The sequence below is a fragment of the Lynx rufus genome, unplaced genomic scaffold (assembly GCF_022079265.1).
Source record: "Lynx rufus isolate CCGP_SWC_20201006 ecotype Redwood Valley unplaced genomic scaffold, mLynRuf1.p SCAF_5, whole genome shotgun sequence".
In the NCBI taxonomy this organism is placed as follows: domain Eukaryota; kingdom Metazoa; phylum Chordata; class Mammalia; order Carnivora; family Felidae; genus Lynx; species Lynx rufus.
The window spans coordinates 973,678-1,095,573 of record NW_025814867.1 but is presented as its reverse complement, the minus strand read 5'-3'; the positions used below and the strand labels follow the sequence as shown (position 1 = coordinate 1,095,573).

Genomic DNA, 121,896 nt, shown 5'->3' with positions numbered 1-121,896 from the left:
TAGGTCTCTCTCCCTAACCCCAATCACTCAGTTTCTCTCCCCAGAGGAAACCTTCCTTCCTTCCTTCCTTCCTTCCTTCCTTCCTTCCTTCCTTCCTTCCTTCCTTTCTTCCTTCCTTCCTTCCTTCATTCCTTTCTTCCTTCTTTCCTTCCTTCCTTCTTCCTTCTTTCCTTCCTTCCTATCCCTCCCCCCACACACATACATAAGAGTTAGGGTGCATCTGTGTGTGTGTGTGTGTGTGTGTGTGTGTGTGTGTGTGTGTGCGTGCACGCATGTATACTCATGCCTTTCCCCTACGTGGAATTCTTGTCTACTCCTCCACGTATCCCTACCCGCCAGAAACAATCAAAATTAAGGCAGATGAAAAAGGTTAATGGGCACTGAGGAGGGCACTTGTGGGGATGAGCACTGGGTGTTGTATGGAAACCGATTTGACAAATTATATTAAAAAAAAAAGGCAGATGAAAAATTCTACAACCAAAACCACTGCGATTTCATGCAGTGACTTTCAGATTCCTCCGTTCCTTTCTTCACGCACTTGCCACCGATGACCGCTCCCTGAGCTGACACACGTGTAGCGGAGCAAGGCATCTACACACCTAATTATAAGATAAAGAATAATGGGATTCGGAGAAATAAATGAACCATAGGAGGTCAGAGGAGGAATGAAATGCTTGGAGCTAGAAGGATTCATGGGAGGGCTGGCAGCGGGCATGACGTTCAAGCTGGCCTTGAGGAAAGGAGCCGTGGTCCTGTGGCTATGTGTGCACTGAGTGGGGAGTGGGGAGTATAGAAGCGGGCAGGTATTCAGGAAGAAGGAGGCGTGAACAGATGTGCAGAGGCAGGAAAGCAAAGCATGCACTAGGGAAACAGGGAGCAGTCCAAGGAGCTGGGGAGAGGGTGGGGAAGAGTCATGAGGAAGGACAGCAAAGGAGGCGGAACCATCCACGGTGAGGGCCTCACATACGATGCTGCTGACAATTACAGTCTCCTTGGGCAGGCGCGCAGCAACACGGCCCTTTCAGCCCCAGCACAGAACAGGAATGAAACTGAACCCACATGTCACAGCCCCCATGTCCTTTATGACACCTTGATGCTGGCATCTACTTCCCTCCTTCACAGCAAACAAAGCACTGGGAGCCTAGCTCGAGCTTCCAAGCCCCCGGGTCTAATTGTTGCTCAGAACTCATGTCAGATGTCACTGCTCAACACCCTGGAGGGCCCTGACTGTCACTTCAAGTCTCTTCGTGTATCCTGGACAGAAATAATCCCTCCATCTGACTTCTTCCAACATACCCTACAGATATTACTCTGCTGTTTAAGGGTTGTCCAGTAAACCTAAGACCATGGGTGAAAACGAACTGGGACTTTTCAAAATATAGCCCTTTAATCTATACGATGAAATATAAAATGGCAATGTTTTAATGGCCTTTGACTTGATCTGACTTCGTAATTTTGCTTTATTTTGTCCCCACAGTTTGCTGAGCTCCGATAGCTTCTCTTTGAGTAGTCCAGTGTGTGAGAGGTAAGTATTTTTATATAGTAAATCCTTAACATATAGACAAAAAACCATAAGCAAGAAATAGGGTTGTCCTAGCGTGGGTGTCCCCAGAAGCCGGCCTTGAGACGAAGATTGGGAGGAGAGCCAAGGAGCACAGGTAGGGGAGAAAAGAAGAGAGACTGGGAGGGAGGGCGTGTCATCACACAGGTCACTCCTGTGGGTGGGAGGGGTGGACCCTACTGGGCAACTCCTGGGCCAGTGGAAAACACACCTCACAATTTCCTGCCTGAGGACTGCTGGCCGGAGAAGTTAGTTCTCTGGTACCGTGGCCTCCCTCTCTGTGGCAAGCCAGCGTGCCTACCCCCAGAGGTGCCCTCAGGCAAGGGGATGCAGATGTTGGCCACCGGAAATGGGGGGAGATGGACGCTCCTGGGGCGACAGGGCTGGGCTTGCCTGCATCTACTACATGGGTCAGTACAGGACCAAGAGTGTCCATTGGCTTGTATTCCCCATTCACAGATGCCCCCAGATTTGAGCTAATAGTCTGCGAGAGTACAGAAGTAGGTATAGAGATATACACCCAGGATTGAAAGATGTCTATCAAGTAACTTTCAATTTGTGTCCCATTAACAGAACCCAATAGTAATGGTTATATATACTGAATTTAGTGTTCTTTCATAAATCCTTTCTTTACCTTCTAATTAGTATAATTATATTGCCTTGTATTTTTGTGTTAAACACATATTTTATTAAATATGGGTACTTCAAGTGTTTACTTAACAATTAAGTCTATTTTAATCACCTGCTTTAACATTTCTTTTTCAGGGACGCCTGGGTGGCTCACTCAGTTAAGTGACTGACTTCAGCTCAGGTCATGATCTCATGGTTCATGGGTTCGAGCCCCTCGTCAGGCTCTGTGCTGACCGCTTGCTCAGAGCCTGGAGCCTGCTTCGGATTCTGTCTCCTTCTCTCTCTGCCCCTCCCCCGCTTGTGCTCTGTCCCACTCTGTCTCTCAAAAATAAATAAATGTAGGGGCGCCTGGGTGGCTTGGTCGGTTAAGCGTCTGACTTCAGCTCAGGTCATGATCTCACTGTCTGTGAGTTCGAGCCCCGTGTCGGGCTCTGTGCTGACAGCTCAGAGCCTGGAGCCTGTTTCAGATTCTGTGTCTCCCTCTCTCTCTGCCCCTCCCCTGTTCATGCTCTGTCTCTCTCTGTCTCAAAAATAAATAAACGTTAAAAAAATTTTTTTTAATAAATAAATAAATAAATGTAATAAAAAAAAAAAACCTTTTCTTTTTTAAGGCATTGCGAGCCTCAAAGACAGAAAACAACCCAAGCCTCTGTCACCATTGGAAAGTCTCCAGTTAAACACCATAGAACGTGGAGAAATTAGGGGCGAAATTTAGAAGAAAAATGAAGGACTCAGGAGATGAAATGTCAAGGCCCTTAGCTCTCACCTGATTAATTAGGGGGCGGGGCAGCAGGGTTGTGTGCAGCGCACCTGCCCTGGGTGGTGTTGTCTTGGGCTTCCAGGCACTCAGTGGCTGACAAGTGGAGAATGACTCTTGGAGTCTACTTTGTAGACCCAACCTGACAGTTCCAACTGATCCATGGGCCTCTCTCACGTCTTGCTTTTTATCTCTCATCTTAAAGAAAACAAATTGGAAGCAAAAAAAAAAAAAAAAGGAACTATTGTTGGATGATAAGTCAGAAAGTTGCCATTTGCCTCCTAGAGCTAGTGGGCCTTAGTACATGTTCTGAATACAGTATAAAATTATCACGGGCAGCCAAATGTCCATCGATGGATGAATGGAGAAAGAAGATGTGGTATACACACACACACACACACACACACACACACAATGGAGTATTACTCAGCAATAAAAAAGAATGAAATCTTGCCATTGGCAACTACATGGATGGAACTAGAAGGTATTATGCTAAGCAAAATTAGAGAAAGACAAATATCATATGACTTCACTCGTATGAGGACTTTAAGACACAGAACAGATGAACACAAGGGAAGCAAAAATAATATAAAAACAGGGAGGGGGACAAAACATAAGAGACTCTTAAATATGGAGAACAAACAGAGGGTTACTGGAGGCGTTGTGGGAGGGGGGGTGGGCTCAATGGTTAAGGGGCATTAAGGAATCTACTCCTGAAATCATTGTTGCACGATATGCTAACTAACTTGGATGTAAATTTAAAAAATAAAATAAAATAAATAAAAATAAAAAAATATATCACAGGCAGCAATTAATGAATAATCATGAAATCCCCAGAGTAGAATCAATCAGGTTTTTCTGGAAGCCTCGAGAGGGCTTATATTTATCTTTGTGGTTTTTTCAAATACAAGCTGATTAAAATGAGGTATCTTATTTTTCTAATTAAATTACAGTTTAAAAATTATTAATATGACCTTTGTGAACACAAGCTCTAAATTATTCCCGGGAAAAATGTGCCTTCTCTAAAATCAAATGTTTCAATAATCATCGACTCACTAGACCATAAGCTCATTTATGGATAACTCATTTATAAGGATAACATTCCAACTAGCACTACAATCAAGGAGATGAATAATTGAGAGATAAATACATTTTATCACAAGCAAGTAGTAGTAGATGATCTTTGTTGAAATTATGCAATTTGTATTAATTTTCTTTGATCAAAATTTACAAAAAATTAAGAGAAGCTTTTTTGAGATATGTTCATAGAATGTTAAAAATAACACCAATTGGATATTTATATTACCCATTAAAGCATTTGTCATTTTTACAGGGGTTTTAACTGTCAAAATCAAAACAATTTCATGTATTATTGGATATCCAGTCTGTTCAATGGGATATGGATAGGATACAGTGACAAATCTCTTTTTGTACCTTAGAATTTCTGAAAAATTAAATGCTTATTAAACCTGAATTGTGTATTTAATTTTTTTTAATTTTTTTTAACGTTTATTTATTTTTGAGACAGAGAGAGACAGAGCATGAACGGGGAAGGGTCAGAGAGAGAGAGACACAGAATCTGAAACAGGCTCCAGGCTCTGAGCTGTCAGCACAGAGCCCGACGCGGAGCTCGAACTCACGGACCGCGAGATCATAACCTGAGCCGAAGTCGGATGCTTAACCGACCGAGCCACGCAGGTGCCCCTGTGTATTTAATTTTTTAACGTTTATTTCTTTTTGAGAGAGAGAGAGTGAGAACAGGGGAGGGGCAGAGAGAGAGGGAGACACAGAAGCCAAAGCAGGCTCCAGGCTCCGAGCTGTCAGCACAGAGCCCGACGTGGGGCTCGAACTCACAAACCGCGAGATCATGACCTGAGTTGAAGTCGGATGCTTAACCAACAGAGCCACCCAGATGTCCCTTGAATTGTGTAGTTAAAGGATAAAAATATTTAGCTCACAGGTACCCAGAGAGCAGTTGCTTGGCACATAGTGTGAAACAGTGGTCAAAGACCTGCCTCCCAGGGTGCACTGGGCAGGAGTTGTAGGGCCTCTGCAGGGTGGGGTAGTTTTCTTCACAGGTGCATGCATGGGTGTGTGCATGCGCGCCTGAGTGAGGGTGGCCGCACGATGGCACCGTCAAGTGGAGGGGTAAGAAAGGTTACTCTCAACAACTATGTTAGGCATCTGCCTATAGGACCTGTTGCCTCTTTAACAAATTACCCCAGACATAGCAACTTAAAACAGTAACATATTTATTATCCACCAGTTTCTGAGAGCCAGCGATGTAGGAGTGGCTTAGCTGGGTGGTTCTGGCTCAAGATGCCTCCTGAGGTTGCAGTCAAGATGTCAGCTGGGGCTGCAGTCATCTGAAGGTGTGCCTAGGGCTGAAGGATCTGCCCCCCTAGGTGGCTCTCTCTCGTGGCTGCTGGTAGGACATACCTCAGTTCCTCACACATGGACCTCATCATTGGACTCTGTATCTGTGCTGGTGACGTGGCAGCTGGCTCCCCGAAGAGGACAGGATCAGAGAGAGTAATCAGGAAGTTGTGATGCCCTTTTAATAACCTAATCACCATAGTCACACCACCATTTCTGCATCCTTCTATTTATTAGAAGCAAGCCTCTAAGTCCAGCCCATTGTCAAGGGAGGGGAATTAGGTTCCGTCTTTGGAATGGCAGGGACCAAGAACTTGACATTTTATTTATTTATTTATTTATTTATTTATTTATTTATTTATTTATTTATGTTTATTTATTTGTTTTGAGAGAGACAGAGACGGTGTGAATGGGGGAGGGGGCAGAGTTAGAGGGAGAGAGAGAGAATTCCAAGCAGGCTCCGCACCATCAGCATAGAGTCCGGGATGGGCCTCGAGCTCTCGAAACTGTGAGATTATGACCTGAGCTGAAACTGAGAGTCAGCCACTTAACCAACTGAGCCCCCCAGGTGCCCCTGAACTTGACATTTTATTAAAAATTCTTTCTTTTTTTAACGTTTTATTTATTTTTGAGACAGAGAGAGACAGAGCATGAACGGGGGAGGGGCAGAGAGAGGGAGACACAGAATGGAAGCAGGCTCCAGGCTCTGAGCCATCAGCCCAGAGCCCGACTCGGGGCTCGAACTCACGGACCACGAGATCGTGACCTGAGCCGAAGTCGGACGTTCAACTGACTGAGCCCCCCAGGTGCCCCTGAACTTAACATTTTAAATCAGCACAGTGCATGGGGCGCCTGGGTGGCACAGTCGGTTAGGCGTCCGACTTCAGCCAGGTCACGATCTCGCGGTCCGTGAGTTCGAGCCCCGCGTCAGGCTCTGGGCTGATGGCTCAGAGCCTGGAGCCTGTTTCGGATTCTGTGTCTCCCTCTCTCTCTGCCCTCCCCCGTTCATGCTCTGTCTCTCTCTGTCCCAAAAATAAATAAACGTTGAAAAAAAAAAATAGATCAGCACAGTGCAGCAAGTCCAAGGATCAGATGATTCAGCCACCTTACCCTCACATTCCAGAGCTTTCTCCCATCTGTAACTTTCTGGGTGTTTGTGGTATATTCCCAGCGCTAACGTTTAATACATACGTGCCAATGCCACACAGCTAAAATAAGTTGAGGAATCAGTTTGTGATGAAAATGCTGTATAGACAATCCTGTTTTTTTCCAGAAGGTACAATCTAACACATCAGAACACTGTCAACTATGAGCCTGTTTGGATGGCAGCCCAGTTCATTCTGAGAACTTCTCCAGCATTATTTTGTCATATCAACATAACCAGTTGTTTTTGGAGGCATGTCCTCAGCCTAAACTTGTCCTAAGTTGGGGCCACAGAAGTGCTTGCTGTGCCAAAGAGAGGAGGACACTGAGGAGGCCTGAAAATGACGTTTCTGGACAGTCACTCCAAAATGAACCACTTCACAACGATTTGCTGGAGGAACAAATACTTCAATGCATCAGTCATTAGACGCATTTATATTCAATGGGCTTAAATTTCACAGTACCTCTTAGTAGCAGTGGTGAGCTCTGAGGGGATGGGGGGAAACGGTGAGAAGTGTACCCTCAGCTAATTGTGTGGAAAGACTGCACTTGAAGCAGCTCCATTGAGCCTACTCCACGTTGGTGCTGTTTCCAAGCCAGCGCAAAGCATGGTCAGGAGAAGACACCGGATCAACGCTGACTGCATGAACAAGCCAGCTGGCTCGGGGGGAGGCATCACCCCCTGGTCGTGGAGAACTTGCCATCCCTCTCTTTCCCCGACCACCTGATTGGCACGTACCCTCTCCCTCCAGGCCTCCGCGCGAGAGTTTACGCAGAGTGGGTGACTATCCCAGGCGGCCAGAAGAGTCTGGAAGGTCTGCTTCCAAAACTCCCATTCTCTCACCATACAGCAACAGAGTAGATGCACGCACACCCAAATAAAACGGTGCCTTCTTTCACTTGCAGAATTCTGCCAGACAGGACTCTTTTAAAACCGGCTTTTCCCCGGTCACATTACATTGATAATTAACGTTCATAATAGTGACCTTGAAGGTCTGTCAGACGCTGAGGAACCTAATGAATAATTAAGAGAATGAAATGGTTTTCAAGAGGATTTCATGCTTCGTGCGTTTTGCATTCCAAGACGTTTAGATGGTCGCGGTTGATTGTCTAATTCCCCAGTCACACAAGGGAACAAGAGGATTTACTGTGTTTCAATGGTTCTGCCGTGACAAGTTATTCGGGAGTATATCACCCCAAACCTGAGGCATGTTACAAATCGTCGGCCAGCTCTAGCATAGCCGTGCGAGCTGCAGCCACAGGGAGGTGCTGGATTGGAACCACTCACAAGCCATTGTTTTCCTTCTAGATTAAAAAAAAAAAAAAATTGTTGGAGGGGCACCTGGCTGGCACAGTTAAGCATCCTACTCTTGATCTCGGCTCAGGTCATGATCTCACAGTTCGTGACTTCAAGCCCCGCATCGGGCTCTGCGCTGATGGAGTGAAGCCTGCTCGGGAGTCTGTCCCTCCTCCCTCTCCCGCTTATGCGCATGCGTGTGTGTTCTCGCCTCTCTGTCTCTCTGTCTCCCCCTCTCTCTCTCTGAAATAAATAAATAAGCTTAAAAAATTTTTGGAATTAAGGATGATTATCAGTAAAATCATATACCAAAATACTGTTCTTGTAATTAAGGAACCATCTGTTGCCCTTATCCATTTTTAACATGTTTAAAGAATCTGATACAGGATTGATATAAAAAAATTAGCTGGAAAAATTAAACTACTCCAGGTGGCCCCTCACATCCCAGTGAAGCCTTACTCTTTTCTGTTGCTGCTCCTGATATCTGCAGATACATTGCCCTACTTGGAGAGAATTCAAAATCACAAAAATTTACTGCGGGAAAAAAAAAAAAAATCAAGTCCGACCCTCATCTTTGGCCGTTGAAAACAAAGATCCCAAAGGTGGTCTGACTTGCCCCGAATTACACGGCAAGTCATCGAGGCCCAGGAAGAACCCACATTTCTCAGTTCCCGAGGAAAGATCAGAGCCACATCGAAGCCAGCGGCTACGAATGCGCACGCTCAGCTATCACAGCCAAAGACACCAAAAAAGCACTGGGAAATGGTACTTCAATCAGCGCTTTTGACCACTAAGACTGAAGTCCCAGGGTGCCTGGGTGGCTCAGTTGGCTAAGTGTCTGACTCCCGATTTCGGCTCAGGTCATGACCTCGCGGTTCGTGGAGTCTGAGCCCCGTGCCTGCCCACTAGGCACTGTCAGAGTGGGGCCTGCTTGGGATCCTCTCTCTGTCCCTCTCTCTGCCCCTCTTCGGCTCTCTCTTACTCTCAAAATAAATAAACATTTAAAAAGAAAGATTGAACTCAGGTGTGATCTATTTTAAATATCTCAAATCGAAAGGATTTAAGTAGCTTTAAGCAGAAAATTAGAGCACGCGTGGTATTTCTCATCTTTAGAGTCTCTGAGCTTCAGAGACATGCACTTTATTTTTTTTTAATTTTTTTTTTTAACGTTTATTTATTTTTGAGACAGAGAGAGACAGAGCATGAGAGGGGGAGGGGCAGAGAGAGAGGGAGACACAGAATCGGAAGCAGGCTCCAGGCTCTGAGCCATCGGCCCAGAGCCTGACGCGGGGCTCGAACTCACAGACCGCGAGATCGTGACCTGGCTGAAGTCGGACGCCCAACCGACTGCGCCACCCAGGCGCCCCAGAGACATGCACTTTAGTAATCTGCATCTTTTCAGGCTCTGGTTCATCTTCAGAATGGAGGCCACGACCAGAAGAGAGCGTGGGCAGCTGGAGCTAATTCTGCAGAGCTATGCCAAGTGCGGGAAAAGGGATTACTTGGTGCAATCGTTAGATCCTTACCACACGCATACACACAGCTGAAGCATCGAGAATAAACTGTATTCATGCCACTTTATTCCTAAAGATTTCAACATGCATCTCCTAAGAATAAGGACATTCTTCGTGTTGGTGAGAAATGATATTTAGAAACCAAGATCTCCAGGGCCACCTGGGTGGCTCAGTTGGTTAAGCGTCTTTCACTCAGGTCATGATCTCCCGGTTCGTGGGTTCCAGCCCCGCATCAGGCTCTGCACTGTCAGCTTGGGATCCTCTGTCTCCCTCTCTCTCTCTGCCCCCTCCTGCTCACATGCTCTCTCTCTCTCTCTCTCAAAAATAAATAAACCATTAAAAAAAAAAAGAAACCAAGATCTGGGGGCAAGATGTGTTCACTGACACTAGGGTATTATTACATCTTGGCCTTTTCAGTGGACAGATCTAGGAAAGACATACACTTTTGAAGGTGAGTTCATATGGACATTCTCAATTCAAATTTAAACTTACAGTGTTTTATTTTAACTTCTTTGATTTAATATTTGCTTTGCATCTTTTTTCTTACACTGAAAGTCTTGGTGGGTATAATATTTATTTCCCCCTAATTCAGAGTTACATGTTTTCTCCTAGTTCAGAATTGTCATACTATAACAACAAATTTTTTTAATTTAAATTTTCGTTAGTTAATATACACTGCAATATTGGTTTCAGGAGTAGAATTCAGTGATTCGTCACTTACATTCAACACCTGGTGCTCATCACAACAAGTGCCCTCCTCAATACCCAGCACCCACCTAGCCCATCTCCCACCCACCTCCTTCTATCAAGCCTCAGTTTGTTCTGTATCATTAAGAGTTTCTTGCGGTTTGTTTCCCTTCTCTTCCCCACTTCCAATATGTTCATCCATTTTGTTTCTTAAATTCCACATATGAGTAAAATCACATGGTATTTGTCTTTCTCTGATTGACTCACTTTGCTTGACATAATACATTCTAGCTCCATCCATGTCGTTGCATCTTTTTGATGGCTGAGTAATATTCCATTGTATATATATCTTCTTTATCCATTCATCAGTCAGTGGACCTTTGGGCTCCTTCCACAGTTTGGCTATTGTTGATAATGCTGCTATAAACATTGGGGTACATGTACCTTTCAAATCTGTATTTTTGTATCCTTTGGGTAAACACCTAGTGGTGCAATTGCTGGGCTATAGGGTAGTTCTATTTTTGGTTTCTTGAGGAACCTCCATATTGTTCTCCAGAGTGGCTGCACCAGTTTTCATTCCCACCAACAGTGCAGGAAGCTTTCTCCAAATCCTCACCAACACCTGTTGTTTCTTATGTTATTAATTTTAGCCTTTTTAACAACAAATTTTTGACTGAAGTTTAAGATCTGTTTCTAGTCACCTATCTTTGGATCATATCCCACAAAGGGTGTATAATCAGAGCACTGAAGTGATTCTGTTCTTTGTGTGGCTATGTTGCCACATTGAAAATAAAGTTAGGTTCATTTGTTCCAATTTGTTTTCTGGTTTAGGAATTTATTCTAGTCTTTTTTATTCCAAAAATTTTTAAGTCTATTTATTTATTTTTGAGAGAGGGGGGAGAGGGAGAGAGAGAGAGAGAGAGAGAGAGAGAGAGAGAGACCAGAGAGAGAGGGAGAGAGTCCCAAGCAGGCTCCATGCTGTCAGTGCAGAACTGGATGTAGGTCTCGATCCTACCAACTGTGAGATCGTGACCTGAGCCCAAATCAAGAGTCCAATGATACTTAACCGACTGAGCCACCTAGGTACCCCCATTTTAATTTTTTAAATACGCAAAACATTTACATGATCCCAAAGTACAAACTGTGTGAACGGGTAACCAAACTCACTGAAGTTTCACTTCCAACCTTCCCCCTTCCTTCATCTCTCCACCTCCTAGAGCAAGCAGTTTTATTGCTTCTTTTTGAAAACAGAAGCACATACGTAAGTATATTCTTATTCCACCTTTTATTCTCAAACACAAAGTACACAGTACATGCTCTCTGTACTGCTATGGGCTAAAGCTAAAAATATATTCTGGAAATTATCTCAGTTCATAGACATTTGCCTTCGTATTTTTATGACTGCCGCATCTCTAATTTGTGTATGTATTGCCGTTTATTTGCCCACTGCCCCATGGGTGAACATTTAGGTGATTTCTGGCATTTTGCTACTGCAGACAATGTTGTATTGCACAACCTTGTGCAAATTTATGGACATGTACTTTCAGGATAGCTTCCTAAAAGTGGGGCTGCTGGGTCAAAGGTTAATACGTATGTGATTTTGCTAAACTTTGTCAAATCCCCTTGCATAAGGTCTGTTCTGTTTCGTGCTTTCCTCTCAATAGAAAATGTCATCAAACTTTTAGGTTCAGGAAAGTTTTAATGTGCCTTTCTCTTTTATAAGGGAACATGAGCATCATTTCATACGTGTAAGGGATGACTCACATTTCTTTTTCTCTCTTTTCTCACATTTCTCTCTGTCCATGACTCTTGTCTATACTTCTGTCCAATTGGGGGTTTCTCCATCTTTAAGGGTTCTCTGTATACTTGCCCTCATCTGTGAGATAACTTGCAAATGCTCTCTCCTGGTTTGTCATTTGCCTTTTGACTTGGCTTACTAGGGTGCTTTGTTTTGTTTGTTTTGGTAGTAAATGTTATCAATCTTTTCCCCATTTTGTTCCTGGATTTTGAAAGGCCTTTTTCACTTCCAGGTTATAAAGTAATTCACCATGGGATACTTCTTTGGTTTCACAGTTGCATTCGGATCTCCGATCCATTTGGAGTTTATTTCAATGTGAGGATTAGATGCGCTTTTAAACTTTTCCAAGGGGCTATTTGTCCCAACATCATTTATCAAAAAGCCTATCTTCTCCTCAGACAGAAATAGCTTGATTGATTATTTGTCACTGGAACAAACACCTGGGCAGCAATGAGGTCCACAAAAAGACACTTTTACTCTACTGTGGAACAGATCTGCTCCCTCGCTGTTTGGAACAGAGAGGAACAATGCTCACAACAGGCTCTGTCCTACCAATGCCACTGTAAAAAAACCCTCCTAAGCCCTCTTCCCTTATGCCCTTTTGCCCTTTGAATAAGCCACGTGTTCCCGGCCAGAGCCTGGCTGCTGCCAACAGCATCAGAAATAAATACCAACCTACGAGCAAAAAGGTGGGCAGCGTGGCTCTACTCTATCATCCCCATTTACAGAGTTTACAGAGTAAGGCCGAAAACAATGCGATCACACCTCAGTTAGAAATCCAGAGGAATATGATCTATCTTGATTATCTTCCTTAGTCACTATGGAAACCTCTGGTCTAATTTGTGATTCGTTTCACCAATTAAGCCCATCCTCAAACACCTAAGGTTGAACTGCTCCTAGGATGTTAAAGAAAGTGCTCCCTGCCTCTGAAGACAGTTTCACTGAAAGCATTCCTAAATGTTTTGAGACGGTATTCTCTCTGGGGTGGTTGCTTTCAAGTCAGACAGGAGCATGTGCAGGCTTTGGTATGTTTGCTTAAAAACCAAAACCCTACCCCCATTACTTAACAGCCAGACCCCAAGGGCTACTTCCTGGGTACATTTCTTTACTCTGCTATTTCTGTACTTAATTTCTTCACATTTAAAAAGGCTCCAGCAAGAACTTTTAAGTGTCTCCGACTATTATAAGTTGCTTAGTTGACCAGTGGAAAACTTCCATAGGAAGTTTATTAGTCTACTGCCGAGTCATGTTCCAAGTTTGACTTAGCTGTGTTTCAGTGAATGCTGACCTTGGGAATAAACGCTAACTGTCTCACTATGACATGATGTAAAAACAAAAGGTTCCAGGAGTTCTATTTCTCATGTTTGTATGAGGGGCACTTCCTAATCTTCTATTTTGAGCAGAAGTGACAGAGAGGGGGAGAGAGCAAACAGAGAGTGCTCCTGTCTGGTGCTCTCCCACTCTTTCCATACTCTCATTTTACAGCAGGTGTCACTTTGATTCTCAGTCAGACTTTGAGTTAAAGGGTTAATATAATAATGTTATGGTAGAAGGGACCTTAGAAGTCATCTAATCCAGCCCCATATTTTACAGGGAGGAAACTGCAGCCCCAAAGGAATGTTGTTCAGGGAGCCATGGTTGTGCCGGGTCACAGGTATCCACTTTCTTTACATCTGAAAGGGTAAATAGGTGTTGGTCACCTCTGGGGGTACAAGTCTGGAAGGTAAAGACTAGTTTGTTATAAAAGGTGGGAAAGAGGGAAAGCATTTTTGCTTCCCAAAGGACAAAATTCTCTTCCACCTTCCAACTGGTGTTGAGGTATCACCACAGGTGTCCTTACAATGGGTGTAAGAATTCTACCATTAGAACACCATTCTCTCAACTACTGGGTCCAGTCCAGGAGACTGGATTACACAGTATTCAAAGCATTCAAACCGCCCAGTGTCTAATTCCAAACTACTTTTCAGCCATATCCCCTTGGGCTTTGGAAGGAGACAGTCTGAAGACTTTTGGATGCTGATGCAATCACTGACCAGCAGTGTGACGACATGTGTAGACTTAACTTTTCTGGGTCTTGGTTTCTTCATTTGAAAATGAGGATAATACTAGTTCAGAAATCAGAGGTTTAGAAAGGTATTAAAATATCTTAATACACAAAGAGCAGTAGGTAATACACAAACATGAAAGCTGCCTGAGGTCACTTGCAGCTAACAAGAGACTGACCAAAAAACTTACAAGGAAAAACTGGGGAATGAGATGTCCACGAGGGGTTTTGCAAAGATCCAACACGTTCTTGGGAACATACAGGTCACAGGCATGCACAGGGCAGTGTGCAACTCTCACCTCTCCCCGAGCTTGAGGTTCTATACAAACAGGAAGTGAAGACTAAGACCAGCATAGAAAATGTCTGCCCTGACACATGCACGAAGGCCCTCACGAAAAGCTGGGAGACTTACTGGATCCAGGAATACAAGGAAATCGGTAATTATTGCTTATTACTAAGCTACTTTGGGAGCAGGTGCTTTGGAAGCCACATAGCACAATCCAGATTTTGCAGAATTCGATCAGGAAAGTCATGAAACCCAACAAACAGCAGCAGTGACAACAGTGAACAGCAGGAACTATTGCAAACCCTGGGAAGGGAGAGAAGAATCTGATTTCCAGAGCTCCCGTGTTATTATTACATAAAGTGTCCAGTTTTCAACAAAAAATTATGTCATCCAAACACACACACACACACACACACACACACACACACACACACACAGGAAAAACGGTCAATAGAAACTGTGCCTGAGGAAGGTAAGATGTTCAACTTACTAGATAGACTTTAAACCAACTATTATAAATATATTCAAAGAAGTAAAGGAAACTAAAGATGTTTCACCACATATAAAATATCAATAAAGAAATAGAAATTATAAAAAAGAATCAAATAGAACTTCTGGAGTTGTAAAGTACAACTGAAATGAAAAAATCACCAGATAGACTCAAAATGAGTAAAGATGAACAGAGTGTCAGAGATCTGAGGGAAAATACCAATATTATCTAAATATACATAACTGAAGTCTCAGAAGGAGAGAACAGAAAGGGGCAGAAAGAATATTTTTTAAAATATGGCAAAAACATCACAAATTCGATGAAAGCACTAATCTGCACAAAATAATGCAACAAACTTCAATTACAACAAACTCAAAAAGGTTCACATACAGACACATCAACTAAACTGTCAAAAGCCAAAGAGAGAGTCTCAAAAACAGCAAGAGAGAAGAAACTCATATACAAGAGGTCTTCAGTAACATTAGCAGTTGACTTCTCATCAGAAACCATGGAAGCCAAAAGGTAGTATGATAATATATTCAAAATGCTAAAAGAAAGATTATCTACCAATTCTTTTTTCCTAAGTTTATTTATTTATTCTGAGAGAGAGAGAGAGAGAGAGAGAGAGAGAGAGAGAATGCAAGTGGGAGACGGGCAGAGAGAGAAGGCAAGGGAGAATCCCAAGCAGGATCAGCATCGTCGGCGCAGACCCCGACATGGGGCTGGAACTCACAAACCATGGTCATGTCCTGAGCCAAAACCAAGAGTCAGACGCTTAACTGACTGAGCCACCCAGGCGCCCCATCTACCAATTCTATATCCAGCAAAAGTACCCTTTAAGGATGAAGGAGAAATTAGGGGTGCCTGCATGGCTTAGTTGGTTAAGCGTCCAACTTCGGCTCAGGTCATGATGTCATGGTTTGTGAGTTCAAGCCCTGTGTCAGGCTTTGTGCTGACAGCTCAGAGCCTGGAGCCTGCTGCAGATTCTGTGTCCCCCTCTCTCTCTGCTTGTGCCCTGTCTCTCCAAAATGAATAAATGTTAAAAAAAAATTTTTTTTAAAGAATGAAGGAGAAATTAAGACTTTCCTAGATAAACAAAAACAGAGAGAATTAACCATTAGCAAGCCTACCTTATAAGAAATGTTAAAGAGAACCCTCAGGCTGAAATGAAAGGACACTAAGCAGAAACTTGAATCCATATGAAGAAATAAAGCATACCAGTAAAGGTAAACACATATGTAAACATAAAAGATAATATAAATGTACTTTTGTTCCTAACTCCTTTATTTTCCTATCTGATTTAAAAGACAATTGCCGAAGCATTAATTATAAAGCTGTTGATAGAATTATAATATGTAAGGAAGTAATGTGTTTGACAATAATAGTGCAATGAAGGAAGAGTGAATGGAGCTAGTTTGGAGCAAAGTTTTGTATACTATTGAAATCAAGTTAGTATTAATCCGTACAAGATAGTTTTAACTGTAGTTTTAATTCCCAGGCAATCTCTAAGAAAAATAGCCCCAAAATACAGTAAAAGAAACAAGGGAATTAAAATGATATACTATAAAATACCTATTTAACACAAAAGAAGGCCATAATGGAGAACAAAAACCATGTCACTTATGCAGGGGACAAACAACGAATAAAGTGGTAGATGCAAATCCTACATTATCAATAATTGCACTAAGTGCAAATGGAATACACATCCCAATCAAAAGGCATAAACTGGGAGAATGGATACAAAAACAAGACTCAACTAGATTGAAAGATACAAAAGGGGGAAAGTAAAAGGATGCAAAAATATATACTGTGCCAACAATACCCAAAAGAGAGCTGTTGTGGCTATACTAATATCAGGCAAACTGGATTTTAAGCCAAAAGTTGTTACCAGTGAAAAAGAATTAAACTTTATAATGATAAAGGTTTCAATCCCTCAGGAAGATATAATACTTATAAACATATATGTAGTTAACAACAGAACCACGGAATGCAGAATTGAAGGGAAAAATAGAAAATTTAACAATTATAATTGGAGACTTCAATATCTCACTTTCAATGATAAATAGAGTAATGAGGCAGAAGATTAACAAGGAAATAGAAGACTTGAGCAGCACTACAAATCAATGAGACCTGACAGAAATCTATAGAACACTCCGCCCAATGAAAGCTTTCTTCTCAAGTGCACATGAAACATTCCTCAAGGATTATCATATGTCAGGCTATAAAATAAGCCTCAATACATTTAAAAGAATTTAAAACATATGAGTAATGTTTTCTGATAACAAGTAATAAAACTGGAAATCAATAGGGGCACCTGGGTGGCTCAGTCAGTTGAGCGTCGGACTTTGGCTCAGGTCATGATTTCGCAGTTCCGTGATTTCAAGCCCCACGTTGGGCTCTGTGCTGACAGCTCAGAGCCTGGAGCCTGCTTCAGATTCTGTGTCTCTCTCTCTCTCTGCCCCTTCCCCACTCATGCTCTGTCTCTCTCTGTCTCTCAAAAATGAATAAACGTTAACAAAAATTTAAAAAAAAACTCTGGAAATCAATAATAAAAGAAAAATTGGTAAATTCTCAAATATGTGGAAAGTAAGCAACACACTCCTAAATAAACAACAGGAAAAAGAAAAAAATCACAAGAGCAATCAGAAAATAATCTGACCTTGGGGCGCCTGGGTGGCGCAGTCGGTTAAGCGTCCGACTTCAGCCAGGTCACGATCTCGCGGTCCGTGAGTTCGAGCCCCGCGTCAGGCTCTGGGCTGATGGCTCAGAGCCTGGAGCCTGTTTCCGATTCTGTGTCTCCCTCTCTCTCTGCCCCTCCCCCATTCATGCTCTGTCTCTCTCTGTCCCAAAAATAAATAAAAACGTTGAAAAAAAAATTAAGAAAATAATCTGACCTTAATGAAAATGAAAAAACGAGACAGTAAAATTTATGGAATAAATTTTCCACTTTAATAAAGTAAAAAAATAATAATAATACAGGCAAACTAAACCAAAAGCAAACAGAATGAAGGAAATAATAAATGTTGGAGAGGAAACAAATAGATAATAGAAAAATAATAGAAACTATAAAAGAAACCAAAAGTTGGCTCTTTGAAAAGATCAGCAAAACTGACAAACCATTACCAAGACTGTACAAGAAAAAAGAAAGGCTCAAATTACTAATATCAAGAATAAAAGAGGAGTTATCATTGCGTACCATTCAAAAATAAAAAAGAGAATATGAGAATACTATAAACATTTACATGATGACAAGTTAGATAACTTAGATGAAATGAACGAATTACTAAAAAGACAAAAACTCAAAGACAAGATATTAAAAAAAATTTTACTATACCAATAACAAGAGATTAAATTAATAATTTTTTAAAATTTCCTTAAAAAAAGCCCAAGCTTGGGGCACCTGGGTGGCGCAGTCGGTTAAGCGTCCGACTTCAGCCAGGTCACGATCTTGCGGTCCGTGAGTTCGAGCCCCGCGTCAGGCTCTGGGCTGATGGCTCGGAGCCTGGAGCCTGTTTCCGATTCTGTGTCTCTCTCTCTCTCTGCCCCTCCCCTGTTCATGGTCTGTCTCTCTCTGTCCCAAAAATAAATAAACGTTGAAAAAAAAAATTTAAAAAAAAGCCCAAGCTCAGATGGCTTCACAAGTGAATTTTACCAAGCCTTTAAAGAAGTTTTAGTACCAATCATTTACCCTCCAAAAAATATGAGCAAGAATAACTCTCAAATATATGATTACCATGATACCAGAATCAGACAAAAATAATTACAAGAAAACTAGAATGTAAATGTAAAAACTGAATGTAAAATAAAAATCTCCAACAGAATAGTAGTATGTCAAATGCAGTGACACACAAAAAGGAATATGCACCATGAGCAAATGGGATTTATCCCAGATTGAAAAGTTGGTTTAACAAATATAAAGTCAATCAATGTAATATACAATATTAATAGATTAAAGTTAAGACTCACATAATAATCTCAACAGATGCAGGAAAAACACTGGGCAAAAGCCAACACCCTTTTCAAATAAAAACACTTCACAAACTAGGAATACAAAAGGATTTCCTTGACCTGATAAAGAACATCTAAGACCTGAGTAGCTCAGTTGGTTGAGTGTCTGGCTTCAGCTCGGGTCATGATTTCATGGTTCATGGGTTTGAGTTCCACATCAGGTTTGCTGCTGTCAGCCAGGAGCCTGCTTTGGATCCTCTGTCTGCCTCTCTCTCTGCCCATCCCCCATTTGAGTGCACATGCTCTCTCTCTCTCTCTCTCTCTCAAAAATAAATAAACATTAAAAAAAAAAAGAACATCTAAGAAACATTCACAGCTAATATCTAATATTACACTCAATGGTGACACACTGAATTATTTCAGCCTTAGATCAGGAAAAGATAAGGAGGTCTACTCTTACAATTTTTAGTCAAAATTGTATAGGAAGCTTTTTGTTTTTTAAATTTTACTTATTTTTGAGAAAGAGAGTTTGATGCAGGGCTGGAGCTCACTAATCATGAGATCATGACCTGAGCTGAAGTCAGATGCTCAACTGACTGAGCCACCCAGGTGCCCCAAAACTGTATAAAGTTCTAACCAAGGCAATTAGGCAACCAAAAGAAATAAGAGACATCCATATTGAAATTGAGGAAGTAAAAGTATCTATAGTCACAGATAACATGACCTTGTATATTGAAAATCTTGCAAAATCTACAGTAAACCTATTAGGATTATACTAGGGGTGCTTGGGTGGCTCATTTTATTGAGTGTCTGACTTCAGCTCAGGTCATGGTCTCAGGGTTCATGAGTTTGAGCCCATGTAGGGCTTTGCACTGAGAGCACGGAGCTTGCTTCGGATTCTCTGTCTCCCTCTTTTTCTCTGCCCCTCCCCCACTAGGTCTTTTTCACTCTCTCTCTCTCTTTCTCTCTCTCTCCCTTTCTCTCTCTCTCAAAAATAAAGAAACATTAAAAAAAATTAATACTAGTTAGTAGGATGCAACGTTTCAGGATACAAGACTAATATACAAAAATCAATTGTATTTCTATACTTCACCAATGAACAATCTCAAAAGGAAAACAAGAAAACAATTTCATAAACAACTTAATTAAAAAATAAAATACTTAAAATTAACTTAATAAAACAAAGTCAGTACTTGAACACTACAAATTACAAAATATCTTTGAAGAAAATTAAAGATCTAAATAAATAGAAACATCTCACTTTTACACTTTACTCCCTAAATTGATCTCAGATTCAAATAATTCCTCTTAAAATTCCAGCTGCTCTTTTCACTTGTATTTGACAAGTGATTCTAAAATTCATATGGAAATGCAATGAACCCTAATGAGTCAAAACTATCTTGAAAAAGAACAAGGTTGGAGGACTCATATTTCCAGATTTCCAAACTTATTACAAAGCTACAGTATTCAAGTCAATGTGGCACTGGCATAAGGATAGACAAGTCAACAAAATAGGCTTGAGAGTTACCCTTACATGCCTTTATTCTTATGGTTAATTGACTTTTGGCAAGGGAGCTAATAAGAAAAGAACAGGTCAATAATGGTGTACAGACAATTGGATACCTACCTGCAAAAGAATGAAGTTGGATCCCTACCTCATACCGTATACAAAAATTAACTAAACATGGGTCAAAGACATAAATAGAAGAGCTAAAAATACAAAGCTTTTAGGATAAAATTTCATGACCTTGGATTAGACAATAGTTTCTTAAATATGACATCAAAATCACAAGCAACCAAGGGAAAAATAGATAAATTTGTATTCATAAAAATTCAAAACGTTTTTGCTGAAAATGATACCATCAATGATACGATCTCAGAATAAAAGAGAAAATATTTGCAAGTCATTTCTGATAAGAGACTTATATCTAGAATTTTATAAAGAATTCTTGCAACCCAATGTAAAAAGACTATTAACTCAATTAAAAAATAGACAAAAGATTTGAGCAGATATTTCTTCATAGAAGATATACAAATAGCTAACAAGCACATGAAATGATGCTCAACATCATTACTACTTAGGGAAATGCTAATCTCACATCCAGTAGGGTAGCTACAATCAAAAAGGACTATCAACACTAACAAGTGTTTTCAAGGATGTAGAGCAATTGGAACCCTCCTACATGGCTGGTAGGAATGTAAAATGTTGTATCTACCTTGGAAAATGTTTTTGTTATTCTTCAAAGTGTCCAATGCAGAGTTACTATCTGACCCAAAAATTCTACTTCTAGGTATATACCCGAGAGGACTGAAAGAATATGTCCACACAAAAATGTGTATGTAAATGTTACTAGCAACATAATTCATAATAGACAAAAATTAGAAAACAACCCAAATGTCCATCAACTGATAAATGGATAAGTAAAATGTGGTATTTCCATACAGTGGAATATTATTTGGCCATAAAAAGGAATCAAGTATTGATACATGACAAAACATTGATATTCTAAGTTAACGAAGCCAGACACACAAGGTCAAATATTTTGAGATCAAATTTTTGTGGAGTATCCAGAGTAGGTACTTCTATAGAGACAGAAGATAGACGACTAGTTGCCTAAAGCTGGCGGGAGGGAGAGATGCTAATGTTGTCTTTGGGGGATGATGAAAATGTTCTGAAATTAGATAGTAGTGATAAACTCATGACACTATGAATATACTAAACGGTACTGAAGTGGACAATTTTAAAGGGTGAACTTTATGGCATGTGGATTATACGTCAATAAATCTACTTTAAAAATTCATTCCCTATATTAAAGGATCCAATGCTGATGTCTGCCTAGGAGACTAGTCCCTTGTCCATCCCACTTTGAGTTAATCATGAGCCCTATTTTCTGTTGTACACACACATACCCTTACAAGGACCCTCTAATCCGTATAGATTATCCTCACTTGAAGATAGAGAATTTCACGAGACCAGTGGGGTTCAGAGGTGAGAAAGAAAATGTAGAATTCATCCAGTATGATAAAACCTGCGTAGGAGGCAGGAAGGTGTTAGGAAGGTCTTCGGTCGGTAAAAGGCTAATTATGGGTACAAGATAAGACAAATAACAGGGAGTTGAAAGAAAACTGCATTGAAAATTAAGGAAAGACATGGAATTACTAAGTAAAACCATCAAGGATATGAAGTCTGGTGTCCTTTTGGAAAAGAAGTAACAGGAAATTAAGCTTAAAAAAACAAGTGGCAGTAACTTTAACTTTTTCAATGTAAATCATAGAGAATCACAGAAAAGAATGCAATCAGAAATTATTTTGCAGAAGTTTAAAAAAACTTCAGTGAAAAGCCTGTCATCAAAGAATTTCTGGGTAGGTATTAGAGCAGAGCTTAGGGAAGAGTACACATGCAAGAATTAAAGTCTTGGATCATTGTTTTCTAAGTTTTAAGCTGTTTTGAGCATTTCCCCACAGCCCTAAATAATTATCTTAAGCCAGCTGTGTTCCGTTTGTGTTAATTCAGCTTCTTTTATTTCCCATTTGACAAATTGTGTACATTAAGTTGTGAATATTAACATTGGTGTAATAAATGAGCAATTTACCATCTCTGAAAGAAGTCAACAGCCTGAAAGGCACTCATGGAGGTATATTTATAACAAACACCTGTGTTAATTTCCTTTCACAAGGAGCACAATAGCGCCCTCCTTGAGGCAGCACCTTTTGATAAAGTGAATAAGAAAGTGCTCATCACATCATTTATTTCTTGTTCTTCTCATGTGCCAGAAAGCATGTGTTCCTTTCAATTAATATTCTGTTCCTTGTACAAAAGTTGTTTGACAGTAAATGTATTTTTGGAGGGCAGTAAATTAGGTGAAATAATGAATGTGAAATTTGGATGAGGTTTAGGGTAAAAATACTATTCATGACACCTTTCAAAAGATTTTATTCTGTAAAAGGGGCAGCCTTGGCAAAGATGGTGTAGGCGAGATGATGAATTCCTTGAGAGCAGAGTGTTTCTTTTGTTCAGCTTTGTGCAAACAGGTTTATTGAAGTCTTAACCCATTGAGTTAGAAACATGAAAAACATGTTTTTTTTCACTTTTTCTCATCATACTTCATCCATTCTATGTCTAATCTTCCTTGCCTCAGCTTAATAACATCAGGGGCAGATGATATCTTGTTCCAGTCCCTTTTGGTGACTCATACTACTCCAATCCAGTTCAAAACTTAATGTCAGATCTGACTCAAATCACTTCTTCCCTCTCACAGCACAGTCTAGAGCTGGTTGCTGTAAGACTGCTTCATATCTCTCTTCTGGTACTACTCCTCTGGAGTTGAAAGGGAGGCAGGAGGGATGAGGAAGGCGGCATTTCTTAGAAAATAAGCTTTTTTTTTTTTTTAAAGAAGATCTTTATTTATGGAAAGACATCCCATGTCTTTGGGTCAGAAGATTTAATATTGTTAAGATAGCAGTATCCCCAAATTGATCTATAGATTCAGTGTAATCTCAGTCAGAATCCCAGCTGCTGGGTTTTTTTTTTTTTTTTTCAGAAACTGATAAGCTGATGCTAAAATGTATATGGAAATGCAAGGGATCCATAATAGCCAACAGTCTTGAGAAGGAAGAGCAAAGTTGGAAGGCTCACAGTTGCTGATTTCCAAACTTTCTGCAAACATGCAATCATCAGGAGGGTGTGGTTCTGACACACAGACAGACATCTAGATCAACAGAATAGAATTGGGAGCCCAGAAATAATCCATTACATTTATACTCAATTGATTTTCAACAAGAATGCCAAGACAATTCAATGGGGAAAGAACAGTCTTTTCTTTTTTTTTTTTTTAATTATTTTTTTAACGTTTATTTATTTTTGAGACAGAGAGAGACAGAGCATGAACGGGGGAGGGGCAGAGAGAGAGGGAGACACAGAACCGGAAGCAGGCTCCAGGCTCTGAGCCATCAGCCCAGAGCCCGACGCGGGGCTCGAGCTCACGGACTGCGAGATCGTGACCTGAGCTGAAGTTGGATGCTTAACCGACTGAGCCACCCAGGCGCCCCAAGAACAGTCTTTTCAATGAACGGTGCTCAGGCAACTGGAAATGTAATCATTTCGGGGTGATGAAAACTTTCTATAAGTAGGCAATGGTGATGGTTGTACAACTCCATGAATATACTAAAAACCAATGAATACTACACTTTAAATGGGACACTTTTATGGCTTGTGACTTATATCTCAACAAAACTACTTAAGAAGGATTAAATAGTTGGAAAAAATAGTTGGGTATTTATATAATGTAGAGTCAAATAAGGGCATGTTACCAAGGTGAAAAGTATTACAAGAAAAGATTTATATACTTGATTATAAATTACTTTTATAATTTCTCTATTAAAATGCTATTAATAAACTTTGTTTCACCAGACACAGTATTAATAATATCCTTAATATATAGGGCACCTGGGTGGCTCAGTCAGTGAAGCATCTGACTCCTGACCATGATCATGGCCAGATCACGATCTCACAGTTCGTGGGTTTGAGCCCCACATCGGGCTCTGCGCTGACAATGCAGAGCTTGCTTGGGATTCTCTCTTTCCCTCTCTCTCTCGGCCCCTCCATTATTCTCTCTCTCTCTCTCTCTCTCTCTCTCAAAAAATAAATAAATAAACTTAAAAAAAGATTTAAAAAATAAAATTAAAAAAATTTTAAAATATATAAAAATGGTTAAAATCAGTAAGAAAATTATCAATACTTTAACAGAAATGTAGATAAAGAAAATGAGCAGTTTACAAGATAAGAAATAGAACTGGCCAACAAACACATATAAAAATATTAATATTTACTGATAGTTCAAGAAATGCTGATTAAAGCACAACAAAATGCCTCTCTCACCCAATGCATTGGTGAAGAGTTTTAAAAAGTATAATACCCATGGCTGGTGAATATGTGGAAAAGTACGATTCTCATACCCTTCTGGTGGGAGTGTAACTTGGAATAATGGGGTTGAGGGCAATGTGGCAATATAAATCAAATGCTTAGAAACGTTAATATTTTGAGCAATTCCCTTTCTAGAATTACATTCCAAGAAATAATGCAAGAGGTATTCAAAAGAATATGTACAGGGTTATGTGTCCTTGTGAATTTTTGTGAAAAACTAGAAACAATCCAAGTGCCTAACAATAAGAGATGAGACCTAGCCATTACAATTGTTTGGGGGAGGATACTAGAGTGAACATTGGTACCCAGAATCTGTTCTCTCTTCATTCCTAGAATCCCATGAAGCCCCACTATTCAGGAAAAGCTGATCTACCAACCCCTCGGACAGAACTTGGCTGAATGCATGATACCTAGGTAATCATGACAATACAGGTCAGTGAGATGCAAAGAACAGTTTACCAGGGTCTTTGGTGCAGCTTCTAGAAGCATCAACTCTTTCCCCGGCCTTTCGCACGTTTGGACAGGAGCCCAGACCTTTGCAGTCATCTCCAACGTCTCTGAAGACGCAGCTGACACCAGGAAAGGGCAGGGAAGAGAGGATTACAGGGAAATGGAGCCGGAGCCACCAGATTTAGTCAGCCCTGAAGCCCCTCTTCTGGGCTTCAAGCTATGACTCTATACATTTGATTATCGTTTGAGCTGGATTGAGAGGGTTTTTTGCAATTTGCCACCATAGGTCACACGTGTAGGTTTACTCTGCCTCTTATTCACACCCCAAAGCAGGAGGGGGGGGGGGGTACAAATAACAACTGGCTTTCACTTTATTCGTGTCTTTAGAATACTCAGTGTGGGTCTCCTTTCTCCACCCCTGAACAACATCTCAGGCAAGCACTATAGATTTTTGGATGGGGATAGAATTCATAGGGTGTGTGGGTTTACCGGGATGAATCTCTAACTGAAAGTTAACATTGTCTACATCAGGAAATGTTGGGACGGAGGTCGCTTGGGTTGAGGTCTGCAACAAACTACCAGTGCTTCTCAGGAGAGAGCCGACAGTGTCGTGGCAGCCAGGACATCTGGCCAACGTCAGTCAGGTGAGAACCGGTAACACAAATGCTGCCGGCCAGGTGAACACTCTCTACCATTTTCCTTATATTCTTCTGTTCCCCTGCTCTGAGTATGGAAGAGCCAAAAGATGGAGAGGGCGGATGACCATGCTCACCGAAATCCCGCTGCCAGGACAGGCAGGGACTACTCAGAATGGGTGCCTTCCATAAGCAACCAGTGCACAGGACTGATGGGAAAAAAACTGGCCCGGCCTCTGACTTCACTCCATGGGCGTAGCGCTTGGATTTTTCTTCCCGATGTCTACAAACTCACAAATGGCAGTTTGCTCTAAGCAAAACAATTCAGTGAATTACAGCCCGAGGCACCAGGGATGATGGATGTTACTTTGGCCACACTGACTTTTATATTTTTTTCAGATTAACTCCATGAGGCACAGTGATCACAGACTCTGTAATGCCTGTTTGAATTAGAAAAATCTTCCAACAATCATTTTCTTTTTACCAGTCAGTATACAGCGATCAGAGAGACATTTTTTTTTTTTTTAAATCTCATGCAACGATTCCGATAAAAGGAAAGGGCTTTCAGTCTCTACGGGTAACAGAGCCTAAAGGGCAAGGCCTTCCTTTCCATCTTTTTATCAGCATTTTTGTAAACAGAACCTTAGATGGGAATATACTCCTCATCCAAAAATAAATGAAACTTTCCATTCTGAGAATGATGAGGTGCAACTCACAGAAGCGTGACAATCGTGAGGATTCCTTCTCCTCCTGCTCTTCTCCAAGGAGTTCCACTGACTTTTTGCAACTTCCGGTTTTTATTTTATTTTAATTATTTTTCTTTTTTAAAAATGGTTATTTTATTTTTGAGAGAGTGCGCGCGCGTGCGCGTCCAGGGGAGGGGCAGAGAGAGAGGGACAGAGGATCCTCAACCGGCTCTGCGGACTCGGCAAGATCACAACCTGAGCCAAAGTCAGACGCTTCACTGACGGAGCCACCCAGGCGCCCGTATTTTAATTTTTAAAACTCAGGACAGAGATGCCCAGACATAAAGTCTAGAAATAGAAGTAATCCCAACGATCCACAAGCCTGAAGACGGGGGGGGGGGGGGGGGGGGCGGGCAATAAAGCCAAAAACTGTGCATTTCCCAAACTGTGTCCATAAAGCAGAGGACTCGATTGCCATTGGCCCATGTTGGATCCAAAATGGGAGTTGTTTTGTAGGAGCATGCAGTAGGTTTTGGTGGTTTCGAGCTTCTCTGTATCCATTTCTCTTTCTTATCCGCCCCTTCGTTACCTTCATTATGATTACCTTCCAGCCACTGCGTAAGGTCTCGTGGGACTATCGCTGAAGTTCTCCTCCTTCCACTACCCCCTCTGCCCAGCTAAAGGGAAAGTAGCTGACCCAAGTCAAAGCAATTTCTTTGCTCCCTCCTTAAATCCGAACCTTGAGCTGAGGAATAAAGAAACTGAAAACTAGTTTCATTCCATCCGACTGGTAGGACTGGTGGATTCTGCTTGCTACAAGTGGCTGCTGAGGATGTCTTTCCAGGCTCTGACCTCATTAGAGGCTGACCTCATTACCCAGTCTCCCTTGAACCCTATTGCCCTTGGGTTCCTTTAGGTCCATTTTTCTTCCTGCTTAAGACGGCTCAAGGGAGTTACTGTGATTGAAGCCAAAGAACCGAACTGATACAGAGAGTGTCAGTGCCTCACAAATCCCATCTTTGAAAGCAGCTATGTTTTTATTTACTGTGTGGAAACATTGAAAGCTTTCAACACATTACATAGCCCTTAGCTCTTTCCTGTAAGATGTGTATTCAATCTGAGTAGTCTGATGTTTCTTCCTAGGGTTATAAGTAAGTATTTTGCATTTGTATTTTGAGTTTTCTTCCGTCTCCTTTGCCTACCACTCCCCTTTTCATCCAGGCAAAAGCATACAACTGTTGCTATTTAAATAGTCCTTGGAAATAATATGAAATAATTAACAATAGTACAACTTATTTTGGAAATATTAGTTTTAAAACTTCCCTTTTGGGGCGCCTGGGTGGCGCAGTCGGCTAAGCGTCTGACTTCAGCCAGGTCACGATCTCGCGGTCCGTGAGTTCCAGCCCCGCATCAGGCTCTGGGCTGATGGCTCAGAGCCTGGAGCCTGTTTCCGATTCTGTGTCTCCCTCTCTCTCTGCCCCTCCCCCGTTCATGCTCTGTCTCTCTCTGTCCCAAAAATAAAATAAAACGTTGAAAAAAAAATTAAAAAAAAAAAAAAACTTCCCTTTTGAGAATTTGATCAAGGCTAATATATCTTAAATAAAGGTGTATTTTTAAAGCCCATGGGAAAGGATAGGTCATCAAGGCACACGAAGCTAATACACAAGCTAATAAACTATTCAAACAGCTCTAAGGTCACAAAGTCAGTCATCAAAGAAAGGGCAATAGCACAGATCAATACATTGTGATGTCTTTTGACAATGGACATGAACATCTGTAGGAAATTGCAATCACATGGATGAGTGTTGTATGAAAGAAGCCAGATACCAAAGCTCACATTCTTTATGAAGCTGTTTATGCAAAGTTAAGACCAGGCAAAATGAAACTATGGTGTTAAAACTTAAGAGAGGAGTTAACTTTAGAGATTTGGAGCAATGATTGAGTGGCATACAAGGGAGGTTTTGGGAACGTGGAAATGTTCCATTTCTTGACCCTTGTGATAATAACATGAACGTTCACTGTATAATAAAGCTTTGGGCTAGTTGTTTGTTTTGTGTACTTTTCTATATGTATATTTTGCTGGAAAAAGGGTTTTAAAATGAAAAGGCAATGTCCTTTTTGTTTTTTGTGGGTTTTTTTTTTTTTTTTTGGTTTTAAAGAAAAATCTTGGCCTTCTAGCATGGTGATTCTTAGGGCAGTTTATTACAGAAAAGGCAAGACACTTCTCTTTATTTACTTCTTTTCTGCCTCCCTTTTCATTTACCTTTCCTTCTATCAACACCTTCTAAACACATATTGCTTCTGCTCAAGAACAGAGTATGAGTCACTAGTAAAATCCATAGGATCTACTGTTGGACTATAGCTCCAACTCTGAGAATTCAATTTACTAGCTTAACGTTTATTATTTTGTTCAAATCGTTATAGGTAAAGTTGGGTAATGGTCTCTTTGTGAGCAACATAGGGAACTGATTGCTATGAGAAATTTTTACTTTTATATTTCCCAACTCAGGGATATTTAATTATACAAGTATAAAGAGATTCTAGTATGTGCTTTTAGTGTTACATATTTAACTGTTTTTTTTTTGTTTTTCAATACATTTAAAAATTTATATCAATGTAATTTTAAGTCATTTATATTTTAAAGAAGCCATAATTTAAAACAACACTGTGTTTCTTTCATAGACTCAATGTTTTTTAATTCAAATCCTGATATGTTATTCACAGTGCAAACACTGGTTTTGAATTAAACCTGTATTTTGAGCACTGACGAATAATTCAAAAGGAAATATTTAACACCTCTTTGTTTTCTTTCTTTCAAGAGAAAAAAAGGTCTTACACTTGAGTAAAGGCTAAATTGCAGTGATAATTCAAACTATTAAAGGAAAAGTTTAAGAACTGAAGTTGCATGGAGGCTGAAATATCTTATTTGGGGTTTAGGAGATCCAACTGGTAACTAAACCTGGCAATCAATATTCTGTAAGTTGTAAAAATGGCTAAACATTTATGCAAGATACCTAAATTCTCTTTTGCTTTGGAATTCAACTGAAATCCTGTATATTTTACCTAGAGTGATAATTGCTTTGTTTTCATTTTTTTTGACCAAATAAATTACCGTTATGCTGACGAGATAGGAGGAGAAAAAAAAAAGAAAGAGGTTATAGCTGCATATCTTTATATCTATTTATATATCCATCTGTCATGGATATTAGTCTGTTTATCTATCTATCTATCTGTCTATCTATCATAATCAAAGCATATTTTTAGCTGATTTTTAAATGAAATTCTGGGGCCTAAATGTGGAGATTTAGATTGGGAGATTTGTAGTTAAGAGCCTAAACTTTCTAGCCTAAACTTTGGTGGTATTTTTCATAATGTTTCTATGACTGGACCAACTTGATTTCCAAGTTTCCAATTAGGGTGAAAAATAATCCATTTGATCCAGTCCTCAGAAGTGGAACTGGATAAAAAGAGTGGATTCAGCATTCTTATAATTAAATGGCCCAAGTGAATAGCTGATTTACAAATTTGGTTGATAACTGAGGTCTCAGCTGTTCTAATTTACTGATTAGAGCATTACTTGGATGGGTTGACTGGCAATGGGAACAGAGCCCCTGCTGGTGACAGTTGCCTTATGGCTTTAAATTACACTTTTGGCTGGTAGCTCGGTGGTTATTACCCTACACTAAGAAGGCCAACAAAGCTAGTCTTGTCAATTTCATAACAGCTACATTACTCTTTTCAACTGGAAGCAAATCTACACCACTGCCAGAAACACAACCCCGAGATCGCCTTAGCTATGGGAGGAGGGGGCATATGGTGGGACAGCCATTTATCAACCCATCACCACCTCATGGGACAGTCACCACCAACATAGGGCATATGATACAAAGAGAGAAAAGTACTCTTGGCTCTTGCTACCGGTTCTCTGTAGAGTTGTGGTAGGTAACAGAACCTCTCTATTCCCTGATTTCCCATTTGTTTCATGGAAATAATATTAACTGTTAAGAATGGTGGAAAGATCAATCAGCTTAATCAGGTAGCATTTTTAATTCCTTGCAGGTGGTACTTACACCTGAGCTGTAACTCCGTCAACAAGCAGGGTTTATTTGGTCCTCACAGTATATAGATTACAGCATAGTTCTAAGTACTTCTGGGAATTATAAAGGAAGTGGAGAACATATCTCTATTCTCCAGGAACTATTATACTTCAGGTGAGATAGGATCACCCCCAGTGAAAACTGGCAAGCACATTAACAGAAATATAGCCAACTGCAGCTGCTGACAAGTACCCTGATGTTCCTGCAATGGTCTGTGACCAGATTGCTATGTGGAGAACTGGACGCTCTGCTGGATGCCAGGAAGGAAAACAAGGCTTATAGGATGGGTTCGCTAAGAGGGTATAATCGTTTTGGTAGATCATTTCAGCATAATCACATGCTACACTGTAATTTTTGTTTGAAAGGTTTTATTGCACAGAAAAACTGTTTATGATAAAAAACGATAGACTCAATCTGGTAAAACTACATGTGTTGATTATCATTAAAATGATCACTTTTAATATACAACATCCCCCCCCCAACAAGAATTGCACACATGCACGTAAACGATGGTTTAAATGTTATTTTGGGAGACTGGCGAGTTAATGCAAAAGTAGCAGATAGCAATATACATACTGGATATGCTACTGAACTTGAAAGATATTTCATAATAATCCATTTCCCCTGCGGCAAGTGAAGAAATTAGTTGACCCTTGAACAAGTGGGGGTTAGGGGTACTGACCCCCTGCACAGTTAAAATTCATGTACAACTTTTGGCTCCCCCCAAATTCAACTACAAATAACCTATTGTTGGTCAGAAGCCTTACTGATAATATAAAGTTATATACATAACACGTATTTTGTACGTCACACGGATTATATACTTTGTTCCTAGAAAAAGTAAGCTAGAGAAAAGAAAATGTTAAGAAAATCATAAGGAAAACATGTTTATAGCACTCTACTGTATTTATTGAAAAAAATCTGCATATAAGTGGGCCCACTCAGTTCAAGCCTATATTGTTTAAGGGTCAAAGGTACATTATATCCGAGGCTATACTTAGAGGGGAGGATAGCTAAGCAATACCTTCAAATCTCAAAGGAGAAGAGTTATGCAAAGAAATGTCCTAAATTTGGCTATTAAGTGTATATGCATCAGCACAGCTAAAAAAAAGTCTTCATAAATTGATCTGTAGTATCTTGATATTAAAACAAAATAAAAATCCAGAGCCGGTTATATTATCTAACTGAAATTCTTAAAGCTCAAATATCTGTCACGGAGCTATAGGTGTTTTTTTCTGTTGCATGCCTACCTGGATTGCCTATTCCATTACTCTTTCCTAGAGTGTCCCTTTTTCTCCTGCAAAATTTCCTCAATCATCTGGATTGTGCTTATGTGGGGGTGTTCACTTTGTGGTAATTATTATGACTTGTGCTGTATACCTCAACTTAAAAGAAAACAAGCCTTATTTGAGACTCACTTCCATGAATCATTACTATACCTGCTTGATTTAATAATCAGATCTCTACCTTTTAAGTGTTTAAATATGCTTATGTATACCTTGACCATTACACAAAGTTGTTACAATTTTGTCATCTGTTTCTTGTGTAGTTTTAGTTTACTTGGGTTTATTCATTTTCTTGGGAAACCTCAATTTCTTCACCTGCCACCTCCTTTGTAACTCGCCTATGTTACGGTATAGTAGGCAATGGAGTGTTGATAAACCGGATCTTAAACAAACAAACAAACAAACAAAAAACCAAAAAGCCCTGATTTCAAATGATTGCCAATTTCTGTGGCATAAATAGTCCCCAGTTTCAAAGTTCCAAGGTTTCACATCCAGCTCAAAAATTCCTGAATATTTAACAATAGACTCACCAACTGATAAGAGCCGGCTGGCTCCAGCCATGTACATAAGCAATAAGGTTACTGCTGGTTTTGCAATGACTTAGAACAGCCTTTCCACTAACTGCTCATTCACTCATACCACCACAAAATTCTTCCAGCTGTGGGCATAGACAATCAACGTATTTCAGTGTAGAATCAATGATGGGTAAAAACTGTTCCCTCTGTGCATCCCCGCAGAGCTGAAGCTAAATAAGCCAATTTGCTGAATTACTTAGAACCAAGTATTTATTGCATCACAAACAGATATTTTCCACTTGTCAGAAAATGTAACAGAGCCAAGATACCAGTTGCTGTTTGCTTTCTGCCACAAGTGCCGACTAAATGGAATGGATACTCAATAAGCTGTATTAAACTGAAGGATGCATTTGCAAAATGGTGAGGGGGGTGAATAAAGAGGCAACATTAATGTCAGAGGCAATTATGGGTATGAACGCTTCTTGCTACTGTATAAGCCTGCCCCTGCTACACATGCTCGGGGCATAAATAAAGACTACGTAGAAGGGTTTTGCTCACAGAAGTTCAAACACATAAAGGCAACTGACATTTTCAATGTCAACATTTTGGAGGGCATTCTCCTGATTTATGAGGATGCTTAATATTTCAGCATGCGCCGATAAGAAAAAAACAACCAGAAGGAAAATAAGGGTTAAAAGATCTGAAATATGGTAGGAAAAAATGTTTTAAGAAACACTGATTCTACTGAAAATAAAAACCTAGGTTTCTTCTATTATAATCAAGTGACACGGAAGGTGGAGGAAAGAAACACCATTAAACTTCGCTCCCCAAATCACATGACTTCAAATTTCCTGGGGCCAGGGGAAGCCATGACTGGAAATTGAATGCCAGCCCCTGTGGCATTTTCCTTTCCCCTCTTTTCCCTGTCTCCACCTTCACTGGCACTGGAATCTGAAACTGGACAATCATGCCCAATGACTTCTTTTCTCTGAGTCTGGGCTTTCTAAGGAGTCATAAAAATATGAGAAGGACATCAGAATCGGAGGCGGTACTAGTTTGGGGATTATGTTCCGGCTCATAACTCTCTGACTTTTGATCAAATGTTGATGGGGAGATTTGGCCCTGCTGCACTTCTGGACACTGCCCTACACATCTCCTTCCTAGTGCTGGAACCACTATGAACCATGGTGACAGAGGAGACAGCATCTTGCAGGTCTCACTCTATCTCACTCGTGATCTTTCTCTCTCTTATGCATGCATGCATGTGCTAATCTTACCTCGCACATCTGTCCTCTCCCTACCTTTCAGATTCCTTTCCTCATTTGTAGTGCTGCATGCTGAGAGTAGATTTCCTAAGGAAGGTTTTCCCACCGTGACTTGGCTTCTATAATCATAGTGTAAAACCCACCAAGTTGTAACCTTTTCACTTGTCAACACCTAAGCCAAATGCCTTGCTTATCATTAGATACAAATGAAAACAAGTGTCACAATTTGGCTTCTGCAGGAAGCAGTGTCTGAGACAGGGTTTAATGTTCCAGGAGTGCCCTGGGATCAACATCCACGGAAAGGAGGAGGTCAGTGAGACCGGGAAGAAGTCGAGCTATGATGCAGGCTTGACCACAGCCACAAGGAGTTCTGGAGTTTAACAGGCTCAGCTGAATCATCCCATTTTGGGAGGAAATGGTTGGTCCTTTGTAGTCCTACCTCCAGCCATCATTAGATGGGACTTTTACTTAGAGTGGCATGACCTTGGTGAGGTGGCTCTTTGTAGGTAGAGTGTTCCCTGAAAGGACTGAAAGCTGTTCCACTGAAACTCTCACAGCAGCTGGGATAAGAAGCCCTTCCTTGAAAGGGGGTTTAAGCACCACACCTTCATATCCACCCCTGCAAGTCTCCTTACCCTGAAAAATGTCTACCATTGTTCACCCATCATATGTCCTTCGTAAGAGCACAAGAGACTACCGAGCAGTATGTCAAAAACTATCTGTGGTACCATCTGTCCCGGAGCCATTAGATAGCCATCAGCAATAAACAAACAGCACCCCTGACCCAAACCTCTTTCCTTACACAAATATTAACTCAAAATGAATCATGGACTTAATGTAACATGAAAACCATGAAACTTTTAGAAAAGGACAAAGGAGAAAATCTTGGGAGCTCAGGTTAGGCAAAGAGTTCTTAGACAACATCAAAGCATAAGCCCTCAAAACAATCAATACATTGGATTTCATTAAATTAAAATCTCTGTTCTGAAAAAGCCCACGTGAGGAGGATGAGAAGACAAACTGCATACGAGAGAAAATATTTGCAGACCATATATCTGACAAAGGACCAGCATCTAGAGAACGTAATAAGTTCTTAAAACTCAACAGTTAGAAAATGGGCAAGACACATGAACAGACATTTCATTGAAAAGGATACATGGATGGCAGATAAGCATGGGAAAAGTTGCTCAGCATCACTAGTCATCAGGGAAATGCAAATTAAAACCACAAGGGGACATCACTATACACCTATCAGAATGGCTAAAATAAAAACAGAGATGCCACCAAATGCTGGTGAGGGTGTGCAGAAACTAGATCAATTACGTTTTGCTGGTGGGAACAAAAAATGGTACAGACGCTCTGGAAGAGTCTGGCAGCTTCTTAAAAAACTAAACATGCAACTGTGACTTGGCAATTGCATTGTCATTTATCCCAGAAAAATGAAAACTTCAGTTCACACAAAAACCTGTGCATGAATTTTTATGGTAGATTTATTTGTAAGGTTCAAACTGGAAATAACCCAGATGTCCTTCAATAGGTGAATGGTTAAACAAGCGGTGGTATATCCAACCATGGAATAGTATTCAGCTATAAAAAGGAGCAAGCTACTAACACATTTGACAACGTCAATAAATCTCCAGGGAGTTATGCCGAGAGAAACAAGTCAATCTCAAAAGGCTACCTATTGTATGATTCCATTTACAGAAGTTTCTTGAAGGGACCAAACCATAGAGGCAAGTTAGTTGTTAACCAGAGGTTAAGGATGGAGGGGTGTGGTGTGTGTGCAGGAGGGAAGTGGGTGTGGCTACAAAACGGCAACACAAGGGACCCTTGTGATGATGGAAATGTCCTATGTCTTTTTTACGTCAGTGTTAATATCCTGGTTGTGATGTTGAACTACAGTTTTGCATCATGTTACCGCAAGGGAAAACTGTAAAGGATGCATGGGATCGCGCCAGATTCTTTCCACTGCATGTAAACCTGCAATTACCTCAAAACAAAAAGTGAAAAAAACGGTGAAAAAAGTCTTGAACTCAATAAATCAACTACTTAATTTCCTCTATGAAATAGCAGCGTCACACATTGGTGAGGTAAAGCGTTATCCCCGTGGGATGCAGAGGTGATTCAATTGCCTATTGCTATATAACAAACGACCTCAAAATACAGTGGCTTGAAACAACCATTATTTTGTTTTTACCGTTCTCTGTCAGGAACTTAAGCTCGTCTGGGCAGATATTTTAATCCACGTGTTGTCGGTTGGTGTCATTCACTTGGGGGCATTCAGTAGCAGAGGCTGGGCCAGAAATCTTAAGAAGTCTGGTGCCGCATGGTCAGCAGAGTTTCCTCACAGCGTGGTGGTCACGGGGTAGTCGGACTTTCGAGAGGAATTAACACGAATTGGTAAACACTGAAGCCACAGATCTCTTAAGTCCCAGACTCGGAAATTACAGCATCATTTCTGAAACATTTTACTGGTCCCGACAAATCTCAGCTCAGACCGAAGGGGAGAGAAAATAGCCTCCAACTTTCAGTGTGAGAAGGAGTAAAGAATTTATGACCATCTTACTCCATCCTTGGGGGAGATTAATTCTTCAAAAAAAAAAATGTTTCTATGTAGGACGTTTTCAAAAATTATATATTCACGTAAAAAAAATTTTTTTTAACTTTTACTCATTTTTGAGAGACAGAGAGAGGCAGAGTATGAGCGGGGAAGGGGCAGAGAGAGAGGGAGAGACAGAATCTGAAGCAGGCTCCAGCCTCTCAGCTGCCAGCACAAAGTGCGACGTGGGGCTCGAACTCATGAACTGCGAGATCATGACCTGAGCCGAAGTCGGACGCTCAACTGACTGAGCCACCCAGGCACCCCTATTCACGTTTTTAAAAATAAATATTGAGTTGTTCAAGTTTCTTTTTTTCTTAAAGGGTTTTGACACCATTATTTTAACTTTAATTTAATTTAATTTAATTTTATTCAAGTTTCTTATTTTATCCTGTCAGTTTTTGGTAAGTTATGTTCTCTAACTTAAGATAAAATCTTGTCTATTTTATCTAAGTTGTCAAATTCATTGGCATAAAGCTGTTTGTAATACTGCCTCATTATCATCCTAATGTTGGTAGGATCTGTAGTCACATCCTCTTTCCCAAATCTGTAGCCTTCATTTCTATTTTTGTTTTTTTTTTCTTGATTAGTTAGCTAGGAGTTTACCAATTTTATTAATCTCAAAGAACCAACTTTTGGCTCATATTTCACGGATTTTGCTTTTTTTACATATCAGTATGTTCTGGAGAGCTTTCCAAATTAGTGAATACAGATTTACCTCATTTTTATTAATTGCTGTCAAGGCATTTCATATTATGGGGGTATCAGAATTTATTTAATCATGGGCATTCTTATTTCGTTTTCTTTTTCTTCTCTTTCTTTTCTTCTTCTTCTTCTTCTCCTTCTTCTTACTATTAAAATACTGAAACATCCTTTTATGTATCTCTATACGCACATGAGAGGGGCTGGGCTTCCAGAAATTAAATTGCTTGGTCAGAAGGTATATTCATTTTACATTTTTTAAACAGGTCACTTCCAAACTGTTTTCCAAACAGCTGTATCAATTGGCACTCCCATGGACTGGGTGGAAGTATTCCCCATCGAGCCAGGTTCTTGACAATATTTAGTACCATGAACCTTTTTTAGTTATGTCATCATGGTTTGAATTTCCATTCTCTTGATCCCAGATGAGTATAGGCATCTTGTGTCTGTGCATGACTTGAGAGTTTTTTGAGAAGGATTTTAAAAATCTATTTTATATTTTTTTATCATTTAATTTTTCTTTATATATTGAAGACATTAAACCCAGGTCTGTTTCAACTTTCTGCATTGTGTTTCATTGTGTGTCTTTTTTTTTTCCACACAGAAACTTTAAATTTTGATGTGGTTATATTACTTGCTCTTTTCCTTTATGGCCTGGCATTTGTATCTTGCTAAAGAAGGCCTTTTATCTGCTTTTGAAGAGTTCAACCGACATTCATTGGCTACTCAGAGTCTCTTGTCTCTGGAGGGCAATTCTACCGCTGAGTTCTAGAATCCCTCCCTTAGGTGACCATGGCCCGCTTCCGCCACCCCACCATGGTAGAGCCCTTGATCCCTAGTCCTTCATACCAAATTGTGACATCTGTAACATCTTGCTCCCTCATCCATCCCCTCCCTCTACACACACCTTGAAAACAACTTGGGACCATCGGACACCAAAAGGAATATAGAAAATCATCCAGTTTCAAACTCTCATTTTCATAGATAAGGAGTATACAATCTAGACCTTGCTGTCCAACATGGTAGCCATTGGCTACATGTGGGTTTTTAAGTTTAAGTTAATTAAAGTAAAAAACTCAGTCACACAAACCAAATTTTAAATGCTCTATAGCTACACGTGCCTCATGGCTACTTTACTGGACAGTAAGATTTAGACTGTTTCCATCACTGCAGAAAGTTCTAGTGGCTGCTCTAGAGCTTTGTTATTTAAAGGGCCATGTGCTGACCCATATAGCAAGACCAGAGGCATCACTGGGAGCTGATTAGAAATACAGAATCGCAGGGTGCCTGGGTGGCTCAGTCGGTTAAGCTTCTGACTTCAGCTCAGGTGATGATCTCACAGCTTGTGAGTTCAAGCCCTGCATCAGGCTCTGTGCTTACAGCTCAGAGCCTCCAGCCTGCTTCAGATTCTGTGTCTCTCTCTCTCTGTTCCTCCCCCACTTGTGCTCTCTCTCTCAAAAATAAATAAACATTAAAAAAAAGAGAGAGAATGTCAGTTAATAATCAGGCCACATACCAGACCTACAGAATTGGAATCTGCAATTAAAAAATATCCCCCAGGAAGTTTGCATGCAGGTTAGAGTCTAAGAAGCCCTAGTCATGTGATTTTTTTCCCCTAAGGTCAAAACAGCTGATGTCCAGGCCCTTCCCTTGACCCAGGCACCATTTCCCTTACTATCCTATGTCCTTCTTATTATCTCCCTACCATACTCACTTTCTCACTTTGTTTAATTACAGCACTTTATAAACATGTATAAGTCAGCAAGGCCATTGGGGCCCTCGGAAAACCCTCCATGCCTCAGCCTCACTCTGGTTTGCTAGTGCCTGCTTGGCAGACTTTGGAGAAAGATCCAGGTTCCTGTGATAGCATTTTAAGGAGGAAAAAAAAAAAATCCCTGCTAGGGGGTGGGGTGGGCTAGAAATTAAAGCCCACCTTGGAACCAGTGGGGCACCAGTCATCAACCTGTATGGTACATTTAGTCGTGGTGATATAACGGCTGCATTTAGTTTTTCAGATGCCACAGCTGGGGAATAGCATTGAGAACAGGCCACGTACTTGCCTTAAAAATGTCACACCTGACTATCTGATTGGACAAAGCAGGGGCTGGTGATCTAACAAAAACATGCTTGCTCAAGGTTAAGTGGTTAGTGGGTCACCAAAAGGAAGTGGATTTGGAAATAGGGCCCCAGGTTGTCCTGGAACGTTGGGAGATCTGCTCTCAGACATTTTCAATACATTGTTTCTCAGCTCCTAAAACAGAGCGACACACAGCAGGCACACAGTAGATAAGGATGGATGAAAAATTCTTCTCTACCCACAGGTCTTCCAACTGGACTAAGAATTAAATTTACATGAGACAGATTGGCAGGAGAAAAAAAATCCAACATTTTATTACAGAGGCCAAATCATGAAATTGAGGCCTAAAGAAATGACCAAAGCAGGAAGGTTTTATACTTTCCAGACGGAGACAATAGATCTGTGAAGAATTGACAGGATATAGAAAACCTAACTTTGGAAGCTTCAATTAGTAAGGAATTCTAAACAGAATGTGGGCTGGGGTAGTAAATTAGTAAAAAGTAGCAAGGGTTGTTTATAAAGCCTTCTTGGCTCTACATTTCTGGTGATAAGGATGGCTCCTTATCTCCTGATACAAAGAGGGTACCTTTCACGTGCCGATTGATTTCCTGTTTTCAGGGGACAGAGGAGGGTCTGAGTGTCCTTCCTACACAGGTGGTCTCTTAAGTAACGTATTTGAAATAATCAATACGCCAAAGTAGCACACTTGGGGCATCCTGCCCTCGGCCCCTGCAATACGGAGAGGTGTAATCACAATCCCAGACAGTATCTGATGGCTACAGGCTTGAAAACAGCTCAAGCATGTTTACATCTACGTTAGTGATTCCCCCTCAAGAGCTCTACTGACTCTACACCCCTCCAGTGTGTCCAGAGCGCGGGGCTAAGCGGAGTTGCTGGTTCTGGCAGCGCCTAGACCGGTCCCTGCACGGCAGTGATTCCCGACGGAGGGTCCCGAGTCACCCTTTCCCCTTACCTACCCACCTGGAGGGAAGGGCCGGCGGAAGGCCAGAGTCCCCTCCATTTCTGCAGTTCCATGCGCCTTTGCAGCATCTATCGGATACTATCTTGGCTCTTCCAGGGAAGGTGACGCGCCTCAGTCCCAAGGCACTGACAGAATGCCTGCCCAGTGCCCAGCGCGGACAGTTAATACCAGCGTTTGATGCATTCACAAAGTCATTACTGAAAGCGGTTACTACCAAACGCGGCCAGGCGAGCCTCACCAGCGCTTCTGTTGACAGCCCCGCCCAGCGCCCATCCCGGGTCACACCGGACCCGGGGACGCATGCGCAGCTGGTGGGTGTAGGCGGGGATGGCCGGGCGCGCGCTCGCGCCGCCGCGTCGTGTGAGTGGGAGGGCGACGCATGCGCGGGCGGCGGTGGCCTTAAGGGCGGCGGCAGCGCCGGGTGTCTCAGTCGGCCAGTCAGCCGGCTGGGAGGCGCGGTCCGGCGCTCGCGCGGCGACGACGACGGCTATGGCGGCGGAGGAGGAGGAGGTGGACTCGGCGGACACCTGCGAGAGGTGAGTGCGGCGGGGACTTCGTGGGGTTCGGGAACGCGCCCCCCACGAGGGCCGGGACCGGGCCGGGCGGCATCGCAGAGGAGTCGCACCCCGCCTGGTCTCTCCGTGTCCGGCCCGGCGTGAGACCGCGCTGCGCCCCGAGGAGACGCCCCGGCCTAGCTGTGCCCCTGGAGGGCGCCCATCGGCGCCGACCCGGCTGCGCCGGAGCCCGCTGGACCCCCCGCACCGAGAGGCCGCCGCGATGCGGCGTTAGCGTCCCTGCGGGGCTGGCGGCGGGGTGGCCCGGCACCCACAGAACCGGGCCCGTCGGCCTGGGTGTCTCCTCTGACCCCGCCTGCCCGAGGGCGGCCGGCGGGCGGTGACCGGCCGTCCCCGCACCTGCCTCGCGCCGCGGGAAACGACTGTGGCTCTCCGCTCGCTTGGGACTGCCGTTCCGCCTGGAGGTGCGGTCGGGACTGAGCCTCCGGAGCCGGGAGGAAGGGGCGGTGCTTCCCTGGGGCCGTCGGAGGAGCACCCACGGTTTCCCGAGGAGCTGCGGGAGGTGGCCGGGGTCGGGGGCCGAGGGGAGGAGCCCAGCGAGGGAGGGCGGCTTGGGGGCGTGGCTACATGGCTGGGTTTCCGGAAGCGTTTAATTCGTCGCTACTTAGGAGAAAGTTAACAGGTAGCGAGGTCAAAATTAACAGCCTTTCTTTTTTTTTTTTTTAAGTTTATTTATTTTTGAGACAGAGAGAGACAGAGCATGAACGGGGGAGGGGCAGAGAGAGAGGGAGACACAGAATCCGAAACAGGCTCCAGGCTCCGAGCTGTCAGCACGGAGCCCGGCGCGGGGCTCGAACTCACAAAACCACAAGATCCTGACCTGAGCCGAAGTCGGACGCTCAACCCACTGAGCCACCCGGGCGCCCCCGGAATGAACAACCTTTCAAGCAGGGGTCTTTGCTTCTGAGTGTCGTGGCCTTGCCGGAGGCGTGCGTGCGCGCGTCCGAGGACGTGCGTCTGTAGAAAACTTCGTGGAAGTGGAGGGAGGGCAGATGTCCAGCGTGAAACCCGATCAGTGAGCATACTAGGTTTTCCACCTGTAACGAAGTTCATGCCCTTGACGGCAATTAATTCGCGGAAAAATTAAATTACGAATATTATCGCCGTCTATTTCGAGGGTAGTACTTTCTTTTGGAAAATAAACTTTTGTGCTTACCTATATATATATATATATATTTTTTTAAGTTTACTTATTTATTTATTTTGAGAGAATGAGAGAGAGCGCAGGGGAGGGGCAAAGGCGGGGGGTGGAGAGAGAGAACCCCAGGCCGGCTCTGGCTGTCAGCACAGAGCTGGACACAGGGCTGGAGCCCACGAACCCTGAGATCCCGACCTGAGCCAGGAGTCCGAGGCTTAACCAACTGAGCCCCCCGGGGCCCCATCCCTATATATATTTACTATTCTGATAGCAGATGTCTAGACAAAGTTGCATGCGACACGTAACCTGAAAGAAGATCACGTGGAGTACAGGTGCACTTGGAAGGATGCGGGGTGGGGGGCAGTTTTGAATATTAGAAACTGGGTTCTTCCCAGGGAGTTTGTTTACAGTATCAGTGGGCCCGTTGTTTTGGTTTGTTGATGAACTTCCTGTTGAGGTAAGATGCGGAATGCCCTCACGTGGACACGAGTAGGAGCCTGATTGGTAGCTTGATCCCCTGTAGTTTGTTGCAACATTTCTTGCTCCTTCTGAAACTGTGTTTAGGTGGACTTTCTGGTCTCCGTGTTGTGGTGGGGCCTGAGGCTCTGGGACACGACTGTGAAAGGAATTGGCGGCTGGGGCGATGTCCGCAGATCAGTGGGCACAGACTCTGAAGAATCGTAGGGAGCTGACCGGCCGCAGTCCCACACAGAGGCGGGCCTCCTGGGTACTCCTGGCGCTGTACTTGAGCAGGGTCCAGTGTCCAGACTAGGGTGGCCAAGCAGGCGCTCAACCACCTGCTCCTGCTAGGCGTTGCCTGAACGTGCTCGTATTCAAGCTAAGGTCAGCCCTGTGTGTGCAGTATTACTGTTCGTTTTTCATTTGGAACTGCACCTGAGAGGGGGACCGGCACCCCATTAGCAAGCGGCAGAGCTGGGTTGGAGCCCAGGTGTCTTGACTTAGTTTAAACCAGGTCTCTGCTGCCTCTCAGTGGCACTGGGACTCAGGCAGGAGCTTGGTTCTTGTTTCTTTTGCTCTACTGACACTTTATTTAATCCTTGCAGTGACGCCTCGAACTGTCCCAAGAGCCAGTGTTGGTTGCCGGGAAAACACAAATCTTGGATGGAGTTTTCTAAGGCATTTCAGGTTTAGATGGAGAATGGACAGTAACGAAGGAAACAATCATAAAATGGTTTAGGAAGGCTTTTTTGGCGCTTAACGATTCTTGGTTTTTTTCTTGACTTACATAGGTAGCCATGCCTGGTCACCCTTTGGCTTTCAACATCTCACCCCTTTCCTTGCGATGTAGTTGAGAAAGCTAAACGTAGCAGGAGCGGGGTGGACTTCTGCGAATGGCTGCACGGGTCTCGCACAGAATGATTATGTGTCAGTGGAGTGGGGTTGAGGGGAAAACCGCCCCGGAGTGGCTCGGCTGCAGGGTGGACAGAACAGGTGGTTTGCAGCCGTGTGTTGGCGCCGCCCTGTGCCGGCAACTTTTGGCAGCTTGAAATCAGCCATGGTGGCAGTAGTCACACCACGGAAACCATCACATGCTGTAAACACAGGATTGTTTTTTCTCCCTCTCTCCTCCAGTGGGTCTACCAGCCTCCTGTTGGATTTACATCAGAATTTGACTGTAGTTCTTTGCCGTGCAGATAGGATAGTGGATTTCTCTATCTTTTAATTTTTTTTTTTCAACGTTTATTTATTTTTGGGACAGAGAGAGACAGAGCATGAACGGGGGAGGGGCAGAGAGAGAGGGAGACACAGAATCGGAAACAGGCTCCAGGCTCTGAGCCATCAGCCCAGAGCCCGACGCGGGGCTCGAACTCACGGACCACGAGATCGTGACCTGGCTGAAGTCGGACGCTTAACCGACTGCGCCACCCAGGCGCCCCATCTATCTTTTAAAACGCTGCTAAGATCAGTGACTTCTCTCCGTTGCCATCTCCCTTTCCCAAATCCTTGCCACCCAGCTTCTTAAAAGTCATAACATTTCTGCATGACACATCCCAGTGGGTTTTTATGTTTCTGGGTACTTAATCTTTCTGGGGTCTTGAGTTTTCAGTGTTTGAAATTCTTACCAGACCTTGTAGCTCTTAAGACATTTTGCTTTGTGCCTTACCTCAGACCAGTAGTCACTTTTATTATTAGGTTCTTTTCTTTTCCCCGTTCTTTATTTAAAAAAAACATTTTATTGTTTATTTATTTTTGAGAGACACAGAGGCAGAGCATGAGCGGGGGAGGGGCGGAGAGAAAGGGAGACACGGAATCTGAGCTGTCAGCACAGAGCCCGACGTGGGGCTCGAACTCACAAACCACGAGATCGTGACCCGAGCCGAAGTCGGATGTTCAGCGAACTGAGTCAGCCAGGCGCTCCTTTCCCGTTCTTTAAATGTCATAATTTTCCAAGACCGTCCTTCATCTTTCATCTTTTGTCTTGTAGTTCCACTCATCCTTGATGTGTCTCTTTTGTGGAGAGAACCGAGATGTCAGCCTCATGCTGGTGCCCTCTTCCGTGTTCTAGTGATGTTTCTAACTGTGTGCCAGATGCTTGCAACTCATTCCTTAAATGTAACGTGTCCAGAGTAGGATCTCATTTTCACCTTTCTTCCCCTGAACTAAACAATACCGAAAGTCCGGTTCTTCTCCTTGACTTCCTTATTTTCCTTAGGGCGCTTCCGTGCTCCTGGTCATCCGGATTCAGAACTGTGGCCTGGTCTTTGCCCCCTTCCATCCATCTTCTTTGCCCTGAATACCAGATCTACCAAGCCCAGCTGATTCCAAGTACATCCGCTTTCCGTTTCCAGTGTCACTGGGGAACCACCTGGCCCCAATCCTTCTTACTCCCTTTCCCGGATCATAGCAGGCTTTAGCAACACGTTTTGTTCCTATGCTTTCAACATAGCTTATTTCATTAGTTACTTTTATCTCTCCAACAGACACCGTCTTGTTTGCAGTGTAGCCACACACAGTGGCTTTATTACAACTACTCAGCCTGACTTCAAGCCCTTTGCAACAGTGTGGCTCTTTCTTATCTGTCTTTGGAGTCTTATTTCCTCCTGTTGGGCTGGGCTCTCCTCTTTCGTTGTTTCCTAAACATGTTCCTTACCTCTGTTTCCTCCCTTGGCTTGGTTCACACTGTTGTCTGTGACCCAAAACAGATTGTAGTCTCCCTTCCCTAAAGGTCTGTGGTGTTTTCCTTGATGGTGCTTCTACCCTGTTTTCTAGTATAGTTATTTGTATATTTGTTTTGTCAGCTCATTGAGGACAAACCTTTGTCACACTCAGATGTCTGGTAGAGCCTGATGGGGTTTTGTAAATAGTAAGCTTCAATTAATGTTTATTGAATTAAACACTTCAATATTATGAACTTATGCCGACACAAACATTAAGAAAAAAACCCTAGTAATTGATTTTATATTTTGCAGATTTATAACTTGATGTTTTTACATCTTAAGATATTCAAAGAACATCAAAAGATACATTCATAAGAATTCAAAGTTTGAATTTGACTAGGATAACAATAAGATCCTGAACTTGAGTTATATTGAGGAGGTTGGGAATATGGTTCTATTTCTTGACCTTGGATGAACCAACTCATACTTCATTGTTTTGCCTGTTCTCCAAAATGCCAGTCACAGACCAGCAAACGGAGATTTTAGTGCTGTGACAAAGAATTTAACAAAAGATTGTAAAGTCCCAGGATGGCCTACATAATAAAAACAACACTGGATAGTACGTTTGAGAATTACAGATGACTCTGAATGGAGTCACCTGTAATTCCCCACCCCTGATTGTGAATCATAAAGAATTGTGTGGAAAGATGATTTTATTAAAGTTATTATTGGGGCGCCTGGGTGGCTCAGTCGGCTGAGCAGCTGACTTGGGCTCAGGCCATGACCCTGCAGTTCACGAGTTTAAGCCCTGAGTCAGGCTCTTTGCTGACGGCTCGGAGCCTGGAGCCTGCTTCAGATTCTGTGTCTCCCTCTCTCTCTGCCCCTCCCCCACTGGCACTCTATCTCTCAAAAATAAATAAACACTAAAAAAAATTGTCTAAATTATTATTCAGTTTGGTCTAGGATTTTTAGTTTATTTATCTAGTAGATAAACTTATTTTAAAGCTTTTTAAAAAATTTTTAAATGTTTTTTATTTATTTTTGAGAGAGAGAGACAGACAGAACATGAGTGAGGGAGGGGCAGAGAGAGGGAGATGTAGACTCTGAAGCAGGCTCCCGGCTCTGAGGCCTCAGCCCAGAGCCCAGCGCGGGGCTCCAGTTTGTGAACTCCAAGATCATGACTTGAGCTGAAGTCAGTCACTCAGCCAACTGAGCCACCCAGGTGCCCCTCGATAAACTTATTTTAGAACTAACATGAAATGTCACTTAGATTTGTTAAGCAGTGTAAATCTAAAAGTACACCTGTAGTTCTATTTAAGTATGTTTGGTGCTGTGTCTGACTCCAGAATGGTGTTTACTGTGTGAAAAAAGGTAGGAAACAATTGGGGGAAAGTATCACCAGCACATGACTATGTCTAAAATACTGATTGTCCAGCTCTAGGTCGGTCTTTAAAAGTTAGATGTTAAAAATATAGGGGGTAAAAAGTTAAAGAATGTGAATTAATATATTAAAATATGTCAGAGGGGCTTGGATGGTCATTGATCTAATGGTTAGTGATAATTTGAATCATGTAAGTATTATTTATTTAAAATGAAAGGGCGTGTTAGTCGCCTAAGTTACGGTTATATGAGACCTAATTCTTTTTGTTTCCTCTTTTCCAAGAATAGGATTTAGGAAACCATTACCCAGGAAAGAAGGCCTTTATTTGCAGAAGGGTCGTAATGTCCAACTTGAAAGTTTTTAATCATTCACTGGGTGAGGAATTATTTTAGAGGAATATATATATTCACACCTCAAATTTGGATATTTGCAAAAGAAGCAAAACCTCATAGTTTCTCTAAATGAGGTACCACACTGTGCTTTAGAGTAGGATAGAGAGCGGTAATAAACAGCTTTTCTGTCTGGACAGCACCAGTATAGAGATGGAAAGTCATATTAACCAAAATTGTAATATAATGAAATCCTCTTTACTTATAACCTAATTAGAACTGTTATTTAAGTGGCCAACAGTGTGTGGAAATTGGCCAGCCTTCTGTATGTTTTCTTCAGAAAACGTTGAAACCTGTTTCACAATATTTATAGATTGTGCAATTCAGGTTTGGTAATACTATAGATAGATGTCTTAGAGAACAAAACAGGGATTACCAGGAAACTTAAATGTGGATGGCAATAGGGTATAAATACTTTGTTAATGATATTTGAAAAAGTAGGTAGAAAGTTAAGGTAAAAAATGTAGTGTTTTATCTCTCAAACTCAGGATACTTAAAATCAGGTTCTTAAGTTAATAAACTCTATTGATATGTTAAGCATATATTTGTCTTAGAGTTGCCACCTCTCCTGCAGTCTTTCAAATTCTTTTTTTTCTTTTCCTTCCTTCCTTCCTTCCTTCCTTCCTTCCTTCCTTCCTTCCTTTTTTAACTCAGAAGTCTGCTCACTAAAAAGATTCTCTGTGTTTATTACAGAGATTATAAAGCAAGATTTGTTTTATTTGGCTTTTGATTTGATGTTTAGGGCTGGGATCTCCAGTCTTGCTAATAGGCGTGTAGAAAATGTTTTGGTGCACGTTGGTAAGTCTTCCTGTTGTCCTAGATAGGTGTTAGCCCCATCGTGAATGACTGTTTCTTTATATCGTGACTGACCTTTGGGTTGCTTCTGAAGTTAGGGCCTCAGCCAGTGGATGAATGGTGTTTATCAATGATCTGCTTAAATAAAACAGGGAAGTGTTGCTTTTCTGTTTATTTTCTGAAGCTATGAGAAGGCAGCCTGTATCTTGGTTACCGTTTTGTTTGTTTTCTTGTTTACTGTTTATATCTGGGCCACATGAGTTTCATATTTACTTTGGATTTTGTGACCTCAGAAGAATTGCTGGGTATCTGACAGGCTTCAGCCTTGTGTCCTTAGTGCCAGTTTCACACCCCAAGCCTACGATGCAGAACAACACTGGAGGACACAGGAGATCTTGTGGAAGGGGCAGAGGGTCTCTTAGAAGATGAGGTTTATACCCGGAAGGCAGAAGGTGAAGTTGGATGAGTGTCTTGGAGGGTTGAAGCAATAGAGGTGGCCAGCTCAAGACTGGGAACTGGGAATGAAGAGTGATCAAGAAAAGGACAGAAAAGAGAGACCCCAGCTTTGTACTCTTTAGAAATGTTCCTTTGAGCCTATTATGTGTGTTGGAGTCAATCACGTGGAGTATCTCTAAGAAAGAAGGCAGTTTCTATAAAACATATTATCATCTGGTTTAGGCAAAACTGATTGGACAGAAATACTATCAAGGCTTAGGAGAGGAGAGGTGTCTTTACAGTTCCAATGAGTAAAAATAAAATATTTTACTATGCTTTGTTAAATATAGATTTTTCAGTTTAAATGTACTTCAGAAAAATTCACTTAAAAACAATTAGCTGCTTCGATGAAAAGGTTGCCTTGAAAACCTGAAGAGGATTGGTGGCTCCTGTGGTTGAAAAGCCCTGAGTTTTAGTGTGATGCACTAGACTTGCAAACGTAAAAATGCTGTTTTGCCTTTTCTCTTTGAGTTAAGCCCATCATCAGCAGGCAAAGATGGGTGGACCAGATCTGTCCTCTGAAAGCTGGAGTGGGCATAATTCCTATATTGCAGGCTGGTGTATAACGTTTTAAACTCGAGGACCTGTACGTAGCAGGTATTCAGAGAATGTAAATTTTTCAAAAAGACTGTAACATGGGGCACCTGGGTAGCGCAGTAGGTTGAACATCCAACTCTTGATTTCAGCTCAGTTCGTGATCTCACGGTTCATGGGATCAAGCCCTGGGTCAGGGTCTGTGCTGGGGGTGGAGCCTGCTTGGCATTCTCTCTCTTCCTCTCTGCCCTTCCCCCCACTCCTGCGTGCACATCTGTGCGCTCTCTCTCTCTCTCTCTCTCTCAAAATAAATAAACTGACAAAAAAAAAAAAAAAAGAAACAAAGACTGCATTTGTGTTTTCTTTGCCCCAACGTGTCTGTGATGTCTTTTGGAGCACTAGTAGATTATAGTTCATTTCACTTTATTTGTTTGTTTGTTTGTTGAGTACCAACCTCTGATTCTGGCAAGGAACTATGCTATGGTTTGAGGGATATATAAGAACAATGATGAGATTGAGTTATAAGTAGCTTCCTTTTGGTACTAGCTCATATTTTTGCGGCCTAACAGACTTTGATGACCATTCCTGGTCAAGGACAGAAGAGCTTCAGCTTAATAATGGTTTGCTTTTTAAATTTTAAGCTCTAAATATCAGGAGATTCTTTTAACTGCCCGTTAACTGCTTTTTTTTGCCAACAATTGACAAATTGTTGAATGATTGAAAAACTCATTGCTAAAACTTTGAATTGTTTTTCCTTGATAATTTGTAAATAGCCTTATATATTTATAGACTAATAATGATGTTTTCTATTATGTTTATACCTTGTTAACAAGTTCTATGTATCATTTGTGGGAGATGCCTAGGGGTCATGTCATCTTACCCTGTTAATGTAGAAGGTTTGAAACTAGCACAGAGAACATTTGGAGTGGAGCCTGGTTAGAATGTAGGCTACTGTGTGTCTTCTTTGCCTTGCAGGTCTAAGGAATGTGCCTTTGTCCTGTGACTTTGTCCTGTAGGTCATGACAATTCCTCACGCATTTTAAGGAAGATAGTCACCTGAGAAAAAAGAGCTTTTGAAGTCCGACAGAATTGAATTTAAATTTCTACTTGTGTCACTTCCTTACTACCCTAATACCCTTGGATGTCGTGCTTAACATTTCTGAACCTTACTTTTAACATCTGCAAAATGGGGATAACTTGGACCGAAAATACCCTGGATTCTGAGTGACTTAATCATTATGCAGGCATTTATTGAGCGGCTATTACACATAATGCCCAGAGAGATTCTATAGGACAGGGAAATGTAGCATGGACCTACAAAGCTTAGAAAAAGCTGGATTTCTCTACTCACACCTATTCCTAGTTGTGCGTTCTGTGTGGTTATTAGTGGTACCTGAGTCAGAAACCTGGAAATCCTCTATTACTCCTTCTTTATATCCAACCAGTTATCAAATCCAGGCTGTTTTCCTTTTTTTAGTATAAAATTTTATTATGATGAAATGCTTACATCTTAAGTGTTTATTTGCTGGATTGTGACATATGCATACATCTGTGTAATTCAACCACCTGTTTAGAGAATGTCACTGCCATCTCAGAAAATTCTCTTATATTCAAGTGATCCACTTGTAATTCACTGTAGCTAATACATTTCAGGTGAAGCAATAACTTCATTTATAACAGCAATGTATGGTAATCTACATTGGTGAACACAGAGTCCTTACCTTCAAGGATCTTACAGCTGGGCAAGCATATTGATGAGTAAATATGAACGTTATAACACAACTTGAGAAGGAAGAGAATAGAGTTTGTGTATTGGGTGTTAATCCTGCCATCTTGATCTCGTCCTGTTTGGGTATGTGGGCAAAGGGGAAATGAAATCGAATCAGAGGGTGGTAACAGGTATAATGGATCATGACAAGAAGGGGAGATACATGTTGTAAGGCTATTCAGGCCCAGGAAGCAAGAGAACAGGGGATATTGTGTGGCCAGAAACAGAATAAGAAATGGCATCAATGACACTAGAATATCAAGTAAAAGGCTGGAGCAGGGCTGAGCTTCCTATTGTAGGTAGCTAGAAGTAGCCTTCCCTTGGAGGTAAGGAGTGATGCAATATGACCATTCTTTGTCAATTTCCACCTTCAAAGTTCTTCTGAACCTTACTTAAAACTCTCATTTTAGGAATTACTGATTAACATCACATAATTTTAGTGAATTGTTCTGTTGTCATCAGTATAATGTCAACTACCATTTATTGAATGTTTCAGTATTTTATCTTGGGGGCGCCTGGATGGCTCAGTCGGTTAAATGTCCGACTTTGACTCAGGTCATTATTTCGCAGTTGGCAAGTTCAGGCCCCGCGTCAGACTCTGTGCTAATAGCTTAGAGCCTGGAGCCTGCTTCTGATTCTGTCTCCCTCTCTCTCTCTCTCTCTCTCTCTCTCCCTCTCTCTCTCTCTCTCTCTCTGCCCCTCCCCCACTCATGCTGTCTCTCTCTCTCAAAATAAACAAACATTAAAAATAAGTAAGTAAATAAATAAATAAATAAATATTTTATCTTGGAATGTACTCCATGCTTTACATCTGTGGTAGTGGTCCCCAAAGGTAATGGTCTCAAAAGACGTGTCCATTTTCTAATCCTTGGCACCTGTGAATGTTACTTTATATGGGAAAGATTCTGCAGACTTTTAATTTAACTAATTACAATTACTTTGAAAACTGCGATGATCCTGGGATGTCTGGGTGGGCCCTAAATGCAATCACTAGTGATTCTATAAGTGAAAGGCAGAGGGAGATTGATTACAGACAGGGAGAAGGACGTCACACAGAAGGCAGTGTGGTAATGGATGGGGACAACTGGAGTGACCCTGCCTTAGGATAAAGAATACCGGCAGTCACCAGAACCCAGAAGAGGCAAGGATTTTCTGATAGAGCCTCTATTGGGAGTGTGGCCCTGAATAAATTTCTGTTGTTTTAGGCTATGAAGTTTGTAATTTGTTATAGCAGCCGTTGGAAACAATGCCCTTGTTACTTGAGAACACACATCATGCACTTCCTTATGTGCTTGTGCTCATGCCCTTCATGGGGGATGCCTCAATTACCACTCTAAATCCTGTTTACCTAGAAGATGTAGCTCAAAAGTAACTCTCTGATGCCCTTAAGGAGAACTAATCACTCTTACCTCTGTTTGATAATTGATATGTCCCAAGTGATTAAAATAGTTCCTCACAGATAGTTAAGTGCTCAGTAAGTACTTGTGGAATGAATTCATTCCATCATGTATTATAGTTGCTGGGTCACCTGTTTCCTCCATTAGATTCCACCCTCCCCCTTTGATATAACATTGTATAAGTTTATCAACAAATCAACTGTGTTGATTTGACACTATTTATATACCATTTATATACTGCAGTCTGGTTACACTTTAGCTAACACCTCTTACAACATTACATAAGTGCCATTTCTTTTGAGGTTGCGACATTTAAGATTTGGTCTCTTAGTTTTGAAGCGTGCATGTTACAGACGATAGTCTGTGTGCTATGCTTTAGATCTCCAGAACTTAGGCCTCTTCTAGTTGTACCTTCTAGTTTGTATCCTTCAGCCTGTTTTATTTTTAAATATTCCTTGGCCTCATCTTCTTGGTGCCACAGCCTTGGTTTAGGCCCATACCTCTCATCTGGAAGCTGCAGTGGTTTGTCTTTCTTCCTTCTCGGATTCATTTTCTCTTTAATCGGGAAGCTCTTCACTTTGGATATTCCTGGTCAGGAGCTAGCTCTCACTAACTGTCACAGAACTGCTGACGCTTTGCGTTTTCCCAGATTGTTAGGATGAGCTTGTGGTCTGCTGCTGCCAGGCCGGGAGTTAAAGGTTCGTCCTCTCCTTCATTAGCTACTAGCAAAGCCTGTCTTTTCTCGTGTCCCCACACCTTGTCTTACTGGTTGCCTCAGGCTTGCTTCTGTCCCCCCTGCCAGATACCTGGGTCATTCTTTTCATCTACTGTTTATTGGACCCTGAAGCTTTTTCATCAACAGTTAACCAGGTCACTCTGGGCCAGCCATGTGTACCTGTAGGTTCACAGGCTGAAGTCGAATGTCTGCTGCCCAGTACTTTACCACAATGCTTTGTATGTATTAGGTGGGTTGTGCCACAGGTAGACAGCTTCACCGTCGTATGGACGATAAGTTTCCTGTTCTGCTTTTCTTCAGATGTGACAGCTGGGAGTTGAGAAGAGCATTAACATCTCTCTTTGCATTTTGTTTTTGATGCTCTAGGTCAGGATGGCTAACTGGTTGGCTTCCCACCTGGTGCCCTACGTCTACATCACACCTTAAAGAAGCTGAAGAGAAAATTTTAAAATGTAAGGTTTTCTTCCTGTAAGTTAACTGAACTGTTTGCTGAACTAGATCTCATAGGTCACATTGCCCAGAAACTGGAGATAAGGTTCTGTGTGTGGTCTGTTTTTCCCTTTACCATGTTATTAACAAGTGCAGAAACGCTGGGAAGCAGGGGTTTTCAAACTTTTTGGTCTTGGGTCCCTATTATACTCTTTAAGAAAAAAAAATTTTTAATGTTTATTATTTTTTTTTCTTAAAATTTTAATGTTTTTATTTATTTTTGAGACAGAGAGAGACAGAGCATGAGCAGGGGAGGGGGAGAGAGAGAGGGAGACACAGAATCCGAAGCAGGCTCCAGGCTCTGAGCTGTCAGCACAGAGCCTGACACGGGGCTCGAACTCATGGATTGTGAGATCATGACCTGAGCTGAAGTCGGACGCTTAACCAACTGAGCCACCCAGGTGCCCCTTTAATGTTTATTTTTAAGAGAGACAGCGTGCAAGCAGGGGAGGGGCAGAGGGAGAGGGAGACACAGAATCCGAAGCAGGCTCCAGGCTCTGAGCTGTCAGCACAGAGCCCGACGTGGGGCTTGAACCCACGAATGGTGAGATCATGACCTGAACCGCAGTTGGACGCTGAACCAACTGAGTCACCCAGGCGCCCCCCTACTATACTCCTAAATTAATTAAAGGACTTAAATTAGTAAGGACCTTAAGGAGCTTTGTTTATCAGTTATAGCTATCAATGTTTACCAACTAGAAATTAAAATGGAATTACTTGAAATATGTTAATTTATTCATTTTAAAGTAATAGTAAGAAACCTATTACAGATTCATGTTTTCTAAAAATAACTACTTCCCAAGCAGAAATGTAGCGAGAAAAGTAGCACTGTGTGCAAATCTCTTTAACGTTTGGCTTAATATAAGGTTAACTGGATTGTCGGATCTGCTTCTGCATTAAGACTGTTGGTAATCACATCCATGTGATCTCTGGAAACTCCACTGCATACCCATCAGAGAATGAGAGTAAAAAATTAGTTTTGTCATGAAAACAGTTTTGACCTCCTAGATCTCCGGGAAGGGTCTCAGGGACTCCCCAGAGATCCTGTCTATGCCTGATCACATGCTCTAGGTATTCCAGAACACATGGCCTTGTGTGGTGAAGCACTTACTGGACTGGAACAAGGTATCCTGGTCCAGGCCCAGACCTGCAGTCTGGTGGTGTCAGGATCTTGGATGAGCCACCGTCAGTTTCCCATTTGTTACCTGTAAAATGAAGGGGCAGGATGATCCTTAGAGTTCCTTCTGGTGCTAGTTTCGTAGGATTCCTTAATTCTGCGTTTCAGTGGTGTGGAAACGTGTTTTTAAAATTTCTTACGAGCACTGAAATTTGCCCAAACTTGCACTGTTGGGGCAGGGCAGTCCTGGTATCTCTGGGTATATATTTCCTGGCAGTGGTGCTCACTGGTTCCCTACTGATTCCCTACCGAGAGAGTCTGGGGGTGCAAAAAGGAATGAGAATCGGGCCCTGGTTCAGTGTCAGATGTGAAAACAAGTGGGGTGAGCTACCCAATAGCGGTTACAGTTGGTGTCGATGGGAATACGCAGACATCTGTGTTCAAAATGCTGCCGTGGTTTGCTTTGGTACCGATGCTGGATCATGTCCTTTTCTAAACCGACGGCATTTCCCCCCATTTGGAGGCCTGGGCTCCATTACTATTCTGAATGAATGCTGAGTTTCCTCTTTACTGCTACTGTGTGGTACAAAACCTGAGATTATTTGTTTGGTTGAAGGGCAGAAACTCCCAGTTCTCTGGTGTTTGTCCACTACGGGTGAATACGGGCAAGTAGGTGGTATATCTAAAGTGTCAATAATTCAGTTGATAATTTAACAGAAAGGAATTTCAAATTGGTTTTGTCTTTAGTCAATTTGGGGGAGGTTTAAAGTGTTGAGTCCCACAGCACTGAAGGCAAGTAAAAGTTTTTATCTACAAAACTGTGATTCTTTGCATTATTGTTGGACTTGAACCAAAACTTCATGCCAAGACTTCCTGCCATACCCTGTCACCTCTTTTCTACTAACCTTTGAAATGACTTAAGATTCCGGTTATGTGTTTAATACAGATACTGTTAGTCCTTCCCTAAATTCCTGGTCACTTTTTAGGGAAAAATGTTTCTTTTGAGTCTGACTTCAGTCTTCAGTGATTAATCTTCCAGTGTTAGACAAATTCAAGGTATTCTTTTGCTATAGTCTGCACAGTTAGAGACCTCCAAACAGTGGGTCCATGAGCACTAAGTTTCTCTCCAATTCTAGAAGCCTCAGACCCTCACTTGGTAGATGTGAAAAGAAGTCCAAAGAACTAACATGACTTGCGAAAAGACCTCGGCAGCAGGTACTTTGAGACTTCCCTGAGATAGATCTTCCCACTTAGATGAGAATTACTTGCTTCAGTAAGATGTATGCTTTTTTTTTTTTTTTTTTTGGAATGACCTAATAAAGGCTAAAATCCTTTGAATTGATACCAGTCTGGAAGATTATTAATTTCTGATTGCTCTGAGAATACTCCTCTTCTCAGGAGAAGTAGGGAAACTAAGCAGAATTTCTTTTTTATGTTTTCATTAGGTGTCCCCTGCACATACAAGAAAGAACCTGTTTGTATATCGAATGGGAATAAGATATGGACACTGAAGTTCTCTCACAATATTTCAAACAAGACTCCACTTGTCCTCCTCCATGGTTTTGGAGGAGGTCTTGGACTCTGGGCACTGAATTATGGAGATCTTTGCAACGATAGACCCATCTATGCCTTTGACCTGTTGGGCTTTGGACGAAGTAGCAGGCCCAGGTTTGACAGTGATGCGGAAGAAGTGGAGAATCAGTTTGTGGAATCCATTGAAGAGTGGAGATGTGCCCTGGGATTGGACAAAATGATCTTGCTTGGACACAACCTGGGTGGGTTCTTGGCTGCTGCTTACTCGCTGAAGTACCCCTCAAGGTAAGTGATGGTGACAGAACAGAGACAGCCAGCTGCTGGTCTCTGCTAGCCTGTCTTTGGTGGTTGTTGGTGTTTGAGCCTTTCAAGACAGATTCTCTTACAGGATCCTTGAGACCAAATAGGCACAACCAATGGCCAGTTTAGTGACTGAAATAATGATGTCAGTGTTTTCTTGTTACACTTGCTAAACATTGGTAGAAGGCTTGAGGAAAGGACTTTCTGTTTGCCAAACTTGAGAGTGTCTGCAATTTAAACCACAAGTAAGAATTGTTTCAGTGGTGGGGTGCCTGGGTGGCTCAGTTGGTTGTGTTCAACTCTTGATTTTGGCTCCGGTCATGATTGCATGGTTTGTGAGTTCAAAGTCCCACATCAGGCTGTGCACTGTAGTGCAGAGCCTGCTTGGGATTCTTTGTTTCCCTCTCTCTCTGCCCCTCCCCTGCTCATGATCTCATGGTCTCTCTCTCTCTCTCTCTCTCTCTCTTTCAAAAATAAGTAAATAAACGTTAAAAAAAAAAAAGAATTGTTTTAGTGGTATTGTTTGTTGTTATTGTTATCATTAGATCTCTGGGCCCAACAGGCTTTTACTAACCTTTTTCAGGTTATAATAAAGTGTAACAGGAACCCAAAGGTGAGAAATTAGAAGTCCTGGGGGCTAATGTTATTTTTTGGCTTAGAGCAAATCCTTCAGCCTGGAAGCTTCAGTTTTCTCACCTGTAAACTACAGAAAATATATCTGCATAGTGTATCTGACAGGGTTTTTATTATCTGTGCCCTACCTTTATTGTTACACATTTATTTTTCAGAGTCATTTTGAATTAATGACTTGAATTTTGCTTCAGAATCTTTGTACTTCTGCTTTCTTTGTTTACCTTATTTTCTTGTGCTATTTCCTATTTGTTTCAGCTCTGAGTGAAGGTCACATTTGAGTGCTAAGAAAATAGAAGAAAAGCTTTTTTTTTTCGTTATCATTCGGAAAGAGACAAAAAAAATCAACATTTTTATGTTGCCGGTGCATTTTCTCATTAGACTAATTTTTAAATCCAGAATTGCAGCCAACTTTGATGGTGAGGTCTGTGAATGAAACCTAGGATGATGGTCGTTTGTTTTCAGATGGCACGCGCGCACCTGTGAGGCCGCCCCGTCACGTGACCTCAGGTGTGCTGCGACACTTGGAAGCGTGGCGCAGCAGCCCTGCGTCCCTGAGGTTTTCTTCCCTCAAACAGTGGCTTTTTCTGTACACGTTCTTTGTCTCAACTTCAGCTTTAATACTTTCCCCCCTTGGAGAGTTTGTAGTCCTGGGTGTGCTAGCCGGTTGTAGTGTTGTCAAATGACAGACCCCTTCTTCCAAAAAAATCCAGCAAATTCTCTGTTTCTAGTTGGCTTTTGGAATTTACTATCTTCTACTGTGTCCTACTCGTAGCGGAAAGTAAGAGAAGGAAGTGGATACTTTTCAGGTATAAGATAACAGGGGGCTCTCTGCAGGGGGGCTGGGCTTCCTTTGTTTCTTATCAGGGGTTTATTATGTTTCTCTCGTGGTATTTATTCTTTGGCGATGTGATACAGGACTATGTGGGCTAGACCCTGGCCGTGAATCCTGGCCCTTCATGGCTATTTACTATTTAGGTCGGTCGGTGAGAGTTTCATTTGCAGTTACGAAGTACTCTGAAGAAATCAGTGATTCAAAAGAGAATGAGCACTTTGTTTTCATTTGTTTATTTATTTATTGAAATTTTAATTAGTTAACATACAGTGAAATACTGGTTTCAGGGATAGACTTCAGTGATTCTTCACTTACATGCAACACCCAGTGAAGAATGAGCACCTTAAAACTTTCTATGAAAGGGAACAGCAGCATACTTTGAATGACATGGTGGGCAGCACAAGTCTCTGAAAGCAAGCCAGTGGTTCCTGCTAGTGGGCTGCATTTTAGAAAATGCGTTTTGAATGCTTGTGCCTAATGCTAGAAATAAAACTAAAGAAATGTGTCAGGACCGAGAACCACCAAGAGAATGCTTGAAATAATTAGCATGTTTAAATCGAGCGATTGCTACCCAGTATTTGAGAAGAAGTCTAAAGACCATGTTGGCTATTCAAGCCTATATTCTTACCTGTATAACTTACATTATTAAACACAAGTTAATTTCAAAATAGTGAGGTCCTCTGGATTTTCAGGTATCCCAAATCATGCATGACATTTAGTCAGACCACTGTGGTTGGGCACATGGTGGTGCCCAGTGTTAAGTTCATGAAACAAGGAGGCCATCAGACTGAGGTGGCTGTAATGCTCTCGTGGCCTACGTAAGCAAATTAAAATCTAAGCCTGTAATTGCCTCAAGGTTACGAAATTGAAGCCTAAAAACAACCAATCACAAATAGCCAACTTGGTTTTAACCTACAGCCAGTCAGATAATTTACTCTCTTTGCTTCCACACATTCTCTACGTAAGTCTTTGCCCCGCTCCTTTTGCTGGAGCATATCTAACCACTCACTGCCTCATTCAAATTTTTGCTCAAATAAACTCTGGACATTTTCAATATGCCTGCTTTATCTTTTAACAGTATTAACTGAGTATGGAACTACCTACTCCCAATGTCTCTTACCCAGCTTTCACTTGATCCAGCTCTTTGAAAAGATTTTCATTTTTTTTAGAGCAGTTTTAGGTTTGCAACCACATTGAGAGGGAGGTACTGACATTTCCTGTATAATTCCCGCCTCTACACTGCACATAGCCTTTCCCACAGGTACCATTTATATTGTGCTGTCACGAGATTAAATCTTTGAGGGCCACCCTGGTGCCTCAGGTGGTTGAGCGTCCGACTTTGGCTCAGGCCATGATCTCACGATGTGAGCCGATGGTTGGAGCCCCCTGTGGGCTCACTGCCGTCAGCGCAGAGCCCGGACTGGCTATTTCTGTCCCCCTCTCTCTCGGCCCCTCCCCCGTGTTCTCATGTTCTCTCTCTCTCTCTTCGCTCGCTCGCTCGCTCTCCAAAATGAATAAACATTAAAATGTATAAATCTTTGCTTTTCAGAAAGATTTTTCAGGGAGGGGGTTGAGAAGAAGGAAAAAATGATCTAGTTGAGATCAGAGGAGATGCACTTGATTTCCTTCACTCACTGTGCATCTTTTCTTGTGTCTCTGTTTTTTCTCCTAATGGACTCTGAGAGAGTTACCTTTTTCTTTGTTTCCTCCAGTATAACAAATACAATCTTTCTTTTTCTTTCTGAAGTAAAACAGTTTTTTCTACACGTGCAGGAACAAACCCAAAGACAACAGTCCATACCTATTTCTGTTCTCATCTTTTATGGGTGGCCCCATTCTTCCTTTTTTATTTTTATAGGGCAGTTTGAGGTACAGAATGAAAGTGCATAGTTTACTAGTTTAATGTACTTGTTTAGGAAGCGTTCTTTTGCTAGAGAACAGATAAAACCCGATCCATTTTTTTTCCTAATTTTTATTCATTCGGTCAACATAAGATGCTTCATGTCTATGAGCAGCAGAGTGTCTCTGTCCATAAAAGTTGTTTTGTGGCCTAACTTGTGGCAGCAGTCACGTATTTTCCCAATTCTTTTTTTTTTTTTTTTTAATATTTTTTTTTTCAACGTTTATTTTTATTTTTGGGACAGAGAGAGACAGAGCATGAACGGGGGAGGGGCAGAGAGAGAGGGAGACACAGAATCGGAAACAGGCTGCAGGCTCCGAGCCATCAGCCCAGAGCCCGACGCGGGGCTCGAACTCACGGACCGCGAGATCGTGACCTGGCTGAAGTCGGACGCTTAACCAACTGCGCCACCCAGGCGCCGCGTATTTTCCCAATTCTTAATACTGGTTGAAAACTGAGCGATGAGCAGTTGTGATGCTTTATGTAGAAAAGCACCTGGATGATTCCTCCATTGAAATATTGGTAATGAATGAAATACTTTAACATTATATTCCAGCAGGTTGGTTGTGTTTAAAGAATGTTTTTTATATAAGTTTTTTTATGTTTATTTTTGAAAGAGAGAGACAGAGCATGAGCTGGCTAGGGGCAGAGAGAGAGGGAGACTAAAGCAGGCTCCAGGCTCTGAGCCGTCAGCACAGAGCCCGACACGGGGCTTGAACCCAAATACTGCGAGATCACGACCTGAGCTGACGACGGATGCTTAGCCGACTGAGCCACCCAGGCGCCCCTAACGAATGTTGAGAGACTGTATGTGTTTAGAAGGCTTAAGATGTGCTGGAGAAGAGATACAACTTAACCTGCTGAGGGGTGTGAAGGGGGTGGGCAGGTCCGTGGGAGCTCTCGAGGAGAACCTGGCCCGGTATGACACCTGAAGAAGTGCAGTGTAAGCTGAGGTTGAGTCTCAAGGGGAGAGCATTCTAGGCAGTGGGGAAAGAAATTGCTAGGTGGACAGCTTGGGCCCTTCTGGAAAGGCCATGTGGCTGGTGAGCAGAGGGGTTACAAACCGGTTTGTAGGTTTCTTTAAACGGGGGCACAGTTACTATGTCCCATCCCCCAAATGACCTTCGTTCATCTCGGTTCGCTTACCACGCTGTGTATGAGAGATGCCATCGTAGTTTCATTTGTAGGTTAATGTGCTGTGTCACAAACAGTAGGGCCACTCGCGGCGTGAGGCGTCATGGGCTGCCATCCCACTACCTTCCTCTTCAGGCTGTGTGATCCCCCGTAAGGTGGGCATGGGAGAGAGTCGAGTGAGCCAAGCGCACTACGCCATAAACACCTTGTCATAAACTACGGAAAAGGCCCGTGTGGAAACTTACTGATTTAGGAAGTGTTTGGCCAAGGGAATAGATACAGTAGAATAGGTTACGACTGGTCTTTTCTTCTGCACGCAATGACTTTCAGGTCTTCTGACCTGCAGCCTTGCCTGGCTCTGTCTCCTGACGGTACAGAGATGGGCTGAGCATTTTCCTGCCAGCCCCACTTGAGAAGAAAGGCTCCTCTACTTGGCCTGAAGTCGGGGGTCTTGCGTGCGTTGTTCTCCTCGGAGCTGCTGCCTTGTCCCTCAGAGGCGGAGCCGGCGGGAAATGCCTTGGGGCTAGCCTTGGGGCCGAGGGTTCTTCCTCTGGCTTTCCCTGCTCCTTTCCTTCTTCTGTAAGTAGGTCCTTTGGTTCCCTTGTGCTCTTTGGTTCTAGGCCTGATCGTCTTCTTGTATCATTTCTGGCTGGTGGCTGACCTTAAAGCCCATGAGAGTCAGGTTTACATCAAATACCCTTGTTGGCATTCAGACTCCCTCCTCCCCGCCTGTTGGAGCAGAGGTCATCCCCTGCTCTGCCCTTGGGCTGTAATGTGCTCACCATCTTCAAATTCAAGACCTACTCCGGTGACCGATTTGAAGAATGCCTCTTCAAGCGTTTCGAAACGGATAGGCTCTCCTCTCCTTCCTGCCCTGCCAGTTCTTTTTCCTGTCGTTTGAATCAGTCTCTCTTTCTTGGCGAAGACGTCTGATAGCGTGACTCACGTATGCCGTCTTGCTAGACTCGTTCCTCAATCCTGGATGTGAGCCAACAATCCCAGCAGGCCGTCCTCTGTGGACTGTCAGAGGGTTGGGTCGACATTGCTGTAAGTTTAGATACGCATTTAAACCAAATAACTTCTGTCAGGCAAGGAGGTAATCTTGTCACCAGCAGAGCTGGTGAGAAGGTAGCCTGGGAACTTGGACTGCTGCGAGGTTGTAATAACCCGTGGTCAGGCTTTCTTGAAGACTCAAAGCTCACTGCCTCACTGCACACGTGGTTCTGGCCACTGACTTCTCACGCCCCCTACAAAAAGTCTTCTCTACTAGCCTTCCCAGTTTTGCCGCTATAACTGGATAACATTTCCTGGACTTTTATTAACAGCCGCAACCTAAGTGCTCTGATGGTCTGTCTCATTTAGAAGTCTTCTAACCAGAAATAAGCAAGCTCTTTTCTGAGGCTTTTTACATCGAGTGGAGGCAGATGATACATAACTCCAGGTTAGACGTTTTGGCAGCGCGTTTAAAAAGTTGTTTTCCAACTTTTTGACAATACTCTCTCGCTAAGAATTATGTGTGTGTCTGAGATAAAAGTTCCATGGAATGGTATCACACTTGTTAATATTTTCCTGTTCCAAACTACAATTGAAAAGAGCAGCTGGCTGACTCCCACTAACGGGTAGTGGCCTGCAAGGCTCATCTAAGAAATGATAGTGACCAAAACAATCCAGACTTGCACTAAGTGCTGTGCTTACTTTATGAGTATAGTTAACGAAGTTTCTATATACCTACATGCTTTCCTTTCTGAGTGGAAACGTGGAACAGCCTGATACTCCAAGTGTTTGCTGAGCGTCTGCCGTGTGCTAAGCACCATGCTCGGCTGAAGACACAAGCTGAACAATTGTTGGGGCAATTCACGCCCTTCAAAAAAAAAAAAAAAAGTTGGCCTTCTCTAGTGTGTGTACTTTGCATAATTTGTTAAACTGGCGTTTTTATCTAGGGATGCTATTTTGAAGATCGGTGTGAAACCAGGAAGCCAAAACTAAGGCAGAAACAAGGCAGTCACTTAGCTAGAGATAGACCGGACCTGACCTCCCTCACAGTTCCCTTCGTCCTCCCCCTTCTTGGGTCAGCAGATCAGTACGAGCCTAGAATAGACGGGGCAGGACCCCCAAAAGAAATTCATAACAAAGTTTAATTTACCTTAAAGTTTTTAAGGTAAAATACGTGTTAACGAAGAGTTCATTTTTCTCTCCAGGAGCCGAGTCACAGTGAATACTACGAGCTATTTCCTAATGGGAATCTCTGCTGCTTTCAACTGGGTGACTGTGTCATTAATTCCACTGAAACCTCTGGCATGCCTGCCTCTCCCCGCCCCTCAGGTCTCACTGTGGGCTGTAATAAGGAATTTAGGAGGAAGTCCACTATCAGCCTCTGCCGTTAAAAAAAAGCAAACAAACTCCTTTTCATCCCCTTCCCATACGCCAGTAGAAAATAGTCTCGTGAAGTATATGGAAATCTCACTTATTACACATCTCCACACAAGATTGGTAGCTCCACTCTACACATCTTTTCAGTGCTCTGAAATCTAGTATTTCAGGGTTCGGACTGGCCTAGAGTTGATACAAGGAAGCTTTACCTTTACTGGTATGTCATCTTATGTTGCTTGGCCTGTTCTTGGGGGAGAGAGAGAACCTTCTGCTCTATGGCCTGTTGGCACGGTTTAGTTTGCTGCAATCGGGAAATGGGGGTTTAGCCCTGCTTCCGCATTAAGTAGCCGTATGTCCCGGCGCAGGTCACACAGTGCACCTCAGTTTCCTTCTCATCTGTGAGATGAAACATTGGGCTGCGTGTTCTCAAGGGCCCTTGGAGCTCTGTGCTCTGGGTCCGTCCTCTAAAGCTTTGTATTTGAGAAAATGCAGTCAAAGGAATGGACTCCTTATCAACTCATCCTTCTCTGTGGTGGCAAAAATAATAAAACATTCTACATTGGGAATAATAGCCGTCTGTGCCCATGTTCTGGCTTCTTTACCTTTCTGTTTCAGTCATGACTTAGGGAAGGGACGTAGGAATCGTTGTCCATTTGTCCTTGGGGTGTTTTTGCTCTCATTTGTTGGCTGTTTTGGTTATCGCTGAATATCACGTGAGTCACGAGGACCTTTGTGCCCTGTTCGGGATCTTTATGGCCTGTGACACCGGATGCGGGCACGTGGGAGTACTGCTGGTAATTCTGGTCCTCCCTCGTCAGGAGGAGGTTTCATAAGATGGAACAATTACAGCTGTTAGTGATAGGAAAGGATTTTATGTGAGATGGGGCTGAGAATTTTCTGTCTTCGGTCATTAAAGAAGAAAATTAGGAAAGGGTTAGGAACAGAATCTGTTCTCCACGTATTGTGATCTCATGGGTAGGGCAGATGTGCTCATGCTTACCAGACTAGGGGAAATTTCAGCCCATTATCTGTGTTTATGGAAAGTTTATTTAAAAGTCCTTTTGAACCCACCTTAAGTGCTAATTTAATGCCTCTTAAATTTTTAGAATGATTGCTTCATAGGAGATCGCTGTTGTTGGTATCTGAAGCTATTTTACGAGGGTAGTATTAATCTTCAGTCATTTCTACAGTGTCAGCCACTGTTGTGACGCTACTCTTGTTGTAGCCTTTATTATCCACGTTTACCTCCAGGAAAAAGGAAGCCCTCTTCCTCCCGTAAACCTCTCAGCTCCTATCACATCTGAAAGTTTACACGCAATAAGATCGTGATGTGCCTGGTCAGCCATTAGTCTTGTCTTTAATAGGAAAGTTTTTGAGGTGGTTGATTCTACCTTTGCTTTATAAACCACGTTAATTCTTCAGAGTCCTGGGGTGAGATTGCCAAATGAAATTGTTTCTGTTCTTCCTCCCTACAGGGTTAATCATCTCATTTTAGTGGAGCCTTGGGGTTTTCCTGAGCGGCCGGACCTTGCCGATCAAGACAGGCCAATCCCAGTGTGGATCAGAGCCTTGGGAGCAGCACTGACTCCCTTTAACCCTTTGGCTGGCCTCAGGATTGCAGGCCCCTTTGGTGAGTGCTTACATCCGTATCTTAGGAAAGCAATGTGTTTATACGTTGGTAGTAGAGGAGTATTTACTGATCGCCACTGTTGGTCAGAACCTTAAAAACAGACTGAATCTTTTTCTCCTCCTCTGAATTACTAATTTACTAAATTACTTTTTTTCCTCCTTCTCTAAAAAGTACCAGTCCTTTCATAAAGATAATGAAACTGGATCTTCTCAAAGAGGAGCTTTATAGATAGATAGGTAGGTAGGTAGGTAGGTTTATATGTATAATATACCGTAAACATTACAGGTAATTAGCAGAACTGAGAAGGCAGGAAACGCTGCAGGTGAGCTAGCCCAGGGCACGAGGAGAAGAAGTGAAGCTTGTTGACCTGTTGGTGATATTAGAGAGGCTTTGGCTAGTTGGCAATACGCAGCTGGCAGATCACAAAGCCTGACTTGATTGACCACGGGGCAACTGGGTATGGCCAGATTCCCTTCTTGCCCCATAATGTCAGAGTGTTAAGATAAAATCATCCTTTTCCACCCGAGGTTCTGGGGACTCGTGATCTGTGTTTCTGGTCATATTTTGAAATACAGGGGTTAGTCTCTGATTTAGAGCTGATTCCACCCTCAGCTCCTCTGTCTCCACCCCAAAGCCAAGGGAATTAATTACCTTTCCTCTTTGTCCCCGATGGCGATGGTCTGGACCTCTGCTCCCCTCTCATCGCTTGTATCCGTGAGGAGTGCTGTTAGCCGCAAGTAGCTGAACACCGCGGTGGTCTGAACCACAGGGCCTTTCGTTGTTCCCGTAGCAAGCAGGCTGGAGGCAGGTGGTCAGCATTTGTTGTACTAGCTGGCTCGTTGACGTTGGCCTTGGGGCCTGCAGCTGTGGTTCCTGACCTTTTTTCCTCACGATGTTTGGCCGCTGTGGCGGGAAGCCTCATCTCACGAAGCAGCGCTCTGAGCAAGAAGAAAGGAAAGAGTGGAAAATGGCCTTCTCCCCATAATGCTCTTTGTCGGGGAAGAAAGTTTCCTTGGAAGGCCCCAGCAGGCCTCCCCAGATGTCTCTGCCCACCCCTAGTTCTTGCGCTGGCAGAGAACAATACGTATCTGTGGCTGATCGGTCACGATTCGCTGCCAGGGGCTGGAGTGAGGGGCCCGCTTACCTGGGCATGTTGCTGCCTAAGTCATAGACAAGAGTCGGCTTCTGTCAGCAAGACGAGAAGAGAGGGATGGGGGAGGGTGTGGAAATAACTGCTGCAGAGGTGGCTGTAGATTCTGCTCCCCTCTTCCTAAGTATTAGGCCCCTCTTTGCCCTACGCCCCTCTTTGGGATAGGGAGAACCACGGGACTGCACAGGGTTTGGGCTGGTGACCACAGCAGTCTTCCTCAGCGCTCTGACAGATAGCCTTTGTGCCCCACCCACAACCCTTTCACCGACCCCCGCCCCGAGTAGTACAGAGCCACTCCTCTTAGGTGTCCGGTCCTCCTTCGATGGCCTATTCAAAACTGCATTTAGTCTGTACAGTCCTGAAATACAAGTGGATTACGCTTGATCACAGTTCCACATGTAGCAAGTGTGGGAAGAGTAAAGTATGAAAAGAAACTAGGAGACAGTAGTTGGGGAGGGAGGGGGGCTCCTTAGGAGTGGCCCTCTCCCGCCATGCCCTCTGTCTGCCACTATTGCTTGCACATGGTCGGGGTGGGGGGGGGTCACGTAGAATGTCAACCACATCATCAGAATTCTCCACCGAGCTGTAGAATTCCTTCAGAGGTGGGAAGGAGGGCCGGTGAAGAAGACCTTGCTAGAATAACGGGCAGTGACAGCAGAAAGGGAAACTGGCTAGCCCCTGGGGCCCCGGTAGGGGCAATAGGGACCAGATGGAAGCTTCTGCCCTTCATCCTTTTTCCTCTGGGGGCCTTGGCCCTACTTCTCCCCTCAGGAGTGGATGGCCTTAGCCGGGAGGATTGGAAGTGTCCAAAACCCAGCAGAGACTCGGCTCATTTTTCCACAGAAAGACTTGTATATCCCAGTTTGTTTACTTTATTTAGAGGCTAATGGGTTACAATTGCGGGAGAACCAAAGATTAATAAGTTAACTTGAGGCGTGTGTAATGGAATTTATTTTCCTATGAAGACAAGTCTTAGAAAGTTAACTTGTACGTTTTGAGCTCCTGAAACACACCTGTAAGTCAATGTAGAATACTCTTTACTCCTTATTTCAGTGCTTAGGGAACCCGAGGAGAGCAGCTACTAGGCCCTGTGCTCTTTTCCACCTAAAATACACACTTAAACACACGTGGCTGTGTCTGCGTGTAACGCCCGTTCTGGGAGCAAACACAAAACCTTTCTCGGGTAGTCGGGCAGTTGACTGTGACTCAGAACGTTCACTCCCTGTTACATAGGCTTAAGTCTCGTGCAGCGTTTAAGGCCTGACTTCAAGCGGAAGTATTCTTCAATGTTTGACGATGACACTGTGACAGAGTACATCTACCACTGCAACGTGCAGACTCCAAGGTACGGGTTAGGGTTCCAGTTTACTGTGTCGGCGTGTGACACGTTTCTTCTTTGAAAGCGTGTGAGTAGTCGAGATTTTTATCAGCACTTAAATGGCGGATGCTTGTTAACGTGCTCCCCTGCTCGTGGGGAGTCTGCTGCACAGAAGCGTCCCGGGTTCCGCTGGGAGATGAGGCAGCAGTGTGTGCCGTCTCCCCGCACAGGGTCCTGGGCACCTGCAGGAGGGGGTCGGAGGTGGGAGATAAAGCAGCACTGCAGATAAAACCGCGTTTCCGAACCGAGTCTGCGTGTTCTACGCGAAAAGGGCTGCCAGGTTAAACTAAAGGAGATGGTTGGCGACACCACGGATCTTTTTAGAGACTTTTGCTCTGCCAAAGGGCATTTGGTCTCACGAACGCCCGGGAGATGCCCTGCAGCGTGGTTCCAGGTCACGTGATGACAACGCTCCTCTTTTGCTGAGCACTTTTTTAACGACCCTGGGCCGGCGGGAGCAGCTCTGCTCCAGTGGGTGAGGAATACGTGAGGGCTGGGAGACAGGGAGGGAGTTGTGCAGGCGTTTTGTCAGTGAGTAGAAGAGGGGAGACGCCACAGGGAGCAAGAGGGCCAAACAAAGGTGTTTCTCTCTCGTTTTTAAATATACGACTTAGCGATGTTAGGTGCAAGGCACCAGTGGACAGAAGAGCCTGAAGATAGTGGGGAGCTAGGAGGAGCCTGGAAGACAGGGCCGCGGAGTTGTAGGGAGAGGGTCAAGCACTCGGCAGGCCGAGGAGAGCCCCGGTTGTCCTGCCTCATGGCATACCAGACTTGCTGGGGGCGGGGCGGGGGTGGGGGGGACCGTCAAAAGTGTGACCCCTGAACTCTGTTTCTAAGACTGATTCGGTGGGCGGGGCTGCATGTTAAATCCTTCAGATGACTCCAGTGTGGGTGGGTCACGGGCCACACTTCGGAACCTGCAGGTGGTACCCCAGCCTTCCAGGGTTCCGACTTGGGTGACATGCCGAGAGGCCAGGTGCAGAGGCAGCCTCCCTCGCTTTTGGCTGAGACCGCGCACGCCTGCTTAGTTAAGGGGCGAGGCCGTGGCCACTGCTGTGCTGAAGTCTCGGTCTTGTTAGTAAAGTGGGTTAGAGCTTCTCTGCCAGGAGTGAGGGAGGCTGGGAGGCTTGGGGTCCCGAAGAGATTGACGACTTTGTGACTCACTGGGCCGTGGGGTCTGGCGGATTAGGACGGCACCCTGTACGGACTGGTCCAGCAGTTTTTAGCGGCCAGTCCCAGGTACCTCACCTGTTTTCCTGCGTGGTCTCCCTGCTTTCCTGTCCCCCTACGTTTCGTGACTGCGTGTGCCGGCACGGTGCCAGTTCGCTGTCTTTCTTACGGTGGAACTTGGATTCTTCACAACGGGCAGTTCAGAGTTCTGCCTGGTACTGCAAGGAAGCCGAAGTGACAGCTGAGCGGATCCGTCCTGGGAGTTTGCAGAGTGTGCTGTGTTCTTTTGTGTGACGGGCGGTCAGGTGTGGCCACAAGAGAAGACACAGGCTCAAGAAAGCAAAGTTTGTTATACTCACAGGACCTAGAAAGGGGTCACTGAATGCCACGAGGCGGGACAGGGGAGCACGAGACTTTGGTCACGTGGCAGAAAACAAGCGTGAAGGGAAAGTGAGGCCAGAGCTTTTATTGGGTCCTTCAGGAGAGGCCAGGCCGGCCGCGGCAGACGGTTTAGGACCGGCTAGTGGACCGGCTTCGGTAGGCTCTGAGATCCGGGGCTGGTCTCTCGTTGCCTGGTGCCTGGCCCTGGACGACTGAGGCAGAGGGACGCTGCCTCCTGGGTGGTGGGCAGGACGGAAGAGGCGTGGCACCGGACTGCTAGCTGGCAGGTGACCGGCGTGGTCCCGGGTGAGCCCTTTGCCGTCTCTGAGGATGGGCTGCTCCAGGAGGCGGCCTCTCCCTTGCCAGAAAGGGCTTTTTAAACAGCAGATGTCCTGACATGCAGGAGAGAAAAGATGTAAACACACAAGGAATACTCACTCTGCATTTCTTCTCATCTTGGTATCTTTACTATTGCAGGTAAAAAGTTGGTGCCGTGCCCGTGTTGGAAAGCTATGTTCTACATTTCACAATGAGTTACAGTGAAGAAAACATTTTAACTCTCCCCATAGGGAATTTAATAATGTAACGATCGGCAACTAGGGTTGCGTGTTTGATTTAGAAGAGGGTGACTTTTAGTCAGCTAGAGTTGAGAGAGTCTTGTTGATCTAACAAAAGCGTGTGCCTTCTGCGGGGTTTGTTTCTTACACGTTCTAGTGAGTCATTTTCTGTTTTAACTGAGGCTTTTCTTCGGGGGAGGTTGAACACGAGGGTTTCGGTAGAGACGGTGGGGGCGCGATGCACGCTCCTCCCCCGAAGTCACATGTGTGCTGTTCTCCTTTTCCTGAAGTGGTGAGACAGCGTTCAGAAATATGACCATTCCCTACGGGTGGGCAAAAAGGCCAATGCTGCAGCGAATTGGCAAAATGCGCGCTGACATTCCGGTTTCGGTGATCTATGGCGCCCGATCCTGCATAGACGGCAATTCCGGCAGCAGCATCCAGTCCTTGCGGCCACGTTCGTACGTGAAGACGATAGTAAGTGTGTGGCTCCGTCTGGGCTTCCGCTTCCAGGTGCGGCCTGCTCCGTTGTGTCGGCCTGCGGGGAGACTCCGCATCATCCCCGAGCTTTCAGGGCCTCCGTCCGGACCCGATGCCACGTGTGACGACGGGCAGGGCCTGACGCGCACACCCGTCCAGGCCAGCCTTGCCGGTCCCTAGAGCTGCGGCGTCTCCCAAGCGGGAGGAGGACACTCCGGTGGCCCCTGACCAGCTCCCCCCTCACCAGGCAGCACGTTCTCCCTCGGCTCATTCGATCTGCTGGCGCGGGTCAATTTAGAATGGCTCTTTGCGTGTAAAATTGTAGTAAGGTCCAATAGATCTTTCCCTTTATTCTCAGATTCCTTAGTTGATGGAGACACGTAAAAGTTACTGCAGATCAGTGTTGCTCATCCTCTTACGTTTTACTTCTGTACGGCTGTTCTCGCTTTCATTGCTAGGTGCCTTGTTTATGTCATCGTGTTTTTTTAAATGCTTTTGCTCACCGACCTCCTGACGCCTTCCTTTCCCAGGCCATCCTCGGGGCGGGGCATTATGTGTATGCAGATCAACCGGAAGACTTCAACCAGAAGGTCAAGGAGATCTGTGAGACCGTCGACTGAGCATACTGGCGGGGACGTGGGGCAGCCTGCGGACCGATACGGTGCCTCCGCGATAGCGCACAGTCCACCATGCAGAGTAAGGACTACAGCAGAAGACCAAGCGGTCTTCTCGACTGTCCTTCGCACACACTTTCTTTGTGGAGTTGCCTGCACATTTAAATCAGTTAGTGCCTTCTAGAGGAATGGCTTTCCTTTCTCCTACACAAAATCAAAATATTCAAGAGTCTCCAAACCTAAGAGCTTTAATAAAAGGTTATCTGTCCCTCTGCTGTACTGACAGATTGTCACTTTTCACTGAAATGTTATTACTTTCTACCTAACTTCGTTGTGTCTAGTACTTTTTATATTTCAGTCTGTGTTGCCAATTAAAAACGTGACTACTGGGTCTATAATTTTATATCCTGGAAAGGTGCACTTTATTTTCTTTGCTTGTATTTACCATGCCTAATGACTGATCTAGGTAATCACAGTTTTGTGTAAAAATCGATCAGTTGTTTAGAATCCTCCACTTTGTTTTTGAAATGGAGTGCTGATGAAACAGATTTTGGTTTAAAAAGATGGGAGTTGATCACCAGCATTAATTTCTGTGCTTTTCCTCTGTCCTCTACGTAAGGCTGCAAAGCCATGGTCGACATCTTAAATGTGGCTCATCCGGATGTATCTCAACAACATAATTCCTTGAACTCTTTTATATCTGGTATGATTGTGTACTTACAGGGCAACACGACATTAATACTTGAGTGATTTAAGTACTGCACAGCCCTAACTAGAAGTCTGTCCTTTCTTCCCCCGTTAATGGTCTTTTCTGTGAGCCAGCTGCAGCAGAAGGAACAGACTTCCTCCTGAGGGGATACTGAGACTGTTACCTTCCAGTAAGCCATCATGCGTTGTCATTAACCTCTAACTCTTGTAGATGGGTGCTAAGACGGGATTACGTTTTAACCACTGAAATAGACAAATAGGTGGTGCTCTTATGTCTCAAGGCACCAGAAGGAGATGGCACTAGGTGGTTGGGGTTCTTTGGTTTTCATTTTTGAGGTTTGTGTTGATGAAATGATGCACATACTTGAAGTTGTATTATAAAAACTGTACAAGGTCGATGGAGCTATTTGACCATAACTACCATCAAGTATAACACTTTGTGGCTGTTTTAAAATGAGGAAAACTTTGAAACTGTGAAAATTACCATGTGGTAACTGGCTGCTGAGAAGACGCTCCAGAAGAGAAAGTGGAATAGGACTGTGAGCAACAAGGCATCTTGGCCTTACGTTCCAGTAACATTGCTTGTCTGGGAGAAAGGTGGTTCTATAAATAAAAACCGTGAACTAGAGCAAAGAAAGGTTTAATGGTTTTGACTGTTGCCTTTTTTAAATGGTTAATCAGGAAATCTATAGTTAAGAAACGTAAGGTTGTATCATGTTGATTAACTGCCAGAAAGACCGAATGTTCTGTTTTCAACATTACCTTCCCTACTAAGGAAAAGGCAAATTGTACTGAAGCACAACAGATAGTTCCCAGCGAACAGTTCGTCTCACTTGGCACCTAAACTAGGTTACGGCCAAAGGTAACACGAGAGCCCAGGCATGCTGCCCGAGCTCTCTGCCCGACGAACAAAAGTAGTCCGTACTTTGCAGTTAGTGTCTTTGAGGGCTAGCTCCAAACCTTTAAGTGGCACGGATAATTTGGGGACTGTTTTTGCATTTTTGACACGCTCTGCAGTCTCTGTTAACTGGGCAAATGACAGTTTTCACTGGTGCAGGAGGATCTCTGTGAAGGAAACTTGGTCCCAACCCTTGGAGGGAAGCTACTAGTTCACTTAGCAAGTGGAGTTTCTGGCCACGACGTGCCAGGTGATTCGGGGAAAAGATGTACCCAGATGTCAGGTGGAACTTATTTTCCTGCTAACTGATTTTGCTTTATTTGAAAAATATTGTCAGACTTCTTAAAAGTTGAGTCTTCCCTTAGTTTGTACAACATGTAACCTTGTGAAAATTGAGCGAGCGGAGACGGTCACGGTCCTCAAAATTCCTGAGAATACAGCGGGTGCTAAATGTTTTCTTAAAAAATCCTATTACAGTGTTTGATCTTTGCTCAATTATGCACAGCGTACTTTAACTATTTTACAGAATAAATTTTACTGTGGTAGTTGCACAAAGCTGCTGTACTTTTCTTGGGTCTTTGGTGTGGCCCGGTCTGTTTACACGAGTTACTGTAGGACCTTGGATCCAGCGGGTGTGCGGGAAGGAACACCGGTGGGCGTGGGGAGGGAAGGCTGCTGTGCGGGACCCCGACCGCCACGCACGGCTGTTCCTGGCTTAGTGCCTCCCTTAGTGGGATGTCCGCTTCCTTCTAAAACGAATTTTCAAAACAAAGTTTTCCTGGAGTTGGTTTCAGAATATTATTTAGAGAACACTTTTGAAACGCCTCTGTATGTGGGGCACCTGGGTGGCACAGTCGGTTAAGCGTCCAGCTTCGGCTCAGGTCACGATCTCGCGGTTCGTGGGTTCGAGCCCCACGCCGGGCTCTGCGCTGACAGCTCGGAGCCTGGAGCCTGCTTCGGATTCTGGATTCTGCGTCTCCCTCTCTCTCTGCCCCTCCCCCCACTCATGCTCTGTCTCTCTCTGTCTCAAAAATAAACACTAGAAAAAAAGTGGACTGAAATGAGAAATGCATAAAGATGCACGAGGTCACAATGATGGTTAAAACGCCAAAACTAGGGGCGCCTGGGCCGCTCGGTCGGTTAAGTCTAACTCTTGGTTTCAGCTCAGGTCATGATCTCACGGTTCATGAGTTCGAGCCCCGCGTCAGGCTGTGTGCTGACAGCGCAGAGTCTGCTTGGGATAGTCTCTCTCTCCCCCTCTTTGCCCCTCCCCCACTCACTCTCCCTTGCAAAGTAGATAAATATTTAAAAAAAAAAAACTATTTGGAGATGACTAGGGCTCCAACCCATTATTTTGAAAACCGCTAACTGGAAAAACAAAGCATTTATCCTGAGCATTTTGCGGATGCACTTGACCTGATAAGGGAAAGTTCTTCACGTGAGAGTCATAGCTAGATGTCAGAGAAACGATAGGATTAAGAAAGCACCATTTTGTCACTTCTAGTGAAATAATGGACCTAGACTGCTGAAAGGTGGAAGGTTGACGGGAAACGTTTTGTTGAATGGCTCGGGTTGATAAATGTGAAGCCAGTGATCGATCTGAGTGTTACTAAAAAAGGAACAGCCAGAGGTTAATGCCTCCAGTGTGTTGCAATAGCAAGGACCCAACACCGGCGGTGTTGAATTATTGGCCAAAACAAAACTTGAATGTAATCAAGCCTCCACGTCGGAAGATCAGTTCGTAAAGGTGTGGGATATTGAAGAACATGGTCAACAGCACACGAAATCCAGAATGTGGGAAATTCCACAGGACAGATTACCCAGTTTCTTCAACAAATTGCAGGTGTAAAATAAAGACAATGGATGGTTGGACTTAAAGACTAGGAAACATAACTTGTTTGCATCCTGATTTGAACAAAACCATCTTAGACTTTCTTTGAGACAGAAAAATTTAAGATGGCTTGGATATCAGATGATATTAAATAATTATTAATTATGGTGGGTAAAATGATACAGTGACTACATTTGTTTTTTTTTAAAGCCCTTATCTATTAGACACACACACTGAAGTCTTTGTGGTCGAATTTATGACTGAAAATACTTAGGAAAAAGAGGGCAGGAAATAAATAAAATGAGCAGAATGTTATGTTGAAGCTGAGTGACAGATATAGAGGGGTTTATATGGGGGGTTATTATTCTGTTCTACTCTGATGCATGCTTAACAATTTCCATAACAGGAATTTAAGGATGGACGAGAACGGGGAGAGATGGAGACTGCCAGTATAGACACCTTTTTTTTTTTTTTTTTTTTTTCCCGAAGTAAAGAGCAGACAAGTGTTAATAGTAGAGGGGGAACCTGATGAATGACCCAGCGGAGAGGGGTGGGGGGGAAATGGTGTTGCAGGAGAGAATGGTGGGGGTGATGCACTAGCAAGGCTGAGGGCAAATAGGAATTCCCACATACTTCCGGTAGGACTGTAAATAGCTATTACCCTCGGCAGGTAATTTATATGGTAAAATTATAAATGTCACCTGACGCAGCAATTTTGTTTCCAGTTCTCAGTCTCACAAATACATCAGCACCCATGTGCAAAAAACATCTACAAGATGTTTATTGCAACATTGTAACATTAGAAGTCTGGAACCCAATATATGCCTAAATTGTAATACATTCATACTCTGGAATATTATGCAGCCTTAAAAATGAGGTAGGTCTCAATATATAAGTGTGTCAAATCGTCACATTGTATACTTTAAACTTACTTACGTTATATGCCAGTAACAATGAAGCTGAAAAAATACGAGGTAAATCTATAATGTAGATCTCTAAGTGAAAATATGGAAAATTTTCAAAATATCTTTAATGAAAATAATGAAAAAGAATTCAGAATTGTGTGTGTATAATATACATATATATCACACACACACATATGCACACATATATAAATACATATAGAAGAGTGTGTGTCTCAGAAGTTACATAAGGATATACTTTCATGCTGATATAAATAGACATTTTTGGGAGGATAAACATGTACATGAGTTTGTTAATAGCAGTTAGCTTTGAACAAGGGCAAGCCTGTTTTATATGTTCTTGTAAATTTCGGAACCTGGTGTATTCATTGTTTTGGTAAAAATACATAAATAGGAGAGAAAAACCCAACACCTTGGCTAATGCTAACTAGGTAAAAAATAACTTACCAGTTGTGGTGTTATCTGTGTGGATGCGCAGACCCAGACTGGGGGAAGAGGGGCAGGCGTTCAGAGTTGGTAAGGCTCTAAGCTCAGTGATTTAATTAAAACTGAGCTCTAAAGTCACAATTTGTCTGTCTCTGTTCTAAAACAGAAGCACGGTCCCGACAGGAAACTGCCCTCTTCATTTGTTTAATTTTGCATACACCTGTAGCAAGGGGCATCTGAATTAGGATATATATAGTTCTCTATACTTCTAAGTCTACTATATATAATATATATAAGTCTACTAAGATAAGATATATCTAAGTCTACTATATATAATATATAATAGATATTATAATATATATATGTATATATCTTGATGTCTCTACCTTTTTCTCTCTCTCTCCCCATCTCATATGCACCACCATATCTCTCCTGCTATTTTAATGTTAAATTAGAACTGATTAAAATGTATTTGTCTGTTTTCCGGCTGTAGCCTGGCTTTGGGATCACTTAATTAGATCAGCTCCCAGATTTAAGATTGGAGAACATTCTTAGCAAGTAGTTTTCCAAATGAATGGGTGAGGAATTCTAGTCCACCGTATGTTTTAATCCTTCAAAAAATTCTACATATTCAAGGCTTACCAGGTTTCCATGAAGAGCCCACTAATTGAAAATCTAGAATATCCCATGCCTACTTTTTCTTTAGTAACCATTGCATTCATCCTGAGAGAGGGGTCACTTGGCTGGCAGACGTGAGGGCTGGGAGTTCCAAGGCAGTTTCGCCACAATTGTAGGACACTGGGCACTCGTGGAGACAGGGCCCCCTTTGCTCCTTGGTAAAATCAGACACGTCAGTCACAACGACCAGCGTGGGGAGATTAACTGCGTGAGAGACATCGCTGCTATGTCCGTCGTGTTGATTGCAAGTTGCTTCCTTGTTTTGTTTTCTGTGAGTGTTCTTATAATTGGAACGTAACAGCCACGGGAACAACTAAATGGGGCGACCAGGGTGCCAGGCACGAATGACCGCTATCTCACCTTCCTGAGCCAAGCAGCTTGCTAGATGCCTGCTGGCCTGCGAGAACCCCAGCAGGTCTTTAACACCTATCTGCTCAAGACTTGCAAAAGCTGCTTTCCGCGAAGTGGGAGAAGCACCAGGGTACGGTGGGGGGGGGGGGGGGTCTGGGGAGCCCAAGATGGCAGCGGGGAAGGCCTCATGCTGACGGACGGCTGTCCCGTCTCTATGTGGCGCCCTTCCATATCAAGGAGGTTTCCGTGATGCTCTTCGGGGAGAAGCATCTCCTCCGTGCTTCCGAATGACCTCTCGGCTTCGAGTGGCCGGCAGCGAGGATTCCGGCAGCTGACACATCTTCTTGGCAGATGACAGACTTCCTTGGCCACGACAGACGCCGCACCCTCAAGCGCAGCCTGTTTTGGCAAAAGCTAAGCATGAGATGTGGACCGTGCCAGCGCTCAGAGCCGCGAAGCACAAACTCTCGCGTGTCTGAGTCATCGAGGCTGCTGGTTACAAGCGCACAGTCGAGGCACTGTACCCAAGAGATTCTGATTCTGCAGATCTGTGGGTAGGGACTGGGAATCCACATTTTCAACGGGCGCCCCCCCCCCCGCCCCCAATTCCTCAATACGTCGGAGCGGGCAGTGTCGATTCTGTGGTTCATCAGTCGGTTGGGTTGGACTCGACCTGCAGACGCTGTTTCTCGGCGGCCGCTGAGGTCTCATCGGCTGTGGTCTGCCCTGCACACAGCCAGAAACGGGCAGAGGTCACAGTCAGACCTGGGGCTCCGGTCTGTGGCTTTGCAGGGCTCCCTCCTCATTTCGCAGTGGCCGTGCTTGCCCTGAACTCTGTCTTCTGCTTCTTAAAACCCAGACAGACTCCCGGGTTTCCACCGGAGTTCTGGGCCTCTCCCCACCTTGTGGCTTCTCTCAGGCTAAGAACTGGGACTTAGCTGTTCGCTCCCAGACTTCGGGAATCACTGTCCCCTAGTGTTCTTTCCGTACGAGCTTGAGACTTGGCTAGGTGGAGGCGGGCTTTGCTGTAACACACGCTTGCGTGTTATTTCTGTTCCTACTTTACTCACCCTCAGACTGTTGTGGCCACATCTAGCGATCTGTGGATGTTTCGGTTTACCGGAAAAATGTAAATAAGAATTAGCCCAGGCAGGAAAAGCAGTGTGGGTATGTGCGCTGCTTTTAGAGAATGAGGCCCCACACTTAGCTGAGATGAAAACCAAATATAGTTTGCAGTCAATATCCCGTCTGGAAACCACCATTTCTGTCTCCTCTCTCTAAGGCTGCCTTTTTTCTTTTTTTTTTTTTTTTAAGCCCGTCTATCTTTAGCTTTCAGTGGCCTCACAGGCCTTGCTCTCCCTGCCCACCGAGGGCTCCAGAAACTTGCAACATTTCACTGGTACACTGTTCCGGAGGCCTCTGCCCTCTCTGGAATTTACTTCTCCTATTTATGGTTGGAGCCAGGCTGGTTCGTTGTCATCCAGGAGCCTTAGTGCTGCAAATTTTTACCAAGCCAACAGAAGCAAAACGGTTGAATTCTTGAGGAATGCCAAATTCGACTTCGGTTGGTGAAGAGGTGCAATGTTCTGCCTTACTCGGAACCCCGCGGCGGCAACTGTAGCGGAAGATGAGTGAAGTCTTATTAGCCTGGAAGCCGGCAACAGTCTCGAGGGGTGAACGCTTTCAAACTTCCTCATTGCTGACGGAGACTATTCCCAGTCCCCTAAAACTAACCCCCCGAACCCTAAAGGGTGATGCTCCTGACACATTCCCTCCGCATCTCCGCCGCCAATGCCGATCACAAAGGAATTTGAAAAGAATGATCTGATCTAAGAAGGGGTTTGTTTACTATGCTGATTCGGAGGAGCGAGGATCTGGAATTCTGGTAATCGCAGTCCTGTGACCTGTGAATTGGGGCTCTGACACGTACCTCATCATTAATCTTTGGCCCGGGGGGACGGGAGCCGGTCGTTAGGTCAGAGGTCGCACACATACCTCTCCTCCAACTACCGGAGACACCGCTGAGAGCCCGGAAGAGGAATGAGGCCTGAGCGCCGAAAACAGCCACCACTGAGCCTTGAACATAAGACCCCGGACGCAGGAAGACGCAGAGACCCTCCCTCAACACTCAAGCAGCTGGCGTTCTCAGCACAGACCGAAACTGCTCTTTTCAATCTGCTGGGAGGCTTGTAAGGCAAGGGTTTCCTGGCTCCTGAGAGACTGGGCAGCGAGGAATAAGCCGGTGCCTGTTCCACCCTCGCTACCGGTTCCGTGGACCTCATGATCGCGTGGGTTCCATCCTAAGGCCAACGTGCAGCTGCGGAAGTGTATATGAGGAGGGTGGGGGGTGGGACAAGGTACGTGTAACAGGCATCTCCAGGGGCGCCTGGGTGGCTCAGTCGGTTGAGCGGCCGACTTCGGCTCAGGCCATGATCTCACGGTCCGGGAGCTCGAGCCCCGCGCCGGGCCCTGCGCTGACAGTTCGGAGCCTGGAGCCCGCTTCGGATTCTGTGTCTCCCTCTCTCACTCTCTCTGCCCCTCCCCTGCTCATGCTTTATCCCCCTCTGTCTCAAAAGTAAATAAAACCATTTTAAAAAATTAAAAAAAGAGAGAGAGCAAAATAACGATGCTCTTGAACTTGCAAAATCCCAGCTGAGGCTGGATGTACAATTTGTGGGGCGCGGTGCAAAATGAAACTGTGGAGCCCCTCGTTAAAAGCTATATTAGGAATTCTAGTGCGGCAACGATGGCAGAAGGGTCAGAGTCGTTGTGATGCGATGAGGGAAGGGCTGCCAGCCATTGCTGGCTCTGAAGGGGCAAAGGGGGCCCGAGTCAAGGCACGCAGGCAGCTTCCAGAAGCCGGAACGGCAAAGAAGTGCATTGTCTCCCAGAGCAGCCTGAGGTAACACACCTTGATTTTAGCCCAGCGAGAGCCATTTGGACGTTGGGCCCCCGGAACTGTAAGATAATAAATCTGGGCTCTTTTAAACCACCGACTTGGCGGTAACGGGTTACAGCAGCAGTGGGAAGTTATTTTGCCCTCAGTGACAGAGACAGACTCTCAACTAATACAAAATCAAAGCTGAGATAAAGCAAATACTCCAAAACGCTGGGGTGGAAATTCAGTTGTCTGCAATCGACACGAGAACAACGACATCAAACGAGTTGTGAAGCCTTCTTCACTCGAACGTACGTGTTCTACGTGTTATGTGTGCCAGCCAGGGAGCCAACTAAGCGAACAGGACAGATGAGCCTCTGGTCTTGAACATGTCCCGGGCACTTAAGGCTGGGGAGAGGAGCGGTTTAAAAGGCGTTCGTTTAGGGGCGCCTGGGTGGCTCAGTCGGTTGAGCGGCCGACTTCGGCTCAGGTCACGATCTCGCGGTCCGTGAGTTCGAGCCCCGCGTCGGTCTTTGTGCTGACAGCTCAGAGCCTGGAGCCTGTTTCGGATTCTGTGTCTCCCTCTCTCTGACCCTGCCCTGTTCATGCTCTGTCTCTCTCTGTCTCAAAAATAAACATTAAAAAAAATTTAAAAGGCATTCGTTTAGATCCACGCAAATAATTACAGCTCCTAGGAGCACTGGGATGCACACTCTGGGCGCTGACGTTGAGACTCTGTGGCTGGTGGCCGGGGACACGTCGAAGAGTGGATCTTCAGCTGGGGGACAGGCTGCAGGCCGCGGCCTCCCTTCTCAGAAAAGGGTGAGGTGACCTCGGCAGGTGCCGCTCGGAGCTTCTGCTCTGGGGAAAGATGGACTGACGGCCCCAGAAGCGGCCCCTCCAGACCCGCCTGTGTGTTCCCCTCGAGGCCACACTTATCCCAGCCAGCCCCAGCCAGTGACCGAGCGTGGTGGGGGGCTCAGCAGCCAGGCGTCCCTGCCTGACGTGGGGCTCGCCCAGCGGGCACTCCCCGGCCACTGCCGGAAGCCTTCCTGGAGCCTCACCGTGGTCTGTGACCTTCATGTCTCGTTTCCTTCTTCTGTCTTCCCTTTCACACGGGTCAGCCCGACCTGCCTCCTCCAGCTCCCTCTCTTCTGGAGGCGTTTTCCTCTGCAAAGGCCTTGAGCACCTACTGCTGTGTGACAAATTACCGCAAAATTAGCGGCTTAAAGCAAAACATATTTATTATCTCACAGCCTGTGGATGAGGAACCTGGGCACGGGGTCGCTCGTCCTGCGCCTCAGGACCTTTCCCAAGGCTGCAATTATGACGGCGCCCAGGGTGGGGCTCTCATCTGAAGGCTTGAGTGGGGAAGGACTTTTCCAGGCGCACGTGGTTACCGGGGGGGATTCAGTTCCACTCAGCCTGATAGATGCAGGGCTTCCGTTCCTGCCTGGTTGTCAGCTGAGGCCACCCTCAGTCCTTTGCCACGTGAACCTCCCCAGTGTGGTCACTGCGCTCACCAAAGCTTGTAAGCTAAGAAGGCAATGGAATGGGCCACCAAGACAGAAGTTACAATCTTAGGCGCTGTAATCACAGAAGTAACACCTTCTCAGCTTTGCCAGGTTCTGTTGGTTAGGAGAAGTCACGTGACTCCCCCACACTCCAGGGAGGGAGGGGCTCACACGGAGGCACGAACACCGGGTAGCGGAGGTTGCTGGGACGGCTTTCAGCCTGCTTGCCACTGTATGCATTCTCAGTAGGGTCTGCCAGCTGCCGGAGACCCGGTGGTGCCCTCGGTCTCCAGAAAGCCCTGCCTGGTCTCCCTGAAGTCGACAGAGCAAACGTCTTGCCCATAAACATCACGCGTGGGTTCAAAGGCAATCATGTAGTCACTATCTGTCGAATGAACATATCAATGTGTTGCAAATGAAGGCGGCTTTGAGAAAACAGAGTCTGGCACCACTAATAGGTTGTTTTAGATTTGCATCATAAAAGCGATTTGTCAGTTTTGTGTATTAAAAGGTCAGAATTTCAAGCCATGCAATATACAAAAAAAAAAAAAAAAAAAAAAAAAAAGAGCTTAAACATTCCAGAACAAAATTTTCCACAGTACACCCTTGTGTTTGCCTTTCACATCTGGACCATTGTCCTAGTCTTGCCCTTCTCGGCCATTTACATCGGAATCACGTTTCTCTCGAAGAAACTGGAACAAATACAGCACTTCCTTTTAAATGTCCTTTTCTCAGAGAGAAAAAACATATTTTTGGATACATAGATACTTTTCCACAAGAATAGTGCCATAACATTTTAAAAGACTGTGTGCAAAGCGCACTGACTGCGTTAGGTGAACCCCCCCGTTGGTGCCTGTTAGATGACATTCGTTGAGAAGTGATTCTCTAACACCGCCACCGGTTTTTTCCTGGCACAAGAATCAGGCCGGTGCTCACCCTGCGAAGCCATGATGGAAAGTCTGGAAGCCCGGACTCTTGTCCCAGCTCTAGCACAGGTGAGCTCCCCGTCTGTGCTACGGTTTTGTTGTTTGTGGGAGGAGAGGTCCAGATGAAAACTCTCTCTGAGCCTCTCAGGGATCTGTCAGGCCACAGTGAGCTCTCCGGGGTGAACATGGCTCGGTGCTGTGGTTCCCCAGCCAGATCGGCTTTACTGGGCTTGTGCCAAAGGAGCCACAGACAATCTGTAGAGGAACGGGTGTGGCTGGGAGCCAAAACCAGCCACCTAGTCTGTGGGCCAAAGTTTGCCCACTCCTGTGGACTTGAGCAGTGCACAGACTGCACCATCGTACATGACAGTCCCGAGGGTAAGATGGAAAGAAAACAAGCTTACAGTCTAGACGGTGCTGCCCCGGGAATGGCTAAGCATCGGGGCCCGGACAGCAGCACCCCGGTCCTTGGTGGGGTGGGAGTGACGGAATGTGGAAGGACCTTGGAGAAGAAAGCGGGATGGCCACCTAACCTGCCCAAAGGTTTATGCCCTCCAGGAAAATCAGGCTCTCCGCAGTTGGCAAGAGGGTGTAGGATGACGTGAGGCCCTGTTTCCCAGGGTGTGAGGAAAGCAGGTGGACCTGGTGACCTGCTCTCGTGGAGTCTGGCCACCCTGCTTCGTAGGTGCAGCTCTGCTCCTCCGTGGAAGCGGGCTGCGGCCGGGTCAGCATTTCAGAAGGAAACCCTCGCGTGGCAGCACCACACATGGACTAGAATGGACTAGAAAGGTCTTAGTCCTCGCTTCCCTGGAACTCCATTCCTGGGCTCCCGGGGTTGTGGGCCAGCGCAAAGCTGGTTAAACCTTCGGCTGTTCCCAGCAGCAGCTACTCCAGCAGCTCAAGAACGGGACGAAATGCGGGAGACAGACTGAAGAAGGAGCCGCTTTGAGGGGATTGGGTCGGGATTGGATAAGGCAGGTGGAAAACGCATTTGCCTGACCAGCTCCAGGCTGCTGGCAAAGCCCATCATGAGGAGTTCTGCCCGGCGCGTGCTGGGACACAGTGCCGTGCTCAGGAGTCGGGGGCGAATGAGACGAGGCTGGAGAAATGGACGTGGGCCGGGGAGGGAGAGGTGGGGAGGGCAAGGAGGTCCTGCTGGGAGATGGGTAAGGCCATTGCTTCCTGGGAATCCGGTCTGCTCAGCAGGGCCCCGAGCACTACCTCCCACGGGAGACTCACAGGCCTGGTTCCGGTGAGGACAGAGGCATCTCCCCGTGCTGCTGTTAAAATCCTGATCTCGGCTGTGGAGCGGGGGACCCATCACGTGGCCGTAACGTTCACACCGCTTGCCCAGAAATTAAACTCAAGCAAACTTCTCATCTCTTGCTTCGACTCAAGGCCCCGGGGGTGTCCCGCTCCGAAGCTGGCCGTGTACCCAGGAGCTGAAGGGGAATTACTCAGGAAAGTCTATGGATTGATCACCACCAGGAAGGGGGAACCAAAAATAGTTTTCTAAAAATGATCTCCAGAGAAAAGAGCCCTCTCAGGGCTTCTGAGACCTGCACACGTGGGCGGTTTCGTGGAGGCAGAGGAGTGCCCTGCATTGAAGCTGGTCACGTGGCAGAGCAACCTTGGGTTAGGGTTAAAACTTCCGAGGCCCAGCCCACTGAATCGGACTCTCGGCATGGAGGTCAGGGGTCTGTCTTTGCCGAGTTTCTTGAGTGCGTCGGACATGCGGCCTGGTTTTTGGAATCCTGGCCTACGGACCTCTCGAGACTTCTGCTGGCCCTAGAACAGAGCTGAAGTGACTGCCCCCAAACTGTGCCCATGCTGCCCCTGGCCTCTCTGCCCGACGCTTGCTACGGTCTGGCAGACGGAGCCAGGAAGTTCAGGGTTAGGACGCGGTTCCTGCCGCCAAGAGCCCCCAGTACCATGTTTAATCATGGCACCAGAAGGAAGGGAGGGGAACCAGCCCTCGAATGGAGCAAACACGACAAGGCTGGGAAGGGACTGAGCTGTTCCACTGTGTTCTGTTGTCGTTGTGTTTGTTGGTTTACATGCCGATGAAAATCCAAAGGGGCCATGTCGTACCGCTCTCAAAGGCAGTTGATACAAGGGGTCCTTCGTTTCTACGAGCACCTTCAAAATTCTATCAGCAAAGTCAGAAAGTGCACAAAGAGAAGGGAGAGGAAATTGGAAGAGCTGGAAAATGTGCTAAAAGATAAAGTGCACGCGGGTGATGAAGACAGTGTGCAAGGCAGAGTGACGGCAAAACCCACAGTCTGATGGTCACCACGGAAGGCAAATACCCGACTGGACATACAAACTGGAAGCACATTTTGGGTTAGAATGAAAATGTGCAGGAGTAGAGGATTAGATCCAGAAAATCACTCAGGCAGAGCACTTAAAAAAGGCATAGAACTATTCAGCATTTGCTAGACTTCTCCAGTGAAACCATCTGGGCCTGGAGGTGTCTTTTTGGGAGCTTGTTAATTACAAACCCAACTTCTTTCTCGGCCGAGTGTCCTATAACCATTAGAGAAATTGAATTCAGAATTTAAAAGCTCCGGAAGAAATAAGCCTCTCCTGGTTTCAGCTGTGACGTGTAGAGAACAGAGGATCCTTACTCCCGCCCTTAAGAGAAAGCTGGAAAACCCAGAAGTCCAGGGTTTCTCTAGGACTCCTCACAGAACGGAGGCCGCAGGGCAAGCTGCCACTCTAGAGCCAAAGACTCACGGCCAGAGGTGGGTTTACGTGGAGCAGAAGCTAATGTAAACGGGGGCAAGAGGATTTTCAAGGACAAAACAGACAAAGGGATGCTGTCCTTGGTAGATAAAGGACTTGTACCTGCGGGCAGGGGCTGGGCACAGATTCCAGAGAGAGCACGCGCCAGTTAGACATTAAAAAACTCTCCAGGCAGGTGAGAAAAAAATGTTCTGGGGCACCTGGGTGGCTCAGTCAATTAGGCGTCCGACTCTTGATTTCGGCTCAGGTCATTATCTCATGGTTCGTGAGATCGAGCCCCGCGTTGGGCTCCACGCTGACAGTGCAAAGCCTGCCTTGGATTCTCTCTCTCCCTCTCCCTCCCAATCTCAAAATAAATAAATAAACTTTAAAAAAAAATGAAAAAAATGTTCAAATTAACTCATGATGCAAGAAAAGCAAGTTATACCAAAGAGGTTTCTGAAATTCTTGCTAAGCTGACTGGCATGCACATATTCTCTGGTGGCCACACTACAGGGTCACATCCTTTCTAGAAGGCAATTTGGCAGCCGGTGTCAGGGACTTTACGCACTGGGTGCCCTTTTCCCTGGTAACTCCAATTCTGGAAAATGCCTGGAGGAGACAAACACACTTCAGGTCAAGATTCACACACAAAGATGTTTGCTTCAGCACATTCGAAATGCTGGTGAGAAGCGGGTGTGTAAACAATTTATGGAATATATACTATAATGAAGGTTGAGGATCCATTAAAATTCTGCTTAGAAAAAGTTCTTAAAAATTTGATGAAAATGCGTATGGTACGGCGTCAAGGGGAAAAAAGAATACAGATTCGTGGCAGTCAAAGGAAATAAGATTGCTTAAAAGCAATCAAAAGGAAATATATAAAATCTTAAAAGAGTTTATGTCTGGGCAGTAGCTGGTAGGGTGATTGGAAAATACAGATACATGTTTTACAAACGACGGGTTCAATAATAAACACGCATTTTTATGTTGACTTCCAAAAATCTTTTTTGTTGAGCTTTAAAAACCTTTTTTGACTATAAAAGTAAATCAACTCAGTGAAAGTTAATTAACTCGAACAATGTGTTGAAATAATTAAATTGATAAGAAAACTCATTGAATTTTTAAAAAGCACTAAAACTACTTACTGTAATTATATAAATTCTATATACACAGAAAATGATTTAATGATGGGAAGAAAAGGAGAAAGGGTGGGCAGTTAGCCCCTGTAGAAACCGGTGTGTGTGATAGAGAATTTGCGGGATTCCTTTATGCATGTAGATCAGAGAGCAGGACTTTGTCCGTTCTTCTATTCTTTTAAAAAGCATTTTAAAGGCAGAAAAAATGACCAGTTATAACTCTTAGATTCAACAAATGCTATTGTCTTTGCCATGTTCGGATTCCCTTCTTTTTAAGAACATAAACATCGTGGACACGTTTGAATTCCCTCCCTCCACCCCCACCCCCTCCAGCTCATCTTCTCCACCCACCGCCTCCTGTCACACTCGCACCTCCTTTGTTGGTTCTCTGCTTTCCTACCCCGAGAAGCTGTCAGAGTTCTGGCTCTGAGCTCCATTCATTTGTGCGCCCAGTGCAGCAGGGGGTGCGGGGGGAGGGGTGTTCAGGGCGCCCACTCCCTCCCCCACGAGCCTGTCTGTGCAGCCTGGCCCGCCGCCTCCCTGTGACCATGTACGTCAACAGGCACCCCCACCCAGTCAGAGGCCCCGGGAAGCTCCCCCTGCCCCTCCCGTGACAAAGTGACCTGGAAAAGTCTTCTCCCACGGGACAGCCTCTTCCTCGGTATCAGAGGCATCTGGGCTGCACCCTGTGGCCACTTTAGGCTGGGGGGTAGCAACCCCCCCATCTCTCCCGACGCAGCAGCCCGTCTTCCTAGGCTTCCTTTTAATTTTTTTTTTTTTACATTTTATTTATTTTTGAGAGAGAGAGAGAGAGAGAGAGCGAGCGAGCACAAGTGGGGGAGGGGCAGAGAGCGAGGGAGACACAGAATCCCAAGCAGGCTCCAGGCTCCGAGCCATCAGCACAGAGCCCAGTGCAGGGCTCAAACTCACGAACTGAGACACCATGACCTGAGCCGAAGTCGGTTGCCTAACTGACTGAGCCACCCAGGCACCCCAAAATGTTGTTTTTTTTAATTTTGTTTTATTCACTTTTGAGAGACAGAGAGAGACAGAGCATGAGCTGGGGAGGGGCAGAGAGCGAAGGAGACACAGAATCCCAAGCAGGCTCCAGGCTCCCAGCTGTCAGCACAGAGCCCGACGAGGGGCCCGAATCCACGAACCATGAGATCATGACCCGAGCCGAAGTCGGACGCCCGACCGACTGAGCCCCCCAGGCACCCTTCTGGCCTTCCTCTTGTCGTCTTGTGCATGGGAAGTTGGAGGAGTGGTTTCTCACATTACTTCCTTCGGGTACAGGAAGGCAGGGAGAAGCTGGGGGCCACTATGCCTGAATGCTGGGTTCACTTCTCACTCACCAGGGACTTATGGAGCCTCGGGGTGCCTGGGTGGCTCAGTCGGGAAAGCGTCTCTTGGTTTCAGCTCGGGTCACCATCTCACGGTTCGTGGGATTGAGCCCCGCGTCGGGCTCTGCACTGCACAGGGAGCCTGCTTGGGGTTCTCTCTCTCTCCCTCTCTCTCTGCCCCTCCTCAACTCGTGCACGCACCCTCTTACTCTCTCTCTCAAAATAAATACATAAACATCAAAAAATAAAAAGATTTACGGAGCCTCTACCGTACCAGAAGCTCTCTCCTGGGCTCAGGCAACACCGTCTCGAGTAGACGTAAACGCAGCTCCTGTCTGGATCGGTTGCCTCTAGCCCATTGTAATAAGTTACCACAGACTTTGGCTTCAAGCAGCACAAACTTATCGTCTGGTAGTTCCGGAGGCAGACATCCAGATGTCGGTGGGGCTGGTTTCCTCCGAAAGCTTCCGGGGAGAGCCTGCTTCCAGCCTTCTCCAGCTGCAGAGGCCGTCTACCCTCCTCAGTTCGTGTCCCCTCCTCCACCCTCGCAGCACCTCGCTCCTGCCTGCCGCTACTGCTGCCCTCCCATCTGCTCCTTCTGACCTCTGGCTCCCTTGCTCCCTCCTATAGGGACCCCCGTGATGACACGACGCCTCGTCTTGGCTGATCGCCCTACCTCAAGAGCCCGAAGTTGATCACACCCGCAAAGCCCTCTTTGCCAGCAGGTACTGTATTGCAGGTTCTGGGGATTTGGAGGTGGGCATCTCTGGGCAAGGGGCGGACAGAGGCATCAGGGAGGTGGGAGTGGCCCTCAGGCCGAGGCCTGGAGCCTGAGGAGGACTCATCACGCAAAGTGGAAAGGGAAGGGCAGTTCGCACAAAGGGAGCGGCCCTTGCGGAGGCCGGGTGGCAGGACAGGGCTGGGTCAGGATGAGGGACTATTTGAAGCTTGCCGGTCAGGAGGCGGGAGAGGAGGCAAGAGAGGCCGAGACGAGGCCAAAGGGGAAAGCAGGGCCCAGACCCTTCGGGCCTGAGGGATTTGGTTCCGGGTCGCTTCCTTAACATCAGTGGACGGACGCAGCCGGGGGATGACTCACTGACTCGCGTCCTGCCGCGTCGTGTGGGAAAGATGCCGGGAGGGCGTTCTGACCTAGGCCTGCGTGATGGACGGAATAACGGCTCCTCCGGTGACGTCGGTGCCTTAATTCCTGAACCCTGTGAACACGTTGTGCCCACGGCCAGAGGGAAGTAGGTCGCTAATCAGCTGACCTTAAAGTGGGGAGAGTCGCCCGGATTATCAGGCGGGCCCGATTTAATCACGAGGGGCTTGAAAGGCGGAAGAGGGACACGGGAGAGTCAAAGTCACGGGGACACGGTGGCACAGAGCCCTCGGCCAGACGCTGCTGACTTTGAAGATGGGAGGGGGCCACGGGCCGGGCAATGCCAGGAGACAGACCCTCCACTTGTGCCTCTGGACAGGGGCATAAGCCTTGTGATCTTGATTCGGAGAGACCCGTTTTGGACTTCTGAACTCCAGAACTAGAAGATAGTGAATTTCTGTTGTTTTCAGCTACGAAATCGGGGTCATCCGTACAGCGGCAAAGGGAAGCTAATGCGTCCGGGAGGCTCTGGGACGCCACTGAGAATTTAAGTGGGGGCGTGGGCGGTGGCCAAGGCAGGGGTGGCCATTGTTCTTTCAGAGACCTTGATCCTGGAAGTTTGGAAGCTGAACATGTGCTTTGAAAAGGGTCCCCTGTGCCAACAGTGCTGACGGGAACCGGGACCCTGAGGAAGCGAGAGAAAGAGGGTGAACAATGTGTGATGCAGAGAACGAAGGAGAGGACGGTCCTGCCGCCTCCTGGGGGGTGGGGACAAGAGGCAGGAAGTGAGGGGACAAAGGTACACACGTCTGCCCAGGGCTCCAAGGCCGTGAGCTCATGGGGCCTTCAACCCCATTTTAGAAGAAGGAATTGGAGGGGGCGCCTGGGGGGCTCAGTCGGTCGAGCGTCCGACTTCGGCTCAGGTCACGATCTCACGGTTGGTGGGTTCGAGCCCCGTGTCGGGCTCTGTGCTGACGACTCGGAGCCTGGAGCCTGCTTGGGATTCTGTGTCTCCCTCTCTCTCTGCCCCTCCCCTGCTGGTGTTCTCTGTTTACCAAAAATAAATAAGCATTAAAAAAAAATTTAAAGACGCAAACCGAGCCGTGCTGAGGACTTCAGTCCCACACGTGGCATCAGAATGTTCGTGTTCATGTGGCAGACGTGAGCGAGGGGGTGGCCCACAGCCCCTGGCGTCACTGGCCCAAGGTCACAGCCTACACTTGGCACTCGAGCCAGCCAAGGGTACAAAAGCCTAGCCGTGGGGGCCAAATGTGGACACTGCCAGCCCATCCTTGCCCTTCGCGGGACAAGAACACGTCTCCGGACAGTGAGGACAGTCCTTGCCGAGAAGGAAGCTGTGGTTGGGGCTGAGGGGACTCAGCTTTGCATTCTAGGTAGGGCTTTCTCCCTGCTGCTTTTGTTTTTAGCACAGAAAACACAGCGAGGCAGGAGACCCCTCATCTTTCACTGCGTGTTTTGGCTTTTGTTTTCTCTCTTCTGAAGGTGACGTGTGGGCGCCTGTGCGCGTGTGTCTTGATAAGAGACAGGAAGCCGAGCTCTTGGGCCTGGTGACCGTGGATTCCTGGGGAAGCGGCACCGGCCTGCCTGGCTGAGCCACGCTCGGGCCTGCCTTCGGCCTCTGCCCGCGGTCCGTCTTCTCTTCCGGATCCTCCAGCACCCCCCCCCCCCCGCCGCTGCCCGCAGGTCACGTAATGAACCCAGAGCTGGGCAGGGGGCATCACGTGATCACGTGGTTCATGGTTCACGAGGGAAACGGACATCGTCCCCTCAAAGGGCAGAGTGCCACTCATCCCCGCCCATCAGACCTCCCTCCTGGCACCCGCCTCGGCCCTCTGGCGAGGAAGAGGACCCGCTCGCTAGCCACACCGCAGCTTGTGAGAACAGAAGGGCGCGGGGGAATCAGGCAGCCACGAGTGGAGCCCCAGAAAGCTATAGTAGGGATGTGGATCCCAGCCCAGATCACTCTTCTCCGTCGATCCCTGAACACCTTAGCAGAAATCCCACCCCGAAAGCTGCAGGGATTTAGGGTTTCTGCTCCACATGTAAGGAGCTTGGAAGTTGCCATCTCATCCCAACAAGTGACAAGCTACGGAGACTGAGACCCACAAATCTTTTGGGACCCATAAAAGGGAGGAGGACTCAGGGCAAATCACTGCCCCTGAGACTGGGGAGGCGGGTGCGTACGGTGGTCTTGGCTTCCCTGAGAAGGGACGAGGAAGCATGGTGGGGGCCAGCGCGTGGGTGGGATAAGCCTCCACTTCCGCTATAACCGGCCAGTTGCTGGAGCTCAGGGGACACAACTCAGGTTTAACTCCAGGGGGACCCCACCAAGGGGGGTCCCCACAGTATCGTGGCGATGCTTGCCTCCCTCCGTGGCTCCACTGGTCTCCCACCACAAATATCTGGGAAGAAAATCCGGCTCCTGGCACAGGAGGGATAAGGGACCATTTCTCAATGCGCCGAGCACTCTGCTTTTCTCAACAAGACCAGTTTTCAGGGGAAGCTGGTGAACCAGAGCCTAAGTGACTTGGGGGAAGGTAAATCCCCAACACCGGCCCACTCCAGCCATCCGTTCCGCCTAAGTTGGGAGGGGGTGCGAAAACCGAGAAACTCTTGTGAAGTTCACGGTCCAGAGGCACTGGCTCACGGGGAGACCGAGCCGCCCCCAGGAAGACGGGGGCTCCCCCCTCCCCCCACCTCGCCAGCACACCACCAAAGGCCCATTCACACTTCCTCTCATCCAGTACCTCATTTCTGGCTTGAAGAAAAAAGCACAAGGTGCAGCAAGGGACAGAAGCACGATTTGCGGAGTAGAGCAAGCAGTAACACCGGACGCGACGGGGATATTGGCGTTATTAGGCCAGGAATTTAAAACAGTTGGAATTCACATGCGAGGGCTCCAGAGAATAAAGTAGGCAGCACGCAAGAGCGGGTAGACAATGGAAGCGGGGAGGGAAATCCCAACAAGGAGCAACAACAACAGCAGCAACGGCAACACAGAAAACGAAAAACGCAAAACAACGGAGATCAAACACGGACAGAAGCAGAGAAAGCTTTGGTGGGCTTCTGAGTAGACTGGGCACAGCTAAGGAAAGAAGCTTGGGGCTGGAGGACACATCCATAGATTCCTTGAAAACCGAAAAGCAAGGAGAACACGGACTAGAAGAAGAACAGAGTACGCGAGGAGCTTGGGACTGTGTAACACGTGTGTAATGGGAAGAAAATGAAGACTCTTATGTTTCTTATTTTTCATTGATCTGACAGATACATTTGCTCCAAACAATACCAACAGGGTGTCTGACGATGTACATGTCTGCTTGTATACAGGTGAAGTGAATGCGGGGCAGTGAGAGAAGGGGTGAGGAGTGCGCCATGATGTCCCCACGGCACTTGTGCAGTGGTATAGTATTGTTTGAAAGTGGACTGGGATCAGTGGCAAGTGCATATTGCAAACTCTAGGGCGACAAGTAAAAAAAGGTGAGAAAGCAAGTGTAGCTGGCATGCTAACAAAGAAGGGGAAATGGAATAATAAAAAACCACAAAAGGCCAAAAAAGAGCGGAAGGCAGAAATAGGAATAAAGGACAAGGGCAACAAATAGAAAACAGTAGCGAGTATGATGGATATGAATCCAACTATATAAAAAATCACCTGGAACGTCAATGTCTAAATGTCCCGATTAGGGGCTCCCGGGTGGCTCAGTCGGTTAAGCGTCCCACTTCGGCTCAGGTCGTGATCTCACGGTTCCTGGATTCCAGCCCCGTGTCGGGCTCTGTGCTGACTCAGAGCCTGGAGCCTGCTTCGGATTTTGTCCCCCTCGTTCTCTGCCCCTCCCTCACTTGTGCTCTGTCTCTCTCTCTCTCTCTCTCTCTCTCAAAAATAAACATTAAAAAACAATTAAGTGCCCCAATTAAAAGACAGGGACGGTCAGACCAGACCCAACTGTATGTCACCTACAAGAAGCCCACTTTAGATATAAAGATACATATCGGTTAAGAGCAAATGGGTGGAGGAAAATGTGCCATGCTAACCCATATCGAGAGAGCAGGAGTAGTTACGCATTAGCTCAGAGCAGAATTCCAAGTGAGGAAAGTTACTGGGGATAAAGAAGGGCCTTACATAATGATAAAGGGGTCAGTTTTCCAAGAAGACACGCTAATCCTTAATGTGCTCCTGCGTAAGAACAGAGCATCCAACTATGCGAGGCGAAGACTAATTGAACTTCAAGCGAATGTGGACGGCTGTAAAAAAGGGAGTCAGGCAACTCCCTTCTGCAGGCCTTTTTGAGGAGATGCAGAACGTAGCCGGAAGGGAGAGAGCCGGCCCAGCTGGCTGTCTCCCGGTTACCCCACTGTCATCACCTCTGCACATATATACAGTGACGTGTCCGTGAGTGGCTACAGGCTCTGATCTGTAACCTTGGCTGATTTCTGTACCGCAGACATCCCGCCCCCCCCGCCCCCCAAGGCTGATCCCCAGTTACCAAAGCGCCGTTACTGAACAGAGTCGGCGGGAGGCGGCCAGCCGCTCACCGGCTGACGGTCTTTCCACCGTATACACAGCAATCCACAGAAGTAACCCCAAGAGCACAGAGAAATGGTAAAATGTGGTGAGATAGTGGGAGGTGGCAGATTTGAGTCTCCTCTTTGCTCTTCACGTAATTTCAGTGTCAACGCACACACCTTAATTTTGCGGTGGTCGTGATTACCGACCAGCTCGCAAAACTCCCGATAATTCTCACGTCTCCCGTCCTGATCCTCACGGGAGGCGACTCCAGCACGTGCCACACGTACTGCCATTTAGCAGCTCGAAGTCACTTCTCAGCCACCACCCAAGTGCCCCTGGGGTTGAGTCTGGGGGCTCAGGTCCAGTAAGAGGTGACGCGGTGCAGCTCCCCGTCCTGCACCCCCGGCCGTCGTTCTGTCGCGCGTCGGCTCTGCAGGTGACGTCAGAGGAGCATCGCTTCTTGGGGGGAATGAGCACAGGCCGCGGGGGGCCCGACGTGGCGGCATCTGTCAGGGTTTCGGGTTTGGGGGAGTTAATCACTCTGAGCCTCAGACGCGTCTTCTCTGACGTGGGGTAATGTCGGTTACTCCACAGGGTCACCACGGCTCTCAGAAGAGGGGCCACCAACCGTGACCCAATATCCGTTCTCCCCCTTGTGCGGAGTAGTAGAATTTTCAGCTGGACACATACCTGTCTGGATGAAACACTACCACCTTCCGGCCTCTGCTGCAGCTAAATACCTTCTGGTGAACGGGATAAAAGGCAAGTCGCGTGGGAGATATCCAGGCCGTCAGTCCCGAGGGGAAGGAACACGGCTCCCGCTGCCATGTGCCCTCCCCTTGCTGCTTGCGAGGCCGGCGGGGTGGAGGGAAAGGAAGCAGCCGCGCACACCGTGACGGGGACAGCCCATGGGGTGGCGGCGTGGTACCCGGGGGGAAGAGGACTCGGCCGGCTGCCCGGAGTCCCCGGGCCAGCCCTGGGCCACCACCAGCCTTTTGTGAGCGACGGAAAGGGTGTTCAAGCCTCTATTATTTTGAGTAGTCGTGAAAAGTTTTTTTATTGTGGTAAAATACGTATAACGTAACACTCACCGTCTCAAGCATTCTCAAGTGCGTACGTCAGCGGCACTAAGCACGTTCCATTGTGGTGCAACTATCACCGCTATCGGTTTCCAGAACTTTGCATCCTCCCAAACGGAAACTCCGTACCCGTTAAACACCAGCTCCTTGTTCCCTCCCGCCACACAGCCCCTGAGCACCACTGTGTTACTTTCCGTCTCTACGAATTTGACTATTCCAGAGGCTTCGTACAAGCGGAACCGTACGATGGTTGTCCTTTTGTGTCTGGCTCATTTCATTTGGCACAGTTTTCAGCCTCATCCATGTGGCAGCAGGTATCAGACCTCATTCCTTCTGGAGGGTGAATGGTGTTCCATTGCGGCTCTAGACCACACTGTCTTCACCCATCCGTCTGTTGATGGACACTCGGGTTGTTCCCACTTCTTCGTTACTGTGAATAATGCTGCTATGAACACGGGTGCGCAGGTTATTCTGGGTCTTTGGTTAAAGCAGTGGAACCCAAATACCCACTAATACCGGTCTTAACAAGTGCGCACAAAACGTTGTCACGGTGACCGGATATATGTCCTCTCCCCGTTCATTCTCTTTCAGGAGAGCAGGTCAGACGGTGCAGAGCTGGCTCCTATCAGCTCACGGGAGCCAATGGGGAGCTGGGGGCGTTTACGCCACGGTGATTGGCAAACGGTTCGAATCAGGGCTCTTGGGTTTCTGAGAAAGTGGGTTGTCAAACATCTATCAGCACCCAACCGGGAAACCCTCACTTGCTGAAGGTCTAATCCTGACTGCCCACAAGACTTGGTTGTAACTCCTCCCTAGGTAGGGAAGTGTGTGAAAACATGAACTCTGTTGCTTGCGGAAGTGGATTGTTGTGTGTGAAGTTTATTTGCACGTGTGTGTGACCGTATGTTTTCTTTCTAAAAACTGCTTACGCTGATGACAGAGAAGACACCAGCTAGACGTGCCAGAGGTCGGGGGTTCGGCAAGTGCGTGGCTCTCCGTGCTCCGGTCCCTGCCACGACACACCCCGAGGCTCTGGGTGGCCAGGGCTGCTCATAGGATGGGGGGCCTCCACCAGCCAGGGGTTCCCGAGCCCCGGCTGACCTGTGGCGGGCAGGGAGCGCAAGCAAGAACACATCTGGGTAGTGTTAAGCCGCTGAGGAGTGGGAGCGGGAGTTGTTTGTTCTGCATCATAATCTAGCTTTTCCTGACCGATAAGCCTCCAAGTGGCCACGTCTGGTGGTGGCCGCATATATAAGGAAAGCATACTGGGCTGCATATAGATAGCATTTAAGTCTGTGGGATCAGATGAGGTCACCGAGGGGATGAGTACACATATATCTAGACACGTTAATGAACAGCCATCACTCAGCACATATCTATACACACATATATAATATAAATATATGTATATTTTATATATTACATATAAGATATACGTTATATATGAACTATATGCAATATGTATTATACATATTATATAACATATATTATGTAAATTATATTATATATAAATACACACATATTTTACATGTAATATATGCTTTATATATCATATATAATAAATCCAAAGACTGAGAGTTGGCTGGTCATTACTGTGTCGACGCTGGGGAGGTGAGGAAGCTGCCAGGCCGGGGCAACCGAGAGGCCGTGGGGGCATTTGTGCCCGGCAGGTACACGTTTCTCAGACAGCAGTGAGAGCGGCACCAGCCAGATGGGGGTGGGGGCTCACAGCTGACCGGCAGGGGCCCGGCTGGAGACAGGCCATCCACACAACCCCCCAGAGTGCCTGCTGCAGAGGGAACGAGAGGACGGGCCACACCCGCAGGGAAGCAGGCTTCAGGGAGGCTCTCTTCCTTCGAGACAGAGGGAACGGGGACACGCTTGTGCGACAGAGACTGGGTGGCAGCCGAGAGGCGCGCGTTGCCCGAGCTGTGGACCGGCGCGACAGGAAATGGGGTGTCAGGAGGAGTGGGGTGCCATCTTATTTACTAAGCAGCTACTGAGCTCGGCCCAGGCACTGAGCGGTGGCCGAGACTATTAAAATACTGTCTGTCCTACTAGACCGCCTGCCGTTTAATGTGACTGAGGCTCAGCTAACGATGACACTCTGAAGGCGGAGTAAATCTTTCTGCCCAAGAGGAGAGGACAGAGCATCAGGAGGGAGCCCGAACCAGGGGGTGCTTGTTTTCTACTTTCCAAGAAGAGGGTGGGAACGGCATCCCTACAGGGCACAGCATCAGCCAAGACGCCAAGGTGTGAAGTATCGGGCCTCTTCCTGCCATAGAGGAGGACCCCCCGCCCCCCAAGAGCTGCCACTCCGCTCTTGCTGGCCAGACCCACTCTGCTCCTTGATCACACCCAGCCTGTCCTTGCTGTTCCCTCTGCCCGGTGCCCTCCGCTCTGGCTCGGCGAGGCTGATTCCTCATCGTCACTTAGGTCTTGTCTCGGTACCCTCTGGGCTCTATACGGAGCCCCCTGGCAGACACTGTTCCCTCTCCCTGGAAGGATCTTCCCCCACCCATCCTCCCTGTGGCCTGTTCAACTGCCACCTCGAGATGAGTCCCCACCATACTTATCCCATCTGACATATCTTCTATTTTAGTCCTTTCGTTCTGTTTCCGCCCCCTGGAATGTAAGCTCCATGAGGACAGGCGTTCTGGCCTCTTTCCGTCACTGCTGTATCCCAGGGCCAAGTGCCCTGCACATAGTAGGTGCTTAATAAATGTTTGCTGCGTCAAGGAGTGAAGGAAGGAGAAGTCACCTATGAAGAGATGTGCTTCAAGGTCAGAGAGACCCCTCCTCCTCCCTCCTTCCCCCGTCCCTCCCGCCCCTGTGTATTTCTTCGTTAGCCCTCTTTGAAGTTTTTGTTGGTTTAGTCCTCTCGGCCCATGGCATAGAGGATCCATGGGCTGATTTTGCTGTTGGTCTTGTTTGCGGTGGTTTCCTCCAATACCTGGGAAATACCTCCAACACTCTGGAAAATCCAGAGTAAGAACCTAGTAGATGGGCAGCGACTGTGAACGAGTGCATGCCTGCCTGTGGCTGCCTAGCGGATAAGAAGGCGGCAGGGGAACACACCGGGCCTTAGTGTTGGTGTGTGATGGGTGGGGGCCCTTCTTGTTTTGGGAGATCATGAGAAGTGTCAAGAAGTTTTAAGTGGTGTCTGAGAAAATGCATATAAATATTTAACACACAGAAAAACTCAATCGGCATGCTCATTATCAATATGACCAATTCCATGTATTTATTTTCCTTATACAGGCGGGGGTTTCACAAAGAAAATCTGTTATTCTGGCTCTAGCAAAAGAGGGCCTCCACAGGGATTCTTGGATATGTATTATTCAAATCATGAGATTTGTTGGGGCTCCTGGCTAGTCAGTAACTTACCGACACCTTCGGTGAGGTCTCTAGGTTGCCCAGCCCTCCACGGGCTGCTGCCTGGGTGAGGAAGGCTATGCCTGCCCTTCTTGCTTGTGAAAGCTCACCAGAGCTCGTAGTGGTCCCCTCTGTCCCTGGGATTCAGAGAAGTGGGCCAGCCTTCTGCCATCTAGGAGGAACTGCACCTCCTCCAAGTCCCAGTTGGGGACTGGTGAAGGGCCCGAGATCCTGAGATTTTGGTCCTGCTGGTTCTGGAGTCAGACGTAGCCTCTGAGACACACATTCACCCCTCCGGGCAGTTAGGGCCCAGCAATCAGGGGGACCCCCAGGTGGAGGTGTGCAGGTTCCCAAGGCCAACCGTAAACTGAATTCTCTGATACGGCAAGCGTGAAAACTTCCCATGTGACCCCGTTTAAAGGTGCAAATGATGTCTTTGTAGCTGTGGGGAGAAGGTTTCTGTGGGGAAAGATGTTATTTGGGAGGCATAGGTGGGGGCGAGGGACTGATGGCCTGCAAGAGAGAACAGGAGGTGGCCCTCCCACCACGCCCCACGGCGGGGGAGAAATAGAAGTACAGTCAGGAGAGAGGATGGCCAGGTCCAGCAGGCACCTGATCTGGGGGTGGTGCCCGTGGCTTGGCGAGTCAGAGGAGAGGCGGGGAGGCCAGGAGGTGGTGTTATGCTGGGGATTGGATGCTGTGAAGGCACAAATGTGTCACAGATATGGTGGGGGAGGGGAGTCAAAGAACCGGGGGGGGAGAGACTGGGCCCCTCAGAACATCCCCCCTTGATGTGGTAACCGTGCCCCTCTGTCAGCTACTGTTTATTTGTACCCTCCCTCTGCTTACCCCTTCTCTCCCGCCTCAACCGGACTCCCACCCTCAGCCTCACCCAGCTCGTTAGGGCGGGAGGCAGAGAAAGAGGTGCACCCCTTTTGTGGCTCAGAATCCCTGACGGATGGGGTGGAGCTGTCTGGACCCTGGGCCAACAGAAACCATTAAGCCCTAGGAGACCACGATGGACAAGAGACCTCGACAAATGTCCCAGGCTGGAAAGGGGGGCCAGAAAAAGGACCTGTTGGTCACATTAGGTTCATTTCACTGAAGGGAATTTTTCAGAATCCAACTCTGATGTTTGTAAAGGAGGCTCTGCCCAGGACTGCCCTGAAAGTCAGAAGTCAGAGGCGGAACTTGGTCGCTAAATTGGGGGTGTCACCTCTGGACGGGACATTGGTGTGTTTAAGCCTGGGCAATCATACCCCTGAGCTATTCGGTCACAGGAGGAGTGAGAACTCAAGGACAGAGGAGAGAAGAGGAACTAAGATTTATTGAGGGGCTGGATGGATTTATTTGAAATAGCAGATAACGCGTGACGTGCTTTTACACCGTCCCCTCTAAACCCACAGTCCCTCTCTGGTAGCTGTTTATCTCTCAGAGACACCGAATAACTGGCTCAGAGCAGGGATTGGAAGTGGCCACTGCCAAGCCTGCGTTCCTTCCTCCACGAGGGCTTCAAACTCACGGCTGCGGGGGCCAAGCAAGCAAAACAGTGGCTGGAGCAGCTCGGGGACGGGTTGAGGGTCTGCATGAGCAAAGCCAACTCGGGGGGACCCTCGCCGCAGTCAGAGGGAGCCCCAGGAGCAGAGAGGGCAGCACCGCCACGTAGGGATGCCCAATCTTCTCATACCCTAGAGCTCCTCAAAAGCAGCCAGAAATCTGAAATTGGAACGCAGTTCCCCACATTTGAAACATCACCACTTAAAACGCTCTGCGGGCCAAGCCAGACCCTTTTGTGGGTCAGGCCCTAGCCGTGAGCTGCACTTTCCCAGGTGGCCGGTGGGGGTAGGTCCAGCTGTGCGCAGCAGGAACCCGCCAAGGGGGGCCTAAGCCAGCGAAGCTCGCTTTGTCACTCAGCGCGAGGTGTCAGGTGGCCGTGCAGGGCTGAGGTGTCAGGAGATGGCGCAGGGCTGATGTGGCGGTTCGCCGGGCTGGGTCAGAAGCCCAGGCTTGGCTCATCTCCACTCTCCTGGGTCCGTGGCGCTCACCCTTATGCTCACAGGACGGAGGCAGCGCCGCCAGGCATCGCTTCCGGGAAAGGCATCGCTTCCGGGAAAGGCATCGCTTCCGGGAAAGGCATCGCTTCCGGGAAAGGCATCGCTTCCGGGAAAGGCACAAGGTGCTGGGTCTGTGCCTTTAGGGGAGCAGAATCTTCCTGGAAGCTCCACCCAGTACGTTGCAGCTTATATCCCACTGGCTAGAATTGGTCTCCTGACCACCCCCTAGTTGCAAGGGAGTCTGGGAAAGGGAGTATTTTAAACTGAACGCCGCACTAACCAGGACATAATTTGCATTTTTATTCGTAACTTACAGAGGGAGAATGACTATTGTGTAACAACGTCTTTCTCTTCTCGCTGTGCTGGTTTTCTGGGTGACATTGACTGATTGGCCCCTGCTGGTAGCAGCCAAGGAGGAGCTGCAGCCCTTTTGGTAACAATTTCACACGGTTCTTTCCTCCAATGGGCTTCTGGCGTCAGGGGTATATAACCTGCGTTGCTGTTTTTATCGCCCAAACCCTCCTGATTCATACTCCCAATAGGGGCACCTCTGGAGCCGGCCGGATCCTTGGTAAAACTCATCCACGTGGCAAATTCTATCCCCTGCTTTTATCTTTTAATATACTCTGACATCAGTTTTTGCCCTTCTTTTGTTCTTTTGTACCATTCATTGATAGACACTTTTTTTCCCCTAAGGATATTTTCCTAATATGATATATTTAGTCATAATTTACCTACATCCCTTAGAAAAATTACATCAATTGCCAAACGAGAGATTGTATCAGGTGTGTATCAAGTCAGGCTAGGCTGGGTGATGCTGCACAACCCCGATCTCAGTATCTTAAAGCAACAGAGATTAATTTCCTGCTTGTTCACATGTCCACTGTGGGTCATCATGGATGTGAAAGGGTCTGCTCATAGTCATTCAGAGAGCAAAGGCTGATGGAAGCATTGCTATCTTGAGCATTGCTGGTCATCACGCCACAGGGAAAAGAGGCTTCTGGAGGACCTCACCTTGGCAATTAAATGCCACTTCATTACAGCTTATTGGCTAGAGTTGGTCATGGCCTCAAGCAACTACGGGGGCCCAGGCATGCAATCCCATCATATTCATGGAGGGAGGTGAACCAGAAATGTCTGGGAAACAGCAGACAAAATACTCAGTGTGTGTAGGCAAGGCCAGATGAGGGGTATGACTGATTCAAGTTTACTTGTGTTGCTCCTGGTGCAAACTTCCACCAGGGAGGCAAACCCGTAGTGACAACTGCTCTTGAAGGAAGCCATTGTCCCTCTGAAAGGTGCTTGGCTTCTGAGTCAGCGTGAGCAAAGGGGAACCTAGCCCCTGGCTTTAGCTCTACAGGTAGAATTTCCCGCAATTAAAGTAAGGAATGTTCTAGACTCTTACTTCAGCCGATCTTGGATCTCCTGTCACCTCATGTAATCCCTAGAGCATCTCATTCAGGAGTCACCTCGAAACTCTTCCACAGAAGTTCTCTGGCTGGGTGTGGGGGGTGCGGCGGGGAGGAAGTGAAGCCCGTGCTGGGAGAGAGTTGGAGGGCCGGGGAAGGGTTAAGTGAGAGCGTTCCTGAGATTCACGGACCTCAGCATTTCCAGGAGACTCTGGATAGGTGGGGTTTCATGACAGTCACAAGACACTTTCCTTTCTTTCTATGTGCGATTATATTCACAATGATGGCATCTTGTTTTCCCTACTCTAGGATGATTTCCCAAATATGGCGAGACAGGGAAAGCGCTCTGCTCCCCGCTCCGACCTCCACCCCCAGCTTGAGGCATTTTGCTTCCCTGCCACTTGAGTGGAAGGATGTGTGAACTCCAAGTGCCGTGGTGAGTGTCTTTCCCTTCTCTCGGCCAGTGGGAGGAGCTACAGAAGATGTTACTTCGCACACATCAAAGCTGCACACTCATTTGGTTGTGGAAAAGAGAACAATGGAACACACCGAGCTGTAGGACAATCAATTAACTTCTACTCTTTGCAGAGAGGTTTGAAAGAAAGAACAAAAAAATTAGCAGGCTTGGGAAAGCCTTCCTCGCTTCCCAAACTGGGATCCCTGTCTCCACCGTAATTATGCTGGGCATGTTGACGGAGGAGGAAGCATGGTGGGGGGGGGGGGGAGGGCGTTAAAGCTCCACGTGGCCCACAGGCAGAGGCTGTCCGCGCCCGGCACTGGTGAGAGTTCTAGTTCAGGTCTTCCGTCTTTCTGTTTGGAAGTTTACTGTTACGTTGTTGTCATTGTTTCTGGCGGGGTGGCACTCTCTCTCTCTTTCTTTGTTTTCAGTTTCTTTATTTATTTTTGAGAGAGGGAGGGAGAGAGTAAGCAGGGCAGAGAGAGAGGCGGACAGAAAATCCCAAGCAGGCTCTGTGCTGTCAGTGCAGAGCCCAGCATGGGGCTCGAACTCATGAGCTGTGAGATCATGACCTGAGCCAAAATCAAAAGTCGGATGCTTAAGTGACGGAGCCACCCAGGAGCCCCTCAGGGTGGTGCTCTTTGTGAGGCAGTTCACACGGTAGATCGTTGGACCTGAATTTGAACTGAGGCTTTGGCACTTACAGCCAAGTGGGGTCCAAGGCCTGGTTCTCCAGAAGGAGACCTCCAGATGAGACTTTACGTGCAAGTGTTTCGTTGGGAAATGCTCCCAGGAAGAGCCAGGAGGGAAGGGAAGTGGGAGCAGGCAGGGGTGACATGCGAGGCAGCAAACGACAGCCCACGGAGGAGGGCTCCCGCTTGGCTGGTCCTGGGAGCTCTGGGATCAGCGTAGCTCATCCCTCAGGGTTCTCTATCGGAGGCAACGCAGCAGAACATTTACACTCCTGCACCCGGCAGCCCCAGCTTCAGCGTCCCCCCAGAAGACCTCAATTCCCAGGCACCAAAGGCATTCCTGCAGGGGGACAAAGTGGACTCTGGCAGTCTGAGGGCAAGGGTCCCCCACAGTGACACGGGGACTGGCCATTGCCGTGGAGGCACGTGGGAGTTGTTGTTTGCCTAGCGGGCAGGCACGGACCTCAAGGAATCCACTTAGGTCCACGAGACCCACCTGGAAAGGAAATGGGGCTACCGCTGTGTGTTCTTCACAGGGTTGGCATAAGATGACATGAGATGGCACATACCTGAAAAGCACATAGGCCGTTGCTCGGATGCGGGAAACACTCGGTGAAAAATATCAGGATTATGCTGAACAGGGGCACAAACTTAAATTCTAGGCCCGTGGCCTAGTGAGTATCCCTCCCTTGAGTCAGCAGCTTGCCTCCGTACCCTCGCCCCGGCCGGGCTCCTGCCTGGCAGCCGTTATCAACCTACCTGAGCTGGGTGGGAGAGGCAGCCATCTGCGGGCTCTGAAGTGGACGGGACCAAGGACATGGGTATAAAGAGCAGAACGAAGCCCCGTTGCTTCTGCCTCACTTGGCCCCTCGGAGTGCAAAAGCAGCTCGAGGCCGCCACCTGCTATCCGTCCCCACACCAGCCTCCTTCCTTGACACTTCATCAGTCCAGGCGTCTGTCTGCCCGCCAACAGCAACCGGCTCACACCCCAGCCATTCTCCTTTCTTCTCTCCATCCTGAACACCAAGCATTGAGATTCCGCACCGTCTCAACCCTGAAAGATAGTTTTACAACGAACCAAGCTCGTGTGGGCAGAGAACCTGTCTTAGTAAGCACTGTGAGGAATATAATGATGACAAGGATATGGTCCCTGCCCACCTGGAAGCCAGGTTTGCTGACCGAAGACCTCACTCCCGTGCCATGGAGGCCAGTCGACAAGTGACGCTCATGGGACTCTCTGGGCCTATCGCGTTCCTGGTTGTTCACAAGAATCCTGCCTTTCAGCGGCAACTGGATGAGGAGGGCCTGTGCTGCTGTGTGCCATTGTATGACATTATGAAATTTGCTGTGGACTGAGGGACAATGTAAGGTGCTGTCCTTGATACAGATCTGCTTCACCCCTTTCCAAATGGAAGTGTTTTTGAACTTGCTCTGTTTGTATTTCATTACTGTGTGTAAGGCATATTAGCGAAAGGGAAATCTACTGCCGGAGTCCTTAGGTTATACAACTGTGGGGAGGGAACACTGGGCTTGACTGTTTGGGGGCCCAGAGAGTGAAGATATTACTGGAAATGCTGGACTCTGAGAACAGTGGGGAGCGGTATCACCCCCAGCCGTACTCAGTTGGCCGTGACTCTGGGTGTCCCTCATTGGCAAGTGGCAAGGATGTACGTGTTTGTGCATTTGTGCCTTTAGATCATGGTAAATGGAAGATCCTTTAGAAGTGTTGCATCGGAAAATGGGCTGTGAAACTGGCAGGCAAAGGGGTGGACCGCCGTGGGCAGGTTTCCTGCTCTGGACTGCCTTGGCCAGTTCTAAAGAAACCATCCGCCCACGGGACAAAATGAATCAATCAGCTCTTACCTCTCAGGAATTGGAGCCAAGAGACACAGACTTTGTCACTGGCGGCTGGCATGAAGTCAGGCCGGTGTGGCCCCATTATAGGGCCAGGGCAGGGTGAACCAGCCCGGCAGGAAGGAGGAGGGGATGAGAGGGCCAGCTGGCTCTTCAGCACCTGTTCCTCCCTGGCCCTGGTGCTTCCACTGTTGTTTTCCCCTGGCGGCTCCTTCCCGCCCGTAAACTTCCCCTCCCTGCCCTGGGAGAGGGCTTCTGCTGGTGACCCCTGACTTTGGCTCTAGGGCAAACCCCTGGGCAGCCTGGTCTTCCCAGCTTCGTCCACCTGGTCCACCAAAGGCATTTCCAGAAACACTCCAAGCTCCTGGCCACAAGGTACATTCATCCTGGCCTTCCCTGTTGTGAGTGTCCAGGGTCTGGCTCATAGCAGGAGCTACATCGCCGATGAACAAACCAGGTGACTCTCTCAAGACACAGCATTCTTCCTGTAAATCAGCTGTCACCTGACCGAGGCCCAGAACAGTCAGTGCCTGAGTCATCCCAGCAATCTTATATTAAAACAGTGAACCGCAGAGGTGCGGAGGAATTTAATCCACAATTTGCTGTGAACTCTGGTGTCTGTTGTGTGTGTGAGGACACATGCCGTCTTCTAAAGCTTGTAGAGCCCCTATTGTCCCTAAGTTCAAACACACAACTTTGGGATTAGTGTATATAACAAGATGAGCCCACTTGGGTGTGGAAAAAGTGGCTTAGTGACCACTAGAACCGGAATCACCCAGTGAGATGTGAGGACCCATAGGCTCAGACGACCTGGGAGCTTGATAGAAAAGCACGCTCTCGGGTTCCCCCAGACCTACTGGGTCAGAATACACAGTTTAACGTCTACATCCCTCTCCCTGCCCTGCGTTATTTGGAAACATATTCAGCTTCATCAACAGAAGATTTCTATAGTTCCAGATACTTTTTTGGATTGAAAGTTGGACTTGGTAAGCTTATGTGTTAATGATAGAAGGCGCCATATGGCAGTTCAGAATGTGGGCCTGATTGATCTCACTGCATTACCCAGACGGCCTCCTAACCTCCCAAGACTCAATTTCCTCATCTGCAAAATGAGAATAATAACAGCAATTGACTTGAGAAACCTGCTGTGGACATTAATTGAGACTATGCACATGGAAAGCTTGGGGCCAGGTCCTTACTACATGCGAGTTACTGTTATTTTGCTTCAGAAAAAGAACAACCATTTATTGGGTGTTTACTGTGCGTTAAATCCTGGGCTAGGCCCTTCAAACCGCACTGGGAGATAGTATCATCCTACCAAAGGGGAGACAGAAGGTCAGAGTGGGTCAGGATCTTGGGTTGAGATCTTGGCTCCCCATGGCCGACAGAGCTTTTACTCAGCCACATTACCTCCTGAGAGCTGGGGCAGGATTTTGAGATGCCAAGCAAGGAGGGAACACAATTTCTGTGGGTTGTAATATTCGCATAATGTCACACAAAATAACCCAAGAACTGCTTGTGCAATGTGCCTTGGTTCTGAATTGCCTTTGCCAGTGTGTATTTTCCTAATTGCTTTATATTTAATCCACCCATGTGAAGTGCCTTGAGCAGTACAGTGCCTGGCACTTTGTAAGCATTCAATAGCATGCAATAAATATTGGCCATTATTTGGAGGAGTTTGTGTAATCTTTATACCAATCCATTTTCAGTCTCCTGCGTTCCAATTATCTTCTCTCAGTCTGTGGTTTATCTTTTCATTTCTTACATGGAGTGTATTGCACGAAAGGCTTTAAATTCGAATATTGCCAGATTTAGCAGTCTTTTTCGTTAAGGTTTATGCTTTGCATAAGAAATTTTTTCTTACTCCGTGGTCATAAGGATCTTCTCCTGTGTTATCATGTTATGGCTTAAAATTTTGCTCTTCTCATGAGGGTCCTTTTTTAACTTCTGGTTGCTGCTTTCCACCCCACCCCACCCTTAGCCATCCTTAGCCATTAAATGTGTTTGGTATATGTCCTTGCATATGTGTGCAGCCTCGTGAAATATGCAGGACTGCCTCGCCTCGGTTCTCAATTTGCATAATGGAATTTTGCTATAAATCTCATCCTGGTTCGACTTTTCTCGCTCTGCGTGTTGCTCTGCAGATGTCTGTTTTGCTTCTGAGTGCTGAAGGTTATTCTAAAGTGTGCGTTGTCACAGTTTACTTATTTCCCTAGCGAAAGACACCAGCCTGCCTCCAGCTCCCCAACATAAAAACACTACAGTAAACCACCCGGTGTTTTGTGAGAATTTCCATGGGATTTATGGGACCAGGGGTGGATTGTGTGTGTGGGCGGGTGGAGACAGTGGATTCTGAATTTTGCTGAATGCTGCCTGAAAGCTGTCCAGAGTGGTGGCTCCAGCATCTACCTCCCAGCACGGTAGGCGTCCCACATCCCCACCTGTCAAATACTTGCCCCCTTGGTGGATGTAAGAGGACATGTGGTCTGAATTTGAATTCTTCTGATCACTGCTGATCTGGAGTTTCTCTTCACATACTCGTTGGCCATTTGGCCTCCCCTCCTGTGCATTGCCCAATCCTGATCACCATTTTCTATTTATTCCCTCTTTTTAAGAAAGTTTATTCATTTATTTTGAGGGGGAGAGGAGCAGAGAAAGAGGGACAGGGGAAGAATTCCAAACAGGCTCCCCATTGTCAGCGTGGAGCCCGATGTGGGGCTCGAACCCACAGACCGCGAGATCATGACCCAAGCCGAAATCAAGAGCAGGACGCTTAATTGACCGAACCGCCCAGGGGCCCCTCTTGATTTCCTCTGGAAATTGTGGTTGTTGTTGATTTGTAGAAGACTTTGTGTATTTGAGAGTCTGGATATCACAGTTCATCATTAGCCTATCAATTCTCTCCTGCGTCCTTAATTAACTAGACATGAAGTATTTGATATGTAGTCGAAAACATTAGCTGAGCACATACTGTTCCAACCCTGGGTGAGGTGCTTGCCTGGAGCAGACCCGGAGCCAAGGGTATTGGTGTAAGTGGTTAATTTGGGCAGAGAAGACCATGCCTGCAGGGGAGTGGGGGACGGCGGCCCGTAAAGGGTGAGTTCTCTAGCAAGGAGCCCCCCCAGGTGAGGTGAACTTCACTTCTGGGAGTAATGTGGAACTTGCCGCTCAGTCATTCTACCCAGAAGGCAAGGGAACTGAGGTGTTTATACAATTCCTGTCGGCCATTGGTTGTGGGGGTGGAGAGGGTGTTAAATCCCCAGCACTTCAGGCTCCCCGCTAAGGCAGCAAGGGCAAGGTCTCAGGCAAGGCAGTGAGGTGTTTGCAGTCTCCCCGCCCCACCAGACATACGCTGAAAGAGCGAGGGGACATGGGCAGGGCACCTGTAGTGCCCACTGCCGTGCGGTACGTCTTTCATCCCTAAACCAAGGATTGAACAAAACACAACACAAAACAAAATAACGAAACAGAAACTCTCATAAGCAGACATGATTATGCCCATTTTTAAGGCATGGAATCAAGGGTAGGAAAGTAAATTGCCTGAAGATAATGGCAGAGATGGGATTCAAATAAAGAACGCTCATCAGGATTGGGGCGCCTGGGTGGCTCAGTTGGTTAAGCGTCTGATTCTTGATTTTGGCTCAGGTCACGATCTCATTGTTCGTGGGATTGGGCCCCAAGCTGAGCTCTGTGCTGACAGCGTGGAGCCTGCTTGGGATTCTCTCTCTCTCTCTCTCTCTCTCTCTCTCTCTCGGCCTCTCCCCTGCTCTCTCTCTCTCTTCCAAAATAAATAAATAAGTTAAAAAAAAAAAGAATGTTCATCAGAATTGCCTGGGGGAGTTTATATAAGGCAGGTTCTGGGTCTGGGGGGAGACTCAGAGACTTACGTTTTTAACAAGTGTCTGATATAAGCTTTTGTATTAATTATCTATTTCTGTATAACAAATTACCTCAGTACTTTGCAGGTTAAAGCAACAAAATATCTGTCACAGTTTCTGAGGGCCAGGAATCCAGAGTGGCTTAGCTGGGTGGTTCTGACTGCAGGTTTCTCCCAAAATTGCAATTGGCCTGTCATTCACTTTCAAGTTCGCTCATGTGATCCTTACTGACTGTTGGTCATGGAACTGACTGTTCAGCATCTTGACTGGTGGTGAATATACCTACACTCGTGATAAAAACATACAGACCTCTGGGGCGCCTGGGTGGCGCAGTCGGTTAAGCGTCCGACTTCAGCCAGGTCACGATCTCGCCGTCCGTGAGTTCGAGCCCCGCGTCAGGCTCTGGGCTGATGGCTCAGAGCCTGGAGCCTGTTTCCGATTCTGTGTCTCCCTCTCTCTCTGCCCCTCCCTCGTTCATGCTCTGTCTCTCTCTATCCCAAAAATAAATAAATGTTGAAAAAAAAATTAAAAAAAAAACATACAGACCTCAACACACACACACACACACACACGAGTACGGGGAAACAGGAAATCTGAGCAAATCTGTGGTGGATTGTACCAATGCCAGTATCTCGGCCATGATATGGTAGGAATAGTTTTGCAACATGTTATCATTGAGGGGACCTGGGTAAAAGGCACACCAGCTCTATCTGTATTGTTTCTTACAACTGTATATGTATTTACAATGGTCTCAGAATAAAAAGTTTAAATAAAAAAAGACCAGGTAAGAATATTCAGAGCAGCTTTACTCATAATCACCTTGAACTTAAAACCGCCTCGAGGCCCGTAACACCAAAGAACGAGTGGATGAACGAATGAAGGTATGTTCACACAGTGGAACAGTATAAAACGAGGAACGTGAGTGGAGCGCAATTATACGCAGCATGAGTGAATGGCACAGGTTTAGTGTTGAGCGACCGAAGCCGGGCACACAGTATGGGTCCGTTTGCATAAATGCAAAATGGAGCATGCACAGTCTGCTGTTGGAAGGCGAGGCCACAGGAAGGGGCTTCTGGGGCCCTGACCGTGTTCCCCCTTGGGATCTGGGTGCTGCTTGCATGGGCGCATCGTTCGGGGAAACTCACGGAGCTGTACCTGTCTGGTATGTGCACTTTTCTGTATGGGGGCATCAATAAAAGTCTTTAAAAGATTTAATGTATATTATATTAATACGTAGTATTAATCAAGTGCTACACGGCAGGCCCCTTCCTCACCACTTCGCGGGCACGGTGCCATTTAAGTTTTTGAGGAAGTTTCTATTATTAGCCCCATTGCGCAGATAAGCCAACTGAGGCTAAAGGAGGCAGTTTTCTGGGATCATCCAACTGCCCTGTGAGGGACTGGGAACTCATCAATGCCCTTAATCACCTTGGGGTTCAGAGACAAGGCCAAGCCATTAGTAACGTCACTGAAAAAGGCCTGTTCACTCAGCAGCAAATGACTGTCCCAGCAACACCAAATATGGTCCTCTGCCCAAGTGAGGGGGGATTTCCTACCAAGAACACTTGTGGAATTCAAGCACTTTATCTTTTACTGAAAGCCGGGGCAGGCCCAGGGCAGGGGATGAGCAGTTAATTGCTAAACGCTATAATTGAGTAGGGAGGCCTCGGCCTAAGCTACCAGGCTTGTAGCTGACCACGGAAGTGTGAAAATGACCATGATTAATGAAGTCGCCGAGAGTGTTTTCCTGTTAATGACATTCTTTTATGTTTTAGCGGGAGCACATGTGGTGATCGCAGATCAGCGAGTGAGCACACGGGTGTGATTTTTTCTCTCACCGTTTCCCATTTCTGGCCCAGAGGCCCATCCTGCCCGGCGGTGAAAAGCTTCGTGTTAGTCAGCGTGGGGCTTCTTCTCTTTCCTCCGGTTCCCGGGTAGAGTGCGGGGGTGATGCCGTGCGGTGTCCGGGCCTTGGTGGTGCTAGGGGCGGGAGGCGTGCGGCTCCTTATTGTCATCTGTCCGGACCGGTGCCCCTGGGACGACAGCCTCCCGATGTGACAATGCACGCTGACCTTCGTCACACTGGCATCTGCCGGGACGTCCCTGTCTGTCCGCGGCCCACGGTCCTCTTCTGGTCGACTGCTCTGTGCCGCTTGTTTTGGCCACAAGTCTTTGCCACAGGTTCCTCTTGTCACGGCCTTCAGTGCCTTCTCAGAGGCAATAGAAATATTTGACTGCCCTGCCCATACTGGGTGCCGTTGGTCCCCCACCCAGAACCCTTCTCTGGGGACTGGTCCCCCCGGTGCTTGAGCATCGCAAGCTAAGAGTTCACAGCTGCCTCCCTCGGGAGTGGCCCACACCTCAGCCGCGTTCGGTCGTCCTCCCCACGGCAGCTCACAGCCTGGACTGATGGCGGCGTGCGAAAGACCGCCCTCTGCCTTAAGGTGGTGTGATGTCACCGTCACCGTCACCAACTGCGGTGTGCCTTTCCCAACACTGATTCTGCAACTCCCCTCCGCCAACCGGGCGTCCGACAATTGGGTTCAACTCCGACACTGACCGCCCAGAGTTAACATCCAACTCCACAGGCCTTAAGAGTTCGGTTCCACAGGATCGCCCTTGCTTTGGATGCCAACCGCGGACAGACTGCCCAGACCGTCCTTGCTTCCGCCCGGCCTCTTACGAATTTAGGGGCTCCCACACCCCCCCCTCAGGTTCAATCATTCGCCGGAATAGTCATTCCAGAACTTAGGAGAGTGCTTCACCTACTATTACTGATTTATTATGAAAGGCACAACTCAGGAACAGTCGAACGGAAGACATACCCGGGGCAGGGAATGAGGAGGAGGGCAGTTAAGGGGTGTGGCGTTGCCATGGCCTTTCCAGGCCATCACCCTTCCAGGACTTTGATGTGTTCACCAGCCTGGAAGCTCTCCGCCCCACCACTGAGGAGTTTTTATGGAGGCTTTATTAAGTGATTGATTAAGTAATTGACCTTTGGTGATTGAACTTCCTCTCCAGCTTCTTTCTCATCCCTGGAGATCAGGGGGTGGGGGTTCCCACCCTCTACTCACAGCTTGGTTTTTCTGGCCACCAGCCCCATCTGGAAGCTATCTGGGGGCCCCAGAGTCACGGTCATCTCACTGGTATCCAAAAAGACACTCCTCTCGTTCTGGGGACCGCAAGGGGGCTAGAAGCTCTCTTCCAGGAACAGGGACAGAGATCAAATATACATTTTTGTACTATACCAACATGGCCCAATTCTGCGGTATAATTCATACTGCAGAACTCCCTGTGGGACCAGGATGCGGTTGGACTCCACGTGGGACCACATCCTGACTTTGCTCTTCCTTCTGCCCTATCTTACTCCCCTCACTTTCTTATGGGTTTCTCCTAGGGCGTGCCCTGGATACGTGACTTCTATAAGAATTCCCATCTTAGTCTCTGCCTCTGGTGACCTGACCTGAGACACTGCTCTGGCCCATGAGCGCGGGCGATGCAGGGAACTCTCAGGCTAGGAGTCCTCGCTGCACACATTTCAGCCATTTCTCCTCTACATCTTCCTCACCAGGCTAGTGTGATAGTGTGTGTGGTGGGGACTGGCTTCTTTGAAGCTTAGGACTGGGGCATGGATTCCCTGGTCTCTCAAATCTTTGGTTACGGTGCCCTAAGCTCAAGTAAGAAAATCCAACACAGCCAGCTTAAACGATTTCTCTGTTGCTCATCTGGAGGCCCAGAAGATGGGCAGGCTTTAGGGTTAAGGTAATTTGAATCCCAGCTCTTGGGGCGCCTGGGTGGCTCAGTCGGTTAAGCGACCGACATCGGCTCAGGTCACGATCTCGCGGTTTGTGAGTTCGAGCCCCGCGTCGGGCTCTGTGCTGACAGCTCGGAGCCTGGAACCTGCTTCAGATTCTGTGTCTCCCTCTCTCTCTGCCCTTCTCCCACTCCCACTCTGTCTCTCTCTGTCTCTCTCAAAAATAATAAAATGAACATAAAAAAAATAAATCCCAGCTCTAATTTCTGGGATTCTTTTCACTTTACTCTCTTCCATGTATCTTCTGTGCAGATGTAAGACCCTGAATACTCCGCCATTGTGTCTACAGCTCACACTTGAGGGAAGAGAGAGATACAGAACTGATTCTGGAAGCTAATTCAGCAGAGTAAGGAAAAACTCCCCCCAAATCTGCTGACAAACCTTGCTTTGAATCTCAATACCATAAATTTGGCCCTGTGCCCATTTCTTAACCAATCTGGCCCAGCCTTGGGCCCGGGGAGGGACAGGGTCTGCTTCCCATCCCAACACTTGAGCTGTTTATAGAAGAGGAATACACAAACAACGCCAGGAATACACGAACAACACCATCTCTCATTTCTAGGAAGTGAGGGACGGGAGAGCCTCATGAAGGGTGGGCAGTCAACAGTGTTCATCCATGGCATGATTGTCCTATTGACTGGGATAGGGGTGGGCACAGGTGGCTTTCCTGGGATTTCTCAGGTTCAGTATCAGCAATTTCATATTGCTGCACCAATACAGTCAGGAGACTCTGCAGAATGGTTATATGAGTTTATACTCTAACCTAATGGCTTGTGGGTTCTCATTTTTTCCCATCATCACAAGCACTTGACTACTTATCTGTGAGAGAATCTCCATATTGTTTTAATATGCACTGTTCTGAATTCTGGTGAGATTACTCACTATATCATATATAATTAGCCAGTCCCTTTCTTCCCTGATGAACTATCTATTCATAGGTTTGCAAACTTTCTTGTGTATTGCCTGCCATTTCCTACACGTTCCAGATCAGAGGTCAACAAATGTTTTCTATAAAGGGCTCGATACTAGCTTTCAGACTCTGAGGGCTGTATGGTCTATCACAACTGCTCAACTCTGGTGTTGCAGCACAAAAGCAGCCACCTAAACAAACGGGTGTGGCTGTGTTTCAACAAAACTTTATTTACAAAAACAGGCAGCCAGCTGCATTTGGCCCTGTGGGCTTTACCAACCCTTATTCTAATATTAGTCACTTGGTTTTAGACAATGCAAATCTTCTCCAAGTCTTCACCCAGCTGTTAGCTTTGTCTAAAGTGTTCTTTTTTTTTGAACAAAATCCTCAATTCTGATGTAGCGAAATTCATCCAATCGTAATCTGAAGTTTGTGTTCCTTGGATTAAAGCATCCTTTCTCATCCCAACAAGACAAAGATATTCTGCTCCTTTCCTTGGGACTGACTCCTTATTTCTGCCGGCTTTCACACTGAGCGAGCCCTTGGATCTGTCGGGTGTTCCCATTTGTGTGTGATGTGAGATGCTGCTCAACTTCTCCCCCCTTGGTGAGCTATCTCCTCACGAGCAGCCGGACCAGTCATCCTTTCCCTGTGGACCTGTAGCAGATGGAAACTTTAGTTGGGGTGGGGCTGGGGGAAAGCGTAAGTTGGAAGGCCTAACTCTGCAACCAAATGCGGGTCCTCAGTGCTTGCCCTTTTCACTGGTCCCAGTTCCGCTGGTGTCCTTTCTGTCCCCCCTCTCCCACACCCAGGGCCTCTAGGCTCAGGGACGTTGAAGAGGCTGTTCCCTCTTCCAGTGGTGGGCCCTTTGTCATGCTTCACGTCTCATCTCCTCATCTCGAGTTTCAACTCCTGGCGGATGCCTTATCTGAACTCCCTCTCATTTACTCCGTATTTCAACCCAACTGTTAATCTCTGCTCTGTTAGAGGGGAGGTCATCGAGAAAGAAAGCGTGACCACCAATTGGCCTGTGAGCTGAAACTGGTTGATCTGAGGCTCCTCACCCCCTCTCCTGTCCTTGGAGCGTGGGCTCCACTTGCCTTCCTGTTCCCAGAGGCTGCTGCAGGGACAGTGATGTGCCGTGGAGACCATCGGGACGGTGTACGTGACTGAATCAGTTCACTCCTCTGTACCGGCCTTTAAGACGTGGCGTGCGGGTCCGAGATATACTCCTCTTGGTGCCGCTCGAGACGAGCCTCACATGTGAGTTCCTCTGCTGACAAAACCTGCCACCCACAAACCTTGAGTGGCCGGCCTCTCTCCTCAGTCTTTCCCTGCCCTCTGAGTATGGAGGCCAGTTTCAGATTCCACCTGAGATGTTCCCCAGGAGCTTGTAAAGCAGCACGATTCCATTTGTGTGCCTGCTTATTGTCCCATTAGAATGTGAGTGGGGGGCAGGGGCGGAGATCTGAACCACATCATTCATCAGTCACCGCCTCCCTTGTGCCTGACACATAGCAGGCCTGAATTAGTTTTCAGAAAAACAGAACACATGAGCAAGTTTAATTGATTTTTCAGAGGCAGTGGGTCATTAGATAGCCCAAGCGTTGTCCAATAAATTCCCTGACCCTCTTTGACAGTGCACAGAATTAGAATTAAGGTTTGTCCTTCAACCCACCCCCACACTCTACACCTTTATCATTTGATAAAGCATCTCAGTAGCCTGAGTGTATTTATCACACCTGCATTTATTCACAGTTCGATACGAGAGCCCTGGTAACTCCCTTAAAATATCTGATTGAATTTCATGTGGAAGTGAATGCCACAGATTAAATATATGTTGTGTTAAGAAGCTTCCCGTTTTATCACAGCCTGTGCACTGCTAGAAAAGCATTCTGCATGTTAATTAAGATAGCTGGGGGATTTTAAAAAGACTCCTTTCTCTCCCTTTAACTTTATAATGCATTCAGAGGATGGGAACTGAGGCAACTATTTGCAAAGCTGTGAAGATCAGTGTTGAGTCAGATGGCTCGTGGGGTCCCGGTGCGCTGCAGTGACGGGCCAGGGCAGTGTGCGTGTCGGTGGCAGCCGGGTCCTGTGAGCTGGCTACGGGGGAGCTGGGTGACACCACAGGCGGAAGGCTCTGACCTCTGGCTTCAGTGGGAACGGTGCCCTTGTGGCTAAGACTGGAAGTTCGCCCGGGGAACGGTGAAGCAAGAGGCAGGGGTGGGAGGTGACCAAATCCGAGAATCAAAGGGGCAGGATGAATTGGGGTACTGAGGATGGGGAAAAGTCTGACCTTCTGCCCAGTAGAACGTCAGTGTAGCCAGGACGGTGTGGCAAGACCAAGAGGGTGCCTCGGACGCCTGCCTTGGCTGCAGTGAGACACGAGCACACGGGTGTCCCTAATGGGCCCAGCTTCAGAGGTCACACGATGATGTGAATAGAGCGCGGGTTGAACTGCCTCAGAGCTGGGTTGAAGTCATGGCTCGGCCTCTTGCTCAGACAAGTTGCCTACTGAGCCTCAGTTTCCTCCTCTGTACAGTGAGTACAGGGTCCCTGCAGGATTCAGACAGCAGGGTGCAGCCGGCACGTGGCAGGCCCTCAAAGTGGGACACTGACTGCTTTTTTGCAAGAACCTGTGCCCACTTCTTGCCGGCAGGGACTCGGCGCACTGCTGATTGTTTGATGTGCCTTTCCCCCACGGCTCCGGCCCGCTCTCAGTTCTGAAATGCAGCCGGCCCTTTGGAGCACAGAAGAGACGGCCAGGCGATTTGCACCGTCCCGGCAAGGCTCGGCTTAGGAAAACACCCTCACGCAAATAGTTCCAGAACAATACTGCTGTTTGTGGGGGAATCCCTGGCCCGCAGGATAGGAGTCAGGCAATATCAAAATAGTGTCGCAGCTGGGGCGAAGCTGGAAGCAACAAGCAGATGTCTGCCGAAAGCGCAGCGCAGGACACCTGGCCCGGGCTCCGTTCGTTGCGGTGTCTTTCCCAGCTCCGGCCAGCAGGGGGAGGCACCTCTCGCTCTCGGCCGTTAACGCTCCTCCCGGGAGGGTTCACTCCCTCCGGCCGATCGGGCCTCCTCGGGCTCCGCCTCCGAGCCTCCCTCTCCGCAACGCCCCCCCCCCCCCCCCCCCGCCTCGGCCTCGGCTCCTTCCTCGTCGGGCGGACCCGAAGGCGGCGGCGGGGGCTGCAGGCGGGGCCGGGATCTCCTCCCAGACCCGCGACCGACGCCCTGGCGTCCGTGGCTCTGGGTGCGCCGGTGTCTCTGCTTCCCGGTTCCATCCCAGGCAGGACAGGCCTCTGGAGAGAGACCCCGGCCGGGGACAGGGGGCACCCAGGGACCCTCGGTCCTCAGACGCGCCCGTCGGGGGCCGAGACGTCCCCCAAAGACAGGTCGTGTGCCAGGCTGACACATACCTTGGAGAGGGGTGACGTGGCGCACAGAGGCGACACCCCCATTGCCCTCAGCCCTCGCCAGCCACCTCCGGGGGCAGAAGCACGCCCAGGCGCAGCCGGCCCTGCAGCGACGCCCCTACCGCCCCCTACCGCCCGCCTTTCAGAGGCCTGCGACAGTCCGGCTCTGGTGCCCCGCCACCCCCGCGGTCCCCACTAGGGCGAATGCGGCCTCCAGGCCTGCCCTGCCCTCCTGCCAGCAGGAGGCTCTCACCGGTTCAGGCCCAGCAGACAGGGATACAGACAAGGATCAGTGAGAGGAAGAGTCATGTATGATTTATGAATAACGAACTAATTTAATCCCGGGTTTCTCCTGTGCCTCCCATTTAGTAATTTGTTCCATTTCTTAATGGCCCGGGTTCTTTATCTGGCTGTGACGGAGGAGAGAGGTGAGCCATCACACCAGGATCTGAAGGGTGACCTATATGCAGGGACTGGGAAAGCAGGTCCTGCGGGACGGGCGTCAGCGCCACCCTGCGCGCCCTCGGGCTGGACGCGGCGGGGGCCTGGGCGCAACTCCTGTCCCTGCCGCAGAGCTGCGGGCAGGCCAGGGGCCGGGGCCGGTGCGCGGGCCGGGCTGCTGGCCCGCTGTGTCCTAGAGCCCCCGGCTAGTGCTTACACTGGTGCAGGGGACAGTGGGGTTCTAGCCCCCCCTCCAGGCCACCTTCCACTCCGCTGAGAGTGGGACCAGGCCTAGGGCCAGGCTACCTAGGCTCAAATCCCGGCTGGCTGCCGCTTGCCAACCCCGCGGCCCCGGGTGCGTCGCTCAGCCCTCCCGGGAGCCAGGAGAGAGCTCCAGACAGTGAAGGCCGTGCCCCTGTCCCGATCCTGCTGCCTGAAGCTGTAATCTTGAATCTGTTGTTCGTTTTTACTTTTCACACGAGGTGACTGAGGCTTCCGGAGGCTGAGCCCCTTCCTGAACAGGGAAGGGAGGTGGTCTGTGAACAGAGAACCGGAGGACGGAGGCTGAGAAGGTTCGAGGCAGGGACGCAGGGCGGGCCACTGAGGGCAGGCTCTAGGCGCCTCATCCACGCCGTCCCGCCTGACGGTCTGACCCCAGAGGTGCCCCCGCGCAGGGTGAGCAGGGGGCGTGGGGGGCCGCCCCTGAGAGCGCGGGGAAGGAGCTGACGCCTAGGCCGCTGGGTATTTGGACGGGAGGCACCGCGGGGCAGAGGGCTGGGTAGTCGTGTTTGCACCCTTAGCGCAGCCCCGCCGGCACGTACCGTGTGAAGCGATGATCGCCGGCCGCCTCACAGGCAGAGAAGTTAAACGTGGGGGCGGCACACCAGGTGTGGACGGACGTCTTCCTCCAGCCGCTTCTCTGCCTGCTGTCCCACGGCCGCTCGCCAGGCTTCACGGGTGTGGGTGCTCCGGGCCGCCTGCTCCGGGCCAGTGGTCATCCTCCTCTTGCACTGGCGGCCCAGAGGCCACAGGTCATTGCCGTGTCCGTCACCCAGTGAGCTCTCCTGGGAGGTCGGTGTGGACAAGGACTTTAGTAGAGTTCGATCCGCAGCCAGAAGAGTGTGCCTGCTGCAAGCGTAGCTCTCTGGATGGTCACACGGACAACCGTTCTGATCCCTTTTTGCCTGAAGAAAACTGGAGCCGAGAGCCACTGCGTGGTGTTCCCAGGTCTGTTCACGCAGCCAACACTGGAGGCTTGCTCTTCTCTCTCCCTTTATTTCTCTCTCTCTCTTTCTCCTTTTGTGAGGTGACAATTCAAATCTTCGTCTTTTTTTTTTTTTTCATTTTGGAGGTCTTTACTACTGGAGTATAGTTGACACACAATGTTGTACTAGTTGCAGGTGTAGAGCATGGTGATTTGACAATTCTATACATCACCGTGAGTGGCATCACCATCTGTTACCATACAACGTTACGACAATACCATTGACTACATTCCCTATGCTGTACTTTTCATCGCCATGACTTACTTCTTTTCTTTTTTAAATTTTGTAATGTTTATTTATTCTTGAGAGCAAGAGAGAGAGAGAGACAGAGCATGAGCAGGGGAGGGGCAGAGAGAGGGAGACACAGAATCCGAAGCAGGCGCCAGGCTCTGAGCCATCAGCACAGGGCCCGATGCGGGGCTCGAACTCACGGACCGCGAGATCGTGACCTGAGCTGAAGTCAGACGCTCAACTGACTGAGCCACCAGGCACCCCAGACTCACTTAGTTTCTAAGTGGAAGTCTGTACCTCTTAATCCCCTCCACCTATGTCACCCATCCCCCACCCTCCTCCCGCCTCGGAGAACCCTCAGTAGCTTCCATTTTGTGATGCATATGTTTTGAAATGGATTTTTTATTTAAAGTTCTGATTTTGATTTCATTTGAGAGCCATACAATTTAATGGAAAACGGCAATGCTTTTATCATACTAACATCATTACCTCAAGTGGTTATATGAGAAGGAAATCGGTACAAAAAGTCTTTATTTGGGGGATGACAGTTCTGAAGTGTCTTAAGCAGAATCTGTTAAAAAAAACTTCCAGGACAGGCTTCAGGGGAAAGCCTAACGTCTACAGATTCGGAAAGGCTGGAGGAAGGCAAGTGGACCCAAATCACTTATTTTTGCAACATTTAACTTAGCATTCATTATTTACACCAGCACTTGGGAATGTTTGGGAGAAAATCAACAAAGCCTTTGCAAGAGCGGCCTGAGCCTCTGCCGGCAAGTCTGTTTTTTAATTGAGAAATGGCTTTTTTAATCCCACATTTCAAAAAGAGGGAACTATTTCTGTTAAGCGAGGGGAGAGGGGGTGTGTTGTGTGCAACTTGTCCTCTGCAAGAGCAGAGACCCCTCCACTCAGGGAGGAGGCCGGCCTTTCCCTGGAGGCTGGGGGTCTGGGTGTCTTCTCACTTCTCTGAATGTTTTCATTGGACCCCTGGGTGGAAGCACAGGTTGGGGCGCATTTCAAGGCCCCTTCCAGTCCCAGGAGAGCAGCATTTAGGACATTTACAAATCCCTCTACCTTCATCCTATTTCTCCTTCAGAGAGATGTGCGGGGACTTTCCCGGCTGCCTTTGGAGCAGAAGGGACAAAAACCCGATCGATCCACCAATAGCCACTGACTGAAGCCGACTGTGTCTCTGTCTGGGAATGGCCGGGGACGCAGAGCCGGAAAGGAGACCCATCTGGCAGGGAAGGGAGGAGGAATTCCCCAAATTCGGAGAGCTGGCCGGGCCCGGCTGCCCTGGGCTGTGCAGACAGGGGCGCGCGGTGTCCAGTCCTGCCCCGGTCCTGCTCACGGGTCCCGCAGCCCGGCTCGGGGACAGCTGGAGGAGCTGCTCTGCCCCCAGCCAGGAGCGACGGTGCTCTGGCAGCAAAACCCGTAGGTCATCCTGTGCGGCTGATGCCGGTTGGAGACAGGCGGGCCCTGGCGGGGACGAGGAGGAGCCGTTCAGGGTCACGTTAAGCTAGAACTCCCCACCGCAGCTTCAGAACCGTCCGGCCTACCAGCTGACTCTGTCCGTCACACCCTGGCTTCCTGGCCCCAGGGCTCGAGCTGGTGGCTCCCTCCAGGGATCCCAGTGCCCGGAGGGGCCGCTTTCCTGCAGCCACAGCGTATGGAGACAGCGTGGTGTGGTCCATGAAGAGTTGCTCAGATGAGGTGGCTATCCTAACGGAACTAGTTGCCAACTTCTAAACAGTGGGAAATTTTACATATACATCCAGCCTTCCGGCTTCTCTTGAGAGTGGGCGACCCTGGCAACACTGAGCCTGAGTGCCCGCCTGGTCATGGGCTGAGTGCACCGTCTCTAAGGGCCAAAGACCTGCCTCTCGCATTTTCATACCCCATTCGTGTGCCTGGCCCGCGGGGGCCCCTGAGTCAGGGCGGGCTCACCGGACACCTACAGGAGTGACAGCATTCTGCCCTCTGGACTACCTCCCCGGGCAGAGCGGGGCCTCCTCTCCCTGCAGCATCCCCACCGACATCGTCGTGGCCCTTCCCCTTCTGTACTGAAATGGCCTGTGTACTTCGCAGGGGTTGTGGCATTTATGGATGTTGATTTAAGTTTCCCTCCTCGGCTTGGGGCCAGGACTTGATCACCTTTAGAAACACATTTTCAGACGTGTTCTCCACCTCCGTAGCCCAAGGAAGGATGGTTGGTCAAGTGATTTCCCCTGTTTTGAAGATGAAGACCGAGTCTTAGAGTGGTTTCCCAGTGGGCGGCTGTCTCACGTGTGAGGGGAATCGTCTGGAGCCCTCTCCACGGCGGGGTGGGGGGGGGCGGCTTTGGCCGTGGAGCTTCAGGGGGGCGACCCCGCGTCCCCGATCCCCGTGCACAGGCACAGCACACCCAGAGCTCAGCGTGCTCTCCCTAGAGGGTTCACGCTGACTGCAGCCCGGCCCGCGAAGGGCCGGGGTCCCAGTTGGCCCGTGTGCTGCGTGATCACCCACGCCCAGAGTCACTCACCACGGGGACGGAGCTCTGATGGAGAGCCACACGTACACTCGCCCTCATGTCCTGCGGAAGGCTGTTTTCCTCAGGAGCCGCTCCCTCTGCGCGCTGGACATGGGTTCCCCGGGTGTCCCGTGGCCAGAGCCAGACCCCCCAGCTCTGGGCGGAGGCTCTGTCTGCTGGCGTGGAAGACGGCAAGGACGGGTGTGAGAGAGGGGCTCCTGAAGGCAGGCCCGAGGGGGTGGGGTGTGCGTGTGCGTGTGCGTGCGTGTGCGTGCGTGTGTGCGTGCGCGCGCGCGCGCGCGAGACTGGGAGATGGGTCCCGCCCTCGGTTTGGCTGCGGCTGAGTTGTCTCCCGGCCACGTGTCCATGAAGCAGAATTCCTGCCTGGGGTGGTGCGCGTTGCCTGGCTGTCCTGGTCGCAGGGGGCTCCCACGTTGGGAAACTCAGGCAGGTGTTTCAGTTCTGCCTCCATGGTTTTCTGGTTACGGGGCTCCCAGTAGCCCAGAACCGCTTCATACAATGAGGTCAGTATCTCCGCTTTCTCGCTGCCCTTCCATTTCGTCAGGATCCCAGATGAGATGAAGTTCACACTGGGAGGCTGTTTTGTGAGCTGTCCAGGGCTTTGCCGGGGAACGAGGTACAAGCGTAACGCCCGGACCCCTCAGCACACTCGCCTGTGCTCAGCCCGCTGGGTCGGGAGCTGGCCTTCCCTTGGAACCGTCTGCCCGGTTCTGTTTCCTGCACTTTGCAATGGGCATTTCAGCCTCAGACCTCTTTTGTGGCGAGACACATCCTCCCGGTGTATTAAGTGGGCCGGAAGCCTGGGACATAGGAAAATCGTGATTTTTGTATAAAATACACATATAGAGGCATCTGGGTGGCTCGGTCGGTTAAACGTCTGACTCTTGATTTCGGCTCAGATCGTGATCCCACGGTCCGGCTCCTCACTGAGCTCCGAGCCTGCTTGGGATTCTCTCCCTCTGCCCTTCTCCCACTCGTGTTTTTTTTTCTCTCTCTCTCTCTCTCAAATAAAATTAAAAATTAAAACAAATATACAACGACTGTGTGGAATGTAAAAGTTTGTGAATCTTAATGCTAAAACTGGGGCAAAGAGCCGCTGTGCTGGCGGAGGGAAGTAAAGGCTGCCCAGCGCTGCCTTCCTACGGGACCTGGGGACTTCAACTTTGTGCCCTGCCACTGAAGATATTTTACTGGCAAACGTGAGAAGCGCTGTTGTGTAGTGTGGTGGGGAGGGCGCTGTGCTGCCTTCGTAGGAGGAGCAGTGGTTTTGAGGAGAGAGGCCTGGTCCTGGGGGCTGTGGGGAGGGCGGTGGCGGATGGCCGCTTCCTTACCAAGCCAGCCGGGAACACAGAGGTGCCGTGGAACGAAAGCTTATGTCTGGCTGAAGGTGATCACGGGAGACTTCCTGGAGGAGGAGGTGACATGTTAGGAGCCCAGGAACATACACTCGGAAGTATGTGCTTGGTCACTGGCAGGAGAATCAGACCTGGGCCAAGGGTTTGGAGAGAGGGGATGTGGCAGGTGTCGCAGGGACCCCTGCTGGGGAATTTGGGACCCATTCGACAGGTTTTGGAAGTCCTGGAAATCATGTGAGCAGCAAAGTGACACGGTCAAAGGGTTGCTCTAGGGTGATTAATTCTGTGTCGGAGATGGATTTCTAGTTGTTTTCTTTCGTTCGGATAGTTTTCCAGATGAGGGGGTCCTTTAAGGGATTCCTCCTCCCAGCAGAGAAGAAATTCCTCTGAGAGAAGTAGTCTCTCAGCTCAAACACAGCCAACATTTTACAACAATCTTTTTTTGGTTTTCCTTGCTACTCAGATGAGGAATTGTGGCCTAGGGAGGTCAAGGGCCTCGCCTCAGGTTGCCCAGCAAATTAGAGCCGATGTCGAACACAAGAGTCACAGATCACTGGGGAAGACAGTCCCGGCAGACCCTGCAGAAAGGTGGGTGCTGTGTACAATATTCCCGTACGATATCGTGCTTCTTTTTACGCGCAAACTCTGCACGGGAGCCCTCGGCCCATGGATTCCAAGGGCTGAGCGGATAGGAATGGCAACCGCCTCCTTCTTCACTGCTCTTGAGGTGACCTGGCCCCTTAGATCCTTTGGGCCGGCAAGACTTCACATATCCACCCCACACCTGAGCGCGTGTCTGGTCTTTCCGCCCGGAACGGAGCTTGAGGTGGAATCTGCAGCCGCAGGCGTCCGGGCAGAGAAGAGAAAGGCTTCCGAACGGGAGAAGCGGACCCCGGCGGGCATAGTCTCGGAGAAGTTAGCACGTCGACCGCAAGCACAGTCTGGAGCTGGTGGAGGCCTAGGGAGTGAGTCAGGCGTGACCTCCTGGCCTTCTCCCCCCCCGAACCTCCAGCCCAGGATTAGATCAGTTGGGGTGCTTGCCATTTGGACCGGCTCCTCCCAAACCACTCCACCTGCAAAGCGTCCGGCGATCACGCTGAAGTGCGACGTGGACTGGGTGGGGCCAGTGGGACTCGGCGTCTGTGCAGGTGCCTGGGGGACTCTGTGGACTGGCGTTTGTACAGTGGGTTTAGGCGTCTCCGTCCATTTCCGCTTTCCTAAGGGGAAGGAGCTATCCTCTGTCTAACCCGCATACCCACTCTTAGGCCTCTCCGACCGTAACCATCTCTGTCTACTCTGCGCGTGTTTACTGAGCACCTCCACGTGCCAGGTCCTGGGGTCCAGAGATGGCCGGGGTCTGCGATGCTCCCAGGCTGGGGAGGCCGCAGAAACCCAGGCCGCAGCATGTGAGGGAGATGGGAAGGGGCA

The 121,896-nt window shown here is 47.0% G+C and overlaps 1 protein-coding gene and 1 long non-coding RNA gene across 4 annotated transcripts; one reads left to right on the top strand and one right to left on the bottom strand.

Annotated features, from left to right (window-relative positions):
* Positions 1 to 5,183: 5,183 nt before the first annotated feature.
* On the bottom strand, positions 5,184 to 40,065 carry LOC124526027 (uncharacterized). 2 transcript variants are annotated; one of them, XR_006965602.1, is made up of 2 exons: positions 39,748 to 40,065; positions 5,184 to 5,448 (listed from the first exon to the last, which is right to left on the bottom strand). It is a non-coding gene; the product is annotated as an uncharacterized LOC124526027 (long non-coding RNA). The 2 variants fall into 2 exon arrangements; XR_006965601.1 differs by lacking the exon at positions 39,748 to 40,065 and adding an exon at positions 35,586 to 36,047.
* Positions 40,066 to 40,164: 99 nt separating this feature from the next.
* Positions 40,165 to 69,836, top strand: ABHD5 (abhydrolase domain containing 5, lysophosphatidic acid acyltransferase). 2 transcript variants are annotated; one of them, XM_047098715.1, is made up of 7 exons: positions 40,165 to 40,284; positions 52,442 to 52,527; positions 55,127 to 55,499; positions 63,859 to 64,013; positions 66,397 to 66,508; positions 68,940 to 69,126; positions 69,660 to 69,836. In XM_047098715.1, the coding sequence occupies exons 1-7, from the start codon at positions 40,238 to 40,240 to the stop codon at positions 69,747 to 69,749; spliced, it is 1,050 nt and encodes a 349-aa protein (XP_046954671.1). In that variant the 5' UTR covers positions 40,165 to 40,237; the 3' UTR covers positions 69,750 to 69,836. The 2 variants fall into 2 exon arrangements, with proteins under 2 accessions (XP_046954671.1, XP_046954672.1); XM_047098716.1 differs by lacking the exon at positions 40,165 to 40,284 and adding an exon at positions 41,122 to 41,338.
* Positions 69,837 to 121,896: the final 52,060 nt, after the last annotated feature.

Excerpts from the sequence above, each read along its gene's own strand:
- ABHD5 (XM_047098715.1), top strand. The coding sequence starts at position 40,238 with ATGGCGGCGGAGGAGGAGGAGGTGGACTCGGCGGACACCTGCGAGAG. Across the intron at positions 55,500-63,858 it reads TCGCTGAAGTACCCCTCAAG|GGTTAATCATCTCATTTTAG; the intron begins GTAAGTGATGGT and ends TCCTCCCTACAG. Across the intron at positions 64,014-66,396 it reads CAGGATTGCAGGCCCCTTTG|GCTTAAGTCTCGTGCAGCGT; the intron begins GTGAGTGCTTAC and ends CCTGTTACATAG.